Source organism: Hemitrygon akajei, unplaced genomic scaffold, assembly GCF_048418815.1.
Source record: "Hemitrygon akajei unplaced genomic scaffold, sHemAka1.3 Scf000036, whole genome shotgun sequence".
NCBI classification, from domain to species: Eukaryota; Metazoa; Chordata; class Chondrichthyes; order Myliobatiformes; family Dasyatidae; genus Hemitrygon; species Hemitrygon akajei.
In genome coordinates this window covers 3,201,833-3,346,011 of record NW_027331922.1, presented here as the reverse complement: position 1 = coordinate 3,346,011, position 144,179 = coordinate 3,201,833, and the positions used below count along the sequence as shown (strand labels likewise).

At 49.9% G+C, this 144,179-nt stretch overlaps 1 protein-coding gene and 1 long non-coding RNA gene across 2 annotated transcripts; one reads left to right on the top strand and one right to left on the bottom strand.

The window, feature by feature from the left end:
- Positions 1-38,942: 38,942 nt before the first annotated feature.
- Positions 38,943-103,009, bottom strand: LOC140720091 (NACHT, LRR and PYD domains-containing protein 3-like). The gene is made up of 12 exons (XM_073034989.1): positions 102,864-103,009; positions 94,734-94,830; positions 91,981-92,412; positions 91,248-91,414; positions 89,390-89,561; positions 89,225-89,290; positions 85,912-87,646; positions 40,535-40,621; positions 40,211-40,378; positions 39,885-40,055; positions 39,557-39,727; positions 38,943-39,401 (listed from the first exon to the last, which is right to left on the bottom strand). The coding sequence occupies exons 2-12, from the start codon at positions 94,741-94,743 to the stop codon at positions 39,230-39,232; spliced, it is 3,351 nt and encodes a 1,116-aa protein (XP_072891090.1). The 5' UTR covers positions 94,744-94,830; positions 102,864-103,009; the 3' UTR covers positions 38,943-39,229.
- A 3,623-nt stretch (positions 103,010-106,632) lies between these two features.
- Positions 106,633-118,391, top strand: LOC140720115 (uncharacterized). The gene is made up of 3 exons (XR_012097108.1): positions 106,633-106,879; positions 107,966-108,083; positions 117,011-118,391. It is a non-coding gene; the product is annotated as an uncharacterized lncRNA (long non-coding RNA).
- Positions 118,392-144,179: the final 25,788 nt, after the last annotated feature.

Below are 144,179 nucleotides of genomic sequence, written 5' to 3'. Positions count from 1 at the left end.
TTGGAGATGAGAGTGTTACCGTAGATACCGATCAGCGTCCGTCCGTTTCCTGTAAACTTTAATACCGAGACAGCCATTTTGTTTGCTAAACACCGCACAGTCTAAACATAGCAATTTGGTGTAGATTGACAGAGATAGAGAGAGACAATGGAAAATGTTCATTTCTCTCGGAGGGAGGGGGCTCGCTTGCTTCGGTGGGTGTTGGGTGTTTGTCCCTGGGGCCGTGGTTTCCCGCGCACCGAGGGTCTGAATCCCCGGCGATGAGCAGAGCAGTGGGTGGGTCCGACGATCAAACCAGGAACCAACCGCGGGTGGATGGGTGGTAAGGGACACAATTCCCCCGGACAACAAGGCTCGGCATGTGTGATACATACCCCTCGGTATTTCACTTCTTCTCGACTCAATGCATCTTCCACTCATTTCCCCCTCCATCGTTCCTCCCCTGCATCCCTCCTCCCTCTCTGTAGCACACTCTCTTCTCCCTCTCATACTCTTTCACACCTCCATGTCCCTCTCTCTCTTTCTATCTCTCAATTCCTCATCAGCTCGCCCTCATACCTCTGCTTTCTCTCCCTCACACCTAAATTTTCTACAAATATCCCCCGCCGTTTCCTGCACCGTATGTCCATTCTCTTCTACATCTGACCGTGATCCTTCTTTATCTCCTATCGTCCCTCTTTGCCCCTGTCACACAGGTCTCTCTCTCCGAACCCCCCCCCCCCATTCTTCCCTCATTCTCCACTCCCCCTCTTTCTCCTTACTGTCGCAACTCCTCCCCCCGCCACTCTCATCTCTCGAAAGCACGCACTTTCACAACCTCATTACCCCTCCTGCCCGGCACCTCCTCCCCTGCTCTCGGCCTCTCCCTTTATCGGTCCTTGATCTGCTGTTTGTTTGTGTCTGTCCAACTCTCCTGTAAACACAGACTTCCTTTAGTAACAGCTGCTTCCTCTTTCTGAGCTCAGAAACGCAGAAAATACTCGACAGAATGGACGACAGCGAGACTTGCATGAATGTGAAGTTTACAAAAACGGATTCATGGTCTCCTTCCCAAGGTAAGGGGGTAGAAAGATGTACGGAGAGAGATTCAAGTTGTGACTGACCCCGGGAGTATGTGATGGGACGGTGTGGGGTGAGATTCACTCTGTGTCTGTGCAGAGGAGTATATGATAGAACGGTATGGTGGGAGATTCGCTCTGTGTCTGAACCGGGGTGTGTGTGATGAGACTGTGTGGAGGGAGATTCACTCTGTGTCTGAGCACAGGAGTATATGATGGAACGGTGTGGAGGGAGATTCACTCTGTGTCTGACCCGGGGTGTGTGTGATGCGACGGTGTGGGGGGAGATTCACTCTGTGTCTGAGCACAGGAGTATATGATGGAACGGTATGGAGGGAGATTCGCTCTGTGTCTGACCTGGGGTGTGTGTGATGAGACTGTGTGGAGGGAGATTCGCTCTGTGTCTGAGCACAGGAGTATATGATGGAACGGTGTGGAGGGAGATTCACTCTGTGTCTGACCCGGGGTGTGTGTGATGCGACGGTGTGGGGGGAGATTCACTCTGTGTCTGAGCACAGGAGTATATGATGGAACGGTATGGAGGGAGATTCGCTCTGTGTCTGACCAGGGGTGTGTGTGATGGGACGGCGTGGAGGGAGATTCACTCTGCGTCTGACCCCGGGTGTGTGTGATGGGAAGATGTGAAGGGAGATTCACTCTGTGTATGACCACGGGAGTGTGTGATGGCACGGTGTAGAGGGGGATTCGCTCTGTGTCTGTCCCCGGGTGTGTGTGACGGGAAGATGTGGAGGGAGATTCCCTCTGTGTCTGACACCGGGAGGGTGTGATGGGACGGTGTGGAGGGAGATTCACTCTGTGTCTGACCCCGGGAGTGTGTGATTGTACGGTGTGGAGGGAGATTCGCTCTGTGTCTGACCACGGGAGTTTGCGATGGGACGGTGTGAAGGGAGATTCCCTCGGTGTCTGACCCCGGGAGTGTGTGATGGGACGGTGAGGAGGGAGATTCACTCCGTGTCTGACCCTGGGAGTGTGAGATAGGACGGTGTGGAGAGAGATTCACTCCGTGTCTGACCGCGGGAGTGTGTGATGGGACGGTGCGGAGGAACATTCACTCTGTGTCTGACCCCGAGAGTGTGTGATGGGACGGTGTGGAGGTAAATTCACTTTGTGTCTGACCCCGGGAGAGGGTGCTGGGACGGTGTGGATGGAGATTCACTCTGTGTCTGACCCCGGCAGTGTGTGATGGGACGGTGCGGAGGAAGATTCACTCTGTGTCTGACCCCGAGAGTGTGTGATGGGACGGTGTGGAGGGGGATTCGCTCTGAGTCTGACCCCAGGAGTGTGCGATGCGACGGTGTGGAAATAGATTCACTGTCTGTGTCTGACCCGGGTTGTGTGTGATTGGACGGTGTGGAGGGAGATTCGCTCTGTGTCTGACCCCGGGAGTGTGTGATCGGACGGTGTGGATGGAGATTCACTCTGTGTCTGACCCCGGCAGTGTGTGATGGGACGGTGTGGAGGGAGTTTCACTCTGTGCCTGACCCTGGGCGTGTGTGATGGGACGGTGTGGATGAAGATTCACTCTGTTTCTGACCCCGGGATTGTGCGATGGGACGATCTGGAGGGAGATTCACTCTGTGTCTAACCCCAGGAGTGTGCGTTGGGACGGTGTGGAGGAATTTGACTCTGTGTCTGTCCACGGGTGTGTGTGATGGGACGGTGTGGAGTGAGATTCACTCTGTGTCTGACCCCGGGAGTGTGTGATGGGACGGTGTGGAGTGAGATTCACTCTGTGTCTGACCCCGGGAGTGTGTGATGGGACGGTGTGGAGGGAGATTCACTCCGTGTCTGACCCCGGGAGTGTGTGATAGGACAGTGTGGAGGGAGATTCACTCCGTGTCTGACCGCGGGAGTGTGTGATGGGACGGTGTGGAGGGAGTTTCACTCTGTGTCTGACCCCGGGAATGTGTGATGGGACGGTGTGGAGGGAACTTCACTCTGTGTCTGACCTTGGGAGTGTGAGATGGGACGGTGTGGAGGGATATTCACCCTGTGTCTGACCCCGGGAGTGTGTGATGGGACGGTGTGGAGGGAGATTCACTCCGTGTCTGACCGCGGGAGTGTGTGATGGGACGATGTGGAGGGAACTTCACTCTGTGTCTGACTCTCACTGTGCGGTCCGCAGCTGAAGTTGATGTATCGCAATTGGAAATCAATTTAAAGACCATCTCTGAGCCCCGAGTCCGGACTGATCGAGGTTAGTTTCATCTATGCTGCTTTGGCCCTGTTAAGGTGACGTGTCCAATCCTGTTGAGAGATCTCATCGCAAACGTACAGTTGACCCTAATGATTCCCTGTTTGAGAATAACAGGGAGAGAACGCGTGAGAGATGCGAAGAGGAGGGAACTCTCTTTGATGGTCGGTGTGGTGTGTTGCGCCCTGGGAGTGGCGGAATAGAGGGAACGCAGTGGGATGTGGTGAGGATGGAGTGTTGTGGGAAAGATCGGTGAGTCGAGATCGTTTGGGTTGGGCCGTGTGGAGGAGGGAGTGATGGGGTGCGAACGCCCTGCGGCGGGGTTGTAGAGATGTTAGCGCCGTATTGTTGTGGTTTGGAGGGTGGACAGTGGGAGAGACGGTGAGGAGGGAGCGCGGTATAAAACCTTTACCCCTCTCTCTCTTTTCTATCCCCACACTATTTTCCTTCTTTCCCCTTCTCTCACCCCGTCTCCTCTCTCCCTCTGTCCCCTGTCCCTGCCTCACTCTATTTCCAAAGCTGGCTCCCCTGTCCCGTTCTCTTCGCCCAGTCGCATTTCTCCCGCCTCCACTCTATCACAGTCACCGTCTCTACCACTCTCGGTCTCTCCCTTGCACTCTTTCCCTCTCTCTCTGCTCACTCTCATACACCTCGTCCACCACCCCTCCCGCTGCTACCACCTTTCTCTGTCCCTCAGTTTGCCGCTCATCTCCCCTCCACGCCTTCTCCTCTCCATTTACCCCTCTCCCGCTCCCCGACGCTCTCCCCCCTCGCTCATTCCCCTCTCTGTCTCTGAAATTCTCTTGTTGTCTCTTTCCCATCCGTCTTCCACTTCTCCCCTCCCTCCGACTCACTTTTCAACCCGCTCTCCTTCTCTCACTCCACTCACTCGTTTCTCCCCCCGACACGGTCTGCTCCCTCTCCCCATTCCCTCCCGGTTCTCTCTCCCCATTCTTTCTCTCACCTTTTCCTGCCCAATGCCCACATCACTCTCTCCCCTCTGTCAATGATTATAGCCTTCTCTCTGTCTCCACGTCTGTCCTCTCCTCCTCCTTCTCCATTACCCTCTCTCTTGCTGTCTCACCCCTTCTCTCCCCCTCACCTATGCCCCTCTTTCTCTTCCCCACCCCTCTCTCTCTCCCCGACTCCCTCCCATATCCCTCCCCACTCTCACTGGACAAACAGTTCAGAGTTCACAGTGATTACGTCATTCTGGAGCGGTCACATGTCATGCTCCCAGGTGTCCAGGTTTAAAATGCATCTGTCTCGACCACTTCCTCTGTCAGCTCGTTCCATAGACTAATCACAATCTGGGTAAAGAAAGCTTGTCACTCGCTCCCCTATTAAATCCCTTTCCTATCTCAACTTGGACCTCTGCTCTCTGCTCCTCAGTTCTCCAAGTCTCGGGACAATAACTGTACGCATTCACCGCTCGTGATTTCATACGCCGTTGCAAGTCACCCCTCCGCTCCAAGGAACAATGTCCCAACCTGCCTGACTTCTCTCTGTAAATTAGTCCCGAAACAGTCTCGATGAGCAGAAGATCTTGCACTCTACGTTCATACCTCCCTGAACGTGGCTGTAGAGTTTGGTGGGATTGTTAAGCAGGTCTATGGCATTCTTGCCTTTATTATTCGGGGCATTGAGTACAAATGTCATGGAGTTATGTTACAACATTATAAAATCACTAGTTAGGCTGAAACAGAACTGTAAACAGTTCTGGTCACCCCATTATCGGAAGGATGTCGGGGCGTTGGGGAGCCTCCGGAGGGTTTTAACAGGACTCTGCCGGGATTCGATGGCATGTGTTAAAACGAGAGGTCGGACACCTGGGTCGCTTCCTCTGGAGCGGAGGAGGCTCAGGGGAGATCTGACTGATCTCTGGAATCCGTCAGACGCCTGTCAGCCTTTGCCAAGTCAAGGAATTTGGACTCTCGGCGACGACGGCTGAAAGTCGATGAGATTGGGAGACGGAGGGGGTGATCGTGGTGGCAGGAGAGAGCGCGGATGGTGGGCGGGAGGGTGTCCCGTGGGCGAAACGCCTGAATTCACACACTCGCTGAATGGTCTCTCTATAGGTCAGAATAAACAGGAAACGAAACAGAACATCGGAAATAGACCTTACCGTAAGATTTGTCTACTCTGCCTGGTTACGTTCGCCCTCGTCGCGATAGTTGTCGGGCTGTCGATCTATGGTAAGTCGAACTGGCTCATAGTGGAGTCCGGCCGTAAACAGGCAGAGTGGAATGAAATGTTAGCGCAACAGCTTAGCGTGACACGGACACACACTTCACCGTGACTCCGACACTCTATCGCCGAGACACAGACACGTCCCTCACTGTGAAACCGACACTCCAATCTCCATGACACCAACATTCCCCACACTGTAGCATCGATACTCGCAACACCGTGACACCGTCCAGGCCACACAGTTACACCAATACTCCACTCACCCTGACACTTACACACCCCACACCGTAAGAGTGACAGTGCCCTTACAGAGACGCTGTCACGCCCCTGACCGTGACACCGACAGTCCCCACACCGCGACATCGTCCCTCACCGTGACACGGAAACGCCCCGTCACGGTGACATGGAATCTCCCCCTCACTGTGACAGCGACACCTCCCTCTCTGTCGTACTGATACAAGGCTCACTGTGATATAACATAGCCTTCACTGTAACACTGACACCCCTCTGCGTGATACTGAAACTCCCATCACTGTGACAACGGCAAATACCCCTCCGTGACACCAACGCACCCCTCACTTCGACACCGACACTCTCAACACCGTGATCCCGACACGCTCCATACCGTGACAATGACTTTTCGTTCACTGTGACACCGATATTCCTCTCAGCTTGACACCGAGACTGCGAACACATTGGCACCGGCACACCTCCCTCGCCGTGACACTGTGAAGCCCGCACTGTTAAACCAGCGCGCCCTTTAACGTGACGCTTACACACCCCACACCGAAACAGTGACACGAGCCTCATAGTGACAGCGTCACGCCCCTCACCATGACTACGGCAGGCTCCACACTGTGACACCGACACTCCCGTCACGGTGACACCGAGTGTCTCCTGACCGTGAAACTTACACACCCAATACCGTAATATTCACACTCCCTTCACCCTGACTCCGACACTTCCCTTACTGTGACAACGACACAACCTTCTTCGTGACACTGATACAGCCCTCTGCGTGACACCAACAATCCCCACACTGTGACACCGACATACCCCACACCGTGAAACCGACACACCACTCACCTGACGCCGACAATCCCCACACTGTGACACCGACTATCCTCACACCGTGTCACTGACACCCTTTTCTATCACTCTCAGTATCACAGACTCGTCGGTCTCTGATAACCTCCCACCGAAACTATCAGAGACTTTGGGAAGAACATCAGGAGATGAACAGGACCCAGAGCCAATGTCAACAGCGAGTCCATGAGTTGAACTCAAACCTAGATTCCAGGATATCTGAAAATTTCCGCCTGGATCTCTCCCAAAGGATTTGTCTGAAGAATCTTGCAATCCTCAACGATAACATCTCCATTCTCGAAAACAACATTTCCGTCCTCAACTCCGGTCTCTCAGAGCTGAATAAAACGCACACCGATCTCCGCCATCAATTCAAACAGCTCGAAATGAAGGAGAGAATCATCACCGAAAGACAAGCTCAGATGTGCCAATACCTCACCAGGAGAAGAGGTGAAAGAACATCTCCCTCTTCTCCTGCTTCTCATCACGTGGGGGGGGGAGGTGAGAGAGGGGGAGGGAGGAGGTGGAGAGCTTTACTCCGTCTCTTATCCCGGGAGACTGTGATGGGACAGGCTGGAGGGAACTTCACTCTGTGTCTGACGACGGAAATGTGTGATGGGCCGGTGTGGAGGGAGATTCACTTTGTCTGTATCTGACTCCTGGAGTGCATGATAGGACAATGCGGAGGGACCTTCACTCTGTGTCTGCCCCCGGGATTGTGTGATGGGACGGTATGGAGGAAGGTTCACTCTGAGTCTGGCTGTAGGAGTGCGTGATGGGAAGGTGAGAAAGCAGCGACACCTGCTGTCTGAAACCGGGATGGGACGTTGTGGAGGGAGGTTGACATTTTCTGATCCAGGTCGGTGCAATGGCAGGTATAGAGGGAGATTTAGTTTTTTTTTTCCTGATTTGCAGTACAAACGTGTCCTCAGAACTGGATCAAAAACGAAGATCGGTGTTATTTCATATCCACCTTGGAGAAACCTTATGATGGAGCGAGGGAGGTTTGTTCAAAATTTGATGCAAGGCTTCTCGAAATAAAAACAAACGAGGAAGATGTAAGTGACTCCCGGGGTCTAACCTGGATCAAGTAATTCCACACCGTCCCATCACACACCCCTGGGGATAGACACAGAGTGAAACTCCCTCCACACCGTCCCATCACACACCCCTGGGGATAGACACAGAGTGAAACTCCCTCCACACCGTCCCATCACACACCCCTGCGGACAGACACAGAGTGAATCTCCCTCCACACCGTCCCATCACACACTCCCGGGGTCAGACACAGAGCGAATCTCCCTCTACACCTTCCCATCACACACTCCCGGGGTCAGACAAAGAGTGAATCTCCCTCCACACCGTCCCATCACACACTCCCGGGGATAGACACAGAGTCAATCTCCCTCCACACCGACCCATCAAACATTTCCGGGCTCAGAGACACAGTGAATCCCCCTCCACACCGTCCCATCACACACTCCCGGGGATAGACACAGAGTGAACCTCCTCCACGCCATCCCATCTCACACACACCTAGGGTCAGACAGAGAGTGGACCTCACTCCACAACGTCCCATAACACATTCCTGGGAGCATCACTGGGTGACCCCATCTCTTCACGTTTTCCTGTTGTCAGGCATGGACAGAGGCTACATGTTAACATCCGTTTCAACCAGCATGCGTTTGTCTGGGGGTCGGGCCCATTTTAACGAAACAGTCTAATGCGCTCCTTGGAGCTCACTGTTTTCCCGTCCGTCCGTTCTCCATCGATTTCCCCCGGGTGTGATAGACTCCCGACACCATTCCAAGTCCGCTCAGGCCTGCAGTCTACGATTACCCCGTTCTGGCATCTTCTCTCTCCATCTTCTGCCGAACAAAAGCCCGCGAGTCCCTCGCTCTCGGGCTCACAGGAAAGAAAACCCCTCCCATCAGGGGACGCCACCCATTCCAAAGCCCCCGTTATCTCTCGTCATAACACAAACACACTGCTGCTACAGAGAAACCATTACATTAGCAGTGACACATTTCCCAGGGCGTTGCATGCATATTAATGGAAGGTATTTCATTTCACAGGAATTTGTTTCCACCTCTGTCGGCGATGTATACAGAACTTACTGGATTGGAAGATGCAGAGACGGGTGAGGTTTGGACTGTTACAGGTCCGTGCTTTGAGAGTGACACGAGGCCGTGGAGAGAGAGTGGGTCAGTGGGATTGGTTTTCAGACTGACACAGGGCGGTCAGGAGAGTCGGGAAGTGGGGTTAGTTTGCAGACTGACACAGGTCAATCAGGAGAGTGGGACAGTGGGATTATTTTGTTGACTGATGCAGGGTTGTCGAGAGAGAGTGGGCAAGTGGCAGTAATCTGGGAACTGACTCGGGACTGTAGGGGATAGCGGTGTAATGGGATTCGTACGTCCAGGACCCCGGGGCTGTGGAGAGAGTTCAGGTTACTGGGATTGGTTTGGCGATGATCTCCTGTTGTCTGCTGGATCTGTTTTCTCTCTGTTGAAATTGTCTGAACATCTTTGATAGGAATGTGGCCTCTGATCTTCTGTACAAGATGTTCTATGGATCGCCCAGCTGCAGTAAGTGTGACTCGTACAGTTACAATTACAATTGCAAAAGGAAACACAGATTCATCTGTGAGAAGTCGGCAAAATTATACCCGGATATTGCTGAAGAGATCCGAGGTATCTGTCAACAGGCTGTCGGGCCGACTTCAATCAAGTGACTACACCCCAGTACTCCCCCATCATTTCACCCCTTCACACCCTCATCCCTTCTTTCCTACCCCAATTTCCTCCTCTAATCGCATCCCCATTCTCCCCCACTACTGTCACTTCCCCTCTGATCCACACCTCCCCTCTCTGCCACTCCCACCCTCTCTGCCACTTCTACCTACCCCAATTTCCTCCTCTACTCGCATCCCCATTCTCCCCCACCATTTTCCCCATCTTGTCCACTCTTCTCCGCTCCCTGTCCCGCTCTCCCCTCTCCCCCATTTACTCCCCTTCTCACCAACTTATTCCGTTCCGCCCCCTCCTCTCCCCCTCGGACCCCACTTTCTGCTTCTCCTCTCTCCGTTCTCTCCACACACTCTCACCTCAATTCTGTGCACGCTGGCTCTCAATTCCCCAACCCAGGGGAAAAAGACTGTGCACATTCACCCTATCTGTGCCCCTCCTGGCTTCATACCCACGCTCTAAGGAACAAAGTCCCATCCTTCTTGCCTTCTCTCCATAACTCAGAACCTCGAGACCCGGCAACAACCTCGTAAATATTCCTCTGCACTCTTTTCAGCTCAGTAGCATCTTTCCTTCAGCAGGACGACCAGAACTGAACACCGCCCTCCAAGCGCGGCCTCACCGACGCCTTGTACAACGTCAGCACGCTCAAAGATGCAAAATTAACGTAAATTAGGAAAAATAATCAATACTGCAAAAACGGTGAATAACAAGGGGATGTTTAAGTGTTCTAGTGATGAAGGGAACGATAAACTTAGGTAGAGGGATAGGTAAATGGGGGAATGGATTAAGGGGTTTGATTAGTTTATTTACCTTCTAGGTACCTCATGTTAGTTGCTGTACAGCAAAAATAGGGAACCTTACACATCAACAAATGATGGACCAGACATTGTCTATATCTGGTCGCACAAAGCATTTTTGAGGTATAACATAACCAAATAGTGGAAGGACAGTGCGGGGGTGGGGTGGTAGAATGTTGGAGAGTAGGCGCAGGTGTCGGCATGAGGAACTGAGATTGTATCCATGCTGGTCTCGGCAGAAATAATTATAACTGTCCAATAATGATATTACACCTAATTGTATCTTAGCATGTGATCGAAACTATTCTAAAACTGTATTTACTCGCGTTATTATAATATTTCCTGTAATGATCAATGTTGTAAATTGTGTGGGATTGTGTTCGGGGGGTGGGCAGTGTCCGGACTGTCGCTTTGGGTGATCAGCCTGTAACTCTCACGGAGCTTGCTATGAATAAAGAGTGAAGTTTGATGAATTACCGCTTGTTTTATGGTTTTATTGAATTCCTGTTACCTTGCGTAACTGCATCAGGTCGATCCGCCTTTGAGAATTTGGCGAGCCAGACAGGAGTCCAAGACGAGGTATTCCCGACAGACGGCGTCAGTGGTCGCGTCGGTGGCCGTGACTTGTGTTGGATGGCCCCACAAGGTAAGATTGACCTTGAGCTCTCTCATTCATTGTCCACGTTGACGACCCATTCGTCTGGCGGGTAACGTCTGACCGACTCCTTCCGAAACCTGAGCTGAGGATCGTCCGACTACCACAGGGCAGTAGATTCGGAGTAACGGAGGACCCGACGTGGTATTGTGGGTAATAAAGTTTATGAGGTATCGGGGTAACAGAGGACCCGACGAGATATTGCGAGTATTTAAGTTTGTGAGGTATTGTATGAATTAAAGTCTGTGTGTGCTGAAGATTTGGGCAGCGGATAATTAACAGTGATCTATTACATTTATCTTCGGGTGCGTCGCCGCGAATTGGGCAGCGGGTTAGTGGGAGTAACCCGAAGATGGTGAGCACCTTAATTTGCGAGGGGTGCGGTTGCCGGGGTGCGTCGCGCGGTAAGCTGACCAGCACGGGACAGAACAGAAGTTTGGCCAAACACAGGGGAAGTGGTTCTCTCCTACAATCTATCCGGATGTTATAAATACGCAATGGAGTACGCTTATAATCATTCGCCTGTCTCAGCCTCCAGTTTTAGACCGGTGGTTAAGAGGGGAAATCCCCCACGAGAAGGTCAGGATCTTGAAGTGGATGCAGAGAGACACGGTACAAGATTAACGGGGAACAGGGGCTGTAGGATATCTGGTGGTAAAACCTCACTCTGAGGTATCAGCCTCCAGCCTTAGACCGGTGGTTTAGAGGGGAAATCCCCCAAGCAAAGGTCAGGATCTTAAAGTGGATGCAGAGAGACACGGCATAAGATTAACGGGGAACAGGGGCAGTAGGGTATCTGGTGGTAAAACCTCACTCTGATGTATCAGCCTCCAGCATTAGACCGGTTGTTAAGAGGGGAAATCACACACCCGAAGGTCAGGATGTGAAGTGGATGTGTGAAAAGGAGGCGGCTGATCCACTCGGTTAAGAAGCATGGGGCATACATTAGATAAGTCCGGGAATACCAGGCCATTATTTAGACTATGCAGAGTTGACCCTGAAAGAGCAAATGATTAGCCGAGGTTATCTTATCGGCATGGCTAAATAAGAAATTGGGTAGTGGAATTTAGCCTTTGGGTGGGAGCTGGGTCTTAGATAAATGTCTGAAGGCAGAGGAAGCAATTTGGAAACGTAATGCCGGACAAAAATGGAAGGTTTAATGTCCAATTGGTGAAAAAAAGGCCGAAAAATTAAATAATAGATCGAGCCAAAACAGTTGGTAAAGCAGGTCGAAGATGGATTAGTGTATGTGATAATGAAGGAAATTTGAAATCGCGGGAGACACTAAAAGGACTGTGTGAGGAATATGATACGAATAAGGGAAAACAGAATAGGGAAACGAAAGGTAGGCTGGTTAAGGATAGGCGACAAGGTAAAGGTGAAGCCGGCGAAGGTAAAACTGAGGTACTGCGGCGACCCACTTCCCAGCGCACTCGAACCGGCTCACAAAGCGGCCCGCGCCGGCATTGAGGCCGGTCCCAAAGAGGTCGCCAAGCCTGCTTCCCCTGCAAGGGGAAAAGCCCGCGCGCGGGACGGGACTGTGAATACGCGCCCCCTACAGCATTCCCGACCGGGGAGGGCGGGATCAGGAAGGCTTTAAAGCGAGGCCGCGAAGTTTGAATAAGCCTCTTTTGCAACTGCAGCTCACTGACTGCGTGTCGTTATTGTAGCGCTGCGTGTAGCACACCGCTGCAATTGGTGACCCCGACAAATATCGTTTGGGCCGAAAACGAACGACGCTGCAACTGTTCATGCAGTTTCGATAAAACTGCCAAGCTTCTGGACGCTGCGACCTCACCGATGGTTCCAGCAAGCAGAAGCCCAATGCCACATTCGACAGATAACCTCTCATGCCACACGTTACTACTACGTGGTGAGCTCCCTCGACCAGGAGACAGCCGCCCAGGGTGAGGAGTTCATACAGTCGCCCCCAGCGGACGGCAAATACACGGAATTCAAAGCCCTGCTCATAAGGACTTTCGGACTCTCACGGCGCGATCGAGCTGCCAGCTTACTGCACCTGGATGGTTTGATGACAAGGCGCCTTCGGCTTTGATGAACGAGATGCTCTCCCTGACCGGAGGACACAAGCCCTGCCTGATGATTGAGCAGGCATTCCTGGAGCAGCTGCCCGAGGACATACGCCGGCTGCTGTCCGACACGAATTTCAGCGAACCCCGGAGGGTGGCAGCCCGGGCGGACGTGCTCTGGAAAGCCAAGAAGGAGAGTGGGGCGTCCGTCGCACAGATCACCAGACCACGCACCCAGCAGCAAACCAGACCAGGCCCGGCCGCAGAGCCCGCTAACCCCAGAGGCAGGGGTGAGGAGGCCAACGAACAATGGTGCTTCTACCACCAGCGGTGCGGCGCAGAAGCCCGCTTCTGTTGCCCGCCCTGCAAGTTCCCGCGAAACGCCAGGGCCAGCTGCCGCTGATGGCTACGGCGGCTGGCCATCGGGATAGACTACTGTATGTCTAGGACAAGTGGTCGGGACGCCGCTTTTTGGTCGACACCGGGGCCGAGATGGGCGTCTTACCTCCGACGAGTTATGACACTCGCAACAGGGCGCCGGGTCCCACCCTGCGGGCCGCGAACGGCAGCACTGTAAGGACCTACGGCACCCGTACGGTGCGGCTACAGTTCGGCTGCAGCCTGTTCACTTGGGACTTCACACTGGCCGCCGTAGCCCAACCACTCCTGGGCGTGGACTTTTTACGGGTTCATAGCCGACTGGTCAACCTGCAAGGGAAGAGATTGGTCCACGCCGAGACCTTTCAAACGTTCTCCCTGGGTGAAGCCCAGTTGCCGGCCCTACGCCTAGACTCCATCACGCTGTCCGACAACGACTTCACCAGTATCCTGGCGGATTTCCCATAGGTTCTGGAACCGCAGTTCACGGCAGCCATGCCCAGACACGGTGTACAGCACCACATCCCGAGCCAAGGACCACCCCTCCACGCCCGTGCTCGAAGGCTTCCCCCGGAAAAGCTCCGACTGGCGAAGGAGGAGTTCAAGAGGATGGAGGAATTGGGGATCATCCGGCGGTCCGACAGCCCATGGGCCTCCCCCCTGCAGATGGTGCCCAAAGCGACAGGGGGCTGGAGACCGTGCGGCGACTACCGCAGGCTGAACGAGGCTACAACACTGGACCGCTACCCTGTGCCGCTAATACAGGATTTTGCAGCAAACCTGCACGGCACACGGATCTTCTCCAAGGTGGACCCCGTCCGGGGATACCATCAAATCCCGATGCATCCGGACGACGTCCCCAAAACGGCACTCATCACCCCGTTCGGCCTTTTCGAGTTCCTCCGCATGCCGTTCGGCCTAACGAATGCCGCACAGAAGTTTCAGCGGTTAATGGACGCGGTGGGACGCGACCTGGACTTCGCTTTCATCTATTTGGCCGACATCCTCATAGCCAGCAGCAGTCATCAGGAGCATCTGTCCCACCTCCATCAACTCTACACCCCACTGAGTGAATACGGCCTGACAATCAACCCGGCCAAATGCCAGTTCGGGCTCGACACCATCGACTTCCTGGGCCACAGGATTACTAAAGACGGGGCAACCCCTCTGCCCGCCAAGGTAGACGCAGTCCACCATTTCCCCCGACCTAACACAATCAAAGGCCTTCAGGAATTCGTGGATATGGTAAATTTCAACCACCGCTTCCTCCCTTCAGCTGCCCGGATCATGCGCCCCCTGTTCGCCCTGATGTCAGGTAAGGGCAAGGACATTACCTGGGACGAGGAATCCGCCGCCGCTTTCATTAAAACCAAAGAAGCCTTAGCAAACGCCGCGAAGCTAGTGCACCCCAGAACGGACGTCCCTACCGCCCTCACAGTGGACGCATCTAACACGGCAGTCGGTGGGGTGCTGGAACAACTCATCGAGGGTCGCTGGCAACCCCTGGCGTTTTTCAGCAAACACCTGCGACCACCCGAGCTCAAATGCAGTGCTTTCGACCGGGAAGTGTTGGTGCTATACCTGGCAATCCGGCATTTCAGGTACTTCTTAGAAGGTAGGCCCTTCACCGCGTTCACGGACCACAAACCGCTTACCTTTGCGTTCACGAAAGCATCCGACCCCTGGCCGTCCCGCCAGCAGCGACATCTGTCCTACATCTCCGAATACACGACGGATGTCCGGCATAAGGACAATGTCGTGGCGGACGCGCTCTCTCGCCCTAACATTCATGCCCTTTCCCAAGGGGTAGACTTTGAGGCGCTGGCAGAAGCGCAGCAGGCAGATGAGGAGATCCCGAGTTACAGGACTGCAGTCTCCGGTTTGCAGCTCAAGGACCTCCCCGTAGGGCCAGGTGAGAGGACCCTACTCTGTGACGTCACCACCGGCCAGCCCCGCCCCGTCGTCCCGGCAGCCTGGCGGCGGCGCGTTTTCGACTCCATTCATAACTTGGCGCACCCCTCCATCCGCACTACAGGCCGGATGGTCTCCAGCAGATTCGTGTGACACGGACTCCGCAAGCAGGTCCGTGAATGGGCCAGAACGTGCCTGCCCTGCCAGACGGCCAAGGTGCAGCGACACACCAAGGCCCCGCCGCAGCAGTTCCACCCCACCCACCGGCGTTTCGACCACATTCATGTGGATATCGTGGGCCCCCTGCCCGTGTCGCACGGAGCGCGGCACCTCCTGACTATCGTGGACCGGTTCACCAGATGGCCAGAGGCGATCCCGCTCACCGACACCACCTCCGAATCTTGCGCCCGGGCACTGCTCGCCAACTGGGTGTCCCGCTTTGGTGTACCGGCCCACATTACCTCCGACAGAGGCGCCCAGTTCACCTCCAGCCTGTGGTCAGCGATGGCCAGCCTGTTGGGGACTCAGCTGCACCACACCACTGCCTACCACCCACAGTCGAACGGACTAGTGGAGTGTTTCCACCGTCACCTAAAGTCGGCTCTCATGGCCCGCCTGCGAAGAGCTAACTGGGCGGACGAGCTTCCCTGGGTCCTACTCGGCATCCGCACGGCGCCAAAAGACGATCTGCGCGCTTCGTCGGCCGAGTTGGTGTACGGCGCACCCCTGGTCGTTCCCGGGGAGTTCATACCAGTCCCAAGGGGGCGAGAGGAAGAACCCGCGGCAGTCCTGGGCAGGCTACGCGAGAGGCTCGGTAACCTGGCCCCCATACCCACTTCACAGCATGGGCAGCACCCGACTTGCGTACCCAAAGACCTGCAAAACTGTAAGTTTGTGTTTGTACGCCGGGGCGGGCATCGGCCGCCGCTGCAACGGCCCTACGAGGGGCCGTTTACGGTGATCATGAACAACGGGTCCACGTTCGTGCTGGACGTTGGATGGAGAGAGGAGGTTTTCACGGTGGACCGACTCAAACCGGCCCATGTGGACTTGGCGCAACCGGTCGAGTTTCCGGCACCGCGGCGCAGAGGCCGACCCGCGGGGGGGGGGGGGGTGGGGTTTATGTGGCGACCCAATTACTAGCATACTCGAACCGGCTGACAATTAGCCAGCGTGCAGGCACAAAGGAGAAAGCCTGAGGGGGTTTCAGTACGTGCCAGTAGAGGCATCCTGTGGGTGAGCGAGTCTTTAAAGCAAGACTGTGAAGTTGGAATAAACTTTATCTCTGACTGCAGTTTACCGACTCCATGTCGTTATTTTAGCGCTGCGTGTAGCACACCGCTACAATTAGATATTATCTCGCGGGCCAAAGATAATTCCACCGCGGGCCGGATTTGGCCCGCGGGCCTTGAGTTTGACATATATGCCTTACAGGATAACACGTCTCCGCAGCTATGGAGAGGGTACAGAGGAGATTTACCAGGATGTTGTCTGGTTTGGAGAACAAGTCATGTGAAGCAAGGTTAGCAGAGCTGGGACTTTTCTATTTGGAGCGTAGAAGAATGAGAGGGGACTTGATAGAGGTCTACAAGTTTATGAGAGGCATAGATAGGATGGATAGCCAGTACCCGTTTCCCAGGGCACCAATAGCAAACACCAGAGGGCATAGGCACAAAATTAAGGGAGGGAAGTTTAGGGGAGACATCGGGGGTAAAATTTTTACACAGAGGGCTGGGAGTGCCTGGAATGACTTGCCAGGGATGGTGATAGAGGCTAAAACATTAGGGGTGTTTAAGAACGTCTTGGACAGGCACATGGATGAAAGGAAAATGGAGGGTTATGGGGTAGTGTGGGTTTAGTACTTTTTAACGATTATATGGGTCAGCACAACATGGAGGGCTGAAGGGCCTGTACTGTTCTATGGTGTGTCAGTGGGAACATAATGGGACACGGGACTGTGGGGTAAGCGATTAGTTTGGGGACTGACATAAGCCTGAGGGAGAGTGTGGGTCAGTGGGTGTATTCCGGAGGCTGACACACGGCTGTGTTGGGGAAGTGGGAGATGTTGGGCTCTGCTACAGGTCAGTGGTGAGGGAGGGTGTCAGTGACTTTGGGGACTGACACAGGGCTGTGTTGGGGAAGTGGGAGATGTTGGGGTCTGCTACAGGTCATTGGTGAGGGAGGGTGTCAGTGACTTTGGGGACTGACACAGAGCTGTGTTGGGGAAGTGGGAGATGTTGGTGCCTGCTACAGGTCAGTGGTGAGGGTGGGTGTCAGTGACTTTGGGGGCTGACACAGGGCTGTGTTGGGGAAGTGGGAGATGTTGGGGTCTGCTACAGGTCATTGGTGAGGGAGGGTGTCAGTGACTTTGGGGACTGACACAGAGCTGTGTTGGGGAAGTGGGAGATGTTGGGCTCTGCTACAGGTCAGTGGTGAGGGAGGGTGTCTGTGACTTTGGGGACTGACACAGGGCTGTGCTGGGGAAGTGGGAGATGTTGGGCTCTGCTACAGGTCAGTGGTGAGGGAGGGTGTCAGTGACTTTGGGGACTGACACAGGGCTGTGTTGGGGAAGTGGGAGATGTTGGGGTCTGCTACAGGTCAGTGGTGAGGGAGGGTGTCAGTGACTTTGGGGACTGACACAGGGCTGTCTGCTGGAGTTGTCATTTGAGGTGGTTTTCCCCTCCTTGACGGAAAAGTGGCCTCTCAGGTCGTGTACGGGAAGAACGCTGGAGAGTTCGAATGTAAAGGATGTACATGGTACACTCATCTCTCCCGCTGCAGTCAGGTTCGCCATCGTTTCATCTGTGAGAAGCCTGCACCTCTGTGCCCGGATATTTCTGAAAAGATCCGGGATCTCTGTCAACAGCCCGTGGGTCCGACTCCAATCACATGACAACACCCTCGTTCTCCCCATCTCTCTCTCCGACTCTCACTAACCCATCCTCTCTGCCCCTCGTCCCTAACCTCCCTCCTTCTATCGCTCTCACTCGCCATCTTGCTTTCTCTTTACCCTCGTCCCTCTGAACTCTCTCTCTTTCTCATCCTCCACCCCTCCGACCTTCGCTGTTACATCCTCACTTCCCTTCCTCTCGCTACCTTGCCTCCCTTTCCCCCAACTCTTCCCCCTTCCGATCAATCTCTCTCCCCATTCTCTACTCCCTCTCGACCCCGCTCTCCCTTTTATCCAGCCCCTCTCGCTTTTCCTCTCCCCTCTTCAGCTGCTGGCACCTCAATCACGTGCGCTGTTGCTCTCGATACCCCAGTCCCGGGGGAAATAAAGCGCACGCATTCGCCTGATCTGTGCCCCCCTCGTGCTTTCATACGTCTCTGAAATGTCACAGAACAGATCCTCAACATTCCCGAGCTCTCTCCGTATCCCAGTCCCCCGAGTTCCTCGCAAATCTTCCCCCGGACTCCTCCCAGCTCGGGGGCATCTTTCCCCCAGCAGGGCGACCAAAACCGAACACCGGACTCCCAGCGCGGCCTCACCGACGTCTTGTACAACTGGGACGTGACCCCCGACTCCCGTACTCAGTGTCCCGACTGACGGAGGCCCGCGTGTCGAATGTCCCGTCCCCCTGTATCGCATCTCTTCTGCCGGATTCACGGTCCGATTTACCATCGGTGATTTACACGACCTGAGATTTGTTCTTTTGCGCAACCGGTAAAGCAAAAATGATGTAAAGTTAATGGACGGAGGGGGGATATAAAGAGAAGGGAGGGGGAAAGGAGTGGAAGAAGGGGATTAGAGAAGGAGTGAAATACAAAGGGGTGTGTATCACTCATGCTGAGCCTTGTTGTCCTGGGGAACTGTGTCCCATCGACACCACCCCCCCAACCCACCCACTGCTCTGCTCATCGCCGGGGATTCAGACCCTCTGTGCGGGGGAAACCACGACCCCGGGGACAAACACCCGACACCCACCGAAGCAAGCAAGCCCCCTCCCTCCGAATGAAATGAACAACTCCTCACAGTCTCTCTCTTCCCTAATATCTCTCCCCCTCCCTCTTTCTCCCTCCCTCCTTCTCTCTCCCTCCCTCCCGCTCCATCCTCCTTCTCTCCCCCTCCCTCCGAGTGAAATGAACAATTCCTCAGTCTTTCTCTCCCTTCTCGAATCTCTCCCTCCCTCCCTCCTTCTCTCTCACTCCCCCGTCCCTCCGAGTGAAATGAACAACTCCTCAGTCTCTCTCTCTTCCCTAATATCCCTCCCCCTCCCTTTCTCTCCCTCCCTCCTTCTCTCTCTCACTCCCCTTCCTCCGAGTGAAATGAACAACTCCTCAGTCTCTCTGTCTTCCCTAATATCCCTCCCCCTTACTTTCTCTCCCTCCCTCCTTCTCTCTCTCACTCCCCTTCCTCCGAGTGAAATGAACAACTCAGTCTCTCTCTCTCTCTCTTCCCTAATATCTCTCCCCCTCCCTCTCTCTCCCTCCCTCCCTCTCCATCCCTCCTTCTCTCTCTCCCCCCGTCCCTCCGAGTGAAATGAACAACTCCTCACTCTCTCTTCCCTAATATCTCTCACCCTCCCTCTCCCTCCTTCTGTCCCCCTCCCACTCCCTCCGAGTGAAATGAACTCCTCAGTCTCTCTCTCTTCCCTAATATCTCTCCCCTCCCTCCCTCCTTCTCTCTCTCTCCCCTCACTCCCCCGTCCCTCCTTGAAGTGAACAACTGCTCAGTCTCTCTCTCTCCCTCCCTCCGAGTGAAATGAACAACTCCTCAGTCTCTCTCTCTCTTCCCCCTCTATCCCTCCTTCTCTCTCTCCCTCTCTATATCTCTTGTCTTTATATCCCCCTTTCCTATTTTAAAGGATGTAAGGTTAATGTAAATTACAAATATATATATATAATAAATACGGCAGAAATGTCGGGGGTGCTCTGACGCATCCAAACACCTGATGGCGGAGGGGAAGAAGGTGTTGCTGAATTGTCGAGTTTTCAGGCTCCTCTCCCTTCCCCGATGGTGGCAGTGAGCCGGGAGCCTGTTCCGGTGCTGAGGGAGTCACGGTGCTGAGGATCTCCATCATCCAGTTCCAGAGGGAGGTTCGCTGGCCCAGGATCCGGAGCCTGTGGATCAGAACGGAGGGGAGGATGATGCTGAACGCCAGTCATCAGCAGCCTGGCGTCGGTGTTGTAATGCCCAGGGACCAGGGGAGAGCGAGTGAGATCGTATCCGCGGTAGACCTTTCGTCGAGTTTCCCCAAATCACAGCGGGCCCACGTCCTCGCTGGAGAAGGGGTCGGCTCTGGGTATGACCAGCCTCTCAACCAGATCCCCGCACTTGATTCCCAATCGTTCCCAATTCCTCTCAGTCACCAGCACCTGGTTTGCATTAGCCACCAGAGGATAAGACTCCGACAGCTCCGGTCAGCCCTTGCCGGATTGTTGGTCGACTCTCAGAGAGAGAGGAACCTTGCTCCAAGTCACGACACCAACTGGGTGGCAGTGTGAAATGTATGGAAGATGTTATGAGAATGCAGGGTGACTTGGACAGGTTGGGTGAGTGGGCAAATGTATGGCAGATGCAGTTTAATGTGGGTAAATGTGAGGTTATCCGCTTTGGTGGCAAGAACAGGAAGGCAGATTACTATGTAAATGGAGTCAAGTTAGGAAAAGGGGAAGTACAGCGAGATCTCGGTGTTCTTGTACATCAGTCAATGAAAGCAAGCATGCAGGTACAGCATGCAGTGAAGAAAGCTAATGGCATGCTGGCCTTTATAACAAGAGGAATTGAGTATAGGAGTAAAGAGGTCCTTCTGCAGCTGTACAAGGCCCTGGTGAGACCCCACCTGGAGTATTGTGTGCAGTTTTGGTCTCCCGATTTGAGGAAGGACATTCTTGCTATTGAGGGAGTGCAGCGTAGGTTCACAAGGTTAATTCCCGGAATGGCGGGACTGTCATATGTTGAAAGATTGGATCGACTGGGCTTGTATACACTGGAGTTTAGAAGGATGAGAGGGGATCTGATTGAAACATATAAGATTATTAAGGGATTGGACACGCTGGAGGCAGGAAGCATGTTCCCGCTGATGGGTGAGTCCAGAACTAAAGGCCACAGTTTAAGAATAAGGGGTAGGCCATTTAGAACTGAGATGTGGAAAATCTTTTTCACCCAGAGAGTGGTGGAAGTGTGGAATGCTCTGTACCAGAAGCCAGTGGAGGCCAATTCACTGGATGCATTCAAGAGAGAGTTAGATAGATCTCTTATAGATAGCGGGGTCAAGGGATATGGGGAGAGGGCAGGAACGGGGTACTGATTGTGTATAATCAGCCACGATCACAGTGAATGGCGGTGCTGGCTAGAAGGGCCGAATGACCTACTCCTGCACCTATTGTCTATTGTCAAAGCAGTTAATCCCAATAGCTGTGAGTGTCACTGGGCGATTGTTGTCGAGACAGCTCTCCCTACTCTTCTCCGGCACTGCTGTGATTGTCGACTTTTGAAGCAGAGGGGAAAATTCAGACTGCAGCGGAGAGACACGTCCTCGGATACTCCAACCTCCGCTGCTGTTCTCCTCACATCAGTCGACACATCCCTCACCTGCACGCCTCTCCGTCTCCTTCGACCCCTTCAACATCTACCACAATCCCCTTCTCCGTCATCGCCTCCCTCCCCGTGACCCACCACAGCCCCCTCGTCTCTGTCACACCCCCTCACATCCCCAAACGCCTCCCTCCCCGATACCCACCACAGCCATGCAGCCCCCTCGTCTCTGTCACACCCACTCCCTCCCCAAATGCCTCCCTTCCGATACCCAGCACAGCCCCATCGTCTCTGTCACACCCCCTCCCTCCCCGATACCCACCACAGCCATGCAGCCCCCTCGTCTCTGTCACACCCACTCCCTCCCCCCAAATGCCTCCCGTCCCGATACCCACCACAGCCCCATCGTCTCTGTCACACCCCCTCCCTCCCCGATACCCACCACAGCCATGCAGCCCCCTCGTTCTGTCACAACCCACTCCCCTCCCCAAATGCCTCCCTTCCCGATACCCACCACAGCCCCATCGTCTCTGTCACACCCCCCTCCCTCCCCAAACGCCTCCCTCCCCGATACCCCACCACAGCCCCCTCGTCTCTGTCACACCCCCTCTCTCCCCAAACGCCTCCCTCCGCGATACCCACCACAGCCCCCTCGTCTCTGTCACACCCCCCTCTCTCCCCAAACGCCTCCCTCCGCGATACCCACCACAGCCCCCTCGTCTCTGTCACACCCCCTCCCTCCCCAAACGCCTCCCTCCCCGATACCCACCACAGCCCCCTCGTCTCTGTCAAACACCCTCCCTCCCCAAACGCCTCCCTCCCCGATACCCACCAGAGCCCCCTCGTCTCTGTCAAACCCCCTCACTCCCCAAACGCCCTCCCTCCCCGATACCCACCACAGCCCCCTCGTCTCTGTCACACCCCCCTCTCTCCCCAAACGCCTCCCTCCCCGATACCCACCACAGCCCCTCGTCTCCGTCACACCACCTCCCTCCCCGATACCCACCACAGCCTCCTCGTCTCTGTCACACCCCCTCCCTCCCCAAACGCCTCCCTCCCCGATACCCACCACAGCCTCCTCGTCTCTGTCACACCCCCTCCCTCCCCAAACGCCTCCCATCCCGATACCCACCACAGCACCCTCGTCTCTGTCACACCCCCTCTCTCCCCAAACGCCTCCCTCCCCGATACCCCACCACAGCCCACTCGTCTCTGTCAAACCCCATCTCTCCCCAAACGCCTCCCTCCCCGATACCCACCACAGCCCCCTCGTCTCTGTCACACCCCCTCTCTCCCCAAAAGCCTCCCTCCCCCGATACCCCACCACAGCCCCCTCGTCTCTGTCACACCCCCTCCCTCCCCAAAACGCCTCCCTCCCCCCAATACCCACCACAGCCCCCTCGTCTCTGTCACACCCCATCTCTCCCCAAACGCCTCCCTCCCCGATACCCACCACAGCCCCCCTCGTCTCTGTCACACACCCACTCCCTCCCCAAACGCCTCCCTCCCCGATACCCACCACAGCCCCCTCGTCTCTGTCAAACCCCCTCCCTCCCCAAACGCCTCCCTCCCCGATACCCACCACAGCCCCCTCGTCTCTGTCACACCCCACTCCCTCCCCAAACGCCTCCCCTCCCCGATACCCACCACAGCCCCCTCGTCTCTGTCAAACCCCCTCCCTCCCCAAACGCCTCCCTCCCCGATACCCACCACAGCCCCCTCGTCTCTGTCACACCCCCCTCCCTCACCAAACGCCTCCCTCCCCGATACCCACCACAGCCCCCTCATCTCTGTCACACCCCCTCCCTCCCCGATACCCACCACAGCCCCCTCGTCTCTGTCACACCCCCTCTCTCCCCCAAACGCCTCCCTCCCCGATACACCACCACAACCCCCTCGTCTCTGTCACACCCCCTCCCTCCCCAAACGCCTCCCTCCCCGATACCCACCACAGCCCCCTCGTCTCTGTCACACCCCCCTCCCTCCCCAAACGCCTCCCTCCCCGATACCCACCACAGACCCCTCGTCTCTGTCACACCCCCCTCTCTCCCCAAACGCCTCCCTCCCCGATACACCACCACAACCCCCCTCGTCTCTGTCACACACCCCCTCCCTCCCCAAACGCCTCCCTCCCCGATACCCACCACAGCCCCCTCGTCTCTGTCACACCCCCTCTCTCCCCAAACGCCTCCCTCCCCCGATACCCACCACAGCCCCCTCGTCTCTGTCACACCCCCTCCCTCCCCGATACCCACCACAGCCCCCCTCGTATCTGTCCACACCCCCCTCCCTCCCCGATACCCACCACAGCCCCCTCGTCTCTGTCACACCCCCTCCTCGATACCACCCAGCCCTCGTCTGTCACCCCCCTCCCCGATACCCCACCCACAGCCCCCCTCGTCTCTGTCACAACCCTCCTCAAGCATACCCCGCCCCTGTCTGTCACCCCCTCTCTCAAAACGCCTCCTCCCCGATACCCACCACAGCCCCCTCGTCCTCTGTCACACCCCCTCCCTCCCCAAACGCCTCCCTCCCCGATACCCACCACAGCCCCCTCGTCTCTGTCAAACCCCCTCCCTCCCCAAAACGCCTCCCTCCCCGATACCCACCACAGCCCCCTCGTCTCTGTCACACCCCCTCTCTCCCCAACGCCTCCCTCCCCGATACCCACCACAGCCCCCTCGTCTCTGTCACACCCCCTCCCCCTCCCCCCGATCACCCACCCACAGCCCCCTCGTCTCTGTCACACCCCCCTCCCCTCCCCAAACGCCTCCCTCCCCGATACCACCACAGCCCCCTCGTCTCTGTCAAACCCCCCTCCCTCCCCAAACGCCTCCAACGCCTCCCTCCCCGATACCCACCACAGCCCCCTCGTCTCTGTCAAACCCCCTCCCTCCCCAAACGCCTCCCTCCCCGACACCCACCACAGCCCCCTCGTCTCTGTCAAACCCCCTCCCTCCCCAAACGCCTCCCTCCCCGATACCCACCACAGCCCCCTCGTCTCTGTCAAACCCCCTCCCTCCCCAAACGCCTCCCTCCCCAATACCCACCACAGCCCCCTCGTCTCTGTCAAACCCCCTCCCTCCCCAAACGCCTCCCTCCCCGATACCCACCACAGCCCCCTCGTCTCTGTCACACCCCCTCCCTCCCCGATACCCACCACAGCCCCCTCGTCTCTGTCACACCCCCTCCCTCCCCAAACGCCTCCCTCCCCGATACCCACCACAGCCCCCTCGTCTTGTCACACCCCCTCCCTCCCCGATACACACCACAGCCACCTCGTCTCTGTCATACCCCCTCCCTCCCCGATACCCACCACAGCCCCCTCGTCTCTGTCAAACCCCCTCTCTCCCCAAACGCCTCCCTCCCCGATACCCACCACAGCCCCCTCGTCTCTGTCAAACCCCCTCCCTCCCCAAACGCCTCCCTCCCCGATACCCACCACAGCCCCCTCGTCTCTGTCACACCCCCTCTCTCCCCAAACGCCTCCCTCCCCGATAACCACCACAGCCCCCTCGTCTCCGTCACACCACCTCCCTCCCCGATACCCACCACAGCCTCCTCGTCTCTGTCACACCCCCTCCCTCCCCAAACGCCTCCCTCCCCGATACCCACCACAGCCTCCTCGTCTCTGTCACACCCCCTCCCTCCCCAAACGCCTCCCATCCCGATACCCACCACAGCACCCTCGTCTCTGTCACACCCCATCTCTCCCCAAACGCCTCCCTCCCCAAACGCCTCCCTCCCCAATACCCACCACAGCCCCCTCGTCTCTGTCAAACCCCCTCCCTCCCCAAACGCCTCCCTCCCCGATACCCACCACAGCCCCCTCGTCTCTGTCACACCCCCTCCCTCCCCGATACCCACCACAGCCCCCTCGTCTCTGTCACACCCCCTCCCTCCCCAAACGCCTCCCTCCCCGATACCCACCACAGCCCCCTCGTCTTGTCACACCCCCTCCCTCCCCGATACCCACCACAGCCCCCTCGTCTCTGTCATACCCCCTCCCTCCCCGATACCCACCAGAGCCCCCTCGTCTCTGTCAAACCCCCCTCTCTCCCCAAACGCCTCCCTCCCCGATACCCACCACAGCCCCCTCGTCTCTGTCAAACCCCCTCCCTCCCCAAACGCCTCCCTCCCCGATACCCACCACAGCCCCCTCGTCTCTGTCACACCCCCCTCTCTCCCCAAACGCCTCCCTCCCCGATACCCACCACAGCCCCCTCGTCTCCGTCACACCACCTCCCTCCCCGATACCCACCACAGCCTCCTCGTCTCTGTCACACCCCCTCCCTCCCCAAACGCCTCCCTCCCCGATACCCACCACAGCCTCCTCGTCTCTGTCACACCCCCTCCCTCCCCAAACGCCTCCCATCCCGATACCCACCACAGCCTCCTCGTCTCTGTCACACCACCTCCCTCCCCAAACGCCTCCCTCCCAGATACCCACCACAGCCCCCTCGTCTCTGTCACACCCCCTCTCTCCCCAAACGCCTCCCTCCCCGATACCCACCACAGCCCACTCGTCTCTGTCAAACCCCATCTCTCCCCAAACGCCTCCCTCCCCGATACCCACCACAGCCCCCTCGTCTCTGTCACACCCCCTCTCTCCCCAAAAGCCTCCCTCCCCGATACCCACCACAGCCCCCTCGTCTCTGTCACACCCCCTCCCTCCCCAAACGCCTCCCTCCTCCAATACCCACCACAGCCCCCTCGTCTCTGTCACACCCCATCTCTCCCCAAACGCCTCCCTCCCCGATACCCACCACAGCCCCCTCGTCTCTGTCACACCCCCTCCCTCCCCAAACGCCTCCCTCCCCGATACCCACCACAGCCCCCTCGTCTCTGTCACACCCCCCTCCCTCCCCAAACGCCTCCCTCCCCGATACCCACCACAGCCCCCTCGTCTCTGTCACACCCCCTCCCTCCCCAAACGCCTCCCTCCCCGATACCCACCACAGCCCCCTCGTCTCTGTCACACCCCCTCCCTCCCCGATACCCACCACAGCCCCCTCGGCTCTGTCACACCCCCTCCCTCCCCAAACGCCTCCCTCCCCGATACCCACCCACAGCCCCCTCGTCTCTGTCACACCCCCTCCCTCCCCAAACGCCTCCCTCCCCGATACCCACCACAGCCCACTCGTCTCTGTCACACCCCCCTCTCTCCCCAAACGCCTCCCTCCCCGATACCCACCACAGCCCCTCGTCTCTGTCCACACCCCCTCCCTCCCCGATACCCACCTCAGCCCCCTCGTATCTGTCACACCCCCTCCCTCCCCGATACCCACCACAGCCCCCTCGTCTCTGTCAGACCCCCTCCCTCCCCGATACCCACCACAGCCCCCTCGTATCTGTCACACCCCCTCCCTCCCCGATACCCCACAGCCCCCTCGTCTCTGTCAGACCCCCTCCCTCCCCGATACCCACCACAGCCCCCTCGTATCTGTCACACCCCCTCCCTCCCGATACCCCACAGCCCCCTCGTCTCTGTCACACCCCCTCTCTCCCAAAACGCCTCCCTCCCCAATACCCACCACAGCCCCCTCGTCTCTGTCAAACCCCCTCCCTCCCCAAACGCCTCCCTCCCCGATACCCACCACAGCCCCCTCGTCTCTGTCACAACCACCCTCCCTCCCCAAACGCCTCCCTCCCCGATACCCACCACAGCCCCCTCGTCTCTGTCACACCCCCTCCCTCCGCAATACCCACCACAGCCCCCACGTCTCTGTCAAACCCCCTCCCTCCCCAAACGCCTCCCTCCCCGATACCCACCACAGCCCCCTCGTCTCTGTCACACCCCCCTCCCTCCCCAAACGCCTCCCTCCCCGATACCCACCACAGCCCCCTCATCTCTGTCACACCCCCTCCCTCCCCGACACCCACCACAGCCCCCTCGTCTCTGTCACACCCCCTCTCTCCCCAAACGCCTCCCTCCCCGATACACCACCACAGCCCCCTCGTCTCTGTCACACCCCCTCTCTCCCCAAACGCCTCCCTCCCCGATACACCACCACAACCCCCTCGTCTCTGTCACACCCCCTCCCTCCCCAAACGCCTCCCTCCCCGATACCCACCACAGCCCCCCTCGTCTCTGTCACACCCCCTCCCTCCCCAAACGCCTCCCTCCCCGATACCCACCACAGCCCCCTCGTCTCTGTCACACCCCCTCTCTCCCCAAACGCCTCCCTCCCCGATACACCACCACAGCCCCCTCGTCTCTGTCACACCCCCTCCCTCCCCAAACGCCTCCCTCCCCGATACCCACCACAGCCCACTCGTCTCTGTCACACCCCCTCTCTCCCCAAAAGCCTCCCTCCCCGATACCCACCACAGCCCCCTCGTCTCTGTCACACCCCCTCCCTCCCCAAACGCCTCCCTCCCCGATACCCACCACAGCCCCCTCGTCTCTGTCACACCCCCTCTCTCCCCAAACGCCTCCCTCCCCGATACCCACCACAGCCCCCTCGTCTCTGTCACACCCCCCTCCCTCCCCGATACCCACCACAGCCCCCTCGTATCTGTCACACCCCCCTCCCTCCCCGATACCCACCACAGCCCCCTCGTCTCTGTCACACCCCCTCCCTCCCCCGATACCCACCACAGCCCCCTCGTAACTGTCACACCCCCTCCCTCCCCGATACCCACCACAGCCCCCTCGTCTCTGTCACAACCCCTCCCTCCCCAAACGCCTCCCTCCCCGATACCCCACAGCCCCCTCGTCTCTGTCACACCCCCTCTCTCCCAAAACGCCTCCCTCCCCAATACCCACCACAGCCCCCTCGTCTCTGTCAAACCCCCTCCCTCCCCAAACGCCTCCCTCCCCGATACCCACCACAGCCCCCTCGTCTCTGTCACACCCCCTCTCTCCCCAAACGCCTCCCTCCCCGATACCCACCACAGCCCCCTCGTCTCTGTCACACCCCCTCCCTCCCCGATACCCACCACAGCCCCCTCGTCTCTGTCACACCCCCTCCCTCCCCAAACGCCTCCCTCCCCGATACCCACCACAGCCCCCTCGTCTCTGTCAAACCCCCTCCCTCCCCAAACGCCTCCCTCCCCGATACCCACCACAGCCCCCTCGTCTCTGTCAAACCCCCTCCCTCCCCAAACGCCTCCCTCCCCGATACCCACCACAGCCCCCTCGTCTCTGTCAAACCCCCTCCCTCCCCAAACGCCTCCCTCCCCGATACCCACCACAGCCCCCTCGTCTCTGTCAAACCCCCTCCCTCCCCAAACGCCTCCCTCCCCAATACCCACCACAGCCCCCTCGTCTCTGTCAAACCCCCTCCCTCCCCAAACGCCTCCCTCCCCGATACCCACCACAGCCCCCTCGTCTCTGTCACACCCCCTCCCTCCCCGATACCCACCACAGCCCCCTCGTCTCTGTCACACCCCCTCCCTCCCCAAACGCCTCCCTCCCCGATACCCACCACAGCCCCCTCGTCTTGTCACACCCCCTCCCTCCCCGATACACACCACAGCCCCCTCGTCTCTGTCATACCCCCTCCCTCCCCGATACCCACCACAGCCCCCTCGTCTCTGTCAAACCCCCTCTCTCCCCAAACGCCTCCCTCCCCGATACCCACCACAGCCCCCTCGTCTCTGTCAAACCCCCTCCCTCCCCAAACGCCTCCCTCCCCGATACCCACCACAGCCCCCTCGTCTCTGTCACACCCCCTCTCTCCCCAAACGCCTCCCTCCCCGATACCCACCACAGCCCCCTCGTCTCCGTCACACCACCTCCCTCCCCGATACCCACCACAGCCTCCTCGTCTCTGTCACACCCCCTCCCTCCCCAAACGCCTCCCTCCCCGATACCCACCACAGCCTCCTCGTCTCTGTCACACCCCCTCCCTCCCCAAACGCCTCCCATCCCGATACCCACCACAGCACCCTCGTCTCTGTCACACCCCATCTCTCCCCAAACGCCTCCCTCCCCAAACGCCTCCCTCCCCAATACCCACCACAGCCCCCTCGTCTCTGTCAAACCCCCTCCCTCCCCAAACGCCTCCCTCCCCGATACCCACCACAGCCCCCTCGTCTCTGTCACACCCGCTCCCTCCCCGATACCCACCACAGCCCCCTCGTCTCTGTCACACCCCCTCCCTCCCCAAACGCCTCCCTCCCCGATACCCACCACAGCCCCCTCGTCTTGTCACACCCCCCTCCCTCCCCGATACCCACCACAGCCCCCTCGTCTCTGTCATACCCCCTCCCTCCCCGATACCCACCAGAGCCCCCTCGTCTCTGTCAAACCCCCTCTCTCCCCAAACGCCTCCCTCCCCGATACCCACCACAGCCCCCTCGTCTCTGTCAAACCCCCTCCCTCCCCAAACGCCTCCCTCCCCGATACCCACCACAGCCCCCTCGTCTCTGTCACACCCCCTCTCTCCCCAAACGCCTCCCTCCCCGATACCCACCACAGCCCCCTCGTCTCCGTCACACCACCTCCCTCCCCGATACCCACCACAGCCTCCTCGTCTCTGTCACACCCCCTCCCTCCCCAAACGCCTCCCTCCCCGATACCCACCACAGCCCCCTCGTCTCTGTCAAACCCCCTCCCTCCCCAAACGCCTCCCTCCCCGATACCCACCACAGCCCCCTCGTCTCTGTCAAACCCCCTCCCTCCCCGATACCCACCACAGCCTCCTCGTCTCTGTCACACCCCCTCCCTCCCCGATACCCACCACAGCCTCCTCGTCTCTGTCACACCCCCTCCCTCCCCAAACGCCTCCCTCCCCGATACCCACCACAGCCCCCTCGTCTCTGTCAAACCCCCTCCCTCCCCAAACGCCTCCCTCCCCGATACCCACCACAGCCCCCTCGTCTCTGTCAAACCCCCTCCCTCCCCGATACCCACCACAGCCTCCTCGTCTCTGTCACACCCCCTCCCTCCCCGATACCCACCACAGCCTCCTCGTCTCTGTCACACCCCCTCCCTCCCCAAACGCCTCCCTCCCCGATACCCACCACAGCCTCCTCGTCTCTGTCACACCACCTCCCTCCCCAAACGCCTCCCTCCCAGATACCCACCACAGCCCCCTCGTCTCTGTCACACCCCCCTCTCTCCCCAAACGCCTCCCTCCCCGATACCCACCACAGCCCACTCGTCTCTGTCAAACCCCATCTCTCCCCAAACGCCTCCCTCCCCGATACCCACCACAGCCCCCTCGTCTCTGTCACACCCCCTCTCTCCCCAAAAGCCTCCCTCCCCGATACCCACCACAGCCCCCTCGTCTCTGTCACACCCCCTCCCTCCCCAAACGCCTCCCTCCCCCAATACCCACCACAGCCCCCTCGTCTCTGTCACACCCTATCTCTCCCCAAACGCCTCCCTCCCCGATACCCACCACAGCCCCCTCGTCTCTGTCACACCCCCTCCCTCCCCAAACGCCTCCCTCCCCGATACCCACCACAGCCCCCTCGTCTCTGTCACACCCCCTCCCTCCCCAAACGCCTCCCTCCCCGATACCCACCACAGCCCCCTCGTCTCTGTCACACCCCTCCCTCCCCAAACGCCTCCCTCCCCGATACCCACCACAGCCCCCTCGTCTCTGTCACACCCCCTCCCTCCCCGATACCCACCACAGCCCCCTCGTCTCTGTCACACCCCCTCCCTCCCCAAACGCCTCCCTCCCCGATACCCACCACAGCCCCCTCGTCTCTGTCACACCCCCTCCCTCCCCAAACGCCTCCCTCCCCGATACCCACCACAGCCCACTCGTCTCTGTCACACCCCCTCTCTCCCCAAACGCCTCCCTCCCCGATACCCACCACAGCCCCTCGTCTCTGTCACACCCCCTCCCTCCCCGATACCCACCTCAGCCCCCTCGTATCTGTCACACCCCCTCCCTCCCCGATACCCACCACAGCCCCCTCGTCTCTGTCAGACCCCCTCCCTCCCCGATACCCACCACAGCCCCCTCGTATCTGTCACACCCCCTCCCTCCCCGATACCCACCACAGCCCCCCTCGTCTCTGTCACACCCCCTCCCTCCCCAAACGCCTCCCTCCCCGATACCCCACAGCCCCCTCGTCTCTGTCACACCCCCCTCTCTCCCAAAACGCCTCCCTCCCCAATACCCACCACAGCCCCCTCGTCTCTGTCAAACCCCCTCCCTCCCCAAACGCCTCCCTCCCCGATACCCACCACAGCCCCCTCGTCTCTGTCACACCCCCTCCCTCCCCAAACGCCTCCCTCCCCGATACCCACCACAGCCCCCTCGTCTCTGTCACACCCCCTCCCTCCGCAATACCCACCACAGCCCCCTCGTCTCTGTCAAACCCCCTCCCTCCCCAAACGCCTCCCTCCCCGATACCCACCACAGCCCCCTCGTCTCTGTCACACCCCCTCCCTCCCCAAACGCCTCCCTCCCCGATACCCACCACAGCCCCCTCATCTCTGTCACACCCCCTCCCTCCCCGATACCCACCACAGCCCCCTCGTCTCTGTCACACCCCCTCTCTCCCTAAACGCCTCCCTCCCCGATACACCACCACAACCCCCTCGTCTCTGTCACACCCCCTCCCTCCCCAAACGCCTCCCTCCCCGATACCCACCACAGCCCACTCGTCTCTGTCACACCCCCTCTCTCCCCAAACGCCTCCCTCCCCGATACCCACCACAGCCCCCTCGTCTCTGTCACACCCCCTCCCTCCCCGATACCCACCACAGCCCCCTCGTATCTGTCACACCCCCTCCCTCCCCGATACCCACCACAGCCCCCTCGTCTCTGTCACACCCCCTCCCTCCCCGATACCCACCACAGCCCCCTCGTATCTGTCACACCCCCTCCCTCCCCGATACCCACCACAGCCCCCTCGTCTCTGTCACACCCCCTCCCTCCCCAAACGCCTCCCTCCCCGATACCCCACAGCCCCCTCGTCTCTGTCACACCCCCTCTCTCCCAAAACGCCTCCCTCCCCAATACCCACCACAGCCCCCTCGTCTCTGTCAAACCCCCTCCCTCCCCAAACGCCTCCCTCCCCGATACCCACCACAGCCCCCTCGTCTCTGTCACACCCCCTCCCTCCCCAAACGCCTCCCTCCCCAAACGCCTCCCTCCCCAATACCCACCACAGCCCCCTCGTCTCTGTCAAACCCCCTCCCTCCCCAAACGCCTCCCTCCCCGATACCCACCACAGCCCCCTCGTCTCTGTCACACCCCCTCCCTCCCCGATACCCACCACAGCCCCCTCGTCTCTGTCACACCCCCTCCCTCCCCAAACGCCTCCCTCCCCGATACCCACCACAGCCCCCTCGTCTTGTCACACCCCCTCCCTCCCCGATACCCACCACAGCCCCCTCGTCTCTGTCATACCCCCTCCCTCCCCGATACCCACCACAGCCCCCTCGTCTCTGTCAAACCCCCTCTCTCCCCAAACGCCTCCCTCCCCGATACCCACCACAGCCCCCTCGTCTCTGTCAAACCCCCTCCCTCCCCAAACGCCTCCCTCCCCGATACCCACCACAGCCCCCTCGTCTCTGTCACACCCCCCTCTCTCCCCAAACGCCTCCCTCCCCGATACCCACCACAGCCCCCTCGTCTCCGTCACACCACCTCCCTCCCCGATACCCACCACAGCCTCCTCGTCTCTGTCACACCCCCTCCCTCCCCAAACGCCTCCCTCCCCGATACCCACCACAGCCTCCTCGTCTCTGTCACACCCCCTCCCTCCCCAAACGCCTCCCATCCCGATACCCACCACAGCACCCTCGTCTCTGTCACACCCCCTCTCTCCCCAAACGCCTCCCTCCCCGATACCCACCACAGCCCACTCGTCTCTGTCAAACCCCATCTCTCCCCAAACGCCTCCCTCCCCGATACCCACCACAGCCCCCTCGTCTCTGTCACACCCCCTCTCTCCCCAAAAGCCTCCCTCCCCGATACCCACCACAGCCCCCTCGTCTCTGTCACACCCCCTCCCTCCCCAAACGCCTCCCTCCCCCAATACCCACCAGAGCCCCCTCGTCTCTGTCACACCCCATCTCTCCCCAAACGCCTCCCTCCCCGATACCCACCACAGCCCCCTCGTCTCTGTCACACCCCCTCCCTCCCCAAACGCCTCCCTCCCCGATACCCACCACAGCCCCCTCGTCTCTGTCACACCCCCTCCCTCCCCAAACGCCTCCCTCCCCGATACCCACCACAGCCCCCTCGTCTCTGTCACACCCCCTCCCTCCCCAAACGCCTCCCTCCCCGATACCCACCACAGCCCCCTCGTCTCTGTCACACCCCCTCCCTCCCCGATACACACCACAGCCCCCTCGTCTCTGTCACACCCCCTCCCTCCCCAAACGCCTCCCTCCCCGATACCCACCACAGCCCCCTCGTCTCTGTCACACCCCCTCCCTCCCCAAACGCCTCCCTCCCCGATACCCACCACAGCCCACTCGTCTCTGTCACACCCCTCCCTCCCCGATACCCACCACAGCCCCCTCGTCTCTGTCACACCCCCCTCCCTCCCCAAACGCCTCCCTCCCCGATACCCACCACAGCCCACTCGTCTCTGTCACACCCCCTCTCTCCCCAAACGCCTCCCTCCCCGATACCCACCACAGCCCCTCGTCTCTGTCACACCCCCTCCCTCCCCGATACCCACCACAGCCCCCTCGTATCTGTCACACCCCCTCCCTCCCCGATACCCACCACAGCCCCCTCGTCTCTGTCACACCCCCTCCCTCCCCGATACCCACCACAGCCCCCTCGTATCTGTCACACCCCCTCCCTCCCCAATACCCACCACAGCCCCCTCGTCTCTGTCAAACCCCCTCCCTCCCCAAACGCCTCCCTCCCCCGATACCCACCACAGCCCCCTCGTCTCTGTCACACCCCCTCCCTCCCCAAACGCCTCCCTCCCCGATACCCACCACAGCCCCCTCATCTCTGTCACACCCCCTCCCTCCCCGATACCCACCACAGCCCCCTCGTCTCTGTCACACCCCCTCTCTCCCCAAACGCCTCCCTCCCCGATACCCACCACAGCCCCCTCGTCTCTGTCACACCCCCTCCCTCCCCAAACGCCTCCCTCCCCGATACCCACCACAGCCCACTCGTCTCTGTCACAACCCCCTCTCTCCCCAAACGCCTCCCTCCCCGATACCCACCACAGCCCCCTCGTCTCTGTCACACCCCCTCCCTCCCCGATACCCACCACAGCCCCCTCGTATCTGTCACACCCCCTCCCTCCCCGATACCCACCACAGCCCCCTCGTCTCTGTCACACCCCCTCCCTCCCCGATACCCACCACAGCCCCCTCGTATCTGTCACACCCCCCTCCCTCCCCGATACCCACCACAGCCCCCTCGTCTCTGTCACACCCCCTCCCTCCCCAAACGCCTCCCTCCCCGATACCCCACAGCCCCCTCGTCTCTGTCACACCCCCTCTCTCCCAAAACGCCTCCCTCCCCAATACCCACCACAGCCCCCTCGTCTCTGTCAAACCCCCTCCCTCCCCAAACGCCTCCCTCCCCGATACCCACCACAGCCCCCTCGTCTCTGTCACACCCCCTCCCTCCCCAAACGCCTCCCTCCCCAATACCCACCACAGCCCCCTCGTCTCTGTCAAACCCCCTCCCTCCCCAAACGCCTCCCTCCCCGATACCCACCACAGCCCCCTCGTCTCTGTCACACCCCCTCCCTCCCCGATACCCACCACAGCCCCCTCGTCTCTGTCACACCCCCTCCCTCCCCAAACGCCTCCCTCCCCGATACCCACCACAGCCCCCTCGTCTTGTCACACCCCCTCCCTCCCCGATACCCACCACAGCCCCCTCGTCTCTGTCATACCCCCTCCCTCCCCGATACCCACCACAGCCCCCTCGTCTCTGTCACACCCCCCTCCCTCCCCAAACACCTCCCTTTCTGTGTTGACAGGGATTTGTGGAGAGAATGGTGGAGAGTTGAATTCTGGAGTTAGACTCCCCTCTTCAACCGCAAATCAATCTCTCAGTTCTGAGCCTATTCTGAATGGTCAGAGGGGACAGTGGGCAGAGAGAGAGATTCGCTGTTTCATAATACCTCACTGTGTAATCGGACCGTGCAGAAGGAGCTGCACTCTGTGTCTGAACCCGGGAGTGTGTGATGGGACGGTGTGGAGGGAGATTCACTCTGTGTCTGACCCCGGGAGTGTGTGATGGGACGGTGTGGAGGGGGATTCACTCTGTGTCTGACCCCGGGAGTGTGTGACGGGACGGTGCGGAGGGAGATTCACTCTGTGTCTGACCCCGGGTGTGAGTGTGATGGGACGGTGTGGAGGGAGCTTCACACTGTGTCTGACCCCGGGAGTGTGTGATGGGACGGTGCGGAGGGAGATTCACTCTGTGTCTGACCCCGGGAGTGTGTGATGGGACGGTGTGGAGGGAGATTCACTCTGTGTCTGTCCCCGGGAGTGTGTGATGGGACGGTGTGGAGGGAGATTCACACTGTGTCTGTCCCCGGGAGTGTGTGATGGGACGGTGTGGAGGGAGATTCACACTGTGTCCGACCCCGGGTGTGTGTGATGGGACGGTGTGGAGGGAGATTCACTCTGTGTCTGTCCCCGGGAGTGTGTGATGGGACGGTGTGGAGGGAGATTCACACTGTGTCCGACCCCGGGAGTGTGTGATGGCACGGTGTGGAGGGAGATTCACACTGTGTCCGACCCCGGGTGTGAGTGTGATGGGACGGTGTGGAGGGAGATTCACTCTGTGTCTGACCCCGGGAGTGTGTGATGGGACGGTGCGGAGGGAGATTCACACAGTGTCTGGCCCCGGGAGTGTGTGATGGGACGGTGTGGAAGTAGATTCACTCTGTGTCTGACCCCGGGAGTGAGTGTGATGGGACGGTGTGGAGGGTGATTCACTCTGTGTCTGACCCCGGGAATGTGTGATGGGACGGTGTGGAGGGAGATTCACTCTGTGTCTGACCCCGGGAGTGTGTGATGGGACGGTGCGGAGGGAGATTCACTCAGTGTCTGGCCCCGGGAGTGTGTGATGGGACGGAGTGGAGGGAGATTCACTCTGAGTCTGGCCCCGGGAGTATGTGATGGGACGGTGGGGAGGGAGATTCACTCTGTGTCTGGCCCCGGGAGAGTGTGATGGGATGGTGTTGAGGGAGATTCACTCTGTGTCTGACCCCGGGAGTGTGTGATGGGACGGTGTGGAGGGAGATTCACTCTGTGTCTGACCCCGGGAGTGTGTGATGAGACAGTGTGGAGGGAGATTCACTCTGTGTCTGATTCCGGGAGAGTGTGATGGGACGGTGTGGAGGGAGATTCACTCTGTGTCTGACCCTGGGAGTGTGTGATGAGACGGTGTGGAGGGAGATTCACTCTGTGTCTGACCCCGGGAGAGTGTGATGGGACGGTGTGGAGGGAGATTCACTCTGTGTCTGACCCCGGGAGTGTGTGATGGGACGGTGCGGAGGGAGATTCACTCTGTGTCTGGCCCCGGGAGTGTGTGATGGGACGGTGCGGAGGGAGATTCACTCAGTGTCTGGCCCCGGGAGTGTGTGATGGGACGGTGTGGAGGCAGATTCACTCTGAGTCTGGCCCCGGGAGTGTGTGATGGGACGGTGCGGAGGGAGATTCACTCTGTGTCTGAGCCCGGGAGTGTGTGATGGGACGGTGCGCAGGGAGATTCACTCTGTGTCTGACCCCGGGAGTGTGTGATGGGACGGTGTGGAGGGAGATTCACTCTGTGTCTGACCCCGGGAGTGTGTGATGGGACGGTGAGGAGGGAGATTCACTCTGTGTCTGGCCCCTGGAGTGTGTGATGGGACGGTGTGGAGGGAGATTCACTCTGTGTCTGACCCCGGGAGTGTGTGATGGGACGGTGTGGAGGGAGATTCACTCTGTGTCTCACCCCGGGAGTGTGTGATGGGTCGGTGTGGAGGGAGATTCACTCTGTGTCTGATCCCGGGAGTGTGTGATGGGATGGTGTGGAGGGAGCTTCACTCTGTGTCTGGCCCCGGGGGTGTGTGATGGGCCGGTGTGGAGGGAGCTTCACTCTGTGTTTCACGCCGGTATTCCATCCTCCATCCGTCTCGTACTCGGGACCTCAGTGACTCACGTCTGATATTCGAGCCGATATTAACTGTCTGCGGGGTACAGGAGGGGGGACGGTTAGCCAGGAAGGGGGTTAATTTGAGACGAGATCCTGGGCACCCAGACTCTGCCAGTCCGACCTCCCTCAGCCTGGAGCTGAGAAGCTACTGTGTCGGTGTGAGGAGCTCCGACCCACTGTTACAGTGCACAGGGTGCGGGGGGCAGCGGAAACCTCAAACAAAACTCAAGTCCGACACCAAGGCAGGAAGTTACAGCGGTTTATTGATTTCATCATGATAAATGCAAATTAAACAGTATGTGAGCTGCTGACTTGCGGGAATAAATACACTGTTGTAGCGATGTACTATGTACAGAGTTAGAGACAATGACACGCAGTCGGTGAGTCTCTTCCAGACTAGTTTATTCAAACTTCGCGGCGCTGGTATTTAATCCTGGGGTATTTGTGAGCCGGTGCGCCTGCGCATTTAATCCCGAGCGCCCGCCCTCTCCGAGCGGAAATGACGTCAGAGGTGCTCACCGCGCTGGCTATTTGTGAGTCCATGCGCCTGCGCAGAAAGTGGGTCGCCACACTGTTCCCGACTCACTCACAATTAACTGACCGGTAACAACGGGTGACTGGTAGATTAATCAGTCCCGTTCCTCACCGTCTCTCTGCATCCAATCACACTTCAGGGCCGTGTCCGGGATCGAGGGATTTGTCAATTTAACACCATTGTATCGGCCAGACAGCCGAATGCACCGTCCTCGGCAACGGGAGCAAAAGGATTCTCTCCCGGGACACCGGTGTCCCAGACTGAGCCCCGGCCCCTCCCGGGACACCGGTGTCCCAGACTGAGCCCCGGACCCCCCCCCCCCGGGACACCGGTGTCCCAGACTGAGCCCCGGCCCCCCCCTCCCGGTCTCCTCCTGTCCGGGTAATTCCCCGAGGGGGGGTCACGCGGGAGAGTCTCGTACACGCACATCCGGCGGAAGTGGCGCCGCCGGACAACGGGCGGAAATGCGTCACCGCGGGAGCGCTTCCGATATCACCGAGCTCGAGACCGGAGCCAGTTCCGTTAAAACCGTTGGGAATCAGCCCCGGCGCGCGGCCGTTAAAGGTAAGGGGCGGGAGTTAAAGGGGAGGGGGGTAGTTAAAGGGGAGGATGTTAAAGGGGAGGGGGGAGTTAGAGGGGAGGGGGGGGTTAAAGGGGAGGGGGGGGTTAAAGGGGGAGGGGGGGAGTTAGAGGGGAGGGGGGGGTTAAAGGGGAGGGGGGAGTTAAAGGGGAGGGGAGTTAAAGGGGAGGGGATTTAAAGAGGAGGGGGAGTTAAAGGGGAGGGGGCAGTTAAAGGGGAGGGCGGGGAATCGGCTCCATCCGGCGGGCGGGGATGTTCACACATTCAGATGTTCAGATCCACACAGTCAGTCCGGGTTTGACTTCCTGCAGAGATCTCAGTTCCTTCATCCCGGTCTCACTGAACCGATTCCCCCACAGCCTGAAACAGATGGGGGAATGAAGATGAAATAAACAGTTTACACAACAGTGTCAGTAACAGGGGACCGGGGTTAATGTTTCAACAACACTCACAGACAAATATCACCAGAAAACCCGCGGATCCGCTGACATTTTATCACATTGAACATTAACACAAACACTCACAGGATCAGCTCCAGACTCGGGAGGGTCAGTATGAGGCGGCGGAGACCGGGGACAGATCCGTCTGTCAGAGAGTTGAATGTCAGGCCCAGCCCCATCAGTGATGGTTTTGTACTGAGAGCGGAGACGAGATCCTCGGCCCCAGAATCTGTGATACCGACATTGTCCAGCCTGGAGATGAGAGAGAGTGAGGGTGAAGGACACAGAGAGACAGGAGACGGTACAAATCCCCAGTGTTTATCAGTAACACTATTACTGATCACATTAATGTTCAGTGTCAGACACCCAGTGACTGTAAACACAATCTCCCACAGTCTGGTACTTACTCCAGTTTCTGTATTTTACACTCCGAGTTCACCAGAGCCACAGACACCAGTTTCACTCCTGAATCTCCCAGTTCATTACCACTCAGGTCCAGCTCCGTCAGTGATGGTTTTGTACTGAGAGCAGAAGCGAGATCCTCGGCCCCAGAATCTGTGAGACCGACATACCCCAGCCTGGAGATGAGAGAGAGAGTGAGGGTGAAGGACACAGAGAGACAGGAGATGGTACAAATCCCCAGTGTTTATCAGTAACACTATTACTGATCACATTAATGTTCAGTGTCAGACACCCAGTGACTGTAAACACAATCTCCCACAGTCTGGTACTTACCCCAGTTTCTGTATTTTACACTCCGGGTTCCTCAGAGCTGCAGAGGCAAGTTTCAGTTTTGAATCTCGCAGTTTAATACCACTCAGGTACAGCTCCGTCAGTGATCGATTTGTACTGAGAGCGGAGGCGAGATCCTCGGCCCCAGAATTTGTGAGACCGACACGGGTCATCCTGGAGATGAGAGAGAGTGAGGGTGAAGGACACAGAGAGACAGGAGACGGTACAGATCCCCAGTGTTTATCAGTAACACTATTACTGATCACATTAATGTTCAGTGTCAGACACCCAGTGACTGTAAACACAATCTCCCACAGTCTCGTACTTACCCCAGTTTCTGTATTTTACACTCCGGGTTTCTCAGAGCCGCAAACACCAGTTTCACTCCTGAATCTCCCAGTTCATTATAATTCAGGTCCAGCTCCGTCAGTGATGTTGTACTGAGAGCGGAGGCGAGATCCTCGGCACCAGAATCTGTGAGACCGACTTTGATCAGCCTGGAGATGAGAGAGAGTGAGGGGTGAAGGACACAGAGAGACAGGAGAAGGTACAGATCCCCAGTGTTTATCAGTAACACTATTACTGATCACATTAATGTTCAGTGTCAGACACCCAGTGACTGTAAACACAATCTCCCACAGTCTGGTACTTACCACAGTTTCTGTATTTTACACTCCGGGTTCCCCAGAGCCGACAACACCAGTTTCACTCCTGAATCTCCCAGTTCATTGTTCCCAAGTCTAAACACAAACAGACAAATTGATGAACAAAGTGATACAAACCGTGGGTCTGAAGGTAATTCTCTCACGCGGATATTTCAGGAAACATTAAACCCTTCCGTAAATCACTGATCGGAGTTCCCATCACTGTCAATGTCCCTCACTGCCCAGCTCCAGGGTATTCACCCAATGTCAGTCCTTTAGTCTGTTGCTGTGACCCTGTGAACTCCACATTTTCTGTCTCGTTCTCCGTTGGCTAGAAAAGTGTTACTGACCACAGAGTGTCAGAAGGGGCAGGGATGGGGGTGATATAGCCCCACAGTGAGGAAGCTTTGTGAATCGGGAAATGTCGATGGGAGATGGAGGAAGAGACCCCACCTGAGGGAACGGATGGAAAGACGCAAGAGGAAAGGGATGGGGGAAAGAGTTCCCACAGGAGGAAGTGGGATGGGGAAAAGAGATACCACAGTTATGGGGGGATGGGGAAGGAGAGATCCCACCAGGGGACGGGGAAGAGAGATCCCACCGGGGGACGGGGAAGAGAGATCCCACAGGAGAAAGGGGGATGAGGATGAGAGATCCCACAGGAGGAAGGGGGATGGGGATGAGAGATCCCACAGGAGGAAGAGGATGGGAAAGAGATATCCCACAGGAGGAAGAGGAAAGGGGAAGAGAGATCCTAGAGGAGGAAGTGGATGGGGAAGAGAGATCCCACAGTAGGAAGCTGAATCAGGAAAAGAGATCCCACAGGAGAAAGGAGATTGGGAAAAGAGATCTACAGGAGGAAGGGGATGGGGAAGGGAGATCCCACAGGAAGAAGGGGGCTGGGGAAGAGAGATCCTATGGGAGGAAAGGGAATGGGAAGGAGAGATCCCACAGGAGGAAGGTGGATGGGGAAGAGAGATCCCACAGGAGGAAGGGGAATGGGGAAGAGGTCCCATAGGAGGAAGGAGATGGGGAAGAGAGATCCAACAGGAGGATGGGGAAGAGATCCCACAGGAGGAAGGAGGATGGGGAAGAGATCCCACAGGGTGAAATAGATTGGGAAGAAAGATCCCACAGTCGGAAACGGAATCAGCAGGAGAGATCCCACGGGAGAAGGGGAAGGCAATGAGAGATCCCTCCGGAGAAAGGGGGATGGGGAAGAAATTTCCAGCAGGATGAAGTGGATGGGGAAGAGTGATCCCACAGTAGGAAGCAGAATCAGGAAGAGAGATCCAACAGGAGGTAGGGGGATGGGGAAGAGAGATCCCACAGGAGGATGGGGGATGGGGAAGAGATATCACACAGGAGGGAGGGGATGAGGAAATTAGATCCGGCAGGAAGAAGTGGGATGGGGAAGGGAGATCCCACAGGAAGAAGGGGATGGGGAAGAGAGTTCCCACAGGTGGAAGGGGTTAGGAAAGAGAGATCCTATGGGAGGAGAGGGAATGGGAAGGAGAGATCCCACAGGAGGAAGGTGGATGGGGAAGAGAGATCCCACAGGAGGAAGGGGAATGGGGAAGAGGTCCCATAGGAGGAAGGAGATGGGGAAGAGAGATCCAACAGGAGGATGGGGAAGAGATCCCACAGGAGGAAGGAGGATGGGGAAGAGATCCCACAGGGTGAAAGAGATTGGGAAGAAAGATCCCACAGTCGGAAACGGAATCAGCAGGAGAGATCCCACGGGAGAAGGGGAAGGCAATGAGAGATCCCTCCGGAGAAAGGGGGATGGGGAAGAAATTTCCAGCAGGAGGAAGTGGATGGGGAAGAGTGATCCCACAGTAGGAAGCAGAATCAGGAAGAGAGATCCAACAAGAGGTAGGGGGATGGGGAAGAGAGATCCCACAGGAGGATGGGGGATGGGGACGAGAGATCCCACAGGAGGAAGGGGGATGGGTAAGTGAGATCCCACAGGAGGAAGAGGGATGGGGTAGAGATCCCACAGGTGGAAAGGTGATGGGGAAGAGAGATCCCACAGTAGGAAGGGGGATGTGGAAGAGAGATCCCACAGGTGGAAATGGATGGGGAAAAAGAGATCCCTCCGGAGGAAAGGGGGATAGGGAAGAGAGATCCCACAGGAGGAAAGGGGGATAGGGAAGAGAGATCCCACAGGATGAAGGATGATGGGGAAGTGAGATCCCACAGGATGAAGGATGATGGGGAAGAGAGATGCCACAGGAGGAAGGGGGGATGGGGAAGAGAGATCCCACAGGAAGAAGGAGATGGGGAAGAGAGATCCCACAGGTGGAAATGGATGGGGAAAATGAGATCCCTCCGGAGGAAAGGGGGATAGGGAAGAGAGATCCCACATGAGGAAGGGCGATGGGGGTAGAGAGATCCCACAAGAAGAGGTGGATGGGGAACAGAGATCCCACAGGAGGAAGGGGATGGGGAAGAGAGATCCGACAGGAGGAAGGAGAATGGGGAAGAAACATCCTACAGGAGGGCGGGGGTTAGGAAAGAGATCCTACGGGAGGAAGGGCAATGGGACGGAGAGACCCCACAGGGGGAAGTCGGATGGGGCAGGGAGATCCCACAGGAGGAAGGGGATGTGGAAGAGAGAACCCACAGGAGGAAGGCGGATGGGGAAGAGATATCCCACAGAAGGAAGGACGTTGGGGAACAGTGATCTCTCTGGAGGAAGGGGGATGGGGAAGAGAGATCCCACAGGAGGAAGGGGATGGGGAAGAAATTTCCGGCAGGAGGAATTGGATGGGGAAGAGAGATCCCACAATAGGAAGCAGAATCAGGAAGAGAGATCCAACAGGAGGTAGGGTGATGGGAAAAAGAGATACCATAGGAGGAAGGGGGATGGGGAAGAGAGATCCCGCAGGAGGTAGGGGGATGGGAAAGAGATACCACAGGAGGAAGGGGATCCGGAAGAGAGATCCCACAGGAGGAAGGGAGATGGGGAAGAGAGATCCCACTAAAGGAGGGGGATGGGGGAAGAGATATCTCACAGGAGGAAGGGGATGAGGAAGAGAGATCCCATAGAAGGAGGGGGGATGGGGAAGAGAGATCCCTCAGGAGGAAGGGGATGGGGAAGAGAGATCCGACAGGAGGAAGGGAATGGGAAGGTGAGATCCCACAGGAGGAAATGGATGGTGAAAAAGAGATCCCACAGGAGGAAGGGGGATGGGTAATTTCAACATACAGGTGAACTGGGAGAAACAGTTTGGTGCTGGACCCCAGGATAGGGAGTTTGTAGAGTGCCTACGGGATGCATTCTTGGAACAGCTTGTACGAGAGCCGACCAGGGACAAGGCTATTCTGGTTTTAGTCTTGTGTAATGAACAGGGTTTGATAAGTGATCTTGAAGCAAAGGAGCCATTAGGAGGTAGTGTCCATAACATGATATGTTTTTATCTACAGTTTGAGAAGGATAAGGGCAGCTCGGAGGTGTCAGTGTTGCAGTTGAACATGGGAAACTATGGAGCCATGAGGGAGGAGCTGGCCAAAGTTGACTGGACGGATAGCCTAGCAGAAAAGACAGTGGAACAGCAATGGCAGGTATTCTTGGGAATAACGCACAAGGTGCAAAATCAGTTCATCCCCAGAGAAGGAAGGATTCAAAGGGGGGAAAGGGGCCACAGTGGTTGACAAAGGAAGTCAGAGATTGCATAGCATTAAAAAAAAAGGAAGTATGACAACTAAGGTGAGTGGAAGGACGGATGATTGGGAAGTTTTTAAGGAACAACAGAACTTAACTAAAAAGGCAATACGGAGAGAAAAAATGAGGTACGAACGCAAGCTAGCCAGGAATATAAAGGAAGATAGCAAGAGCTTTTTTTAGGTATGTGAAGAGAAAGAAGATAATTAAGAACAATGTTGGGCCCTTGAAGAATGAATTGGGTGAAATTGTTATGGGAAACAGAGAAATGGCAGAAAAATTTAATGAGTACTTTAGATCTGTTTTCACTAAGGAAGACACAAGCAATCTCCCAGATGTATGGATGGGCCAAGGACACAGGGTAACAGAGGAAATGAAACAGATTGACATTCGGAAGGAAACGGTGATGAGCAGACTGATGGGTCTGAAGGCTGACAAATCCCCAGGTCCGGATGGTCTGCATCCTAGGGTACTAAAGGAGGTGGCCCTGAAAATTGCGGATGCATTGGTAATCATTTTCCAATGTTCCTTAGATTCAGGATCAGTTCCTGAGGATTGGAGAATGGCTAATGTTATCCCATTTTTTAAGAAAGGAGGGAGGGAGAAAACAGAGAACTAACGACCTGTCATCCTGACATCAGTGGTGGGGAAGATGCTAGAGTCCATTATTAAGGATGAAATAGTGGCATATCTAGATAGCAGTGATAGGATTGGGCCGAGCCAGCATGGATTTACCAAGGGTAAATCATGCTTGACTAATCTGTTGGAGTTTTTCGAGGATGTAACCAGGAAGTTAGACGGGTGAGATCCAGTGGATGTAGTGTACCTCGATTTTCAGAAGGCATTTGATAAGGTCCCACATAGGAGATTGGTGGGTAAAATCAAAGCTCACGGCATCGGGGGGGAAGACATTGACATCGATAGAAAACTTGTTGGCAGATAGAAAGCAAAGGGTAGCGGTGAATGGGTGTTTCTCGGAATGGCAGGTGGTGACCAGTGGGGTGCCACAGGGCTCGGTATTGGGAGCACAGCTGTTTACAATTTACATCAACGATTTAGATAAAGGCATTGAGAATAACATCAGCAAATTTGCTGATGATACTAAGCTGGGTGGCAGTGTGACATGTGATGAGGATGTTAGGAGAATTCAGGGTGACTTGGATAAGCTGGGTGAGTGGGCAGATACTTGGCAGATGACTTGGTGTGAGGTTATCCACATTGGGAGTAAGCACAGGAAGGCAGATTATTATCTGAACGGTGTAGTTAGGTAAGGGAGAAATACAGAGAGATCTAGGAGTCCTTGTTCATCAGTCACTGAAGGTGAATGAGCAAGTGCAGCAGGCAGTGCAGAAGGCTAATGGAATGTTGGCCTCTATTACAAAGGGAATTGAGTACAAGAGCAAGGAAATCCTCTTGCATTTGTACAGAGCCCTGGTGAGACCACAGCTGGAGTATTGTGTACAGTTTTGGTCTCCAGGGTTAAGGAAGGACATCCTGGCTGTAGAGGAAGCGCAGCGTAGATTTACGAGGTTAATTCCTGGGATGTCTGGACTGTCTTACGCAGAGAGGTTAGAGAGACTGGGCTTGTACACACTGGAATTAAGGAGACTGAGAAGGGATCTGATTGAAACATAGAGGTTTAAGGGACTGGACAAGATAGAGGCAGGAAATATGTTCCAGATGCTGGGAGAGTCCAGTAGCAGAGGGCATGGTTTGAGAATAAGGGGTAGGTCATTTAGGACAGAGTTAAGGAAAAACTTCTTCTCCCAGAGAGTTGTGGGGGTCTGGAATGCACTGCCTTGGAAGGAAGTGGAGGCCAATTCTCTGGATGCTTTCAAGAAGAAGCTAGATAGCTATCTTATGGATAGGGGAATCAAGGGATATCGGGACAAGGCAGGAACCGGGTATTGATAGTAGATGATCAGCCATGATCTCAAAATGGCGGTGCAGGCTCGAAGGGCCGAATGGTCTACTTCTGCACCTATTGTCTATTGTCCCACAGGAGGAAGGGGGATGGGGAAGAGAGATCCCACAGGAGGATGGGGGATGTGGAATAGAGATCCCACAGGAGGACGGGGGATGGGGAGGAAATTTCCAGCAGGAGGAGGTGGATGGGGAAGAGTGATCCCACAGTAGGAAGCAGCATCAGGAAGAGAGATCCAACAGGTGGTAGGGGGATGGGAAGAGAGATACCACAGGAGGAAGGGGATCCGGAAGAGAATTCCCACAGAAGGAAGGGAGATGGGGAAGAGAGATCCCACAAGAGGAAGGAGAATGGGAAAGAGAGATCCCACGGAAGGTAGGGGGCTGGGGAAGAGAGATCCCACAGGAGGATGGGAGATGGGGAAGAGAGATCCCACAGGAGGATGGGAGATGGGGAAGAGAGATCCTACAGCAGGATGGGAGATGGGGAAGAGAGATCCCACAAGAGGAAGGAGAATGGGAAAGAGAGATCCCACTGGAGGTAGGGGGCTGGGGAAGAGAGATCCCACAGGAGGACGGGAGATGGGGAAGTGAGATCCCACAGGAGGAAGGGAGATGGGGAAGAAAGATCCCACAGGAGGAAGGGGGATGTGGAAGAGAGATCCCACAGAGGGAAGGAGGATTGGGAAGAAATTTCCGGCAGGAGATATTGGATGTGGAAGAGAGATCCCACAATAGGAAGCAGAATCAGGAAGAGAGATCCAACTGGAGGTAGGGGGATGGGAAAGAGAGATACCACAGGAGGAAGGGGATTGGGAAAGAGAGATCCCACTGGAGGTAGGGGGCTGGGGAAGAGAGATCCCACAGGAGGATGGGAGATGGGGAAGAGAGATCCCACAGGAGGAATGGGGCTGGGGAAGAGAGATCCCACAGGAGGAAGGAGAATGGGAAAGAGAGATCCTACTGGAGGTAGGGCGCTGGGGAAGAGAGATCCAACAGGAGGATGGGAGATGGGGAAGAGAGATCCCACAGGAGGAAGGGGGCTGGGGAAGAGAGATCCCACAGGAGGATGGGAGATGGGGAAGAGAGATCCCACAGGAGGATGGGAGATGGGGAAGAGAGATCCCACAGGGGGATGGGAGATGGGGAAGAGATATCCTACAGCAGGATGGGAGATGGGGAAGAGAGATCCCACAAGAGGAAGGAGAATGGGAAAGAGAGATCCCACTGGAGGTAGGGGGCTGGGGAAGAGAGTTCCCACAGGAGGACGGGAGATGGGGAAGTGAGATCCCACAGGAGGAAGGGAGATGGGGAAGAAAGATCCCACAGGAGGAAGGGGGATGTGGAAGAGAGATCCCACAGAGGGAAGGAGGATTGGGAAGAAATTTCCGGCAGGAGATATTGGATGTGGAAGAGAGATCCCACAATAGGAAGCAGAATCAGGAAGAGAGATCCAACAGGAGGTAGGGGGATGGGAAAGAGAGATACCACAGGAGGAAGGGGGCTGGGGAAGAGAGATCCCACAGGAGGATGGGAGATGGGGAAGAGAGATCCCACAGGAGGAATGGGGCTGGGGAAGAGAGATCCCACAGGAGGAAGGAGAATGGGAAAGAGAGATCCTACTGGAGGTAGGGCGCTGGGGAAGAGAGATCCCACAGGAGGAAGGGGGCTGGGGAAGAGAGATCCCACAGGAGGATGGGAGATGGGGAAGAGAGATCCCACAGGAGGAAGGGGGCTGGGGAAGAGAGATCCCACAGGAGGATGGGAGATGGGGAAGAGAGATCCCACAGGAGGAAGGGGGATGTGGAAGTGAGATCCCACAGAGGGAAGGAGGATTGGGAAGAAATTTCCGGCAGGAGTTATTTGATGCGGAAGAGAGATCCCACAATAGGAAGCAGACTCAGGAAGAGACATCCAACAGGAGGTAGGGGAATGGGAAAGAGAGATACCACAGGAGGAAGGGGATTGGGAAGAGAGATCCCACAGGAGGAAGGGAGATGGGGAAGAGAGATCCCACAAGAGGAAGGAGAATGGGAAAGAGAGATCCCACTGGAGGTAGGGGGCTGGGGAAGAGAGATCCCACAGGAGGATGGGAGATGGGGAAGAGAGATCCCACAGGAGGAATGGGGCTGGGGAAGAGAGATCCCACAGGAGGATTGGAGATGGGGAAGAGAGATCCCACAGGAGGAAGGGGGCTGGGGAAGAGAGATCCCACAGGAGGATGGGAGATGGGGAAGAGAGATCCCACAGGAGGAAGGGGGCTGGGGAAGAGAGATCCCACAGGAGGATGGGAGATGGGGAAGAGAGATCCCACAGGAGGAAGGGGGATGTGGAAGAGAGATCCCACAGAGGGAAGGAGGATTGGGAAGAAATTTCCGGCAGGAGTTATTGGATGCGGAAGAGAGATCCCACAATAGGAAGCAGAATCAGGAAGAGAGATCCAACAGGAGGTAGGGGGATGGGAAAGAGAGATACCACAGGAGGAAGCGGATTGGGAAGAGAGATCCCACAAAAGGAGGGGGATGGGGAAGCAAGATCCCACAGGATGAAGGGGATGAGGAAGAGCGATCTGACAGGAGGAAGGGGATGAGGAAGAGAGATCCCATAGAAGGAGGGGGGATGGGGAAGAAATTTCCGGCAGGAGGAATTGGATGGGGAAGAGAGATCCCACAATAGGAAGCAGAATCAGGAAGAGAGATCCAACAGGAGGTAGGGTGATGGGAAAAAGAGATACCACAGGAGGAAGGGGGATGGGGAAGAGAGATCCCACAGGAGGTAGGGGGATGGGAAAGAGATACCACAGGAGGAAGGGGATCCGGAAGAGAGATCCCACAGGAGGAAGGGAGATGGGGAAGAGAGATCCCACAAAAGGAGGGGGATGGGGAAGAGATATCTCACAGGAGGAAGGGGATGAGGAAGAGAGATCCCATAGAAGGAGGGGGGATGGGGAAGAGAGATCCCTCAGGAGGAAGGGGATGGGGAAGAGAGATCCGACAGGAGGAAGGGAATGGGAAGGTGAGATCCCACAGGAGGAAATGGATGGTGAAAAAGAGATCCCACAGGAGGAAGGGGGATGGGTAATTTCAACATACAGGTGAACTGGGAGAAACAGTTTGGTGCTGGACCCCAGGATAGGGAGTTTGTAGAGTGCCTACGGGATGCATTCTTGGAACAGCTTGTACGAGAGCCGACCAGGGACAAGGCTATTCTGGATTTAGTCTTGTGTAATGAACAGGGTTTGATAAGTGATCTTGAAGCAAAGGAGCCATTAGGAGGTAGTGTCCATAACATGATATGTTTTTATCTACAGTTTGAGAAGGATAAGGGCAGCTCGGAGGTGTCAGTGTTGCAGTTGAACAGGGGAAACTATGGAGCCATGAGGGAGGAGCTGGCCAAAGTTGACTGGACGGATAGCCTAGCAGAAAAGACAGTGGAACAGCAATGGCAGGTATTCTTGGGAATAACGCACAAGGTGCAAAATCAGTTCATCCCCAGAGAAGGAAGGATTCAAAGGGGGGAAAGGGGCCACAGTGGTTGACAAAGGAAGTCAGAGATTGCATAGCATTAAAAAAAAAGGAAGTATGACAACTAAGGTGAGTGGAAGGACGGATGATTGGGAAGTTTTTAAGGAACAACAGAACTTAACTAAAAAGGAAATACGGGGAGAAAAAATGAGGTACGAACGCAAGCTAGCCAGGAATATAAAGGAAGATAGCAAGAGCTTTTTTAGGTATGTGAAGAGAAAGAAGATAATTAAGAACAATGTTGGGCCCTTGAAGAATGAATTGGGTGAAATTGTTATGGGAAACAGAGAAATGGCAGAAAAATTTAATGAGTACTTTAGATCTGTTTTCACTGAGGAAGACACAAGCAATCTCCCAGATGTATGGATGGGCCAAGGACACAGGGTAACAGAGGAAATGAAACAGATTGACATTCGGAAGGAAACGGTGATGAGCAGACTGATGGGTCTGAAGGCTGACAAATCCCCAGGTCCAGATGGTCTGCATCCTAGGGTACTAAAGGAGGTGGCCCTGAAAATTGCGGATGCATTGGTAATCATTTTCCAATGTTCCTTAGATTCAGGATCAGTTCCTGAGGATTGGAGAATGGCTAATGTTATCCCATTTTTTAAGAAAGGAGGGAGGGAGAAAACAGAGAACTAACGACCTGTCATCCTGACATCAGTGGTGGGGAAGATGCTAGAGTCCATTATTAAGAATGAAATGGTGGCATATCTAGGTAGCAGTGATAGGATTGGGCCGAGCCAGCATGGATTTACCAAGGGTAAATCATGCTTGACTAATCTGTTGGAGTTTTTCGAGGATGTAACCAGGAAGTTAGACGGGTGAGATCCAGTGGATGTAGTGTACCTCGATTTTCAGAAGGTATTTGATAAGGTCCCACATAGGAGATTGGTGGGTAAAATCAAAGCTCAGGGCATCGGGGGGAAGACATTGACATGGATAGAAAACTGGTTGGCAGATAGAAAGCAAAGGGTAGCGGTGAATGGGTGTTTCTCGGAATGGCAGGTGGTGACCAGTGGGGTGCCACAGGGCTCGGTATTGGGAGCACAGCTGTTTACAATTTACATCAACGATTTAGATAAAGGCATTGAGAATAACATCAGCAAATTTGCTGATGATACTAAGCTGGGTGGCAGTGTGACATGTGATGAGGATGTTAGGAGAATTCAGGGTGACTTGGATAAGCTGGGTGAGTGGGCAGATACTTGGCAGATGACTTGGTGTGAGGTTATCCACATTGGGAGTAAGCACAGGAAGGCAGATTATTATCTGAACGGTGTAGAGTTAGGTAAGGGAGAAATACAGAGAGATCTAGGAGTCCTTGTTCATCAGTCACTGAAGGTGAATGAGCAAGTGCAGCAGGCAGTGCAGAAGGCTAATGGAATGTTGGCCTCTATTACAAAGGGAATTGAGTACAAGAGCAAGGAAATCCTCTTGCATTTGTACAGAGCCCTGGTGAGACCACAGCTGGAGTATTGTGTACAGTTTTGGTCTCCAGGGTTAAGGAAGGACATCCTGGCTGTAGAGGAAGCGCAGCGTAGATTTACGAGGTTAATTCCTGGGATGTCTGGACTGTCTTACGCAGAGAGGTTAGAGAGACTGGGCTTGTACACACTGGAATTAAGGAGACTGAGAAGGGATCTGATTGAAACATAGAGGTTTAAGGGACTGGACAAGATAGAGGCAGGAAATATGTTCCAGATGCTGGGAGAGTCCAGTAGCAGAGGGCATGGTTTGAGAATAAGGGGTAGGTCATTTAGGACAGAGTTAAGGAAAAACTTCTTCTCCCAGAGAGTTGTGGGGGTCTGGAATGCACTGCCTTGGAAGGAAGTGGAGGCCACTTCTCTGGATGCTTTCAAGAAGAAGCTAGATAGCTATCTTATGGATAGGGGAATCAAGGGATATCGGGACAAGGCAGGAACCGGGTATTGATAGTAGATGATCAGCCATGATCTCAAAATGGCGGTGCAGGCTCGAAGGGCCGAATGGTCTACTTCTGCACCTATTGTCTATTGTCCCACAGGAGGAAGGGGGATGTGGAATAGAGATCCCACAGGAGGACGGGGGATGGGGAGGAAATTTCCAGCAGGAGGAGGTGGATGGGGAGGAAATTTCCAGCAGGAGGAGGTGGATGGGGAAGAGTGATCCCACAGTAGGAAGCAGCATCAGGAAGAGAGATCCAACAGGTGGTAGGGGGATGGGAAAGAGAGATACCACAGAGGAAGGGGATTCGGAAGAGAATTCCCACAGAAGGAAGGGATATGGGGAAGAGAGATCCCACAAGAGGAAGGAGAATGGGAAAGAGAGATCCCACGGAAGGTAGGGGGCTGGGGAAGAGAGATCCCACAGGAGGATGGGAGATGGGGAAGAGAGATCCCAGAGGAGGAATGGGGCTGGGGAAGAGAGATCCCACAGGAGAATGGGAGATGGGGAAGAGAGATCCCACAGGAGGATGGGAGATGGGGAAGAGAGATCCTACAGCAGGATGGTAGATGGGGAAGAGAGATCCCACAAGAGGAAGGAGAATGGGAAAGAGAGATCCCACTGGAGGTAGGGGGCTGGGGAAGAGAGATCCCACAGGAGGACGGGAGATGGGGAAGAGAGATCCCACAGGAGGAAGGGAGATGAGGAAGAAAGATCCCACAGGAGGAAGGGGGCTGGGGAAGAGAGATCCCACAGGAGGATGGGAGATGGGGAAGAGAGATCCCACAGGAGGAAGGGGGCTGGGGAAGAGAGATCCCACAGGAGGATGGGAGATGGGGAAGACAGATCGCACAGGAGGAAGGGGGATGTGGAAGAGAGATCCCACAGAGGGAAGGAGGATTGGGAAAGAGAGATCCTACTGGAGGTAGGGCGCTGGGGAAGAGAGATCCCACAGGAGGATGGGAGATGGGGAAGAGAGATCCCACAGGAGGAAGGGGGCTGGGGAAGAGAGATCCCACAGGACGATGGGAGATGGTGAAGAGAGATCCCACAGGAGGAAGGGGGATGTGGAAGAGAGATCCCACAGAGGGAAGGAGGATTGGGAAGAAATTTCCGGCAGGAGTTATTGGATGCGGAAGAGAGATCCCACAATAGGAAGCAGAATCAGGAAGAGACATCCAACAGGAGGTAGGGGAATGGGAAAGAGAGATACCACAGGAGGAAGGGGATTGGGAAGAGAGATCCCACAGGAGGAAGGGAGATGGGGAAGAGAGATCTCACAGGAGGATGGGGGATGTGGAATAGAGATCCCACAGGAGGACGGGAGATGGGGAAGAGAGATCCCACAAGAGGAAGGAGAATGGGAAAGAGAGATCCCACTGGAGGTAGGGGGCTGGGGAAGAGAGATCCCACAGGAGGATGGGAGATGGGGAAGAGAGATCCCACAGGAGGAATGGGGCTGGGGAAGAGAGATCCCACAGGAGGATTGGAGATGGGGAAGAGAGATCCCACAGGAGGAAGGGGGCTGGGGAAGAGAGATCCCACAGGAGGATGGGAGATGGGGAAGAGAGATCCCACAGGAGGAAGGGGGCTGGGGAAGAGAGATCCCACAGGAGGATGGGAGATGGGGAAGAGAGATCCCACAGGAGGAAGGGGGATGTGGAAGAGAGATCCCACAGAGGGAAGGAGGATTGGGAAGAAATTTCCGGCAGGAGTTATTGGATGCGGAAGAGAGATCCCACAATAGGAAGCAGAATCAGGAAGAGAGATCCAACAGAAGGTAGGGGGATGGGAAAGAGAGATACCACAGGAGGAAGCGGATTGGGAAGAGAGATCCCACAGGAGGAAGGGAGATGGGGAACAGAGAGATCCCACAAAAGGAGGGGGATGGGGAAGCAAGATCCCACAGGATGAAGGGGATGAGGAAGAGCGATCTGACAGGAGGAAGGGGATGAGGAAGAGAGATCCCATAGAAGGAGGGGGGATGGGGAAGAGAGATCCCACAGGAGGAAATGGATGTGGAAAAGAGATCCCACAGGAGGTAGGAGGATGGGGAATTTCAACATGCAGGTGAACTGGGAGAAACAGTTTGGTGCTGGACCTCAGGATAGGGGGTTTGTAGAGTGCCTACGGGATGCATTCTTGGAACAGCTTGTACGAGAGCCGACCCGGGACAAGGCTGTTCTGGATTTAGTCTTGTGTAATGAACAGGATTTGATAAGCTATCTTGAAGTAAAGGAGCCATTAGGAGGTAGTGACCATAACATGGTATGTTTTTATCCACAGTTTGAGAAGGATAAGGGCAGCTCGGAGGTGTCAGTGTTGCAGTTGAACAGGGGAAACTATGGAGCCATGACGGAGGAGCTGGCCAAAGTTGACTGGACGGATAGCCTAGCAGAAAAGACAGTGGAACAGCAATGGCAGGTATTCTTGGGAATAACGAACAAGGTGCAAAATCAGTTCATCCCCAGAGAAGGAAGGATTCAAAGGGGGGAAAGGGGCCACAGTGGTTGACAAAGGAAGTCAGAGATTGCATAGCATTAAAAAAAAAGGAAGTATGACAGAGCTAAGGTGAGTGGGAGGACAGATGATTGGGAAGTTTTTAAAGAACAACAGAACTTAACTTAAAAGGCAATACGGGGAGAATAAAATTAGGTATGAACGCAAGCTAGCCAGGAATATAAAGGAAGATAGCAAAAGCTTTTTACGTATGTGAAGAGAAAGAAGATAGTTAAGAACAATGTTGGGCCCTTGGAGAATGAATTGGGTGAAATTGTTATGGGAAACAGAGAAATGGCAGAAGAATTTAATGAGCACTTTAGATCTGTCTTCACTAGGGAAGACACAAGCAATCTCCCAGATGTATGGATGGGCCAAGGACATAGGGTAACAGAGGAAATGAAACAGATTGACATTTGGAAGGAAACGGTGATGAGTAGACTGATGGGGCTGAAGGCTGACAAATCCCCAGGTCCAGATGGTCTGCATCCTTGGGTACTAAAGGAGGTGGCCCTGGAAATTGCTGATGCATTGGTAATCATTTTCCAATGTTCCTTAGATTCAGGATCAGTTCCTGAGGATTGGAGAATGGCTAATGTTATCCCATTTTTTAAGAAAGTAGGGAGGGAGAAAACAGAGAACTATCGACCTGTCAGCCTGACATCGGTGGTGGGGAAGATGCTAGAGTCCATTATTATCGATGCAATGCTCCTCAGACAGGATGAAGAGGTCAATACTCCCCAATCCCATTAGGCTTTACAATTCAACCGCCAGGACTTAAGAACTTTTTAAAAGCTATTATTAATGCTTTTTGAGATAGTGATTTAGATGCATATCATATTTTTTTTTACTGAGTTAAGTATTGTATGTAATTAGTTTTGCTACAACAAGTGTATGGGACATTGAAAAAAAAAAGTTGAATTTCCCCATGGGGATCAATAAAGTATCTATCTATCTATCTATTAAGGATGAAATAGTGGCATATCTAGATAGCAGTGATAGGATTGGGCCGATCAGCATGGGTTTACCAAGGGTAAATTATGCTTGACTAATCTGTTGGAGTTTTTCGAGGATGTATCCAGGAAGTTAGACGGGTGAGATCCAGTGGATGTAGTGTACCTCGATTTTCAGAAGGCATTTGATAAGGTCACACATAGGAGATTGGTGGGTAAAATCAAAGCTCAGGGCATCGGGGGGAAGACATTGACATGGATAGAAAACTTTTTGGCAGATAGAAAGCAAAGGGTAGCGGTGAATGGGTGTTTCTCGGAATTGCAGGTGGTGACTAATGGGGTGCCACAGGGCTCGGTATTGGGACCACAGCTGTTCACAATTTACATCAACGATTTAGATGAAGGCATTGAGAATAACATCAGCAAATTTGCTGATGATACTAAGCTGGGTGGCAGTGTGACATGTGATGAGGATGTTAGGAGAATTCAGGGAGACTTGGATAGGCTGGGTGAGTAGGCAGATACTTGGCAGATGATGTTTAATGTGAATAAGTGTGAGGTTATCCACTTTGGGAGTAAGAACAGGAAGGCAGATTATTATCTGAACGGTGTAGAGTTGGGTAAGGGAGAAATACAAAGAGATCTTGGAGTCCTTGTTCATCAGTCACTGAAATTGAATGAGCAAGTACAGCAGGCAGTGAAGAAGGCTAATGGAATGTTGGCCTTTATTACAAAGGGAATTGAGTACAAGAGCAAGGAAATCTTCTTGCATTTGTACAGATCCCTGGTGAGACCACAGCTGGAGTATTGTGTACAGTTTTGGTCTCCAGGGTTAAGGAATGACATCCTGGCTGAATGGATGTGCAGCGTAGATTCACGAGGTTGATTCCTGGGATGTCTGGACTGTCTTACGCAGAGAGGTTAGAGAGACTGGGCTTGTACATGCTGGAATTAAGCAGATTGAGAAGGGATCTGATTGAAACATAGAAGATTATTAAGGGATTGGACAAGATAGAGGCCGGAAATATGTTCCAGATGCTGGGAGAGTCCAGTACCAGAGGGCATGGTTTGAGAATAAGGGGTAGGTCATTTAGGACAGTGTTAAGGAAAAATTTCTCCCAGAGAGTTGTGGGTGTCTGGAATGTACTGCCTCGGAAGGAAGTGGAGGCCAATTCTCTGGATGCTTTCAAGAAGGAGCTAGATAGCTATCATATGGATAGGGGAATCAAGGGATATGGGGACAAGGCAGGAACTGGGTATTGATAGTAGATGATCAGCCATGATCTCAAAATGGCGGTGCAGGCTCGAAGAGCCGAATGGTCTACTTCTGCACCTATTGTCTATTGTCCCACAGGAGGAAGGGGGATGGGGAAGAGAGATCCCACAGGAGGATGGGGGATGTGGAAGAGAGATCCCACAGGAGGAAGTGGATGGGGAAGAATGATCCCACAGTAGGAAGCAGCATCAGGAAGAGTGATCCAACAGGTGGTAGGGGGATGGGAAAGAGAGATACCACAGGAGGAAGGGGATCCGGAAGAGAATTCCCACAGAAGGAAGGGAGATGGGGAAGAGAGATCCCACAAGAGGAAGGAGAATGGGAAAGAGAGATCCCACTGGAGGTAGGGGGATGGGAAAGAGAAATCCCACAGGAGGAAGGGAGATGGGGAAGAGAGATCCCACAGGAGGAAGGGGGATGTGGAAGAGAGATCCCACAGAGGGAAGGAGGATTGGGAAGAAATTACCGGCAGGAGTTATTGGATGCGGAAGAGAGATCCCACAATAGGAAGCAGAATCAGGAAGAGAGATCCAACAGGAGGTAGGGGGATGGGAAAGAGAGATACCACAGGAGGAAGGGGATTGGGAAGAGAGATCCCACAGGAGGAAGGGAGATGGGGAACAGAGAGATCCCACAAAAGGAGGGGGATGGGGAAGCAAGATCCCACAGAATGAAGGGGATGAGGAGGAGCGATCTGACAGGAGGAAGGGGATGAGGAAGAGAGATCCCATAGAAGGAGGGGGGATGGGGAAGAGAGATCCCACAGGAGGAAATGGATGTGGAAAAGAGATCCCACAGGAGGTAGGAGGATGGGGAATTTCAACATGCAGGTGAACTGGGAGAAACAGTTTGGTGCTGGACCTCAGAATAGGGGGTTTGTAGAGTGCCTACGGGATGCATTCTTGGAACAGCTTGTACGAGAGCCGACCAGGGACAAGGCTGTTCTGGATTTAGTCCTGTGTAATGAACAGGATTTGATAAGCGATCTTAAAGTAAAGGAGCCATTAGGAGGTAGTGTCCATAACATGATATGTTTTTATTTACAGTTTGAGAAGGATAAGGGCAGCTCGGAGGTGTCAGTGTTGCAGTTGAACAGGGGAAACTATGGAGCCATGACGGAGGAGCTGGCCAAAGTTGACTGGACGGATAGCCTAGCAGAAAAGACAGTGGAACAGCAATGGCAGGTATTCTTGGGAATAATGCGCAAGGTGCAAAATCAGTTCATCCCCAGAGAAGGAAGGATTCAAAGGGGGGAAAGGGGCCACAGTGGTTGACAAAGGAAGTCAGAGATTGCATAGCATTAAAAAAAAAGGAAGTATGACAGAGCTAAGGTGAGTGGGAGGACAGATGATTGGGAAGTTTTTAAAGAACAACAGAACTTAACTTAAAAGGCAATACGGGGAGAATAAAATTAGGTATGAACGCAAGCTAGCCAGGAATATAAAGGAAGATAGCAAAAGCTTTTTACGTATGTGAAGAGAAAGAAGATAGTTAAGAACAATGTTGGGCCCTTGGAGAATGAATTGGGTGAAATTGTTATGGGAAACAGAGAAATGGCAGAAGAATTTAATGAGCACTTTAGATCTGTCTTCACTAGGGAAGACACAAGCAATCTCCCAGATGTATGGATGGGCCAAGGACATAGGGTAACAGAGGAAATGAAACAGATTGACATTTGGAAGGAAACGGTGATGAGTAGACTGATGGGGCTGAAGGCTGACAAATCCCCAGGTCCAGATGGTCTGCATCCTTGGGTACTAAAGGAGGTGGCCCTGGAAATTGCTGATGCATTGGTAATCATTTTCCAATGTTCCTTAGATTCAGGATCAGTTCCTGAGGATTGGAGAATGGCTAATGTTATCCCATTTTTTAAGAAAGTAGGGAGGGAGAAAACAGAGAACTATCGACCTGTCAGCCTGACATCGGTGGTGGGGAAGATGCTAGAGTCCATTATTATCGATGCAATGCTCCTCAGACAGGATGAAGAGGTCAATACTCCCCAATCCCATTAGGCTTTACAATTCAACCGCCAGGACTTAAGAACTTTTTAAAAGCTATTATTAATGCTTTTTGAGATAGTGATTTAGATGCATATCATATTTTTTTTTACTGAGTTAAGTATTGTATGTAATTAGTTTTGCTACAACAAGTGTATGGGACATTGAAAAAAAAAAGTTGAATTTCCCCATGGGGATCAATAAAGTATCTATCTATCTATCTATTAAGGATGAAATAGTGGCATATCTAGATAGCAGTGATAGGATTGGGCCGATCAGCATGGGTTTACCAAGGGTAAATTATGCTTGACTAATCTGTTGGAGTTTTTCGAGGATGTAACCAGGAAGTTAGACGGGTGAGATCCAGTGGATGTAGTGTACCTCGATTTTCAGAAGGCATTTGATAAGGTCACACATAGGAGATTGGTGGGTAAAATCAAAGCTCAGGGCATCGGGGGGAAGACATTGACATGGATAGAAAACTTTTTGGCAGATAGAAAGCAAAGGGTAGCGGTGAATGGGTGTTTCTCGGAATTGCAGGTGGTGACTAATGGGGTGCCACAGGGCTCGGTATTGGGACCACAGCTGTTCACAATTTACATCAACGATTTAGATGAAGGCATTGAGAATAACATCAGCAAATTTGCTGATGATACTAAGCTGGGTGGCAGTGTGACATGTGATGAGGATGTTAGGAGAATTCAGGGAGACTTGGATAGGCTGGGTGAGTAGGCAGATACTTGGCAGATGATGTTTAATGTGAATAAGTGTGAGGTTATCCACTTTGGGAGTAAGAACAGGAAGGCAGATTATTATCTGAACGGTGTAGAGTTGGGTAAGGGAGAAATACAAAGAGATCTTGGAGTCCTTGTTCATCAGTCACTGAAATTGAATGAGCAAGTACAGCAGGCAGTGAAGAAGGCTAATGGAATGTTGGCCTTTATTACAAAGGGAATTGAGTACAAGAGCAAGGAAATCTTCTTGCATTTGTACAGATCCCTGGTGAGACCACAGCTGGAGTATTGTGTACAGTTTTGGTCTCCAGGGTTAAGGAATGACATCCTGGCTGAATGGATGTGCAGCGTAGATTCACGAGGTTGATTCCTGGGATGTCTGGACTGTCTTACGCAGAGAGGTTAGAGAGACTGGGCTTGTACATGCTGGAATTAAGCAGATTGAGAAGGGATCTGATTGAAACATAGAAGATTATTAAGGGATTGGACAAGATAGAGGCCGGAAATATGTTCCAGATGCTGGGAGAGTCCAGTACCAGAGGGCATGGTTTGAGAATAAGGGGTAGGTCATTTAGGACAGTGTTAAGGAAAAATTTCTCCCAGAGAGTTGTGGGTGTCTGGAATGTACTGCCTCGGAAGGAAGTGGAGGCCAATTCTCTGGATGCTTTCAAGAAGGAGCTAGATAGCTATCATATGGATAGGGGAATCAAGGGATATGGGGACAAGGCAGGAACTGGGTATTGATAGTAGATGATCAGCCATGATCTCAAAATGGCGGTGCAGGCTCGAAGAGCCGAATGGTCTACTTCTGCACCTATTGTCTATTGTCCCACAGGAGGAAGGGGGATGGGGAAGAGAGATCCCACAGGAGGATGGGGGATGTGGAAGAGAGATCCCACAGGAGGAAGTGGATGGGGAAGAATGATCCCACAGTAGGAAGCAGCATCAGGAAGAGTGATCCAACAGGTGGTAGGGGGATGGGAAAGAGAGATACCACAGGAGGAAGGGGATCCGGAAGAGAATTCCCACAGAAGGAAGGGAGATGGGGAAGAGAGATCCCACAAGAGGAAGGAGAATGGGAAAGAGAGATCCCACTGGAGGTAGGGGGATGGGAAAGAGAAATCCCACAGGAGGAAGGGAGATGGGGAAGAGAGATCCCACAGGAGGAAGGGGGATGTGGAAGAGAGATCCCACAGAGGGAAGGAGGATTGGGAAGAAATTACCGGCAGGAGTTATTGGATGCGGAAGAGAGATCCCACAATAGGAAGCAGAATCAGGAAGAGAGATCCAACAGGAGGTAGGGGGATGGGAAAGAGAGATACCACAGGAGGAAGGGGATTGGGAAGAGAGATCCCACAGGAGGAAGGGAGATGGGGAACAGAGAGATCCCACAAAAGGAGGGGGATGGGGAAGCAAGATCCCACAGAATGAAGGGGATGAGGAGGAGCGATCTGACAGGAGGAAGGGGATGAGGAAGAGAGATCCCATAGAAGGAGGGGGGATGGGGAAGAGAGATCCCACAGGAGGAAATGGATGTGGAAAAGAGATCCCACAGGAGGTAGGAGGATGGGGAATTTCAACATGCAGGTGAACTGGGAGAAACAGTTTGGTGCTGGACCTCAGAATAGGGGGTTTGTAGAGTGCCTACGGGATGCATTCTTGGAACAGCTTGTACGAGAGCCGACCAGGGACAAGGCTGTTCTGGATTTAGTCCTGTGTAATGAACAGGATTTGATAAGCGATCTTAAAGTAAAGGAGCCATTAGGAGGTAGTGTCCATAACATGATATGTTTTTATTTACAGTTTGAGAAGGATAAGGGCAGCTCGGAGGTGTCAGTGTTGCAGTTGAACAGGGGAAACTATGGAGCCATGACGGAGGAGCTGGCCAAAGTTGACTGGACGGATAGCCTAGCAGAAAAGACAGTGGAACAGCAATGGCAGGTATTCTTGGGAATAATGCGCAAGGTGCAAAATCAGTTCATCCCCAGAGAAGGAAGGATTCAAAGGGGGGAAAGGGGCCACAGTGGTTGACAAAGGAAGTCAGAGATTGCATAGCATTAAAAAAAAAGGAAGTATGACAGAGCTAAGGTGAGTGGGAGGACAGATGATTGGGAAGTTTTTAAAGAACAACAGAACTTAACTTAAAAGGCAATACGGGGAGAATAAAATTAGGTATGAACGCAAGCTAGCCAGGAATATAAAGGAAGATAGCAAAAGCTTTTTACGTATGTGAAGAGAAAGAAGATAGTTAAGAACAATGTTGGGCCCTTGGAGAATGAATTGGGTGAAATTGTTATGGGAAACAGAGAAATGGCAGAAGAATTTAATGAGCACTTTAGATCTGTCTTCACTAGGGAAGACACAAGCAATCTCCCAGATGTATGGATGGGCCAAGGACATAGGGTAACAGAGGAAATGAAACAGATTGACATTTGGAAGGAAACGGTGATGAGTAGACTGATGGGGCTGAAGGCTGACAAATCCCCAGGTCCAGATGGTCTGCATCCTTGGGTACTAAAGGAGGTGGCCCTGGAAATTGCTGATGCATTGGTAATCATTTTCCAATGTTCCTTAGATTCAGGATCAGTTCCTGAGGATTGGAGAATGGCTAATGTTATCCCATTTTTTAAGAAAGTAGGGAGGGAGAAAACAGAGAACTATCGACCTGTCAGCCTGACATCGGTGGTGGGGAAGATGCTAGAGTCCATTATTATCGATGCAATGCTCCTCAGACAGGATGAAGAGGTCAATACTCCCCAATCCCATTAGGCTTTACAATTCAACCGCCAGGACTTAAGAACTTTTTAAAAGCTATTATTAATGCTTTTTGAGATAGTGATTTAGATGCATATCATATTTTTTTTTACTGAGTTAAGTATTGTATGTAATTAGTTTTGCTACAACAAGTGTATGGGACATTGAAAAAAAAAAGTTGAATTTCCCCATGGGGATCAATAAAGTATCTATCTATCTATCTATTAAGGATGAAATAGTGGCATATCTAGATAGCAGTGATAGGATTGGGCCGATCAGCATGGGTTTACCAAGGGTAAATTATGCTTGACTAATCTGTTGGAGTTTTTCGAGGATGTAACCAGGAAGTTAGACGGGTGAGATCCAGTGGATGTAGTGTACCTCGATTTTCAGAAGGCATTTGATAAGGTCACACATAGGAGATTGGTGGGTAAAATCAAAGCTCAGGGCATCGGGGGGAAGACATTGACATGGATAGAAAACTTTTTGGCAGATAGAAAGCAAAGGGTAGCGGTGAATGGGTGTTTCTCGGAATTGCAGGTGGTGACTAATGGGGTGCCACAGGGCTCGGTATTGGGACCACAGCTGTTCACAATTTACATCAACGATTTAGATGAAGGCATTGAGAATAACATCAGCAAATTTGCTGATGATACTAAGCTGGGTGGCAGTGTGACATGTGATGAGGATGTTAGGAGAATTCAGGGAGACTTGGATAGGCTGGGTGAGTAGGCAGATACTTGGCAGATGATGTTTAATGTGAATAAGTGTGAGGTTATCCACTTTGGGAGTAAGAACAGGAAGGCAGATTATTATCTGAACGGTGTAGAGTTGGGTAAGGGAGAAATACAAAGAGATCTTGGAGTCCTTGTTCATCAGTCACTGAAATTGAATGAGCAAGTACAGCAGGCAGTGAAGAAGGCTAATGGAATGTTGGCCTTTATTACAAAGGGAATTGAGTACAAGAGCAAGGAAATCTTCTTGCATTTGTACAGATCCCTGGTGAGACCACAGCTGGAGTATTGTGTACAGTTTTGGTCTCCAGGGTTAAGGAATGACATCCTGGCTGAATGGATGTGCAGCGTAGATTCACGAGGTTGATTCCTGGGATGTCTGGACTGTCTTACGCAGAGAGGTTAGAGAGACTGGGCTTGTACATGCTGGAATTAAGCAGATTGAGAAGGGATCTGATTGAAACATAGAAGATTATTAAGGGATTGGACAAGATAGAGGCCGGAAATATGTTCCAGATGCTGGGAGAGTCCAGTACCAGAGGGCATGGTTTGAGAATAAGGGGTAGGTCATTTAGGACAGTGTTAAGGAAAAATTTCTCCCAGAGAGTTGTGGGTGTCTGGAATGTACTGCCTCGGAAGGAAGTGGAGGCCAATTCTCTGGATGCTTTCAAGAAGGAGCTAGATAGCTATCATATGGATAGGGGAATCAAGGGATATGGGGACAAGGCAGGAACTGGGTATTGATAGTAGATGATCAGCCATGATCTCAAAATGGCGGTGCAGGCTCGAAGAGCCGAATGGTCTACTTCTGCACCTATTGTCTATTGTCCCACAGGAGGAAGGGGGATGGGGAAGAGAGATCCCACAGGAGGATGGGGGATGTGGAAGAGAGATCCCACAGGAGGAAGTGGATGGGGAAGAATGATCCCACAGTAGGAAGCAGCATCAGGAAGAGTGATCCAACAGGTGGTAGGGGGATGGGAAAGAGAGATACCACAGGAGGAAGGGGATCCGGAAGAGAATTCCCACAGAAGGAAGGGAGATGGGGAAGAGAGATCCCACAAGAGGAAGGAGAATGGGAAAGAGAGATCCCACTGGAGGTAGGGGGATGGGAAAGAGAAATCCCACAGGAGGAAGGGAGATGGGGAAGAGAGATCCCACAGGAGGAAGGGGGATGTGGAAGAGAGATCCCACAGAGGGAAGGAGGATTGGGAAGAAATTACCGGCAGGAGTTATTGGATGCGGAAGAGAGATCCCACAATAGGAAGCAGAATCAGGAAGAGAGATCCAACAGGAGGTAGGGGGATGGGAAAGAGAGATACCACAGGAGGAAGGGGATTGGGAAGAGAGATCCCACAGGAGGAAGGGAGATGGGGAACAGAGAGATCCCACAAAAGGAGGGGGATGGGGAAGCAAGATCCCACAGAATGAAGGGGATGAGGAGGAGCGATCTGACAGGAGGAAGGGGATGAGGAAGAGAGATCCCATAGAAGGAGGGGGGATGGGGAAGAGAGATCCCACAGGAGGAAATGGATGTGGAAAAGAGATCCCACAGGAGGTAGGAGGATGGGGAATTTCAACATGCAGGTGAACTGGGAGAAACAGTTTGGTGCTGGACCTCAGAATAGGGGGTTTGTAGAGTGCCTACGGGATGCATTCTTGGAACAGCTTGTACGAGAGCCGACCAGGGACAAGGCTGTTCTGGATTTAGTCCTGTGTAATGAACAGGATTTGATAAGCGATCTTAAAGTAAAGGAGCCATTAGGAGGTAGTGTCCATAACATGATATGTTTTTATTTACAGTTTGAGAAGGATAAGGGCAGCTCGGAGGTGTCAGTGTTGCAGTTGAACAGGGGAAACTATGGAGCCATGAGGGAGGAGCTGGCCAAAGTTGACTGGACGGATATCCTAGCAGAAAAGACAGTGGAACAGCAATGGCAGGTATTCTTGGGAATAATGCGCAAGGTGCAAAATCAGTTTGTCCCCAGAGAAGGAAGGATTCAAAGGGGGGAAAGGGGCCACAGTGGTTGACAAAGGAAGTCAGAGATTGCAGAACATTAAAAAAAAGGAAGTATGACAGAGCTAAGGTAAGTGGGAGGACAGATGATTGGGAAGTTTTTAAAGAACAACAGAACTTAACTTAAAAGGCAATACGGGGAGAATAAAATGAGGTACGAACGCAAGCTAGCCAGGAATATAAAGGAAGATAGCAAAAGCTTTTTTAGGTATGTGAAGAGAAAGAAGATAGTTAAGAACAATGTTGGGCCCTTGAAGAATGAATTCGGTGAAATTGTTATGGGAAACAGAGAAATGGCAGAAGAATTTAATGAGTACTTTAGATCTGTCTTCACTAGGGAAGACACAAGCAATCTCCCAGATGTATGGATGGGCCAAGGACATAGGGTAACAGAGGAAATGAAACCGATTGACATTAGGAAGGAAACGGTGATGAGTAGACTGATGGGACTGAAGGCTGACGAATCCCCAGGTCCAGATGGTCTGCATCCTAGGGTACTAAAGGAGGTGGCCCTGGAAATTGCGGATGCATTGGTAATCATTTTCCAATGTTCCTTAGATTCAGGATCAGTTCCTGAGGATTGGAGAATGTCTAATGTTATCCCATTTTTTAAGAAAAGAGGGAGGGAGAAAACAGAGAACTATCGACCTGTCAGCCTGACATCAGTGGTGGGGAAGATGCTAGAGTCCATTATTAAAGATGAAATAGTGGCATATCTAGATAGCAGTGATAGGATTGGGCCGAGCCACCATGGATTTACCAAGGGTAAATCATGCTTGACTAATCTGTTGGAGTTTTTGGAGGATGTAACCAGGAAGTTAGACGGGTGAGATCCAGTAGATGTAGTGTACCTCGATTTTCAGAAGGCATTTAATAGATAGATAGATAGATACTTTATTCATCCCCATGGGGAAATTCAACTTTTTTTCCAATGTCCCATACACTTGTTGTAGCAAAACTAATTACATACAATACTTAACTCAGTAAAAAATATCACCACATAGGAGATTGGTGGGTAAAATCAAAGCTCAAGGGATCGGGGGGAAGACACTGACATGGATAGAAAACTGGTTGGCAGTTAGAAAGCTAAGGGTAGCGGTGAATGGGTGTTTCTCGGAATTGCAGGTGGTGACCAGTGGGGTGCCACAGGGCTCGGAATTGGGACCACAACTGTTTACAATTTACATCAACGATTTAGATGAAGGCAATGAGAATAACATCAGCAAATTTGCTGATGATACTAAGTTTGGTGGCAGTGTGACATGTGATGAGGATGTTAGGAGAATTCAGGGTGACTTGGATAGGCTGGGTGAGTGGGCAGATACTTGGCAGATGACGTTTAATGTGAATAAGTGTGAGGTTATCCACTTTGGGAGTAAGAACAGGAAGGCAGATTATTATCTGAACGGTGTAGAGTTAGGTAAGGGAGAAATACAAAGAGATCTAGGAGTCCTTGTTCATCAGTCACTGAAGGTGAATGAGCAAGTGCAGCAGGCAGTGAAGAAGGCTAATGGAATGTTCGCCTTTATTACAAAGGGAATTGAGTGCAAGAGCAAGGAAATCCTCTTGCATTTGTACAGAGCCCTGGTAAGACCACACCTGGAGTACTGTGTACAGATTTGGTCTCCAGGGTTAAGGAAGGACATCCTGGCTGTAGAGGAAGTGCAGCGTAGATTCACGAGGTTGATTCCTGGGATGTCTGGACTGTCTGCCGCAGAGAGGTTAGAGAGACTGGGCTTGTACACACTGGAATTAAGGAGATTGAGAGGGGATCTGATTGAAACATATAAGATTATTAAGGGATTGGACAAGATAGAGGCAGGAAATATGTTCCAGATGCTGGGAGAGTCCAGTAGCAGAGGGCATGGTTTGAGAATAAGGGGTAGGTCATTTAGGACAGTGTTAAGGAAAAACTTCTCCCAGTGAGTTGTGGGGTTCTGGAATGCACTGCCTCGGAAGGTAGTGGAGGCCAATTCTCTGGATGCTTTCAAGAAGGAGCTAGATAGGTATCTTATGGATAGGGGAATCAAGAGATATGGGGACAATGCAGGAACCGGGTATTGATAGGAGATGATCAGCCATGATCTCAAAATGGTGGTGCAGGCTCGAAGGGCCGAATGGTCTACTTCTGCACCTATTGTCTATTGTCCCACAGGAGGAAGGGGGCTGGGGAAGAGAGATCCCACAGGAGGATGGGGGATGTGGAAGAGAGATCCCACAGGAAGAAGCAGAATCAGGAAGAGAGATCCAACAGGTGGTAGGGGGATGGGAAAGAGAGATACCACAGAGGAAGGGGATTCGGAAGAGAATTCCCACAGAAGGAAGGGATATGGGGAAGAGAGATCCCACAAGAGGATGGGGGATGGGGAAGAGAGATCCCACAGGCGGATGGGGAAGATATCCCACAGGACAAAAGAGATGGGCATGAGAGATCCCACAGGCGGAAGGAGAAAGGGGAAGAGAGATCCCACAGGAGGAAGGGGGATGGGGAAGAGAGATCCTTCAGGAGGAAGGGGATGGGAAAGAGAGATCCCACAGGAGGAACGGGGATGGGGAAGAGAGATCCTACAGGAGGAAGGGGGATGGGGAAGAGAGATCCTACAGGAAGAAGAGGATGGGAAAGCGATATCCCACAGGAGGAAGAGGGATGGGGAAGAGAGATCCCAAGAGGAGGAAGTGGATATAGTAGAGAGATCCCGCAGTAGGAAGGGAGATCGAAGGGGAGGAAGGAGATCGGGAAAAGAAATCTACATGGGGAAGCAGATGGGGAAGAGAGATCCCACAGGAAGAAAGGAATGGGGAAGAGATATCCCACAGGAGGAAGGAGATTGCGAAAAGAGATCCCTCAGGAGGAAGGTGAATGGGGAAGAGAGATCCCACAGGAGGAAGCTGGATGTTGATAAGTGATCCCGCAGTAGGAAATGGAATGGGGAAAAGAGATACTACAGTTATGGGGGGATTAGGAAGGGAGTTCTCACAGGTGGAAGGGGGATAGGAAAGAGTGATCCTACGGGACGAATGGGGATGGGAAGGAATGATCCCACACGAGGAAGGTGGATGGGGAAGAGAAATCCCACAGAAGGAAGTGGGATGGGGAAGACAGATCCCACAGGAAGAAGTGGGCTGGGGAAGACAGATCCCACAGGAAGAAGTGGGATGGGGAACAGAGTTCCCACAGGTCGAAGGGGGATAGAAAAGAGAGATCCTACGGGAGAAAGGGAATGGGAAGGAGAGATCCCACAGGAGAAAGGCGGATGGTGAAGGGAGATCCAACAGGAGGAAGAGGGATGGGGAAGAGAGATCCTATAGGAGGAAGGGGGATGGGTAAAGGAGATCCTACACGAGGAAGGGGATGGGGAAGAGAGATCCTATAGGAGGAAGGGGGATGGGGAAGAGAGATCCCACAGGAGGAAGGGGGATGGGGAAGAGAGATCGCACAGGAGGAAGTGGGATGGGGAAGAGAGATCCCACAGGTCGAAGGGGGATGGAAAAGAGAGATCCTACAGGAGGAAGGGGGATGGGGAAGAGAGATCCCACAGGAGGAAGGGAATGGGGAAGAGAGATCCCACAGGAGGAAGGGGGGTGGGGAAGAGAGATCCCACAGGAGGAAGGGGATGGGGAAGAGAGATCCCACAGGAGGAAATGGATGTGGAAAAGAGATCCCACAGGAGGTAGGAGGATGGGGAATTTCAACATGCAGGTGAACTGGGAGAAACAGTTTGGTGCTGGACCTCAGAATAGGGGGTTTGTAGAGTGCCTACGGGATGCATTCTTGGAACAGCTTGTACGAGAGCCGACCAGGGACAAGGCTGTTCTGGATTTAGTCCTGTGTAATGAACAGGATTTGATAAGCGATCTTAAAGTAAAGGAGCCATTAGGAGGTAGTGTCCATAACATGATATGTTTTTATTTACAGTTTGAGAAGGATAAGGGCAGCTCGGAGGTGTCAGTGTTGCAGTTGAACAGGGGAAACTATGGAGCCATGAGGGAGGAGCTGGCCAAAGTTGACTGGACGGATATCCTAGCAGAAAAGACAGTGGAACAGCAATGGCAGGTATTCTTGGGAATAATGCGCAAGGTGCAAAATCAGTTTGTCCCCAGAGTAGGAAGGATTCAAAGGGGGGAAAGGGGCCACAGTGGTTGACAAAGGAAGTCAGAGATTGCAGAACATTAAAAAAAAAGGAAGTATGACAGAGCTAAGGTAAGTGGGAGGACAGATGATTGGGAAGTTTTTAAAGAACAACAGAACTTAACTTAAAAGGCAATACGGGGAGAATAAAATGAGGTACGAACGCAAGCTAGCCAGGAATATAAAGGAAGATAGCAAAAGCTTTTTTAGGTATGTGAAGAGAAAGAAGATAGTTAAGAACAATGTTGGGCCCTTGAAGAATGAATTGGGTGAAATTGTTATGTGAAACAGAGAAATGGCAAAAAAATTTAATGAGTACTTTAGATCTGTCTTCACTAGGGAAGACACAAGCAATCTCCCAGATGTATGGATGGGCCAAGGACATAGGGTAACAGAGGAAATGAAACAGATTGACATTAGGAAGAAAACGGTGATGAGTAGACTGATGGGACTGAAGGCTGTCGAATCCCCAGGTCCAGATGGTCTGCATCCTAGGGTACTAAAGGAGGTGGCCCTGGAAATTGCGGATGCATTGGTAATCATTTTCTAATGTTCCTTAGATTCAGGATCAGTTCCTGAGGATTGGAGAATGGCTAATGTTATCCCATTTTTTAAGAAAGGAGGGAGGGAGAAAACAGAGAACTATCGACTTGTTAGCCTGACGTCGGTGGTCGGGAAGATGCTAGAGTCCATTATTAAGAATGAAATGGTGGCATATCTAGGTAGCAGTGATAGGATTGGGCCGACCAGCATGGATTTACCAAGGGTAAATCATGCTTGACGAATCTTTTGGAGTTTTTCGAGGATGTAACCAGGAAGTTAGACGGGTGAGATCCAGTGGATGTAGTGTACCTCGATTTTCAGAAGGCATTTGATAAGGTCCCACATAGGAGATTGGTGGGTAAAATCAAAGCTCAGGGCATCGGGGGGAAGACACTGACATGGATAGAAAACTTTTTGGCAGATAGAAAGCAAAGGGTAGCGGTGAATGGGTGTTTCTCGGAATGGCAGGTAGTGACTAGTGGGGTGCCACAGGGCTCGGTATTGGGAGCACAGCTGTTTACAATTTACATCAACGATTTAGATGAAGGCATTGAGAATAACATCAGCAAGGTTGCTGATGATGCTAAACTTGCTGGCAGTGTGACATGTGATGAGGATGTTAGGAGAATTCAGGGTGACTAGGATAGGCTGGGTGAGTGGGCAGATACTTGGCAGGTGACGTTTAATGTGAATAAGTGTGAGGTTATCCACTTTGGGAGTAAGAACAGGAAGGCAGATAATTATCTGAACGGTGTAGTGTTAGGTAAGGGAGAAATACAAAGAGATCTAGGAGTCCTTGTTCATCAGTCACTGAAATTGAATGAGCAAGTACAGCAGGCAGTGAAGAAGGCTAATGGAATGTTGGCCTTTATTACAAAGGGAATTGAGTACAGGAGCAAGGAAATCTTCTTGCATTTGTACAGATCCCTGGTGAGACCACACCTGGAGTATTGTGTACAGTTTTGGTCTCCAGGGTTAAGGAATGACATCCTGGCTGTAGAGGATGTGCAGCGTAGATTCACGAGGTTGATTCCTGGGATGTCTGGACTGTCTTACGCAGAAAGGTTAGAGAGACTGGGTAGAGATATCCCACACGAGGAAGGGGGATGGGTAAAGGTCATCCCACATGAGGAAGGGGGATGGGGAAGAGAGATCCCACAGGAGGAAGGGGATGGGGAAGAGAGATCCCACAGGAGGAAGAGGGATGGGGAAGAGAGATCCCAGAGGAGGAAGTGGATATAGTAGAGAAATCCCGCAGTAGGAAGCTGAATCAGGAAGGGAGATCGAAGGGGAGGAAGAAGATCGGGAAGAGAATTCTACATGGGGAAGCGGATGGGGAAGAGAGATGCCACAGGAAGAAGTGGGATGGGGAAGAGAAATCCCACAGAAGGAAGTGGGATAGGGAAGACAGATCCCACAGGAGGAAGTGGGATGGGGAACAGAGTTCCCACAGGTTGAAGGGGGATAGAAAAGAGAGATCCTACGGGAGAAAGGGAATGGGAAGGAGAGATCCCACAGGAGGAAGAGCAATGGGGAAGAGAGATCCTTGTGCAGGAAGGCACAGAGTCGACTGTACTTCCTTAGAAGGTTGGCGTCATTCAATGTCTGTAGTGAGATGCTGAAGATGTTCTATAGGTCAGTTGTGGAGAGCGCCCTCTTCTTTGTGGTGGCGTGTTGGGGAGGAAGCATTAAGAAGAGGGACGCCTCACGTCTTAATAAGCTGGTAAGGAAGGCGGGCTCTGTCGTGGGCAAAGTACTGGAGAGTTTAACATCGGTAGCTGAGCGAAGGGCGCTGAGTAGGCTACGGTCAATTATGGAAGACTCTGAACATCCTCTACATAGCACCATCCAGAGACAGAGAAGCAGTTTCAGCGACAGGTTACTATCGATGCAATGCTCCTCAGACAGGATGAAGAGGTCAATACTCCCCAATGCCATTAGGCTTTACAATTCAACCGCCAGGACTTAAGAACTTTTTAAAAGCTATTATTAATGCTTTTTGAGATAGTGATTTAGATGCATATCATATTTTATACTGAGTTAAGTATTGTATGTAATTAGTTCTGCTACAACAAGTGTATGGGACATTGTAAAAAAAGTTGAATTTCCCCATGGGGATGAATAAAGTATCTATCTATCTATCTATCTATTGGAGGAAGGGGGATGGGTAAAGGAGATCCTACACGAGGAAGGGGATGGGGAAGAGAGATCCTATAGGAGGAAGTGGGATGGGGAAAAATGATCGCTTGGGAGTAAGGGGGATGGGTAAAGGAGATTCCACACGAGGAAGTGGATAGGGTAGAGATATCCCACAGGAGGAAGGGGGATGGGTAAAGGACATCCCACACAAGGAAGGGGGATGGGGAAGAGAGATCCCACAGGAGGAAGGGGATGGGGAAGTGAGATCCCACAGGAGGAAGAGGGATGGGGAAGAGAGATCCCAGAGGAGGAAGTGGATATAGTAGAGAAATCCTGCAGTAGGAAGCTGAATCAGGAAGGGAGATCGAAGGGGAGGAAGAAGATCGGGAAAAGAATTCTACATGGGGAAGCGGATGGGGAAGACGTATCCCACAGGAGCAAGTGGGATGGGGAACAGAGTTCCCACAGGTCGAAGGGGGATAGAAAAGAGAGATCCTACGGGAGAAAGGGAATGGGAAGGAGAGATCCCACAGGAGGAAGGGGATGGGGAAGAGAGATCCCACAGGAGGAAGAGGGATGGGGAAGAGAGATCCTATAGGAGGAAGGGGGATGGGTAAAGGAGATCCTACACGAGGAAGGGAATGGGGAAGAGATATCCCACAGGAGGAAGGGGGATGGGTAAAGGACATCCCACTCGAGGATGGGGAAGGGAGATCCCACAGGTCGAAGGGGGATGGGTAAAGGAGATCCCACACGAGGAAGGGGGATGGGGAAGGGAGATTCCACAGGAGGAAGGGGATGGGTTATTGAGATCCCAGAGGAGGAAGGGGATGGGGAAGAGAGATCCCTCAGGAAGAAGAGTGATGGGGATGAGAGATCCCACAGTAAGGGGGATGGGGAAAGTGATCCGACAGGAGGAAGGGGGATGGGGAAGAGAGATCCCACAGGAGGAAGGGGGATCTGGAAGAGAGATCCCACAGGAGGAAGTGGATAGGGAAGAGAGATCCCACAGGAGGAAGGGGTTGGGAAGAGAGATCCCACAGGATGAAGTGGTTGGGAAGAGAGATCCCACAGGAGGAAGGGGTTGGGAAGAGAGATCCCACAGGAGGAAGGGGTTGGGAAGAGAGATCCCACAGGAGGAAGGGGGATGGGGAAGAGAGATCCTATTGGAGGAAGTGGGATGGGGAAAAATGATCGCTTGGGAGGAAGGGGGATGGGTAAAGGAGATTCCACACGAGGAAGGGGATAGTGTAGAGATACCCCACAGTAGGAAGGGGGATGGGTAAAGGACATCCCACACGAGGAAGGGGGATGGGGAAGAGAGATCCCACAGGAGGAAGGGGGATCGGGAAAAGAGATCCCACAGGAGGAAGGGGGATCTGGAAGAGAGATCCCACAGGAGGAAGTGTATAGGGAAGAGAGATCCCACAGGAGGAAGGGGTTGGGAAGAGAGATCCCACAGGATGAAGTGGTTGGGAAGAGAGATCCCACAGGAGGAAGGGGTTGGGAAGAGAGATCCCACAGGAGGAAGGGGGATGGGGAAGAGAGATCCTATTGGAGGAAGTGGGATGGGGAAAAATGATCGCTTGGGAGGAAGGGGGATGGGTAAAGGAGATTCCACACGAGGAAGGGGATAGTGTAGAGATACCCCACAGTAGGAAGGGGGATGGGTAAAGGACATCCCACACGAGGAAGGGGGATGGGGAAGAGAGATCCCACAGGAGGAAGGGGATGGGGAAGAGAGATCCCACAGGAGGAAGAGGGATGGGGAAGAGAGATCCCAGAGGAGGAAGTGGATATAGTAGAGAAATGGCGCAGTAGGAAGCTGAATCAGGAAAGGAGATCGGAGGGGAGGAAGAAGATCAGGAAAAGAATTCTACATGGGGAAGCGGATGGGGAAGAGAGATGCCACAGGAAGAAGTGGGATGGGGAAGAGAAATCCCACAGAAGGAAGTGGGATAGGGAAGTCAGATCCCACAGGAGGAAGTAGGATGGGGAACAGAGTTCCCACAGGTCGAAGGGGGATAGAAAAGAGGGATCCTACGGGAGAAAGGGAATGGGACGGAGAGATCCCACAGGAGTTAGGCGGATGGTGAAGGGAGATCCAACAGGAGGAAGAGGGATGGGGAAGAGAGATCCAATAGGAGGAAGGGGGATGGGTAAAGGAGATCCTACACGAGGAAGGGGATTGGGAAGAGAGATCCCAAAGGAGGAAGGGGGATGGGGAACAGAGTTCCCACAGGTCGAAGGGGGATGGAAAAGAGAGATCCCACGGGAGAAAGGGGAATGGGAAGGAGAGATCCCACAGGAGGAAGGCGGATGGGGAAGAGAGATCCTACAGGAGGAAGGGGGATGGGGAAGAGAGATCCTACAGGAGGAAGTGGGATGGGGAAGAGAGATCCCACAGGAAGAAGGGGATCGGGAAGAGAGATCCCACAGGAGGAAGGGGGATGGGGAAGAGAGATCCTATAGGAGGAAGGGGGATGGGGAAGAGAGATCCTATAGGAGGAAGGGGGATGGGGAAAAATGATCGCTTGCGAGGAAGGGGATGGGGAAAGTGATCCGACAGGAGGAAAGGGATCGGGAAGATAAATCACACAGAAGGCAGGGGGATGGGGAAGAGAGATCCCACAGGAGGAAGGGGGATGGGGAAAGTGATCCGACAGGAGGAAGGGGATGCAGAAGAGAGATACCACAGGAGGAACGGGTTCGGGAAGTGAGATCCCCTAGGAGGAAGGGGGATGGGGAAGAGAGATCCCACAGGAGAAAGGGGAATCTGGAAGAGAGATCACACAGGAGGAAGGAGTTGGGAAGAGAGATCCCACAGGAGGAAGTGGATAGGGAAGAGATATCCCACAGGATGAAGTGGTTGGGAAGAGAGATCCCAGAGGAGGAAGTGGATATAGTAGAGAAATGGCGCAGTAGGAAGCTGAATCAGGAAGGGAGATCGAAGGGGAGGAAGAAGATCAGGAAAAGAATTATACATGGGGAAGCGGATGGGGAAGAGAGATGCCACAGGAAGAAGTGGGATGGGGAAGAGAAATCCCACAGAAGGAAGTGGGATAGGGAAGACAGATCCCACAGGAGGAAGTGGGATGGGGAACAGAGTTCCCACAGGTCGAAGGGGGATAGAAAAGAGGGATCCTACGGGAGAAAGGGAATGGGAAGTAGAGATCCCACAGGAGTTAGGCGGATGGTGAAGGGAGATCCAACAGGAGGAAGAGGGATGGGGAAGAGAGATCCCACAGGCGGAAGGGGGATGGGGAACAGAGTTCCCACAGGTCGAAGGGAGATGGAAAAGAGAGATCCCACGGGAGAAAGGGGAATGGGAAGGAGAGATCCCACAGGAGGAAGGCGGATGGGGAAGAGAGATCCTACAGGAGGAAGGGGGATGGGGAAGAGAGATCCTACAGGAGGAAGGGGGATGGGTAAAGGAGATCCTACAGGAGGAAGGGGATTGGGAAGAGAGATCCCAAAGGAGGAAGGGGGATGGGGAAGAGAGATCCCACAGGCGGAAGGGGGATGGGGAACAGAGTTCCCACAGGTCGAAGGGAGATGGAAAAGAGAGATCCCACGGGAGAAAGGGGAATGGGAAGGAGAGATCCCACAGGAGGAAGGCGGATGGGGAAGAGAGATCCCACAGGAGGAAGGGGGATCTGGAAGAGAGATCCCACAGGAGGAAGTGTATAGGGAAGAGAGATCCCACAGGAGGAAGGGGTTGGGAAGAGAGATCCCACAGGATGAAGTGGTTGGGAAGAGAGATCCCACAGGAGGAAGGGGTTGGGAAGAGAGATCCCACAGGAGGAAGGGGGATGGGGAAGAGAGATCCTATTGGAGGAAGTGGGATGGGGAAAAATGATCGCTTGGGAGGAAGGGGGATGGGTAAAGGAGATTCCACACGAGGAAGGGGATAGTGTAGAGATACCCCACAGTAGGAAGGGGGATGGGTAAAGGACATCCCACACGAGGAAGGGGGATGGGGAAGAGAGATCCCACAGGAGGAAGGGGATGGGGAAGAGAGATCCCACAGGAGGAAGAGGGATGGGGAAGAGAGATCCCAGAGGAGGAAGTGGATATAGTAGAGAAATGGCGCAGTAGGAAGCTGAATCAGGAAAGGAGATCGGAGGGGAGGAAGAAGATCAGGAAAAGAATTCTACATGGGGAAGCGGATGGGGAAGAGAGATGCCACAGGAAGAAGTGGGATGGGGAAGAGAAATCCCACAGAAGGAAGTGGGATAGGGAAGTCAGATCCCACAGGAGGAAGTAGGATGGGGAACAGAGTTCCCACAGGTCGAAGGGGGATAGAAAAGAGGGATCCTACGGGAGAAAGGGAATGGGACGGAGAGATCCCACAGGAGTTAGGCGGATGGTGAAGGGAGATCCAACAGGAGGAAGAGGGATGGGGAAGAGAGATCCAATAGGAGGAAGGGGGATGGGTAAAGGAGATCCTACACGAGGAAGGGGATTGGGAAGAGAGATCCCAAAGGAGGAAGGGGGATGGGGAACAGAGTTCCCACAGGTCGAAGGGGGATGGAAAAGAGAGATCCCACGGGAGAAAGGGGAATGGGAAGGAGAGATCCCACAGGAGGAAGGCGGATGGGGAAGAGAGATCCTACAGGAGGAAGGGGGATGGGGAAGAGAGATCCTACAGGAGGAAGTGGGATGGGGAAGAGAGATCCCACAGGAAGAAGGGGATCGGGAAGAGAGATCCCACAGGAGGAAGGGGGATGGGGAAGAGAGATCCTATAGGAGGAAGGGGGATGGGGAAGAGAGATCCTATAGGAGGAAGGGGGATGGGGAAAAATGATCGCTTGCGAGGAAGGGGATGGGGAAAGTGATCCGACAGGAGGAAAGGGATCGGGAAGAGAAATCACACAGACGGCAGGGGGATGGGGAAGAGAGATCCCACAGGAGGAAGGGGGATGGGGAAAGTGATCCGACAGGAGGAAGGGGATGCAGAAGAGAGATACCACAGGAGGAACGGGTTCGGGAAGTGAGATCCCCTAGGAGGAAGGGGGATGGGGAAGAGAGATCCCACAGGAGAAAGGGGAATCTGGAAGAGAGATCACACAGGAGGAAGGAGTTGGGAAGAGAGATCCCACAGGAGGAAGTGGTTGGGAAGAGAGATCCCACAGGAGGAAGTGGATAGGGAAGAGATATCCCACAGGATGAAGTGGTTGGGAAGAGAGATCCCAGAGGAGGAAGTGGATATAGTAGAGAAATGGCGCAGTAGGAAGCTGAATCAGGAAGGGAGATCGAAGTGGAGGAAGAAGATCAGGAAAAGAATTATACATGGGGAAGCGGATGGGGAAGAGAGATGCCACAGGAAGAAGTGGGATGGGGAAGAGAAATCCCACAGAAGGAAGTGGGATAGGGAAGACAGATCCCACAGGAGGAAGTGGGATGGGGAACAGAGTTCCCACAGGTCGAAGGGGGATAGAAAAGAGGGATCCTACGGGAGAAAGGGAATGGGAAGTAGAGATCCCACAGGAGTTAGGCGGATGGTGAAGGGAGATCCAACAGGAGGAAGAGGGATGGGGAAGAGAGATCCCACAGGCGGAAGGGGGATGGGGAACAGAGTTCCCACAGGTCGAAGGGAGATGGAAAAGAGAGATCCCACGGGAGAAAGGGGAATGGGAAGGAGAGATCCCACAGGAGGAAGGCGGATGGGGAAGAGAGATCCTACAGGAGGAAGGGGGATGGGGAAGAGAGATCCTACAGGAGGAAGGGGGATGGGTAAAGGAGATCCTACAGGAGGAAGGGGATTGGGAAGAGAGATCCCAAAGGAGGAAGGGGGATGGGGAAGAGAGATCCCACAGGCGGAAGGGGGATGGGGAACAGAGTTCCCACAGGTCGAAGGGAGATGGAAAAGAGAGATCCCACGGGAGAAAGGGGAATGGGAAGGAGAGATCCCACAGGAGGAAGGCGGATGGGGAAGAGAGATCCTACAGGAGGAAGGGGGATGGGGAAGAGAGATCCTACAGGAGGAAGTGGGATGGGGAAGAGAGATCCCACAGGAAGAAGGGGATTGGGAAGAGAGATCCCACAGGAGGAAGGGGGATGGGGAAGAGAGATCCTATAGGAGGAAGGGGGATGGGGAAGAGAGATCCTACAGGAGGAAGTGGGATGGGGAAGAGAGATCCCACAGGAAGAAGGGGATCGGGAAGAGAGATCCCACAGGAGGAAGGGGGATGGGGAAGAGAGATCCTATAGGAGGAAGGGGGATGGGGAAGAGAGATCCTATAGGAGGAAGGGGGATGGGGAAAAATGATCGCTTGCGAGGAAGGGGATGGGGAAAGTGATCCGACAGGAGGAAAGGGATCGGGAAGAGAAATCACACAGACGGCAGGGGGATGGGGAAGAGAGATCCCACAGGAGGAAGGGGGATGGGGAAAGTGATCCGACAGGAGGAAGGGGATGCAGAAGAGAGATACCACAGGAGGAACGGGTTCGGGAAGTGAGATCCCCTAGGAGGAAGGGGGATGGGGAAGAGAGATCCCACAGGAGAAAGGGGAATCTGGAAGAGAGATCACACAGGAGGAAGGAGTTGGGAAGAGAGATCCCACAGGAGGAAGTGGTTGGGAAGAGAGATCCCACAGGAGGAAGTGGATAGGGAAGAGATATCCCACAGGATGAAGTGGTTGGGAAGAGAGATCCCAGAGGAGGAAGTGGATATAGTAGAGAAATGGCGCAGTAGGAAGCTGAATCAGGAAGGGAGATCGAAGGGGAGGAAGAAGATCAGGAAAAGAATTATACATGGGGAAGCGGATGGGGAAGAGAGATGCCACAGGAAGAAGTGGGATGGGGAAGAGAAATCCCACAGAAGGAAGTGGGATAGGGAAGACAGATCCCACAGGAGGAAGTGGGATGGGGAACAGAGTTCCCACAGGTCGAAGGGGGATAGAAAAGAGGGATCCTACGGGAGAAAGGGAATGGGAAGTAGAGATCCCACAGGAGTTAGGCGGATGGTGAAGGGAGATCCAACAGGAGGAAGAGGGATGGGGAAGAGAGATCCCACAGGCGGAAGGGGGATGGGGAACAGAGTTCCCACAGGTCGAAGGGAGATGGAAAAGAGAGATCCCACGGGAGAAAGGGGAATGGGAAGGAGAGATCCCACAGGAGGAAGGCGGATGGGGAAGAGAGATCCTACAGGAGGAAGGGGGATGGGGAAGAGAGATCCTACAGGAGGAAGGGGGATGGGTAAAGGAGATCCTACAGGAGGAAGGGGATTGGGAAGAGAGATCCCAAAGGAGGAAGGGGGATGGGGAAGAGAGATCCCACAGGCGGAAGGGGGATGGGGAACAGAGTTCCCACAGGTCGAAGGGAGATGGAAAAGAGAGATCCCACGGGAGAAAGGGGAATGGGAAGGAGAGATCCCACAGGAGGAAGGCGGATGGGGAAGAGAGATCCTACAGGAGGAAGGGGGATGGGGAAGAGAGATCCTACAGGAGGAAGTGGGATGGGGAAGAGAGATCCCACAGGAAGAAGGGGATTGGGAAGAGAGATCCCACAGGAGGAAGGGGGATGGGGAAGAGAGATCCTATAGGAGGAAGGGGGATGGGGAAGAGAGATCCTATAGGAGGAAGGGGGATGGGGAAAAATGATCGCTTGGGAGGAAGGGGATGGGGAAAGTGATCCGACAGGAGGAAGGGGATGCAGAAGAGAGGTACCACAGGAGGAAAGGGTTCGGGAAGTGAGATCCCCTAGGAGGAAGGGGGATGGGGAAGAGAGATCCCACAGGAGAAAGGGGGATCTGGAAGAGAGATCACACATGAGGAAGGAATTGGGAAGAGAGATCCCACAGGAGGAAGTGGTTGGGAAGAGAGATCCCACAGGAGGAAGTGGATAGGGAAGAGAGATACCACAGGATGAAGTGGTTGGGAAGAGAGATCCCAGAGGAGGAAGTGGATATAGTAGAGAAATGGCGCAGTAGGAAGCTGAATCAGGAAGGGAGATCGAAGGGGAGGAAGAAGATCAGGAAAAGAATTCTACATGGGGAAGCGGATGGGGAAGAGAGATGCCACAGTAAGAAGTGGGATGGGGAAGAGAAATCCCACAGAAGGAAGTGGGATAGGGAAGACAGATCCCACAGGAGGAAGTGGGATGGGGAACAGAGTTCCCACAGCTCGAAGGGGGATAGAAAAGAGGGATCCTACAGGAGAAAGGGAATGGGAAGGAGAGATCCCACAGGAGTTAGGCGGATGGTGAAGGGAGATCCTACAGGAGGAAGGGGGATGGGGAAGAGAGATCCTATAGGAGGAAGGGGGATGGGTAAAGGAGATCCTACACGAGGAAGGGGATTGGGAAGAGAGATCCCAAAGGAGGAAGGGGGATGGGGAAGAGAGATCCCACAGGAGGAAGGGGGATGGGGAAGAGAGATCCCACAGGAGGAAGTGGGATGGGGAACAGAGTTCCCACAGGTCGAAGGGGGATGGAAAAGAGAGATCCCACGGGAGAAAGGGGAATGGGAAGGAGAGATCCCACAGGAGGAAGGCGGATGGGGAAGAGAGATCCTACAGGAGGAAGGGGGATGAGGAAGAGAGATCCTACAGGAGGAAGTGGGATGGGGAAGAGAGATCCCACAGGAAGAAGGGGATCGGGAAGAGAGATCCCACAGGAGGAAGGGGGATGGGGAAGAGAGATCCTATAGGAGGAAGGGGGATGGGGAAAAATGATCGCTTGGGAGGAAGGGGGATGGGTAAAGGAGATTCCACACGAGGAAGGGGATAGTGTAGAGATACCCCACAGTAGGAAGGGGGATGGGTAAAGGACATCCCACACGAGGAAGGGGGATGGGGAAGAGAGATCCCACAGGAGGAAGGGGATGGGGAAGAGAGATCCCACAGGAGGAAGAGGGATGGGGAAGAGAGATCCCAGAGGAGGAAGTGGATATAGTAGAGAAATGGCGCAGTAGGAAGCTGAATCAGGAAAGGAGATCGAAGGGGAGGAAGAAGATCAGGAAAAGAATTCTACATGGGGAAGCGGATGGGGAAGAGAGATGCCACAGGAAGAAGTGGGATGGGGAAGAGAAATCCCACAGAAGGAAGTGGGATAGGGAAGACAGATCCCACAGGAGGAAGTAGGATGGGGAACAGAGTTCCCACAGGTCGAAGGGGGATAGAAAAGAGGGATCCTACGGGAGAAAGGGAATGGGACGGAGAGATCCCACAGGAGTTAGGCGGATGGTGAAGGGAGATCCAACAGGAGGAAGAGGGATGGGGAAGAGAGATCCTATAGGAGGAAGGGGATGGGTAAAGGAGATCCTACACGAGGAAGGGGATTGGGAAGAGAGATCCCAAAGGAGGAAGGGGGATGGGGAACAGAGTTCCCACAGGTCGAAGGGGGATGGAAAAGAGAGATCCCACGGGAGAAAGGGGAATGGGAAGGAGAGATCCCACAGGAGGAAGGCGGATGGGGAAGAGAGATCCTACAGGAGGAAGGGGGATGGGGAAGAGAGATCCTACAGGAGGAAGTGGGATGGGGAAGAGAGATCCCACAGGAAGAAGGGGATTGGGAAGAGAGATCCCACAGGAGGAAGGGGGATGGGGAAGAGAGATCCTATAGGAGGAAGGGGGATGGGGAAGAGAGATCCTATAGGAGGAAGGGGGATGGGGAAAAATGATCGCTTGGGAGGAAGGGGATGGGGAAAGTGATCCGACAGGAGGAAAGGGATCGGGAAGAGAAATCACACAGAAGGCAGGGGGATGGGGAAGAGAGATCCCACAGGAGGAAGGGGGATGGGGAAAGTGATCCGACAGGAGGAAGGGGATGCAGAAGAGAGATACCACAGGAGGAACGGGTTCGGGAAGTGAGATCCCCTAGGAGGAAGGGGGATGGGGAAGAGAGATCCCACAGGAGAAAGGGGAATCTGGAAGAGAGATCACACAGGAGGAAGGAGTTGGGAAGAGAGATCCCACAGGAGGAAGTGGTTGGGAAGAGAGATCCCACAGGAGGAAGTGGATAGGGAAGAGATATCCCACAGGATGAAGTGGTTGGGAAGAGAGATCCCAGAGGAGGAAGTGGATATAGTAGAGAAATGGCGCAGTAGGAAGCTGAATCAGGAAGGGAGATCGAAGGGGAGGAAGAAGATCAGGAAAAGAATTCTACATGGGGAAGCGGATGGGGAAGAGAGATGCCACAGGAAGAAGTGGGATGGGGAAGAGAAATCCCACAGAAGGAAGTGGGATAGGGAAGACAGATCCCACAGGAGGAAGTGGGATGGGGAACAGAGTTCCCACAGGTCGAAGGGGGATAGAAAAGAGGGATCCTACGGGAGAAAGGGAATGGGAAGTAGAGATCCCACAGGAGTTAGGCGGATGGTGAAGGGAGATCCAACAGGAGGAAGAGGGATGGGGAAGAGAGATCCTATAGGAGGAAGGGGGATGGGTAAAGGAGATCCTACATGAGGAAGGGGATTGAGAAGAGAGATCCCAAAGGAGGAAGGGGGATGGGGAAGAGAGATCCCACAGGAGGAAGGGGGATGGGGAACAGAGTTCCCACAGGTCGAAGGGGGATGGAAAAGAGAGATCCCACGGGAGAAAGGGGAATGGGAAGGAGAGATCCCACAGGAGGAAGGCGGATGGGGAAGAGAGATCCTACAGGAGGAAGGGGGATGGGGAAGAGAGATCCTACAGGAGGAAGTGGGATGGGGAAGAGAGATCCCACAGGAAGAAGGGGATTGGGAAGAGAGATCCCACAGGAGGAAGGGGGATGGGGAAGAGAGATCCTATAGGAGGAAGGGGGATGGGGAAGAGAGATCCTATAGGAGGAAGGGGGATGGGGAAAAATGATCGCTTGGGAGGAAGGGGATGGGGAAAGTGATCCGACAGGAGGAAGGGGATGCAGAAGAGAGATACCACAGGAGGAAAGGGTTCGGGAAGTGAGATCCCCTAGGAGGAAGGGGGATGGGGAAGAGAGATCCCACAGGAGAAAGGGGAATCTGGAAGAGAGATCACACAGGAGGAAGGAATTGGGAAGAGAGATCCCACAGGAGGAAGTGGTTGGGAAGAGAGATCCCACAGGAGGAAGTGGATAGGGAAGAGAGATACCACAGGATGAAGTGGTTGGGAAGAGAGATCCCAGAGGAGGAAGTGGATATAGTAGAGAAATGGCGCAGTAGGAAGCTGAATCAGGAAGGGAGATCGAAGGGGAGGAAGAAGATCAGGAAAAGAATTCTACATGGGGAAGCGGATGGGGAAGAGAGATGCCACAGGAAGAAGTGGGATGGGGAAGAGAAATCCCACAGAAGGAAGTGGGATAGGGAAGACAGATCCCACAGGAGGAAGTGGGATGGGGAACAGAGTTCCCACAGGTCGAAGGGGGATAGAAAAGAGAGATCCTACGGGAGAAAGGGAATGGGAAGGAGAGATCCCACAGGAGTTAGGCGGATGGTGAAGGGAGATCCTACAGGAGGAAGGGGGATGGGGAAGAGAGATCCTATAGGAGGAAGGGGGATGGGTAAAGGAGATCCTACACGAGGAAGGGGATTGGGAAGAGAGATCCCAAAGGAGGAAGGGGGATGGGGAAGAGAGATGCCACAGGAGGAAGGGGGATGGGGAAGAGAGATCCCACAGGAGGAAGTGGGATGGGGAACAGAGTTCCCACAGGTCGAAGGGGGATGGAAAAGAGAGATCCTATAGGAGGAAGGGGGATGGGGAAAAATGATCGCTTGGGAGGAAGGGGGATGGGTAAAGGAGATTCCACACGAGGAAGGGGGATGGGGAAGAGAGATTCCTCAGGAGGAAGGGGGATGGGTGAAGGAGATCCCACACGAGGAAGGGGGATGGGGAAGAGAGATTCCTCAGGAGGAAGGGGGATGGGTGAAGGAGATCCCACACGAGGAAGGGGAATGAGGAAGGGAGATTCCACAGGAGGAAGGGGATGGGTTATTGAGATCCCAGAAGAGGAAGGGGATGGGGAAAGTGATCCGACAGGAGGAAAGGGATCGGGAAGAGATATCACACAGAAGGCAGGGGGATGGGAAGAGAGATCCCACAGGAGGAAGGGGGATGGGGAAAGTGATCCGACAGGAGGAAGGGGATGCAGAAGAGAGATACCACAGGAGGAAGTGGATATGAAAGAGAGATCCCACAGGATGAAATGGTTGGGAAGAGAGATCCCACAGGAGGAAGGGGTTGGGAAGAGAGATCCCACAGTAGGAAGGGGTTGGGAAGAGAGACCCCACAGGAGAAAGAGGGATGGGGAAGAGAGATCCTATAGGAGGAAGGGGGATGGGGAAAAATGATCGCTTGGGAGGAAGGGGGATGGGTAAAGGAGATCCTACACGAGGAAGGGGATTGGGAAGAGAGATCCCAAAGGAGGAAGGGGGATGGGGAAGAGAGATCCCACAGGAGGAAGGGGGATGGGGAAGAGAGATCCCACAGGAGGAAGTGGGATGGGGAACAGAGTTCCCACAGGTCGAAGGGGGATGGAAAAGAGAGATCCTATAGGAGGAAGGGGGATGGGGAAAAATGATCGCTTTGGAGGAAGGGGGATGGGTAAAGGAGATTCCACACGAGGAAGGGGATGGGGTAGAGATATCCCACAGGAGGAAGGGGGATGGGTAAAGGAGATCCCACACGAGGAAGGGGGATGGGGAAGAGAGATTCCTCAGGAGGAAGGGGGATGGGTGAAGGAGATCCCACACGAGGAAGGGGAATGAGGAAGGGAGATTCCACAGGAGGAAGGGGATGGGTTATTGAGATCCCAGAAGAGGAAGGGGATGGGGAAAGTGATCCGACAGGAGGAAAGGGATCGGGAAGAGATATCACACAGAAGGCAGGGGGATGGGAAGAGAGATCCCACAGGAGGAAGGGGGATGGGGAAAGTGATCCGACAGGAGGAAGGGGATGCAGAAGAGAGATACCACAGGAGGAAGTGGATATGAAAGAGAGATCCCACAGGATGAAATGGTTGGGAAGGGAGATCCCACAGGAGGAAGGGGTTGGGAAGAGAGATCCCACAGTAGGAAGGGGTTGGGAAGAGAGACCCCACAGGAGAAAGGGGGATGGGGAAGAGAGATCCCACAGGAGGAAGGGGGATGGGGAAGAGAGATCCCACAGGAGGAAGGGGGATGGGGAAGGGAGATTCCACAGGAGGAAGGGGATGGGTTATTGAGATCCCAGAGGAGTAAGTGGATGGGGAAGAGAGATCCTCAGGAAGAAGAGTGATGGGGATGAGAGATCCCACAAGAGGATGGGAATGGGGAAGAGAGATCCCACAGTAAGGGGGATGGGGAAAGTGATCCGACAGGAGGAAAGGGATCGGGAAGAGAGATCACACAGAAGGCAGGGGGATGGGGAAGAGAGATCCCACAGGAGGAAGGGGGATGGGGTAGAGAGATCCCACAGGAGGAAGGGGGATGGGGAAGAGAGATCCCACAGGAGGAAGGGGGATGGGGAAGAGAGATCCCACAGGAGGAAGGGGGATGGGGAAAGTGATCCGACAGGAGGAAGGGGATGCAGAAGAGAGATACCACAGGAGGAAAGTGTTCGGGAAGTGAGATCCCCTAGGAGGAAGGGGAATCTGGAAGAGAGATCACACAGGAGGAAGTGGTTGGGAAGAGAGATCCCACAGGAGGAAGTGGATAGGGAAGAGAGATACCACAGGATGAAGTGGTTGGGAAGAGAGATCCCACAGGAGGAAGGGGTTGGGAAGAGAGATTCCACAGTAGGAAGGGGTTGGGAAGAGAGACCCCACAGGAGAAAGGGGCATGGGGAAGAGAGATCCCACAGGAGGAAGGGGGATGGGGAAGAGAGATCCTATAGGAGGAAGGTGGATGGGGAAAAATGATCGCTTGGGAGGAAGGGGGATGGGTAAAGGAGATTCCACACGAGGAAGGGAATGGGGTAGAGAGATCCCACATGAGGAAGGGGATGGGGTAGAGATATCCCACATGAGGAAGGGGATGGGGAAGGGAAATTCCACAGGAGGAAGGGGGATGGGTAAAGGAGATCCCACACGAGGAAGGGGGATGGGGAAGGGAGATTCCACAGGAGGATGGGGATGGGTTATTGAGATCCCAGAGGAGGAAGGGGATGGGGAAGAGAGATCCCTCAGGAAGAAGAGTGATGGGGATGAGAGATCCCACAAGAGGATGGGAATGGGGAAGAGAGATCCCACAGGAGGAAGGGGGATCTGGAATAGAGATCACACTGGAGGAAGTAGTTGGGAAGAGAGATCCCACAGGAGGAAGGAGTTGGGAATAGAGATCCCACAGGAGGAAGGGGGATCTGGAATAGAGATCACACTGGAGGAAGTAGTTGGGAAGAGAGATCCCACAGGAGGAAGGAGTTGGGAATAGAGATCCCACAGGATGAAGGGGGATGGGGAAGGGTGATCGCACGGGATGAAGTAGTTGGGAAGAGAGATCCCACAGGAGGAAGGAGTTGGGAATAGAGATCCCACAGGATGAAGGGGGATGGGGAAGGGTGATCGCACGGGATGAAGGGGGGTGGCATTTGTCACAATTCATCTCAATCTGATTTACTGCAGTTTTACCCAAATCCGTTTACTTTGAAACAGCACAATGGAACCGTTTCACAGTTCTGAGTGAGAGATAAATCAAGTTACCTCAACTCCTGGCACTTGTGAAGCCCGGGTCCCAGCCGCTGGATTCCTTCACACTGAATGTTGCATTTCTCCAGGTCGAGGTGTTTTATTGTATCACAGAGTCCAATGGCATGAGACAGGACCGCACAGTCAACCGGGGTCAGTGTCATTCCACTGAATGAAAGTGTTTTCAGAGATCCCAGTGCGGCCTGAGCCAGTCCACGATTCTGAGACTCAAACAGGTAGTGCAATGTGTTCAGGAGTCTCCTTCTACCAATGTCACCCGTGTTTCTACTCTGGTGTTTAACCTTGTTCTTCAACCAGTCAATCACCCGGCAGGTTGTTTGATGAGGAAATGGACCCAGAAACTCCTCCAGGCCCCGAGCTGTCATTGGGTTGGAGAGACCAGCAACAAAACGGAGAAATACCTCAAATCGCCCATCTTTTGTCTTGTGGGCTTCAGTGAGGAATTTCAGGATATCCTCGGGATGTACAGTCAGGAATTGTGCGACTGCAGCTACAAACTCTTGGATGGTGAGGTGTGGGAATGTGTACACCACGCTCCGGGCAGAATCCTCTCTCTCCAAAAGCTCCATCAGGAACCCGGACAGGAACTGCGAAGGCTGTAGATTGAACTTGATCAAATCTCCGTCTGCAAACACAATCTTCTTCTCGGAAACTCCTCTGTAGGCCATCTGACCCACCCTGAGTAACACATCACGGGGTCTCTCAATCTCACGGCCGTGGTTTTTCAGGATGTTGTAAATATAGTAGGAGTACAGTTGAGTGATGGTCTTGGGAACTCGCTGCAGGTCCCTGACTCTTTGTGTGAAGAAGGGGCCCAGTGTCAGAGCGAGGATCCAGCAGTAGGAGGGGTTGTAGCTCATGGTGTACAGGATCTCGTTCTCCTGCACGTGTTTGAAAACAGCAGCTGCCACCGTCTGATCTTCAAAATGCTTAATGAAATATTCCTTCCGTTCCTCACCAACAAATCCCAGGATTTCAGCCCAGACACCGATCTTCGCTTTTTCCAAGAAATGTAACACAGTGGGGCGGGTGGTCACCAACACTGAACACCCTGGGAGCAGCTTGCCCTGGATTAAACTGTACACAATGTCAGACACTTCACACCGCCACTCGGGATCTGGGCACTGGTGCTTGGGTTCTGTATCTCTCCGACTGTCCGCAAAATCGATTCTGTGCTTGAATTCATCCAAACCATCGAATATAAACAGCAATCCCTCTGGGTTCTTCCAGACCTCTCTCAGGATATTCCCAAAGTAAGGATACTGATCCAGAATCAGTTCCCTCAGGTTTATTCTGCAGTTAATAGAGTTTAAATCCCGGAATTTGAAACTGAAGACAAACTGGAATTGTTGGAATATTTTCCCCTCGGCCCAGTCATAAACAATCTTTTGTACCATTGTTGTTTTCCCTATTCCTGGCACTCCGGCTACTGCTGCGGAACTGCCAGATTTGGATTTACTCCGGGAAAAACTGCTGTGGAATAACTGAGCAGTCTGTATTTTTTCTAACGCTCCACGGAGATGTTTCTCTCTATAATCCTCGTGGTCTCTGCCTCTTGCCAGCAGCTCGTGTTCCACCAGTCTCCGATCTCGAAGAGTAGAAATGACGGTGAGCTTTGTGTATCGATCATCCAGCTGGAAAACCTTCACCTTCTCCCTCATCAGGATCGTGTTCACTCTCAATATTTCAGTTTGTGCCCGCAGAGTCTCCTTGTGTTTCTGTTGAACATCTTCATGGGAACAAAAACATATTCAAAATGTTAACTAGCTCAACTGACAAAGAACTTTATAACTACATTCCAATATTCAGTGTTTGAGATTACATGAATTAATTCAATGCTTCCATGGATATTAGGACAGAAAGTAAAATTCTGTTCACAGACACAGGAACTAACAGCAATGATTGTCTCAGAAAAATGTCCAATCCTGATATTCTGACGCTAATTACTGATGAAGGTGAACGTTCCCCGGATATCCTATTGCAATCCTGACTGCACTCCCGTTACAACATTTCACTGTATTTAAAGCATTGTTTGCATTATTAACAGACGGTGTTATTGCTGACCTGGTGTGGAAATATGGAGAGCAGGACACTGTGCATTTTGGCAAAGCTACACACTGGGGAGTCACAGGTGTCCACTGCAAACACCAATGGTGTCAAAACAGGAACAGAACATGCGGGAAATGGAAGTTTCTTTACTCAGAGATGTTCCTGATTCGGAAGAGCGTCAACATTTAGAGAAGGCAGGATAATGGGGTTGAGAGGAATTGCAGAGCAAATTCACTGAGCTGAATGGCTTAATTATCTTCCTAAGTCTTATGGTTTTAGGGAGTATCTAGAGTATTGTGTTCACTTCTTATTGTCCAGCACTGGGGATGATTGGAGAGGGTGCAGAACAGGTTCACCAGGATGTTGCTTGGATTCGGTGGCATGTGAGGCAAGTAGAGCTTTGAGAAACTTGGATTGTTTATTCTGGAGTTAGAATAGAGATCTGCCTGATGTTTATAAGATTGAGAGATAAGATTTTGGGTCGAGAGCCTGTATTTTGCTTTCAACTTAGGATTGATGGCTCATACCAGAGGGCGTTTGGTAAAGGTGAAATGGGGTAAATTTAGAGTACATGTGGGCAGATTTTTCACAGGGTTGTGTGTGCCTGGAATTTACAGCCTGGGTCGTGTTGGAGGCAACTATGTTATAGATGCTCCAAGAGATACGTGAATGTGCAGGAAATGCGAGGGTATGGTCAATAGCATAAGAGAGGATAACAAAGTGTTTCTTTTGTTCTTTCCCAGATATATAAAGAGTAAAAAAGTAGAGGGTTGATATCGGACCGCTGGAAAATGAAGTTGTAGATTTAGTAACGGGTGAAAAAGGAAATGTCAGACATACTCTGTGGAAGTCACTAGCAGAATTCCAAATTGTAAAGAGCATCAGCGGACAGAATTGAGTGCAGCTGCTATTACGAAGGAGAAGCTGCTTCGGAATCTGAAAGGTCTGAAGAGAGAAAGGTCACCTGGACTGGGTCATACAGTGTGTCAGGAGCCTGTCTGGGGTGTGTGGGGATACCCAGAGCGTTAGGACCCGGAGTGGAGGGTTCAGAGACACAAGGACTGGATTAATACATCAACAGCTGGAACAGCTGGAAAAATACACTTTACAATGTTCAGGCTGCAACGAGAGATGATCTGAATTGTAACCTGAAACCAGAGATCGGCGAATGATTGATGGTGGATTTTCGTTCCCAGATTCTGCCAAGTCACAGTCTAACATTTGAGATGTGGTTTGAACTGAGCATTTCATCACTCACCTGTCAGTTCAGTGGGTAACTCAGACAACCCTTGTGCGATGTTTATGTATTCCTCTGGGTCAGGACCTGTTTAAATCAACAAAAGAGTTCATGAAAACAGAACTAAAATAATTACAACTATTTAGTTCAATGTGCCTTTGTGTTCAGTGCGTGGTTTTAACATACCGAGCTCCTGTATTTCCCTCAGTATCCTGTCCAGCTTCGGTAACTCAGTCCTCCACATCACAAAGGATTCCCACATCACCCTCCGGGCCCGGGAGCCTTTGCCCATCACCAAACTGAGGAAGAGTCTGGAACTCTCTGTCCGGTTTCCCTTCTCTGTCAGTTCAGTGACTTTCTAGAAAAGCAAACAATTAATTTATTGTGGAGTAGATGGACAGACATGGCGAATCTCACAGATTAATATTCATCCTGGATTAATGAGCTGAGGTGAATTTGACTGACGGTCCTGATAAGATGCAAAATTAATTTTAGACTGAATGCCTGTTCAACAGTCCAGATATGCAGCCCTTGCACTTATGTCATACAACGATATGACTATTACAGCACAGTAACACAGTCCGTGCCGAGCGCTTACTCTCACCTAGTCCCACCTAACTGCACTCAGCCCATAACCCTCCATTCCCTTCCTGTCCATATACATATCCAGTTTTTAAACTGACAATATTGAACCTCCCTTTGCCACTTCTACTGTAAGCTCATTACACACAGTTACCACTCTCTGAGTAAAGAAGTTCCCCCTCGTGTTACCCCTAAACTTTTGCCCCCAACTCTCAACTCATGTCCTCTTGTTTGAATCTCCCCTGCTCGCAATGGAAAAAAGCCTATACACGTCAACTCTATCTATCCCTCTCATAATTTTAAATGCCTCTATCAAGTTCCCCCCTCAAACTTCGACGATCTAAAGTATAAAGACTTAACTTGTTCAACCTTTCTCTGTACTTAGGTGCTGAGACCCAAGTAACATTCTAGTAAATCTCCTCTGTGCTCTCTATATTTTGTTGACATCTTTCCTTTAATTCGGTGACCAGAACTGTACACAATACTCCAAATTTGGGCTTACGAATGCCTTGCACAATTTTAACTTTACTTCCCAACTTCTATACTCAATGCTCTGATTTTTAAAGGCCAGCATACCAAAAGCTTTCTTCACCACCCGATCCACATGAGATTCCACCATCAGGGAACTATGCACTATTATTCCTAGATCACTCTGTTATACTGCATTCCTCAATGCCCTACCATTTACCATGCATGTCCTATTTTGATTAGTCCTACAAAAATATAACACCTCACACTTATCAGCATTAAACTCCATCTGCCATCTTTCAGCCCACTCTTCTAACTGTCCTAAATCACTCTGTAAGATTTGAAAACTACATCGGTATCCACAACGCCACCTAACTTAGTATCCTCTGCATACTTAGTAATCCAATGTACCACCCCATCATCCAGATCATTAATGTATATGACAAAAAACATTGTACCCAGTACATATCCCTGAGGCACACCACTAGTCACCGGCCTCCAACCTGACAAACAGTTATCCACCACTACTCTCTGGCATCTCCCATCCAGCCACTGTTGAATCCATTTTACTACTTCAATATTAATACCTAACGATTGAGCCTTCCTAACTAACCTTCCGTGCGGAACCTTGTCAAAGGTCTTACTGAGGTCCGGTCCACTGATAAATACAGCAGGTGTGAGAGGAGAAGGTGACTCTGAACCTGCAGTTCCCAGTGCTCCCCACCTGAACAGCTGAAACAGATCTACTGAAGACAAAGGTCTGACTGAGGTCCGGTACACTGATAAATACAGCAGGTGTGAGAGGAGAAGGTGACTCTGAACCTGCAGTTCCCAGTGCTCCCCACCTGAACAGCTGAAACAGATCTACTGAAGACAAGTCAGAGATCAAAGTCTCCATTGCCATGTAGAACTCATAGAACGTGCAGGAGATTAATATCGATCACTATTCCCTCTAATACCAGCAGTTCAGTGACAGTACACTAAATACACTCACCTCATTTTCTTCTCTACTGAAATGTCCCTCCTTTGTCAACATCCAACCGAGTCTTTCAACTTTTTCTTCAATTGCTTGTTTGAGTCTGTCCCTGTAGAACTTGGTCAGTTGGTACAGTCGATACTCGCCCCCCTCTGCCAGGAGGTCGGAGATTGTAAACTCTGTCTCTGTGAATATAAAATGAGAATGTAGTCACAAACTCAAATCTCGCTTTTCTCCACCGCTCTCACCCAGCCCTAACAAACCAGTCATGTCTTGAACCTCAGTGTTTACCTGCTTTCAGCTGGAAACACGTATTTTGCCCTAATCTCCAACACTGGCCTTAAAAAACCGACCCATCAATGCGCTGTGTTAGACGTTCCCAGAAGGAACCCATTCACCAGAAACCTCTCTCTCCCACCGTCCCATCCACTCACCGATTTCAGTTTAAAATGGACAATAAATGTTGGGGTTATCGCTTCCCAGAGATACTCTCTCTATCCTGGTGAATACATTTCCCATAACTCATATCCTGGAAATTCTCTCTTATCTGGAGAGCTGCATTTCCTCCGATACACATCCTGGAAATCCTCAGAACAGGTAGGACATTTCCTCTAGTGTGGGAACCGGTGCCACACTACACCGACTGCACCATGCCCACTTTATCCCTCTCTGACCAACCCTCCAACAAGGAATCACATTTACCCGCTTCCCACCTCATTCTGCGAACACATCACCCTCGTGTTTCACTCACCCACTCCCTGTTGGGCACTTGCCAATTCCGTGTTTAATGAGTTTCCGAGCTGACAGTCAGTCGCCTCACGTGTGCTGGGTCCAGGGCCCTGCTCAGAGTCTCTGACGTCACTGTCTCTGGGCTGACAGGCAGTCGCCTCACTTGTGCCGGTTCCAGGGTCCTGCTCAGTGTCTCTGACGTCACTGTCTCTGGGCTGACAGGCAGTCGCCTCACGTGTGCTGGGAACAGGGACCTGCTCAGTGTCTCTGACGTCACTGTCTCTGAGCTGAATTTGCTTCTCCTCCTCTGCGGCCGGACCGCATTCCATTGGGACATTGCTCTCAATCTGACCCTGCTTTGGAACCTTGCTTCCCGTGTCCCGATCATCTTCCCTCGATGAGCTGCCTGGTAAAAACCTCTTGAGTGCTTTCTGTACCAGATTTAATTTCCCACCTGCAATAAATGATGAATTGCAGGTTTAGAGTGATTTATACTCGAACAAGGATTCACAATGGGTGTCTGCAATGGAGCCGGGACTCTGGTTGACCGGATTTGGAGTGGGACTGTGCTGGTGAATGTGAACCACACTTCCTGCCAGGTGACCATCCCGGTAAGCCAGTGAGTGGACACATCCACTCCCAGTAAAAGAACTGGATAGACACAGTAATACTGATCACCGACTACGCTTTAACTGAACACAACAATAACCAGCGGTTATTAATGGAACGGCATCAGGTGATACCGGGAATTATCACTGGGATTATCTCCCACAAACATAAATCTCCCCGGATCACAAACTGTCAGTCACCTGTATCACTCACAGACAAGCCACTGGATTACTCGTGGTCCGATCCTCCAGATCAAACGTTCTCCGGTTGCTTTGTCACACACTGTCTTGTACCCCGGGTCAAAGACTGACCACTGCCTTGAGATGGACAACGTCCAGTCCCCTGGGTTACAGATTGAACATAACCTTGAAGCCCATGATGCCTGGTCCCCTGGGTCCCATCCCGTCTCCTGGATAATAACTGTCATGTAGCAACTATACAAGTCATTGGCAAAGGGAGAGTCTTGCGTGCAGTTCCAGTAGCTAAACAAAGTCTCGCTGAGAGAGCTTTGCATTTGCTAAGGATACAGTTGCTAACAATCTACAGGATAGATGTGACTCAGCTGGGAAGAGTGTCGGGGAGATTCACAAGTACGTTACCGGATGGGGTTGTTTGTTATCTGGTTCGGCTGGGACAATTTGCCCCGGAACACGGGAGCTCGAAGGGTAAACTTGCACACGTAAAACAGAATCAGAATCAGGTTTATTATCACCGGCATGTGACGTGAAATTTGTTAACTTAGCAGCAGCAGTTCAATGCAATAGGTAATCTAGCAGGGAAAAAATAATAATGAATAAAATTTTTAAAAAATAAGTAAACAAGTAAACCAATTATGTATATTGAACAGTTTTTTTTTAATGTGCAAAAACTGAAAGACTGTATATTTTGAACAAAGTGAGGTAGTGTCCAAAGATTCAATGTCCATTTAGGACTGGGATGGCAGAGAGGACGAATCTGTTCCTGAATCGCTCAGTGTGTGCATTCAGGCTTCTGTACCTCCTCCCTGATGGTAACAGTGAGCAAAGGGCATGCCCTGGGTGCTACACGTCCTTAATAATGGACGCTGCCTTTCTGAGACACCGCTCCCTGAATATTTACAACTTCCGGCAGCTTCTCTCGGTCCTGTGCAGTAGCCCCTCCATACCAGACAGTGACAGACCGATGCAGACCACAAATGAAGTGTCTCCTGATCCTCAGCCATTTCCAAGGCTGGCAATGTTCTCGGCTCGGCTACAGAAAACAGAGTTCGGAAAACTCCCCTCATCTACTTTGCGCAGCGAGGGGGGAGTTGAGAGCTGCCCTGACAAAACCTGAAATGTTGTATTATCGCACAATATTTGAAATCCCGGAAATGCTCTTGTCACCTGTCTCTGAATTTTGTAAATGAAAGTTGATGTCTTTCACCTCTAAACAGGCCCTGATGTGCAACAAACACTGAACCTAGATAATGTTGTACGGGTGGAACTGGACTCTCTGACAGTGGTGTCTGAAAAGAAGATGCTGTCCAAGTTGCATGCCATCTTGGAAAATGCTCCCCTCCACTCCATAATGTACTGGTCAGGCACAGGAGTACATTCAGCCAGAGACTCATTCCACCGAGATGCAACACAGAGCGTCATAGGAAGTCATTACTGCCTGTGGCCATCAAACTTTACAACTCCTCCCTCGGTGGGTCAGACACCCTGAGCCAATAGGCGGGTCCTGGACTTATTTCCACTTGGCATGATTAACTTATTATTATTTATGGTTTTATATTGCTATACTTCTACACTATCCGTGGTTGGTGCGGCTGTAACGAGATCCAATTTCCCTCGGGATCAATAAAGTATGTCCGTCTGTCTATAGACTTTTACGTAACAAACAGCACCGCTGTCACATTCCTATTTGTGTTTCACTCTCACGCTGCTGATTCAGGGTCTCCGGCTCCTTTCACTCAGGTGAAGCTTTGCCTGGTGAGTGGAGTCATTCGACCATTACTGGTGTCAGGTCCCTGCGCTGGAACTGTTGGACTGATCGATTACACAAAGGCACTTTACCAGTGGGATCAATGACACTGCTTGATGAAACTTTTTCTCTGCCCTGTTCGTGCCTGTGTAAGCTTCTTTTTCTGAACTATTGTGCACCAACAGGGCAGAAGTTTAGTTGTAAAGATCCAGGTGTACATACCTGTAGCCATTCTGATTCTGACTGACGGTTGTTGATTGTCGTCGTCTTGTCTGGACTTTGATCGTGGTTCAGGACAGCGCCGCCTTCTGGTGATGCCCTGAATTACACACAACAAGCAGACTGTGAGTCAGAGAGAGTTGGATTACTTTGCAAATGTGACAGTACAGCCATTCTCTGTATCAGAGCCGCAGTTCGCATCAACTCCCAAACCATGTCTGTATGTCTGTCCGGTGATATCTGGAGCATGCTTCCGATAGAGGCACAGAGCAACAGTTCACAGATACTGACCCTTCAGCCCATCGAGACAATGCTGGCCACAGTGTACACTGAGATGGTCCTAATTTTCAGGCCTTTGGTACAGGGTCAAACAGAAACATAACTTCATTGTAAAACCTAATTCTGCTTAATCACAGATTCGCAGGTTCTGACAATTTATTAGCAGAAAAGCACTTGATGACGACAGGGTATGTAAATGTAAATTATTGGTTGGCATTGGCATTTGCTAGTTAGGACTGAGTGAAATGTGGTGCTGGGACATTTGGCTTCAAGGGGGTTTGCCCTCAGCAGAGGCTCGCACGCCGATATACTCGAGGGCAAGTATATCATTGCAGCTTGCAATAGACGGAGGAGTCAATGACATGTTGCTGTAGTTCATGGTGATTCCACATTTCTGCAATCACTGCAGCAGGAAACAAAAGCGGCGTCTCCTGACGGGAGGAGATTCTCCACGCATTTTGAGATAATTGTGACGTAACACAGACGAAGCAAGGAAAGGTCAGAGGTGATGTTGGAAATGGACAAGCAATGTGAGGGAATGTGCGTGGCTTCGCAGAGCTGATGCTGACATCTGCAATGATTGCGACTGAGTCTGATAGAGGCATAAATGGTATTTCTAGGGTTATTCAGTCTGACTCCAGCTATTTTCTACCTTCCTTGGTACGGAAATGTAATGTCTAAAGAACTAGCGTTTGAGTGAATGAGACTCACCAAACTTTCTCCTGAGTGAGTCAATGGAAACTCTGATTCAGACTGAGGGTAAGTTGTTCTACTCAGAGAGGTGTGGATGCCTGGATTGCCCTGTCTGTTATGGAGGTGGAAGCAAATACAATGGGGGCTTTTAAGTGAAGTTTAGATAAGCACATGGGTGTGAGGAAGATTGAGAGGTTATGGACATTGTGTAGGAGGGAGTCATTAGTATATTTCGGGGGGTGTTGATTTACTTTTCCGCTGGTTTGGCACACCATTGTGGCGGGAAGGCCTGTTCCTGCGATTTACTGATCAATGTTCTGTTCTATCTTCAGCACCAGGAGTTTCTCTTTGACTCCCACTGGCAGATGGACAGGTGACAGTCAGGGGAAATTTCCAAATACGAATTGAATTCTGAAACCACGATCTCATTCTACCGGTGCAAACACAGAACAGCGTATTTAACCACAGCCTCTCCCTGTGAGGGATGGAATGGGGACTCGTCCTCTGCTTTGCTTCCAAAGGAACTTCACAACCAAACACCTGAGCACAGAACAGAAATACTCGCTCAGCATCTCATAAACCCGGACAGCTTGATCCCCTGACTCATTTTATCTGGATCAAATCAGGTGTGGTATCCCAGGTCCAACCTCAGGGGGTCACAGCCCACACCGAGAGACTCTCACATCTTTCTCACACCTCACACTGGGAGTTCCCACAGCCCACACCGAGAGACTCTCACATCTTTCCCACACCTCCCACTGGGAGTTCACACATCTCACACTGAGAGACTCTCACATCTTTCCCACACCTCACACTGGGTGTTCCCACATCTCACAATGAGAGATTCATTGGGGGTCCTGGTGCAGGAAACACAAAAAGTTAGTATGCAAGTGCAGCAGGTGGTCAAGAAGGCCAATGGAATGCTGGCTTTTATTGCTAGGGGGATGGAGTATAAGAACAGGGAGGTCTTACTGCAGTTGTACCGGGTATTGGTGAGACCACACCTGGAGTACTGCGTGCAGTTCTGGTGTCCATATTTAAGAAAGGACATACTGGCTCTCGAGGCAGTGCAGAGAAGGTTCACTAGGTTAATTCCGGGGATGGGTGGGTTGATGTATGATGAGAGGTTGAGTAGATTGGGACTCTACTCGTTGGAGTTCCGAAGAATGAGAGGCGATCTTATTGAAACATATAAGATTGTGAAGGGGTTTGATCGGGTGGATGCGGGGAGAATGTTCCCAATGATGGGTGAAACTAGGACTAGGGGGCATAATCTTAAAATAAGGGGATGCCGTTCCAGGACTGAGATGCGGAGAACTTTCTTCACTCAGAGGGTAGTGGGGCTGTGGAATTTACTGCCCCAGAGAGCTGTGGAAGCTACTACACTCAATAAATTCAAAACGGAGATAGACATTTTCCTGGATAAAAATGGCATTAGGGGATACGGTGAGCGAACAGGTAAGTGGACATGAGGCTAGGTTTAGATCAGCCATGTGATCTCCTGGACCAGTTTTCGATAGCCTGGATGGGTCGGAGAGGAATTTTCCAGATTTTTTCTCCTCAATTGGCAACTCGTTTTTTTTTCCCCCCGGGTGATTACATGGGTTTGGGCGGGATGAATAATAAAATAAAATGGGCGGCATGGTGCCCTGTTGGTTGGCACTGTTGCCTTGTGGGATTCGGTGAAAACTAGAGTTAAGATTGGATCAGCCATGATCTTGTTGAATGGCGGAGCAGGCTTGAGGGGCCGATTGGCCTACTTCTGCTCCTATCTCTTATGTTCTTATGTTCTATCCCAGGTCAATTAGCAGCCCCTTTCCTCGTCGTGTAACAGGAACAAAATGTTTCAAATATAAAATTGAAAATATAGCACTCAGTACAGGAGATTTTCCCTGCACTCTTTCACGCTTATCGGTAACTTTTCTCCACGTAGCTGACCAGAACTGCAGACAATTCTGCCTATTGTAAAATCACGGTGCCCTTTACAACTTTAGCATTAATATCCCAACCCCTCTTCATAATTGCCTGCGTTGTGAAGGTCAATCTGCCCAAAACTCTCTTTATGACTCTGGTGCTACCTTAAAGGAATTGTGGATCTGTAACATCCACGCCAGGACAATCAGGCTCAAAACAGTTATTTTCCCCAAGTAGTAAGCCTGATCAACAGCTCTACTCACTAACCCACGCTCCACACCCCACCCACTACCAGTTTAACATTTCCTGACAGTTCCAGACAATCCTGTGCCTAACGTCACTTTATGGACAGACAATCAATGTCAGTCTCCATATGTCCAGACACTCCTTTGCCTAACGTCATTTATATATTAACAGCAAAGATATGCACACAAAAAGGAAATTACTGGGATTAAGGAAACCTCCTCTGCAGGATGCATAACAGATCAATAAAGTATGTGAGAGCTGGATTCAGTATATAGAGCAGCTTTTTCTGAAGATAGTAGAGGGGAACCCCCAGATATTAAACACCCTAATTCTGGCCCACCGATTGCCAAAGAAGAAATAACTAAAGCAATGAAAAGCATGAATCATGGTAAAGCCACTGGACCTGATGAAATATCAATGGAACTGATACACGCCCAAGAAGATCTGGGCATAGACATTATTTCTGAAGTGTTCAATGGCGGATATGAGTCTGGTGTATTCCCTGACGATCTCTTGAAATCAGTGTTTATAACTCTGCCTAAAATTTCTGGAACTATTGACTGTGAAAGTTATAGAAGAATCAGTCTTGTGAATCACATAACAAGGATTTTGTTGAAAATCGTTCTGAGTCGAATCAAAAACAAGTTAAGGCCAGAAATTTCTAAACTGCAATAAGGGTCTATTTAGGATAGAGGAGCTAGGAACACAATTGTCATACTACGAATACTTTCAGAAAGGGCAATTGAATATCAAAATGATGTATTTTTATGATTTATTGAGTTCACTAAAGCATTCGACAAAGTCAACATGAAAAATTATTTCAAGTTCTCAGTAAACTAAACATTGACGGAACGGACCAATAATCTCTTCAAAATGTATTTTGGAATCAAATGGTGGAGGTAAAAATTGATGATTTAATAAGCATTTGGACTAAAATTCAAACAGGAGTTAGGCAGAGATGCGTTGCCTCACTGAAATTATTTAATATTGATACTTAAATGATTTTCAAAGAAATAGAAGACCTAAATGGGATAAAAATTGGAGGTGTTAACATCAACAATATGAGATATGCAGATGATACCACCCGAATAGCAAGTGCTGCAGAAGGCCTACAAATCCTCCGAGACAAAGTAGCACAAACAAGTGCAGATTTTGGTCTGACCATGAATTGTAAAAAAAAATCCAAATATATCGTAACATCAAAAGAGCAGAATTCTCCCAAGTGCCAATTGTCCATCGGTAACAAAAGAGATTGAACAAAAGACCGGCTGTAATTACCATGGTAGCTTTATATCACAAGATGCTAGAAGTAAAGTACATAATAAAAAGAAGAATTGCCATTGCCAAAAACAACTTCCAAAAAATGAAATCTATTTTTCCCAACAGACACATTTCTGTGACAACAAGGCTTAGGCTACTAAAATGCTACATCTGGTCAATCTTGCTATATGCTTCCGAAACATGGACGATAACATCAGAACTCCAAAGAAACTTAGAAGCAGTAGAAATGTGGTTTCTCAGAAGAATTCTGAAAATATCATCTAGAGATGGGGTAACTAATGAGACAGTACTCCAGCATGCCCAGACAAAAAGATCTTTAATGAGAATATTACCTGAGAGGAAATTTAAATTCCCGGGCCACGTCATTAGAAAGGGAGAAATAGAATGTCTTACATTGCAAGGCCGTATGCCTGGGAAACGTGACAGAGGAAGGCAAAGAAGAAAATATATGGACACTGTGAAAGAATGAACAGATCTAAGTGTGCGAGGTATCATCGACGCTGTGAGGGATCATTGGATGCGGAGAGTCATGATCGGCCAGGCATGTAAGGCGCAAGTCACATGCAGAAGAAGAAACCATGTCAGTCTCATAAGTCCAGACACTCCTGTGCTTAACCTCACTTTATGGACAGACAATCAATGTCAGTCTCAGATGTCCAGACACTCCTGTGCTTAACCTCACTTTATGGACAGACAATCAATGTCAGTCTCATATGTCCAGACACTCCTGTGCTTAACCTCACTTTATGGACAGACAATCAATGTCAGTCTCATATGTCCAGACACTCCTGTGCTTAACCTCACTTTATGGACAGACAATCAATGTCAGTCTCATATGTCCAGACACTCCTGTGCTTAACCTCACTGTATGGACAGACAATCAACGTCAGTCTCAGATGTCCAGACACTCCTGTGCTTAACCTCACTTTATGGACAGACAATCAATGTCAGTCTCATATGTCCAGACACTCCTGTGCTTAACCTCACTTTATGGACAGACAATCAATGTCAGTCTCATATGTCCAGACACTCCTGTGCTTAACCTCACTTTATGGACAGACAATCAATGTCAGTCTCATATGTCCAGACACTCCTGTGCTTAACCTCACTTTATGGACAGACAATCAATGTCAGTCTCATATGTCCAGACACTCCTGTGCTTAACCTCACTGTATGGACAGACAATCAATGTCAGTCTCAGATGTCCAGACACTCCTGTGCTTAACCTCACTTTATGGACATGCAATCAATGTCAGTCTCATATGTCCAGACACTCCTGTGCATAACCTCACTTTATGGAAAGACAATCAATGTCAGTCTCATATGTCCAGACACTCCTGTGCTTAACCTCACTTTATGGACAGACAATCAATGTCAGTCTCATATGTCCAGACACTCCTGTGCTTAACGTCACTTTATGGGCAGACAATCAATGTCAGTCTCCATATGTCCAGACACTCCTGTGCTTAACCTCACTTCATGGACATACAATCAATATTTTTAAACGATCATACTTTATGTATCATGTTTTGTCTATTATTGTGGTCTCCATAATTTTTTTCTGTCTTGCTTTGGATCCAGAGTAACAATTATTTCGTTCTCCTTCACACTTGTGTACTGGAGTGACATAAAACAATTCTGGATCTTGAACACTGGGGAGAATACCACGACCATCCACATTATCTAAACTCCCATTTGATTCCATCAGCTCCTACAATGTCACCCTCATTCTCCTCTGGAATAAAGATCAGGCTCGGCCAAACGCTTCCTATGACTCGGCCCTCTAGTCCAGGCAACATCTTCAGTAATCTCTTCCGCACCCTCTCCAGCTTGCAAATATATTTACTACAGTAGGGTGAACACAACTGTCCATAATACTCTGTGTAGCCATGTTCATTCATACACAAATCAATGGCATGAATAGTGAATTACAGAGGTCTCAACACTGACACACACACACCCCACTCGTCACATGCCTCCATTCGCTAAAACCATCTTCAATCATCTCCCTCTGCTTCTTGTTCTCGAGCCCGGAGTGAATCCTCCTCGCCAGCTCCCAGTGACTCCTTCCTGACCGAACCTCCCCGATCAGCTGCCACGCGGGATTTTGTTACAGACTTTACCAAAGTTCAGATAAACAACATCACTGCCCAACTTCACCCTACTCCCGAGTGAACTCTTAAATAATATCCAAAATACTTGACAGATACGATGTCCTACTGGGCAGTGTAGAGGGTGATTTCCCCATGACTAATGCCCAACCGCCCGAGACTTCAGCTTCACTCCATACTGAGAAAATTCCGATCCCAGCTGTGGAATTACCAACCTGGACTGAAGCCCGCATATGCCCGTTCCATATCCTCAGAGTCACCAGCCCAATATCATCACCCACACACAGACGCTTTGGTGCCGGCGATTTGCCGTGGTGTTCCTGCCATTTCCGATTCACAAACTAAGGTGGAACTGGAACCTAATGACCCTCTGTCGGGGCCGGGGCTCAGGCTGATTCCCCGGCCTGTATAGAGGATGCGGATACACTTCAGCCGGACCCCAGCAGCAAAACCGAGCACATTTGATCACAATCTTCGTGCTGTGTGGGATCTTGCCCAGCACAGCTGGCTGCCATGTTTCCCGCAGTGTAGCAGGAACAAAATGTAAAATTCCAAAGTAGAAAACGCTGGGAACTCAGTACATCAGACTACATCTCTGTAAGGTGAAATGGTGGAAGACCCAGTTCCAGATATGAGACTGTTCGAGATCTGCTGAGCGTCTCCAGTATCTTTCTCCTCCTCACTTTAAATTTCCTGCAACTGTAGTATTTCCTCCCTCTTCATTTTAATGCACAGATAGTAACTGATTGCCACCCTTGACTGTCAATGCCACCCCACCCCAACCAATTTGTCAGTTCTCAGTTCATTCTGACCCTGGTGTAACACAGCCCATACAGTCAATGCTCACAGCATCCTTTCCCCCCACTATCACTCTGTTGCATTCGCCCCTGAGGCCGCTGTCTCTGCGCTGAGAGGCCGTGACCACAGAACCAGTGAAACACTCGCTGCAGCTCTGACGAGCTGTCACCATGGAAACAGAGGAAGTGGCTCACTGAAAATAACCGAAGAAGGAAATAAACTCATCATGTGCTACAACTGTCGTTTTGACAAAGACGAACACTGCAGCCATTTTGTAACGGTGAAACTAAAATTGAAATGGCCGCTTTTACCCCGCTGCGTGTGGTGTTCAAATAAACCCCTGTCTGAACGGGGAAAAGATGCATCTACTCATACACGTGGAGCAGTGTCCCGAGGGTGAGATCATTCTGTTTAACCCTCGCTGTCTGCAAGCACACAACGGGCCGAACAGCCGCTTCCGGTGTGATGGAAGCATGTAAAACAATTATCGACCCCAGGCGTCGATCCAGGTGAAGTCTGGATCCGCTACCGGGCCGGGTGATGGAGGTAAAGTTCCCCAGGTACATCTTAATGCAAGTGTATAATCTCGGCATCACCACCTCATCCCGCTCCTGGGACCAGAACACCAGGGGCTGAGCGGCGGCTCATCTCAGGCGGTCCGGCGTGAAGGTCCCATAACCCGGACCGACCACGACAGGTTGGATCCAGGAAGCGGGACGAGGCCGCCAGTTCGAGGAAGTTAACGGGACTCTCTGCCCGACATCAGGTACCCTCAACCACCCCCCTCCCCCGAATCGGCTTCAGTACTCACCGATGGGAAATTGTTGGTCGCGTTCACCACTAATGACCGGCCTCAATGCTCACTGATGAGAACTTGATTAATTTGTCCCGCAGACAGCGGTCGGTCCACCAGCTCCCCGCCGACGTCCCGCTTCAACAGAGGACGGAAAGAAAAGCACCGCCCATCCGGAGACTGTGAGAGCGGGGGCGGGGCCTCGGAAGCGAGAACCTCAGATGCTGCAGATCTGTGTTTGAAATGGGCGCCAGACGCTGGATCACGTGACGGGTGGAGGGACTCCCTCCTGAACCGGGGACTCTGCTCCTCGCCCCTCACACTGCCCGACCTACGCCGCATTTTAAACCTTATTTCATAATTACACCAGCTACATTTCTTATTTTCCCCTCTGTATCTTTCCCGTCCCCATTGCTCCGCCTCCCGGTTCCTGGAGCTTTGCGGGTTCGATTCCATCCCGGTCCGATACACAATGTGCACCCGAACAGGAATTGCGCAGTTTTCATTGAAATCACTTGTATGTTTATAAACAGTAACTTCTATTCACAATCCTCCGGAGCCTCACTGAACAGGAACCCTGTAACATCAAGTGAGAAACAGCAGGAGGATGTTCGGCCCCTCCAACCATCAATAAGATGGCGGCTGCTCTCCCATCTCAGCCCACACGTTTCTGCTTGATCCTCATTTCCTCGATCCCTTCGGTCTCCACACAACCGCCGGCCTCTGTTTTATGTGAAGATGATCACTGAGACTTCATCGTCCTCCAGGAATTAGTCTGGTGAATCTCTAAAGCATTCTCTAACTTCCTATAATCCTCTATGGAATTAAATTCTATTTCTGCAGCCCTGTCTTCCCTCCACAACTCACCTCCCACCCCTGTCACTATTTCCACCTTGCCAACTCCCCTCTAACCTGGATCCACCTCTCTCTCCCCAGCTCTTGCCCCATCCCTACCCCTCACCGCTTTTCTCTGAATATTTCCTGTCCACTCTCAGTCCAGAGGGATGGTATCGGCCCGAAATGTTCACGGTCCATTTCCTTCCACAGCCGCTGCCCGACCCATTGTATTCCTCCGGCAGTTTGTTCTTTGGTCTGTATAACCCGTGTTAGTATGGGGAGCGGGATTTTACACCAAATACTCTCAGATGCTGCGGTCAAAGGAACACGTACAACACGCTGGAGGAACGTAAAGTCAACGTTTCAGGCAGAGACCCTTCGGCAGGACTGAGAGGGAGGGGGCAGGGGCACTATAGTCTGTGGTGGGAAAGCTGTTGGAAAAGATTCTTAGAGATAGGATCTATGGGCATTTAGAGAATCATGATCTGATCAGGTATAGTCAGCATGGCTTTGTGAAGGGCAGATCGTGCCTAACAAGCCTGATAGAGTTCTTTGAGGAGGTGACCAGGCATATAGATGGGGGTAGTGCAGTGGATGTGATCTACATGGATTTTAGTAAGGCATTTGACAAGGTTCCACACGGTAGGCTTATTCAGAAAGTCAGAACGCATGGGATCCAGGGAAGTTTGGCCAGGTGGATTCAGAATTGGCTTGCCTGCAGAAGGCAGAGGGTCGTGGTGGAGGGAGTACATTCAGATTGGAGGCTTGTGACTAGTGGTGTCCCACAAGGATCTGTTCTGTGACCTCTACTTTTTGTGATATTTATTAACGACCTGGATGTGGGGGTGGAAGGGTGGGTTGGCAACTTTGCAGACGACATAAAGGTTGGTGGTGTTGTAGATAGTGTACAGGATTGTCAACGATTGGGGAGAGACATTGATAGGATGCATAAGTGGGCTGAGAGGTGGCAGATGGAGTTCAACCCGGAAAAGTGTGAGGTGGTACACTTTGGAAGGACAAATTCCAAGGCAGAGTACAAAGTAAATGGCAGGATACTTGGTAGTGTGGAGGAGCAGAGGTTCTGGGGGTACATGTCCACAGACCCCTGACGTTGCCTCACAGGTAGATAAGGTAGTTAAGAAAGCTTATGGGGTGTTAGCATTCATAAGTCGAGGGATAGAGTTTAATAGACGCGATGTAATGATGCAGCTCTATAAAATTCTAGTTTGGCCACACTTGGAGTACTGTGTCCAGTTCTGGCCGCCTCTCTATAGGAAGGATGTGGAAGCGTTGGAAAAGGTACAAAGGAGATTTTCCAGGATGCTGCTTGGTTTACACAGTATGGATTATGATCAGAGATTAAGGGAGCTAGGGCTTTACTCTTTGGAGAGAAGGAGGATGAGAGGAGACATGATAGAGGTGTACAAGATATTAAGAGGAATAGACAGAGTGGACAGCCAGCGCCTCTTCCCCAGGGCACCACTGCTCAGTACAAGAGGACATGACTTTAAGGGAAGGGGAGGGAAGTTCAAGGGGGATATTAGAGGAAGGTTTTTCACTCTGAGAGTGGTTGGTGCGTGGAATGCACTGCCTGAGTCAGTGGTGGAGGCAGATACACTAGTCAAGTTTAAGAGACTTAGACAGGTATATGGAGGAATTTAATGTGGGAGGTTATATGGCACAGGGTTTGAGGGTCGGAACAATATTGTGGGCTGAAGGGCCTGTAATGTGCTGTACTATTCTATGTTCTATAAAGAAGAGGGAAGGGTGGGAAGGAGAAGGCTTTTAGGTGCCAGGTGAAAAACGGGTAAGGAGAAAGATCAAGGTGTGGGGGAGGGGAAGCAGAGTGGGGTCAGGCAGGAAAGGTAGAGAAGGAGTGTAAGGGGAAAGCACTATGTGTAGTTGAAGAAGGCAGAATCATGAGAGAGATGATATTGGTGACAAATATGATTATATGATATGTATGTACAATATCTGAAGTATATCTTCTGGAAATGTTTGTTTGATGATGAACTTCAATAAAAAATAAATTACAAAAAAAGTAAATTTACTGATGACACAAAGTTTGGGGGTGTTGTGGATAGTGTGGAGGGCTGTCGAGGTTACAGCGGGACATTGATAGGATGGAATACTGTGCTGAGAAGTGGCAGAGGGCGCTCAACCCAGATAATTGTGAGGTGGTTCATTTTGGTAGGTCAAATATCATGGCAGAATTTCGTATTAATGGCAAGACTCTTGGCAGTGTGGAGGATCAGAGGGATCTTGGGGTTCGAGTCCATACGACACTCAAAACAGCTGCGCAGGCAGACTCTGTGGTTAAGAGGGCGTACGGTGCATTGGTCTTCATCAACCATGGGATGAGTTCAAGTGTCAAGAGGTAAAGTTACAGCTATTTAGGATCCTGGTCAGACCCAACCTGGAGTACTGTACTTAGTCCTAGTCCCCTCAGTACTGAAAGGATGTGAAACTATACAAAGTTTGTTGAAGAGATTCATAAGGATTTTTCAGGATTGGGGAGCAAGCCTTATGAGAATAGGTTGAGTGAACTTGGCCTTTTCTCATTCGACAGATGGAGGATGAGATGTGACATGATAGAGATGTATAAGATGATGAGAGGCATTGATCGTGTGGATAGTCAGCGGCTTTTTCTCAGGGCTGAAATGGCTAACGCGAGAGGACACAGTTTTAAGAGGCTTGGAAATAGGTACCGAGGCGATGTCCGGGGGAAGGTTTTTGTACGCACACAGTGGTGAGTGCGTGGAATGGGCTGCCGGCGACAGTGGTGGAGGCGGATAGAGTGGGGTGTTTTAGGAGAATTTTGGGCAAGTAGATGGAACTTAGAGGAATAGAGGGCTGATGGGTAACCCTAGGAATTATCGAAAGTAAGTTCATGTTTGGGACAGCACTGTTGGCCGAAGGGCCAGCATATTATGTTATAGGTTCTCTATGTTTCTATGCTTCTATGTTCTCAGTTCATTCCATACCGCCAATGCTCACAGCATCCTTTCCTCCCACTATCATTCTGTTTCATTTGCTCCTGAGGCCACTGTCTCTACCCTGAGAGGCGGTGAACACTGAGCGTTAAAAAAATGTGCAGCTCTTCTTGCAGCTCTGGTGGGCCGTTACCCTGGAAACGGAGGAAGTAGCTCACCACAAAATAACCGAAAAGGGAAATGACAAACTCGACATCGTATGCTGTGAGTTTCATTGTGACAAAGGTTGACACTGCAGCCATTCTGAAATGAAGAATCTAAAACTGTAAAGTCTGCTTTTAACGTGCTGTATTCAGTTAATTCTCTAGTAGTTCTGGCTAACAAAAAATGATCAATAGTTAGCGATCAATAATATATTAACCCCTGCCGTAAATATACGCAGTGTCAGCCTCAATCACCATCTGTTGCTACAAACTCCACAGATTGACCACTCTTTTGCTGACGAAGTTTCTCTCATCTCAGTTTTAAAGGGAAGCGTGATTATTCCGAGTCTGTCCTCTCAGACCCCAGACTCTCCGTCTGATGGAAATATCCTCCCCATGTCCACTGTATCCAGGCTGTTCAGCATTCTGTGGGTTTCAATAAGATCCCGTCCCCCTCTATACTTCTGAACTCCATGGAGTACAGGCCCAGTGTCATCAAAGGCTTGACTCTTGGCCGTGTGGAGGATCAGAGGGATCTTGGGGTCCGAGTCCATAGGACACTGAATGCAGCTGCGGAGTTTGATTCTGTGGTTAAGAAGGCGTACGGTCTTTGATCTCAACAAGATCAAAATCCAAGATCAATTTTGATAAAATGCTTAAGGTATCAAGATAAAGAAATGATCCTGAAGGCAGCTACTCAGGATGCCAAAGAGAGAAAAGGGCCATTGATAATAGAAGGGAAACGAGTTTGTTTTTTTACCCAGACATAAGTTAGATCTTCTGAAGAGGCGGAAAGAATTTAATCCAGTGAAAAAATCTTTATGGGAAAAGGGTTATAAATTTTTATTGAGCTACCCAGCAAAATTGATTATTTTTCTGGAAGATGGAGAAAGAAGTTTTTTTGTTGACTACCGGAAAGTGGAGAAATTTGTACAAGAACTACCCGATGTTCATGACGAGGACTAATAAATTATAGAAATGAAATGGACTTATGATAAAGATTGAAATAAGGTTGGACTTGATGGACATTTATATAGAAAAAATAGTCGAGGAGAATTAATTGGGAGTAGAGATATTAATTATTTTCTTTTTTTTTCTTCATTCATATATATATATATGTTTTTTTTTCTTTCTTTTTGCGGGGGAGCTGGAGGAGCTCCTGATCGACGGCTGCGAGTTTCATGTGTACAATCATGGCGACTGCCTTGACTGGATGGTTGGGGAGAGGCACATAGCAACATGGAGAATTTTAAAGAGTTCCCAAGGTATTATGAATGACTAATTTGCTTAATTTATTAAGTTTTAATGTTAATGGAATTAATGGGCCTGTGAAAAGAAAGTGAGTTTTAACATATATTAAGAAAATGAAAGGAGATATAACTTTTTTACAAGAAAAGCATTTAACAGAAACAGAACATAAGAAATTAAAGAGAGATTGGGTTGGAAATGATATTGCAGCTTCATTTAATTCAAAATCGAGAGGAGTTGAAATGTTGGTTAATAAGTCTTTACCAATTAAAATACAAATTGTAATAATTGATTCTGGGGGGAGATATGTAATTATACATTGTCAATCTTTTCAGAATTATGGACTTTTATGAATATTTATGCACCAAATGAAAATGATACAACATTTATACAAGAAGTCTTTTTGAAATTGGCTGTTGCACATGAAATAGACATAAAACTTATTCAAGGATTGATTTTTTTTATTATCAAAAAATATTCAAGATAGAGTGAAAAGTGTGGAATATAAAGCAAGAATACTGTCAGATCATTCTCCCTTGATAATGACAATGATAATGATGGATAAGGAGAAATCGATTTATAGATGGAGATTTAATTCAATTTTATTAAAACGTCAAGATTTTTGTGATTTTATGAAAAAAACAAATTCAGTTTTTTTTGGATACAAATTTACATTCAGTAGAGGATAAAATTGTATTATGGGAAGAGATTAAAGCATATTTAAAGGGTCAGATTATAAGTTATACATCTAAAATCAAGAAGGAATATGCAGCAGAAATAGATCAGTTGGAAAAAGATATTATGAAGATAGAAAAAGAATCTCAAAGACACATGACAGAAGAAAAACGAAGACAACTTGTTAACAAAAAACTACAATATAATACGCTCCAGGCATATGAATCAGAAAAAGTAATTATGGGAACTAAACAGAAATATTATGAACTAGGTGAAAGATCACATAAAGCTCTTGCTTGGCAGTTGAAAACAGAACAGGTTTCTAAAACAATAAATGCAATTAGAGCAAGTGTAAACAAGGTTACTTATAAGCCTTTAGAAATTAATGAAACTTTAAAAAAATTTTATACTGAACTATATCAATCAAAATCAAAAAATAAGATTACTAAGATAGATAATTTTTTATCACAAATAACCCTTCCAAAATTAAATTTCGAAGAACAGAAAGGATTAGATATGCCTTTTACATTAAAAGAGGTTGAAGAAGCTTTAGGATCACTTCAGACTAATAAATCTCCAGGAGAAGATGGTTAGTCTCCTGAGTTTTATAAAAAAATTAAAGGTTTATTAATTCCTCCTTTTATGGAATTAATATATCAAGTGGAAAGAATGCATACACTCCCACAATCTTTTTTAACAGCGATCGTAACTGTACTGCCAAAAAAAAGATAGAGATCCTTTAAAACCAGCATCATATAGGCCTATTTCTTTGCTGAATACAGATTATAAAATAATAGCATTTTTTTTTCTAATAGAATATCTAAATATTTACCAAAATTAATGCATATGGACCAAACAGGTTTTATTAAAAATAGACAATCAATGGATAATATAACCCGGTTAATTAGTATAATTCATTTGGCACAAAAAAACGAGGAAATGGGTGTGGCAGTTGCTTTGGATGCAGAAAAAGCGTTTGATAGATTGGAATGTGATTTTTTATTTAACGTATTGGAAAAATATGAATTCGGAAAATCTTTTATACAATGGATTAAAATTCTAAATACTAATCCTCAAGCTAAAGTAGTTACAAATGGTCAGATTTCAACACCATTTTGTTTAACGAGGTCAACTTGACAAGGCTGCCTATTATCACCTGCTTTATTTGTATTGGCAATAGAACCATTAGCGGAATTAATTAGAACAGATTCAGATATTGAGGGCATTAGAGTTAATCAAGAAGAATATAAGATTAACTTATTTGCTAATGATGTTTTGATTTACTTAACAAACCCATTGCAATCTTTGCAAAGATTATCTTTTAGATTGGAAGAATATGGGGAAATATCGGGTTATAAAGTAAATTGGGATAAAAGTGAGATTTTACCCCTTACCAATGGAAATTATAATCAATGCCGATTAGCAACTCAATTTCGATGGTCAATAAATGGGATAAAATATTTAGGTATCAGAGTTAATAATGATGTAAAAAATTTATATAAACAAAATTATTTGCAATTATTATAAAAATAAAAGAGGATCTTGATAAATGGATGATATTACCAATAACATTAATAGGTAGCGTTAATGTTGTAAAAATGAATATATTTCCTAGATTGTAATATTTATTTCAAACTCTACCAATACAATTACCTCAGAAGTTTTTTCAAGAACTGAATAAATAAGTAATGAAATTTCTTTGGAAAGGAAAGATGTCAAGAATATCATTGGAAAAATTGACATGTAAATTTGATTTAGGAGGGTTACAACTTCCAAACTTTAAGAATTATTATAAAGCAAATCAACTTAGATTTATTGCGTATTTTTTTGATGAAGAAAAACCGGCATGGATTAGAATAGACTTAGATAAGATAGGAGAAAATACACCAGAAGATTTTATATATAAATGGGAATCCAAATGGATACGGGAAAAAAAAGATTCTCCTATATTAAGACATTTGATTGATTTATGGAAAAATGTAAATATGGATGATGAGATAAAGAAATCTTTTTTAGCAAAAAGGACTTTAATTCAAAATAGGCTTATTCATTTTACAATGGATAATAAACTTTTACATAATTGATTTCAAAAGGGGATTAAATATATAGGTGATTGTTTTGAAGGAGGTATGTTGATGTCGTTTGCTCAATTAAAAAATAAATATAAAATATCAAATAACACTCTTTTCTGTTATTTTCAATTAAAAGCTTATTTACGAGAAAGGTTGGGACAAACAATGTTGATGCCAAAACCTAGTGAAATAGAAATATTAATTCAGAACGGAAAAATTAAAGAAATTACATCTTGTATGTATAATTTGATTCAAAAGCAGACAATTAAATTAGGAATTCATAAATCAAGACAAAAATGGGAATCTGATCTGAATGTTAAAATTGATGGAAAAAATTGGTCAAGATTATGTTCTGATAGTATGAGAAATACAATAAATGTTCGACTTAGATTAATACAATATAATTTTTTACATCAATTATATATAACACCACAGAAAATAAATAGATTTAATTCAAATATGTCTGACCAATGTTTTCGATGTAAACAAGAAATTGGTACTTTTTTACATTCTACTTGGTCTTGTTCTAAAATTCAACCATTTTGGATTAATTTAAGATTTTTATTGGAACAAATTATTGGAGTGCAACTTCCACATAGTCCATTGTTATTTTTATTGGGAGACATTGAAGGGACAGTAACGAAATTTAAATTGAATAAGTATCAGAAAAAAATTATAAAAATTGCTTTGGCAGTAGCCAAAAAAGTTATCGCAGTGACTTGGAAATCTGATTTAAATTTAACTATGGATCGTTGGAATAATGAAATACATAGTTGTATTCCATTTCAAAAAATTACGTATAATTTAAGAAATGAATATGAGAAATTTTTGAAAATTTGTTCACCATACTTACGAAAGATAGGATTAGATACATAGGTCCTTTGAAGATAAAATTATAGTAATTGGGGAAAGTGAAAATAAATACCAAAATTATTTTGAACTCCATGGAACATGTGGGGATCCTCCGATATCCAGGCAATCTTTCTTCTCTTTTCTTCCTTTTTTTTCTTTATTTTTCTTTAGATAAGGGCTAAGGGAGGGAGGGTTAAGGGGAGCGGAGGGTTAGTATCACTTTTCTTACTATTTTATTATTAAATTTATTCCTGCAATTTCTAAAATTCAATAAATAAATAATATTAAAACAAAAAAAAAAGAAAAAAAGGAAAGAGAAAAAAAAATTCGGCTACCAATTTGCTACCTAATAGCATCAATACCATCTCCTCTTATCCCAGTGTAATGTATTAGTAAATGTCGAATAGCTGTGCTCCATCGTTCTGTAAAGCTAACCTGCGGATAGATCTGTCTGACTTTCCTGTACTAGGTCTAGGATGGACTATTCGCTGGTCTGCCTGACAACTTATTGTGATAGGACTCCTTTCCGGAAGTAACCGAGAAATTCTGTCATATCTAAACCATTATAAACAGAGGAAGTGCCCATGAAAATTACTGAAGTTTAAGTTGCCTATGACAACGGCCGTGTTAAATGACACCGCTCTAAAATCTACCGCTCGATCTGTCATTGTCTCTGTGTGTTGTTTTCGCTTTGATGATGGGAGCTCTGTACAGAATACTCTCAAACGGATGTTTGTTCCCTTCCTACTTCTGAGTTCCACTCAGAGTCTATTAACATGCAAACCCAGCACAGTGTCCCACCCTTCCGCAGCTGAGATACAATCACACTCTCCCTGTGTTTAAAAGGCTTTGCTTTACTCTCTTTTACCCGACTATGAACATGTTGAATCATCTGAACCTCGAGATGCCCGGAGGTCATTCCTCCCTTTGAGATTGAATAGACTTCATTTCCTACACAGACGTGACGAATAAAAATCTTTACTTCTCCGTCTAAATGTACAATGTACAATCCTAGTAATTTATAATAAATTATAATAAATTGAACAGTTAATGCAGCATAGAAAACCGCTCGGATCAGCGAGTTAATCAGTCTGATGGCCCAGTGGCTGATGCTGTCCCGGAGCCTGTTGATCCTGGCTTTTATGCTTCGGTTAACGTTTCCCAGATGATTGTCAAGTCTCTGCGATAGTTTGGAATTCGTTCATTTCAGGATGACCAGACACACGAATGTTTGAACTTATGACATATTTCCCAAATCCACTCAGTTTAACACTATTCTATTCGATAGCTCCGCTGAATTGCAATTAGACATGGGCGTTATCTACACAGATGCCCATTTAATGTATACGCATATTTAATCCCGTTCTTCAATTCTTTTCTGAATTTCCTCTGTGTCAGTGTATAGATACAAGTATTAGTGCACATACTTAGAATTTGCAGCATGAACCCAAATTGCTGTCGTATATACACTGGGGAACTCAAATATCTGTTCTGATAAAAATAATTTACTGTTTGCCATTTCAGGGAATGGGTTACATAGGGCATCCAAAATAAGATGAAATTAGCTGATATTGCAAACAATAAAATCATCGATTTTCTGCGGTTTTCAACCTCGGTATCTTTCTGATTATCACTGTTCTTCCGAAGCCCTCTGCGGACTCTATTTGCCGCAATGATATGTCTTACTGTTAACCCATTGAACACTAGAATTAAAACGATTGGTAGCAACGGTGTTAAAATGCTGTCCAGCAATTCGTATCCTTTCCAAACGGGTAAAGTAGCGTATTTGTGTGTGTGGGCGCAACGCCACGGCATGTTGTCAATAATGACGTAAGGTCCAATGGCAAAGTAAAATGGGGCACTTCTCCCGCAGCTCACTATAACCACGGTCACCATAACCACCGTTGCTGTTCTCTCGGTGCAGTATCGTTCCCCGAACTTTCGACAACAGATTGCGATGAAACGATCGAAGGTAAAACTGACCGTGAACCAAACAGAGCAGTCCATTGTTAGAATCCTAAACACAAGTGTCAGGGCGCATACGGGAGTGATGAGCAGGGATCTGGAATACATGTAGATATAGTTGGTCTGTTCCACTAAAGCAACAATGATAACCACCATCAGATCCGCTGTTGCCATTCCAACCAGGTAACGGGTAATGCATTTGGAGAGTCCGCATTTCCCCCGAGATAGGATCACAATCGCCGTTACATTAACTACATGAAATCCGAAACAAAACAACATTACCGTTAGCTGCAACTTTCTGAATGCCCAGCATTCTTCCAATACTATGCAGGGTACAATTTTTGGAAGTGAGCAGCAGAAATTCACCGTGTACCGGCTGCATCGCTAGACTCCTACTGGGGGACCATAATAGACTGCCGATTTTGCGACAGTTTAGAGCGAGGCATCTGGTTTCCACGGCTCACCTCCCGGTGAGCGGTCGATCGCTCCAGCAAACATCACTATGAGCAACGCCATTTCAACTATTAGAGGTAAAACAGTGGAAGGGATTATTTGAAGTGCAATTCGCGAGGTTTAAAGCATAATTCAGTGATTTATGAATGAACAGACCTGCGTGTCGATATTCGGCTGGCCGGTCATTCGACAAACCTGCCGATCTGGAAAAGCGATCACCGTCGCTTTGGATAGCCAAGCAAGGTCCGACGATGAAACTATCGGCATCAAAGTATTTGACAACAGAGAAGAAAAAAAAAAATCCGAACGAGAAAATACGGAAACTGAATTTTAAAAAAATGTCAGATGTTTGAATCCTCAATTCTGGAAAGCGATTTCAGACGATGGTCGTATCTGTGCTGAATAAAAGTCCGAACATTACAGCGCAACAAAAGCAAGACGACGGCACCATGCATAGAGTGACCAGCGCCAGTATCTTACCAGGGACACTGATCGCTACAATTGCAGGATAGAAAACACCCGCGATGTAGTAAATCGCTGGATATCCCATATTCCGTTAGAGGCAGCGTTCAGTTGTACGGAACGTTCTAACTGCTGAAATGTTCCGGTGATTGGTTTTACTGGGATATATGGAAATCAGAGTAACTCCACTGAGACAATTAGTGTGGTTATCACATTAGTCGCATTAGGGACAATCAGCAACACAGACACTTACATTAAATTTGTTTTTCTCACTGTCATCGCACTATGAATTCGGATTCCCAAGGGATATTACAAGTTATTCAACTTTAAACAAAAAATGCTATGAACCTTGCCAATGTACTTTCCAAGACACGTGGCTTCAGATGCTGAAATGGGACATTTTCTGACATAATTAATCATTCTCCACATGAACATGGAAATCGCCTTCCAACAGATTTATTTTGCCACATCGGCAGAGCACATTCGTTTCCGAAGTTGGGGTTGGGACATTAGCTCGGCAGGTGACACGGAATACACGTTATTGAAGGGGAAGAAAGGAACATATTTATTTCGCTTGTTCTGCTAATTTCCAGTCATTTGAATGACGAAAGTCACTGTAATATCTGATGACATGTTTCGTAATAAAAGACAATGTACGTATGTCATTTTAAGCATATAAACGAGCTCGAGAGCAATATTCCAGGGACATTTCAGAATGTCAAGCTCCCATACGACTTTACTTCCGGATTGTGAACAGAGTGATAAACGTTCTTTTCAGGATTAGCAGAGAGCGGATGTTTGATTTTTGGGCTGTGACAATTATACTGCAGGGATTGATGTTCTGTCGGTTGTTATTAATAATGTATTTCAATGACTTAGATGTCGATGTAGAAAACCGAATCGTAATCATATTCGGAAAAATCCAAGGTTGGGGTCACTGTCACAGCCAGGAACTCTATGCAAGCTTGTAGCTTGATGTTGACTGGCTGGAAAATTGGTTGAAAATGGCAAATTGAATTAAATAGACACAAGTATGAGTTCGTCTGCACTGTGAGTTTAGATACAACAGGTTTAGAAGCACATTGATTAGGTGGAAGTTAGTTTGCAGAAGGAGACCTGGGAATACAGATCGATAATTCCAGTAGAGTGCGTCACGGCAGATCTGCTTGTATTGAGCTCTAATCACATTGACCTTCACAGTCAGTTCACTGAGTACAGGAGTTGTGAAGTTATGTTGAAGCTGTACAACACGATGGTGAGGCCGTAGATAGAATATCGTGGGCTGCTCCGGCTACCTACCTACCGTTTTACAAATTCAATGAGCTTCAAAGTGTGCTGCGAATATTTGGAAGCAAGAGTTCGGGAACTGAGTACAAGAGTCAGAAGGAACTGTTGAACTGGAATTTATCCCCTTGACAACAGGAAAATGAATGGAAATCTTACAGAATTGTACACATTGACGAGAGTAATGGACAGGGTGATTATTCGCAGTTTTTCCCCATCTTCTGAGTAAATCTAAAACTACTTCATAGGTGTGGGATAAAAGCTGAAATATGCCAGAGGGGTGTGTGCTCAAGGTGACCTGCTAAGAAGTTCGAGGATTGTGGAAGGATCTGCCAGTGTAAGTGGTAGATGCGGATTCGATTGTATAATTACAGGGAAGCTTGTCTAGTTAAGTGGATGTGAGACGGACCGAGGGTGCAGATTAATGGGACGAGGCTGAGGATCACAGAAGGATGATGCAGATGAGCGAAAGAGCCTACTCTCTGTAGTAATAATCTATGACTCCATGACTATCTCTGTTCCATTTCTCCATTCAGTGTCTTCTCATTTTCCACTTCGTCACCAATTTAAGTATGTACAGAACTGTGGATGTGTTCAAATTCACAATTCAACCACACTTCCTTCTGCTCTTGCAGTACATCACGCTTGTGCCAATTGAGAAACTCGTACCGATGAGCGGCTATCGGCTTATTGGGAAAAAATAAGTCTCACCACTCTGTATCCATTGTGGAACTTCCCTCTGATCACTCTGGAATGACTCACATCTCTGTATTCATTGCGGTGCTGCTATCGATGAGCGGCCGTCGGGCACCCTGCATCCGATTGTGGAACTCGTGCTGACGCGTGGCCCTCGGCTCATTTGAGAATATCTCAGCGCTGATGCACGCTTTCCGCTCTTACACTTTGAATACCATTTGTGAGTCTAACTGCACCAGTCTCACTGTTTTACTCACGTTTTCTTGTGAATTATTTTCAATTTTTAATTCGTGAATGTTTCTCTTTTTTTTGCCACAGCTGTTCACTCAATTCCCACTCCGATATGTTATTGTCAACGGCACCATTAATCAATACATCGGATTAATTGATAAATACATTTACGCCAGCACTGGTTTTGTTTACTTCTCCGACGTATGCGTTGTTACCAAGGCATCATTTATCATCTGTCTCCAATTGCTCTTCAGATGGAAGTGATGTACGATTGCAGTCTTTCAAGTAGCGAATGGAAAGAGATGGACTGAAGAACAGTGACGGATGGAGATATATTTCGGGCAAAGCAGCAGTCTGACTTGCACGCGATCTCTGAGGTGGCAAGGTTTCCCTGGAACTGTGGTCATTGCTCCAGACGCTGGAGATGCTGCCTCGACGATCACTGCAGCCGGTGCACAGTGCCGAATGAAATATGATAAAGTGGAGTTCCTTTTCTGGATGGTATTCATCAGCTTGCGACTTGCTGAAGACCCATTTCCCCGTTCAGCGGGCAATATTCCACCGTTACTCTTGTTACGTGCACTGTGTGGTCAGAAAGTAGGATAACTAAAGAGGCGATTCACAGAGCAAGTCTCCACCGTGAATCTGGGCCTCCTGTTGCAAGGCAGTCTGAAACTAGTCTGGGATTCACTGTATTCCATGGTTACAGACCGGCCGCATATCCATTTGGATAGGAATGCTGAGAATTGTTTACACGTTCATTCGCTAATGCAAAGGCCGTGGCCATGCCGGCAGAACGCGATTTAAACGTCTGATCTGGAAGGGCAGACTTCCGTGAATGGTGGCTGGTGAGGGAGGAGATGCAGATGCTGATGTGGCACTTGTAACGCTTGCGGGGATAAGTGCCAAGATGAAGATCCGTAGGAAGGGATGCTGGGCAAGGGATTGATGTATAAACCAACATCTGCAGATAGCGGAGAAGGCGGTGGAGATCAGGGATGTGAATCGTCGAAAGATCCTGTTTGAGACTGAGGGAGTTACGGAGGACGAGATGCTCGTGGTGTGGTAGGTAACGATATGAAGGGGTTGTTTCGTGGGGGATGGGTTTGGTAATAGGGCAAATTCTCTAAAAGCTGAGATATGGAATATCAATACATTCTCAACGAGTTCTGAGTGCAAATACCGTTCAGCTAAGCCTAGGTCAGGCAAACTTTGGGGTGACATCCAAAACACTGGAACCTTCAAAATAATAGTGATTACTATCTGTGGCAAATGAGACTAAGAAAGATCCGGTCCTTCAATGAGCTTCTGAGCGATTTGGGCAGTACGGTAAATTTATCTGCGAGAAAGTATTGTTCACACAACTCTGCAAAGGTTCCTGGTCGTGTGTCTGCGTTAAATACAATTACTATCATTGTCGGTATGAAGTGATGAACTCCTACTGGTACAACAAATATTGTAAACATTTATTATGCTAAATACAATCAATTAAAACCTGCCTTAAATTACTAATGGTTCAGGGAAATATGGGTTTCCACCTTCAGGAACAGATATAATTCATTGTACCTGCCAAATAAATGTCCTTACTTTATCAAAGAACATTGGGAGCTGTCGAATTTTCAGTAAGAACTTACCCTTGCATGAAGCTAATTGTTCATATTATAAAAATGACTAATTCTTAGTTTTTTTTAATGAACAGCTGAGTTTTCGTGCCAAAATAAAATCTCCTTCATTACAAATATTAGAATCTATAATGAAAGAACAAAATGTGTAATACTTTAAGGGACAACATTACTTGCTAATCGATGCAATGAATCATAATAATAATAAAATATTTTTCTCTCGAGTTTTCCAGTGCCTTTTAACTGATGCGCCAGAGGATGCGTTCACACTAACTGAGGCCTCTGCGTATAGAAACAAGTCAAATCAATCACAGAGCACAACGTCCGTTGGAAGACATTGAAAATTAATGGCAATTTCCTAGGGAATCTAAGATAGGCAGGGATTTACTACATGGGAAATATCTCCTGCACGGTATTTGTAGCCGTCGGTTGCGGTGGTATGTGAATGGGGCGATAAGGCATTTGTATGCTTTCCCTTTCTTGATCTCCGCTGCATCCAGAGCAATCGCCTTGAATCCGTCACAAATACTTCTATGATACTTTCCAGTACTGTTCCGAATAAAAAATAACAGTTTTTGGTTTTATTCTATCATTGATTTTGTTATTGCTCAGTTGTTGTGTCGAGTGCGTCAATAAAGTCAACGTAGTCTGCCCTTGCTCATGGTTTTCCCGTTTTCCTAAGATAAGAACATAGACACGTTCTAGTCCCGGCGTAAGATTTATCGTTCACCAATGCGTTACAGTACCCAAAAACTGCGTAAAAAAGCAGTACGTCTCGGCGTCCGCACGAAATATAGTTCCATATATTGATTAGAAATCCGCCGATTTCTAACAAAGGGTTTCTAACTCACAGAAACACAAAATAGCGAAAATGGAAAGTGCAAGTAATCTGAAGGTAATTGCTTACCAACGTAGTAATAAGTAATTAACAACAGCTGTGAAACTACAATTTAAGCAGTCAGGTCCAGTAATTAAAAATAAAATAACAAACATACCAGGAAGACCATAACACAGAACTAACATCGATATTTTCCCGGCATTTTACCGTGCACCATTTTCACAATCATTGCAAGTATGCATTTATTTACTAGTTATGATTCTGCATATATTCCGAAGAAACCATCACCACGACTATTTCAAAGAAAGAGGTTTACAGTTTACCACCAATGTAAGCGCATAAAAAAGTAAATTGTTTGATATACAAATATATACATAGACAGAAAAATAGATAGATCGAATGATAGATAGAATATTAGAGATAGATAGAAAGATAAATAGATAGAGAGATGGATAGATAGATAGATAGATAGATAGATAGATAGATAGATAGATAGATAGATAGATAGATAGATAGATAGATAGATAGATAGATGGATAAATAGATAGATAGATAGATCGTTCGATATAATTCTGCAAATATCTCTTCATTTGCCTGAAAACATCTCCATCACCTGTTTTGTCCAAGTGGTATCTTGATAAAGATATATGGAAGAAATGTTGTTACTAGCTAGATACTAAGGGGTTAAAGAGTTGTTTTTTATTGTTTAATTTTGTTTACACACCAGCCTTAAACTGCTCCTGCAGGATTGCTGTAAATGGCTAAGTAGCTTGAGAAGGAGTAATCACGTGATGTTCTGTTCCTTCTTTATTTGAACTGTGTAATTGTGCTTGTTTCAGGGCTGCAGGCAGATGTACCTCGAATAGATAAGGAAATAGTAACCTAATTATACCTTTTTTTCTGTACTGTGCTAAGACATGATTGTTGAGCAAAGTAATTATCTGCTTGCATGCTGTATTTCACAACCATGCTTGGAAGCTTTTGATAACATACGCTATGTGTATCTAATGAGAATACTCTGTGTACTCAGGGAGTGTCTCAAGAACTCTGCTTTAAGACGTTGAGCTCACCATGATACGTATCATGTTATAATAAAGAATTTCAAAAGCGATCTCCCTTCGTGTCCGAGTAATACCTTTTCTAAAGCAATCTGGCGACGAAGGATGGGATCCTCATAGTGCTCTACCACCTTTCCAGTTAGATGGAAATTAGTAGAACGAGCAACTTAGCAGGATTAACAAAAAACAGTAACTGAACAGAAAGTGGAGACTTTCCAAGTGAGGAAAAGCACCAGCGACCCAGCTGTAAGGGGGGGGGGGGCTGACAGTAAGGGTCCTAGCTCAAAGTGGGACTGAAAGGTAAGAAAGGGTAGCTACCGAACTGAAGATAAAGTAACGAAGGGACCGCTGACGAAACTCTAACACCGGTCAGTGCTGTAAGTAGATTACCAAAAAACGCGCGGCGTAACCGGGCTCTTTAGCAGAAAATGTGAAATACGAGCAGTCGAGCGCCTTCTGCTGCTCCTTGAACTCCGTCCCGACAAGCAAGCTCGAAAGGGGCCTTGAAAGTAAGGAAGAAAATAGAGAAGCGAATGAGAACTGTGAAGAAGATTCGACAAAAGGTAGGAGACCCTCTGGTGCCCGTGGGATCACCTGCCGATATGGTGATCCGTGAAACCGGAGACGACCGATATAAGACCATAAGACAAAGCAGCAGAAGTCGGCTATTCTGCCAATCGAGTCTGCTCCGCCATTTCATCATGAGATGAACTAATCACCCCTTTAGTCCCATTCCCCCGCCTTCTCACCATAACCTTTGATGCCCTGACTATTCAAATACCTATCAATCTCTGCCTTAAATACACCCAATGACTTGGCCTCCACTGCCGCCCGTGGCAACAATTCCATAGATTCCCCACCCTATGGCTAACAAAACAAAAAAAAATCACATCTCTGTTCTGAATGGGCGCCCTAAAATCCTCAAGTCATGTCCTCCCGTACTAGACTCCACCGCCATTGAAAACAACTTTGCCACATCCACTCTATCCATTCAACATTCGAAATGTTTCTATGAGGTCCCCTCTCATTCTTCTAAACTCCAAGAAGTACAGTCCAAAACCGGTCAAGCGTACCTCATTCGTTAACCCTCTCATTCCTGGAATCATTCTTGTGAATCTTCTCTGAACCCTCTCCAATGTCAGCACATCCTTTCTTAAATAAGGAGCCCAAAACTGCACACAGTATTCCAAGTGAGGTCTTACCAGTGCCTTATAGAGCCTCAACATCACATCCCTGCTCCTATACTATATTTTTCTGGAAATTAATGCCAACATTGCATTCGCCTTCTGCACCACCGACTCATCCTGGAGGTTATCCTTAAGGATATCCTGCACGAGCACTGCCAAGTCCCATTGCATCTCAGAACGCTGAATACTCTACCTATTTAAATAATAGTCTGCCCGTTTATTTCTTCCACCAAAGTGCATGACGGTACACTTTCTGACATGGTAATTAATTTGTCACTTCTTTGTTCATTCCCCAAATCTATCCAAGTCTCTCTGAAGACTCCCTGTTTCCTCAGCACCACCGGCCCCTCCACCTATCTTTGTATCATCAGCAAACTTAGCCACAAAGCCATCTATTCCATAATCCAAATCGTTGATATACAACGTAAAAAGAAGCGGCCCGAACACGGACACCAGAGGTAACCGGCAGCCAACCAGAATGGGATCCCTTCATTACCAGTCTCTGTTTTCGGCCAATCAGCCAACTCTCTATCCAGGTATGTAACTTTCCCGTAATTCCATGGGCTCTTATCTTGTTTAGGAGCTACATTTGCGGCAACTTGTCAAATGGCTTCTGAAAATCTAAATACACAACGTCCACTGCATCTCCCTTGTCTAGACTACTTGTAATTTCCTCAGAAAATTGCACTATGTTTGTCAGACAGGATTCTCCTTCATGGAAACCCTGCTGAGTTCTGCCTATCTTGTCATATTCCTCCAGGTACTCCGTAACCTCATCCTTGACAGTCGATTCCAGCAATAACCGATGTCAAACTCACAGGTCTATCTTTTCCTTTTTTTGCTTCCTTGCCCCCTTCATAAATAGCGGAGTGACATTTGCAATCTTCCAGTCCTCCGGAACCTGGCCAGAATCTATCGACTTTTGAAAGATCATTGCTAATGCCACCGCAATCTCCAGTGCTACTTCTTTCAGAACACGAGGGTGCATTCCATCTGGTCCAGGAGATTGATCTACCCTTAGACTATTCAGCTTCCTGAGTACTTTCTCTGTCGTAATTGTGACTGCACATATTTCTCTTCCCTGACACCCTTGAATGTCAGGTATATTGCTGATGTCTTCCTCAGTGAAGATTAATGCAAAATACTCGTTCAGTTCCTCTACCATCTCCTTATCTCCCATTACAATTTCGCCAACATCATTTCCTATCGGTCCGCTATATACTCTCACCTGTCTTTTACTCTTCATATACGTGAAAGAGCTTTTAGTATCTTCTTTGATGTTATTTGCTAGCTTCCTTTCATAGTTCATCTTTTCCCTCTTAATGAACTTCTTCGTTTCCATTTGTAAGCTTTTAAAGACTTCCCAGTCCTCTGTCTTCCCACTAATTTTTGCTTCCTTGTATTCTCTCTTCTTTGCTTTTAATCTGGCTTTGACTTCTCGTCAGCCACAGTTGCATCCTTTTTCCACTCGGAAATCTTCTTCTTTGGAATATGTCTGTCTTTCACCTTCCGCACTTCTCTCACCAACTCCAGCCACTGCTGCTCTGCCGCCCTTCCCGCTAGTGTCCCTTTCCACTCAACCTTGGCCAGTTCCTCTCTCATGCCACTGTAATTTCCTTTACTTCACTGAAATACCGATATCTTTTGAGGTCTGGAAAATCCAGGCCCCCTTGGCTACAGGGAGGCTGTAAGTTAGACTTTGTAATACAGGGTCTTTATTTGTTCCAGATGAAAGAAACGAACCAGCCATTTAGTTTTTAAGCGTTTGCTAAACGACAGTTAAACATGAAAACCCCAAAGTCACCCCCCCCCACCTCGCATGTAAGCGACGGCGAACAACAATGCACCCTCCCCTACCGGCAAAACAAAACTGCACTTGAAAGAGGTTTTACTCTCCACTTTGATATTATTTGCTAGCTTGTTTACATATTTCATCTTTTTTCTTCTAATGATTCTTTCAGTTGCCTTCTGTAGGTTTTTTAAAAACTTCCCAATTCTCTACCTTCCCACTAATTTTTGCTTTGTTGTATACACTGTCTTTTGTTTTTGCATTCGCTTTGAATTCCCCTGTCAGCCACAGTTGTACTATTTTGCCATTTGAATATTTCTTCACTTTTGGAATTCACATATCCTGCCCTTCCTCATTTTTTTCCAGAAACGGACGCCATTGCTGTTGTGCTGACATCATTCCCAGCAGCTCATTCCAATTTACTTTGGCTAATTCCTCTCTTAAACCACTGTAATTTCCTTTATTCCTCTGAAATACTGCTATGTCAGAATTTACTTTCTCCCTATGAAATTTTAAGTTCAACTCTTGAAATTATTGTTTCAATATAATTACGGAGAAGGATAGAACTGGACCTAGGGTTGAGATTTTAGATTGGAGAAAGGATAACTTTGAGGAGATGTGAAAGGATTTAGAAGGAGTGGATTAGGACAATTTGTTTTATGGGAAGGATGTAATAGAGAAATGGAGTTCATTAAAGATGACATGTTTTGGGTACAGAAACTTTATGTGCCTGTTAGGTTGAAAGGAAAGGTTAAAGGTTTGAGACAGCCATGGTTTTCAAGGGATATTAGGAAATTGGTTAGGAAAAAGAGAGTTATCTTCAATAAATATAGGCAGCATGGAGTAAATGAGGTGCTCGAGGAATATAAAGAATGTAAGAAGAAACTTAAGAAATAAATTAGAAACGCTAAAAGAAGATACGAGGTTGCTTTGGCAAGAAAGTTGAAATTAAATACGAAGGGTTTCTACAGTTATATTAATAGCAAAAGTATAGTGCGGGGTAAAATTGGTCCCTTAGCGAATCAGGGTGGACAGCTATGTGTGGAGCCAAAAGAGATGGGGGAGATTTTGAACAGTTTATTTTCTTGAAAAGTTTATTTTGAACAGTTTATTACTTCACTAAGGAGAAGTATATTGAATTGTGTAAGGCAAGGGAAACAAGTAGGGAAGTTATGGAAACTATGACGAATAAAGAGGTGGAAGGACTGGCGCTTTTAAGGAATATAAAAGTGGATGAATCTCCATATCCTGACAGGATATTCCCTAGGACCTTGAGGGAAGTTAGTGTCTGACAGAAACATTTCAAATGTCATTAGAAACGGGTTGGTGCCGGAAAATACACATGACGTATTGCTCATGTGGTTCCATTGTTTAAAAAGGGTTCTAAGAATAAACGTAGCAATTATAGGCCTGTCGGTTTGACGTCAGTGGTCGGTAAATTAATGGAAAGTATTCTTAGATATGGTATATATAATTATTTGGATAGACAGGATCTGATAAGGAATAGTTATCATGGATTTGTGCGTGGAAGGTCATGTTTGACAAATCGTATTGAATTTTTGAAGGGGTTAACAGTAAAGTTGACGAAGGTAAAGCAGTGGATGTTGTCTATATGGACTTCAGTAAGGCCTTTGACAAGGTTCCACATGGAAGGTTAGTTAGGAAGTTTCAATCGTTAGGTATTAATATTGAAGTAATAAAATGGATTCAAAAGTGGCTGGATGAGAGATGCCAGAGAGTAGTGGTGGATAACTGTTTGTCAGATTGGAGGCCGGTGACTAGTGGTGTGCCTCAGGGATCTGTACTGGGTCCAATGTTGTTTGTCATACACATTGGTGATCTGGATGATGGGGTTGTGAATTGGATTAGTAGGTATGCAGATGATACTGAGGTAGGTGGCGTTGTGGATAATGAAGTAGGTTTTCAAAGCTTGCAGAGAGATTAGCTCAGTTTGACGTGTGGCCTGAACGATGGCAGATGGAGTTTAATGCTGATATGTGTGAGGTGCTATATTTTGGTAGGAATAATCCAAATACGACATACATGGTAAATGGTAGGGCATTGAAGAATGCAGTAGAACAGAGTGATCTAGGAATAATGGTGCATAGTTCCCTGAAGGTGGAATATCATGTGGATAGGGTGGTGAAGAAAGCTTTTGGTATGTTGGCCTTTATAAATCAGAGCATTGAGTATAGGAGTTGTGATGTAATGTTAAAATTGTACAAGGCATTGGTAAGGCCGAATGTGGAGTACAGTGTACAGTGCTGGTCACCGAATTATAGGAATAATGTCAGCAATATACAGAAAGTATAGGGAAGCTTTACTATAATGTTACCTGGGTTTCAGCACCTAATGTATAGGGAGAGACACGTTATGTCTTTATTCTTTGGAGCGTAGAAGGTTGAGGGGGGACTTGATGGAGGTATTTAAAATTATGAGGGGGATAGATAGAGTTGACGTGGATAGGCTTTTTCCATTGAGAGTAGGGGAGATTAGAACAAGAGGACATGAGTTGAGAGTTAGGGGGCAAAAGTTTAAGGTTAACACGAGGACGAATTTCTTTACTCAGAGAGTGGTAGCTGTGTGGAACGAGATTCCAGTAGAAGTGGTACAGGTAGGTTCGGTATTGTTATTTAAAGTAAAATTGGTTAGGTATATGGACAGCAAAGGAATGGAGGGTTATGGGATGAGAGCGGGCCAGTGGCTATAAGTGAGAGTAAGCGTTTGGCACGCACTAGAAAAGCAGCGATGGCTTGTTTCCGTGATGTAATTGTTATATTGTTATATTTGAGAAGTTAAAATCTCCCATCACGACATCTCTGATATGCTTAAACCGTTCCTGGTTCTGTTTCCCTATCTGCTCTTCAATATCCCTGTCACACTCGGGCGGCCAGTAAAAATCACCCAGTATGCCTCTGGAACCAACTCGTAACTCCTCAATATAGCCCATTTTACTTCATCATAATCTTTAGCCACATCCATAGCCAATGCCGAATACGCTTGCTGAGCCTTCCCACTAAGTAGGCTCTGCAACAGAACGGCCCACTTCTCCTTAGGCCAGTTCTGATTCATAGCAACTTTCTCAAAATGGAGGAAGTACCTATCGACATCCATCTCCTCGAATAGGGGGGGTACCAACTTAATCTCCTGACCAATCTTGAAACCCTTGTTTGGGTCTGCTGCCTGGTTCTCTCCCTCGATGCCTTTAACTTTTCATTTTCCAGTTTAAACTGGCTCTCTTTCACCCTTTCCTCCCTCTGCTTATCAGCTTCTTCCTTCTCCCTTTCAGCATCATCTCTCCCCCCTCTCTCTCTCTCTCCTCTCTCTCTCTCTCTCTCTCTCTCTCCTCTCTCTCTCTCTCTCTCTCTCTCTCTCTCTCTCTCTCTCTCTCTCTCTCTCTCTCTCTCTCTCTCTCTCTCTCTCTCTCTCTCTCTCTCTCTCTCTCTCTCTCCCTCCAGCTGCCTTATCCGGATTCCTTTTCTTATCCTCCTTAGCCAACCTTAATCTTTCCAACTGTAACTGAAGCTCACTCCCGGTTGGTTCCCTCTCGGGAAAACAGCTCCAATACATCCGTCGGGAACACATCTCGGGATACATAATACGCAGGTATTGCTCTCTGGATCTCCAACTTTCTCATCGCCGGTTTCACCGCCGGGAGATTCAATTGTTTCGCAATACCCAACAGTCCCACCTTCCTGGCATCCTGTAATGCACCCGTAGTTGGGTAATTTAAAAAAATTGTCAATCTCCATCTCTGCTGGTTTCCCCTCTGGTTATCCACACAACCAGATCAGATAAGGACTTCTATCTCGCTTCACCGGCCCCCAATTTGTTAATCAAATCCGGAGACGAGGCCCCAATTTGTTACGTATCATGTAACTGAGTTAACAGAACAGGAGAAATGGAAGGATTCGTTGGAGTCTGTTGGTACTGTAACTAAAGGAGTTTATTAGTTAGCTACACAATACAGTATCAACAAATGCCAATATACATATAACACAGGTTAGCAATAATAAACATAAAAGTGTAGGAATAATATTCCATAATAAGAAACAAGCTCTATCAATGTCTAGGGGTAAATGAATTGTTATAGAGGAATATAAAGTTCAGTTCAGTTCGTGAGTTCGTACTGAGGTAGTTGGTTGTTGTGTTGCAATGTTGAGAGAGAGAGAGAGAGAGAGAGAGAGAGAGAGAGAGAGAGGAGAGAGAGAGAGAGAGAGAGAGAGAGAGAGAGCAAGAGATTGAGCAGCTGCCGCCAGAAAACCTTGTGTTGTCTTCTCATTCCGTCGTACAGTTGTGGCCATTCGGTTATGACCCCTCCGTTCTCGGCTAGACCATTCTTCCGTCATGGTCTCTTCACTCTGGCATGAGTGGATACACACAGAAGCCCTCTCCGGCACTGCCGTCACACTGTGAGCTTAGTGACCGATCTCCCGATTCGGTCCTCGAAGCCCACACCTTCCTGTGGGTTCGCAGCACTCAGTCAGTGTCCACTGGTGTGTCCGAGGGGTGTCTCCCCACACCTGTCTTATATCCCCATCGACGGGGTATCAGTCATCTATCAACTCCATATGACTGTGTCCATCAAACTAGGCCACTCCTGCTGTCTCCTCAGGAACGTTAACGAGCAAAGAAGCGTCCTTGCAGCGAAAGGTAAACAATCAGTGAAGAGCCAAAATACATAAATCAAATGTCTCTCTCTCTCTCTTATCTGTAGCAGATGTCTCTACCTCTGTTCTTCATCTCTCTCTCTCAGTAGCAGCATGGTGCCCGGTGGTGGAGTGGGGGGGTTAACTCTGGACCCCATTTCCATCAGGTCTGTTCAGCACTCATAACAAATGGCTGTCAACATCTTGTAGACCTCAATCAGGTCATCTGTCATCCTCCTTCGCTCAAAGCAAAAAAGGCCGACTTCACTCACCCTATCCTCTTAAAGCATGCTCCCCCAATCCTGGCAAAATACTTGTAAGTATCCACTGCACCCTTTCTACACTAACCACAACACCTCACACCTTTGTGTCATCAGCAGACTTACTAGCACTTCCCTCCACATGTTCATCCAGGTCACGAAGAGAATGCGACCCAAAACAGATCCCTGAGGCACTCCACTGTTGAAAGTCCTCCATGCAGAATATGACGCGTCTACAACTTTTCTTTGCCTTCTGTGGGCAAACCAGTTCTGGATCCACAAAAAATGTCCTCTTGGATCCCATGCTTCCTTAGTTTCTCAGTAAGCCTTCCATGGAGCACCTTATCAAGTGTCTTGCAGAAATCCATATAAAATACATCTACTGCTCTTCCATCATCACTGTGTTTGGTCACATCTTCAAAATCGTCAGTCAGGGCTCCTAAGTCCTAAGACTTTGACAAAGTCATGCTGATTATCCCTAACCATATTAGGTCTCTCCGAATGTTCATAAATACTGCCTCTCAGGATCTTCTCGATCAAGTTAAGACTACTGGTCTATTATTTCCTGGACTATCTCTACTCCCTTTCTTGCATAAAAGAACAACATCCGCAACCCTCCAAACCTCCCGAACCTCCCCCGTCCCCATTGCTGATACAAAGATCAGCGTCAGAGGCTCACCAATCTCCTTCCACGCCTTCTACAGTAGCCTGGGGTGTAATTCTGGTCCGGTTCCGGCGACGTATACAATTTAAAGATTTCCAAAAGCTCCAGCACATCCTTTGTCTTAATATTAAGCTTTTCAGTCTGCTGTAAGTCATCACTACAATCATTAAGCTGCTTTTCCATAGTGAATGCTGAAGTACAGTATTCATTCAGTACCTTTGCTATTTCCTCCCTTTCCATACAAACTTTCCCACTGTTGAACGTCTTATCCTCGTTCTCTCACATACTCGTAGAAAGCCTTGAGGTTTTCCTTAATCCTGCCCGCCAAGGCTTTCTCATGGCCACTTCTGTCTGTCCTAATTTTCTCTGAAAGCTTCTTCCTGTTAGCTTTATAATCTACTGGATTATAAGACCTTTTGTAATCTTTCCATTTCTGCTTCACTAGATTTATTACAGCCTTTGTACACGACGGTTCCTCTACCCTACCATAAGTTCCCTGTCTCATTGGAACGTACCTATACAGAACTCCGCACAAATTTCCCCTGAATATTTGCCACATTTCATCCGTAATTTTTCATGAGAACAGCTGTTTCCAACTTACGCCTCCAAAGTCATGCCTGATAGCATCATAATATCCCTTAATCCAATTAAACGCTTATCTAACATGTGTGTTCCTATATCTCTCCAATGGTATTGTAAAGAAGATAGAATTATGATCACTATCTCCAAAGTTCTCTTGCACTGAGAAATCTGACACCTGACCAAGTTCATCTCCCAGCACAAAATCAAGTATGGCGTCTCCTCTTGTAGGCGTATCTACATATTCTGTCAAGAAACCTTCCTGAACACACCTAACAAACTCCACCCTATCTAAACCCCTTTCTCTGAGGAGATGCCAATAGATATTTGGGAAATTAAAATTCGCATCACGACAACTCTGTTATTATTACAGCTTTCCAGTATCTGTTCCCCTATCTGCGCTTCCATATCCCTATTATTATTAGGCGGACTATGTAAACACCCAGTAAAGTTAATGATCCCTTCGTTTTCCTGGCCTGTACCTACAGAGACTCCGTAGACAATCCCTTCATGGCGTACACCTTTTTTGAAGACGTGACACTAACTTTGATCAACAGTGCCACGCCCTCACCGCTTTTCTCTCCATCCCTGTCCTTTCTGAAACATTAACAAATTAACAAATCCTGTGCCTATCAAAGTCTCCGTAATGGCCACTGGGGTGTATGGGGTGTCAGGGAGAGGTAGTACCTCTGACGGGGAACACGTCGTACTCTTCTGAGTAGTTCGTCCGCATTGGTCCTCACCTGTCACTCAGCTGTCTCCAGTGGTTCTTCGTAGCTGTTTGCATGCAACAGCGGCCACACCCCGGGCAACGGCTTCGACTGGCCGGCAAAACCTGGTGAGGGCAGCCTGATGGGCCTCAAACCCTCGGTGAGTTAGGGCTTGTCAACGTACGCATGCGAAGACTGAATTTGGCGGACTACGCGGAGGAGACCACCACTTGGCGGTCCAACGAGTAGAAAGGCGGATCCAGCAAAGCGTCGTGGAGCGCAGTCAGGGCACAGTGAGACCTGTAGGACACTGCTGGCTATCCACTGCATCCCGACTCATCTCCAGCCGTCTCGACTCCGTCTTGCAACGGGATACAGATAGGTCGGAAAGAGAGACTGAGGCTGACGATTTGTGCAACTCTCCCTCACGTTAATCCAAGTCAAGCACAGGTCACGACTCCAAACCCCATTCCGCTGAAAAACTTCAAGTCCTGTGGCGATGGGCGAGTGGCGAAGCAGCAGGTGTGGATACACTGGAAGCTGTAGTCACAAACCTGTACGCAGGCGGCCCAGGGCATTGAGTCTTTCTCCGCTGGAATGAAGTAGCAGTGGAGCTCGGCAGCCCCCTGGGTGTCTCAGCAGTCCTCTTTGAAGGTAAATGATACAAGCTATCTGGTCTATTTGCGTCCCTTGTTATAAATCTCAAGAACAAACTTAACTCAGGTCAATTCTATCCTTTTCAAAAATTACTTTGTATCTAATGTATTATCATCACTAGATGCAAAGTGATCGCCGACACAAACGTCAGTCCCCTGGCGTGTCCTATTCGATAGGATGAGATCAAGTATTGCACTCTCTCAATGGGACTTTCTATCTGCTGATTAAGGAACCTTTCTTAACTGATTGAGTAAACTATCCCAGTGGTCCTTTCACAGTATGAGACTCACAGTCTATACCAAGAATGTTAAAATCACCCATGGTCACAACCTGATGTCTCTTACAACAGACACCGATCCACAGATATGTTCCACTATATCCCCAGACTGTTCGCTGGTCGATAATGTAGCCCCATGAACGAATTCATACCTTTCTTGTTCCTCACCTCCACCTTTAAGGCCTCGCCTCAGCCTAAATGATATATACATTAGCACGGCTGAAACAGCGGTAAACTGGAAGGTTGAGCTAACAGACCTCCCCCTCCTGCAACCAAGTCTTACTAATAGCTAAACTATCGTGTTTTCAATCGTTGGCCTCTACATTAATGTCATGTGACTTTCGTACAATACTTCTTGCATTGAAACGTGCGCAGTTCAGATCATGAGTCCCAACAAGCTCAACATTTTGCTTGCTGACTTTGTCTGAGGTCTTAACAACATCTGTCCCAACAATGACTCCACTATCTGTTCAATCATTCTGGTTATCATACTCCTGCAACTCTAGCTTAAACACTGCAATGACCAGTTTTTTTTCCATAGCAATCCTTCCCACTGGGACGTTAATTCCACTCCGGTTCAGGTTTCAGCTGAGAAAATGACGGAGCTGCACAACGTGGGGCGGGGTGGCGCGGCCTCCAGGCAGGACTCGGTGCTGCCTCTCTGTGTTCGCTCGGCAGAAAACAAGCTCAGTTTTTGCAGCTTGTAGATTTCGGTTGCTTTTAAAGTGCCTATGACATCAACAGGCTGGCGTTGGATTTGCCATTCGATCCCACCTCGCTCGTAAACTTGTCAAGCTTCCAGAGGCCATCAACGATCGCCTGATGACGCTTCAGCTCCCACTTGGCAATAAGAGGAGTGCAACGCTGATTAGCGCATATGCCCCAACAATGAGCAACCCAGATAACAACAAAGATAAGTTCTATAAAAAAACGACGCCCTTACAGCATCAGTCCCACAGTCAGAGAAGCTTATTGTCCTTGGGGACTTCAACGACAGAATGGGAACAGATTACCAGACCTGGGAAGGGATTTTGGGAAGATATGGTATTGGCAAGAGTAACAGCAATGGTCTGCTGCTCCTCAAGACATGCGCTTGGCATGACCTTGTCATCACCAACACCCTATTCCGCCTCCCTACCCGTAACAAGACATCTTGGATGCATCCACGCTCTAGACACTGGCATCTGATCGACTATGTCATCACCAGAAAGAGTGACTGGCAAGACGTGAGAGTGACAAAGACCATGTGTGGTGCCAACGGCTGGACGGATCATCGGCTCAAAGTGTCCAAGTTTAAACTTCGCATCCTGCCTGTGAGAAGAGCCCATGGTCAGAAGACTGCAAAGAGGCTCAACGTCTCCAAGCTGAAGAGCAGCGTGGTTGCAGAAGAATTTCATGAAGACCTAGATAGCAGGCTGCTTGACACACCCCAGGATGACCACACCAGCATTGAAGCGCATTGGACTCTACCGCTCTCGGACACCTCGGACCAGCAATCCGCAGACATCAAGACTGGTTCGATGAGAATGACAAAGAGATACAGGCATTGTTGTCAGAGAAACACCAACTGTTCAGAGCGCACCAGAACGATCCCACATCACAAGCAAAGATAGATGCCTTCGCCAGTGCAAGACGGAAAGTGCAGAAGAAACTCCGTGAGATGCAGGATGCCTGGTTCTGCAATAAGGCCGATGAGATCCAGGGCTACGCGGACAATCACGACATCAAGCGTTTCTATGACGCTTTGAAGGCTATGTATGGACCTCATTCCTCTGGCTCCTCCCCCCTCCTCAGTGCAGATGGGACTCGGCTGCTGACAGAGAAAAAGCAGATTTTGGAGAGATGGGCTGAACACTTCAACCAGGTCCTCAACCGCCCTGCCAAAATCAATGATGAGGCCATTGCTCCCCTACCTCAGGTGGAGATCAACCTGGACCTTGACAACCTCCCACAGAAGAAGAAGTCAGAAAAGACAGCATGCAAGTTTCTTGTCGCAAAGCACCAGGATCAGATGCAATCCCTGCTGAAGCCTACAAAGCAGGAGGCCCCCTCATGATGCAGAAGCTGACTGAGCTCTTCCAGTCTATGGGGAACGAAGGAAAGGTCCCGCAACAGTTAAAAGATGCCAGCGTAGTCCACATCCACAAGATGAAAGGCAACCGCCAGTCTTGTGACAATCACCGAGGCATCTCCCTCCTGTCCATAGCTGGGAAGATCTTGGCTCGCGTCCTGCTTAATCGCCTTCTCCAACACCTTGTGCAAGGTCTCCTCCCAGAAAGCCAGTGTGGCTTCTGTGCAGAGCGTGGGACTGTCGACATGATATTGCTGCACACCAACTCCAGGAAAAATGTCAAGAGCAGCGCAGCGACCTCTTTATGACCTTTGTCGATCTGACCAAAGCATTTGATACGGTCAGCAGAGATGGCTTATGGAAGATAATGGAGAAGTTTGGCTGCCCTAGCAGGTTCATCACGATTGTTCAGCAGTTCCACGATGGCATGATGGTGAAAGTTTTGGATGATGGTGACGAGTCAGAAGCCTTCCCAGTAACGAACGGTGTGAAGCAAGAATGCGTTCTCACCCCTACATACTTTAGCATGGTCTTCTTTGCTATGCTGAATGATGCCTTCCGCGATTGTCAGGATGGTATACACGTCAGATACAGGACTGGCGGTGGGCTATTCAACCTCCGGCGTCTATAGGGTTTTGCAAAGGTAAAGGAGACCGTCGTCAGAGACCTCTTATTCGCTGATGATCGCGCCCTCAAAGCCAGCACAGAGCAGAAGATGCAGCGAGAAATAGACTGCTTCTCACGAGCCTGTGACAACTTTGGGCTTACAATCAGCACCAAAATGACCAAAGTTATGTACCAGCCCGCACCCGGAAAGCCCTAACAGGAACCACACATCACAGTAAAGGGGCAGAAGCTACTGGCAGTCGACAGCTTTACTTATCTGGGCAGTACGCTATCATCAGCGGTGACCATAGATGCAGAGATCAGCAACAGAATTGCCAAAGCCAGTGCCGCCTTTGGGAGACTCCGTGAGAATGTATGGGAGCGGAGAGGACTCAGCCTTACCACCAAGCTGAAGGTCTACCGAGCAGTGGTTCTCACCACCCTCCTCTATGTCAGTGAGACCTGGACTGTCTACAGCAGACACGCTAAACAGCTCAACCACTTCCACTTGAGCTGCCTCCGCAGACTCCTCCACGTACAATGGCAGGACAAAGTTCCAGACACGGAGGTCCTGGAGTGGGCTAGCACCCACAGCGTCTACACCCTCCTACAGAAAGCCCAAGCCAGATGGGCTGGTCATGTCGTCAGGATGTCTGACAGTCGACTACCAAAACTGCTGCTGTATGGAGAGCTGAGCCAGGGCAAGCGCTCAGTGGGAGGGCAGAAGAAACGTTTCAAAGACTGCCTCAAAGTGTCTCTCAAAGACCTCAACATCAATCCCAGTAGCTGGGAATCTCTTGCTCTGGACCGCCCAACCTGGTGGGGCAGGACCACTAAAGGAGCGTATGCAGCAGAAATCAGACGCACCGCAGAGGCTCAGAGGAAACGCGCCGCACGCAAGACTCGAGCTACCTCCACTTCCACTGCAGCACCTACCCTCATGTGTCCCACATGTGAGCGAGCTTTCAGGGCCCGGATTGGCCTCACCAGTCACCTCCAGACCCACAGTCACATACCCTCCACCTGACAGAAGTCGTGGTCGTCTTCGACTCCGGACGAACAATAACAACAACAACAATGGCCACTGCATCATATTTCCAAGTACTTATCCACGCTCACAGCTCATCCGCTTTGTTCACAACACTCCTTGCGTTAAAATAGACGCATCTCAAGCCCTCTGTCTGAGCGCGTCCCTTCTCTATCACCTCCCTATCCTCCCGTTCGCACTGTCTCCAAGCTTTCCCTATTTGGGAGCCAATCCCCTCTTCCCCAGTCTCTTCGGTTCGATTCCCACCCCCCCCCCCCAACGATTCTAATTTATACTCTCCCCTGTAACCTTAGCAGCCCTCCTTGCCAGCTTTTTGATCCCCCTGTGATTCAGGTGCAAACTGTCCTTTTTATACAGGTCATGCCTGCCCCAAAAGACGTCCAAATGATCCAGAAATCTGAATCCCTGCCCCCTGCTCCAATCCGTCAGCCAGGCATTCATCCTCCACCTCATTCTATTATTTATCCGACCTAGGTCACTGGTACCAATGTGTACCACGACTCTGCTGTTCTCCAACCACCCCCCCTCCCCACTGTAGGACTTATTTGATCATTCCTTGCAAAGGACCCCAAACCTTATCCTTAAAAACAGGCACGGATATTTTGGCAGCCACTGTGTTAATGCAGATTTTGGGAAAGTCTCCGTCATCCATCTTCTAGTTCACATTTGCTATCATGCATCTCTTCCCTTGGCTTTAATGCAATCTGTGTTTTCCCTTGTCAGCCACGATTAGTTACACCTGTCATATGAAAACAACATCTTCTGTGGGGCATATCTATCCTGCGCCTTGTGAACTATTTCCAGAAATTCCAGCCATCTCTGTTCAAGCTGATCGCCCCCAGTAACCTCTTCCAATACACCTGGACAAGCTCCTCTCTCTCGCCTCTGCAACTCCCTTTATTCCTTTGTGGTACTGATACGTGTGACTTACACTTCTACGTCTCAAATAAAGAATGGATTCAATCCTACTTTTTCAGTTAACAGACTTAGATAGATAGATAGATAGATAGATACTTTATTCATCCCCATGGGGAAATTCAACTTTTTTCCAATGTCCCATACACTTGTTGTAGCAAAACTAATTACATACAATACTTAACTCAGTAAGAAAATATGATATGCATCTAAATCACTATCTCAAAAAGCATTAATAATAGCTTTTAAAAAGTTCTTAAGTCCTGGCGGTAGAATTGTAAAGCCTAATGGCATTGGGGAGTATTGACCTCTTCATCCTGTCTGAGGAGCATTGCATCGATAGTAACCTGTCGCTGAAACTGCTTCTCTGTCTCTGGATGGTGCTATGTAGAGGATGTTCAGAGTTTTCCATAATTGACCGTAGCCTACTCAGCGCCCTTCGCTCAGCTACCGATGTTAAACTCTCCAGTACTTTGCCCACGACAGAGCCCGCCTTCCTTACCAGCTTATTAAGACGTGAGGCGTCCCTCTTCTTAATGCTTCCTCCCCAACACGCCACCACAATGAAGAGGGCGCTCTCCACAACTGACCTATGGAACATCTTCAGCATCTCACTACAGACATTGAATGACGCCAACCTTCTAAGGATGTACAGTCGACTCTGTGCCTTCCTGCACAAGGCATCTGTGTTGGCAGTCCAGTCTAGCTTCTGGTCTAACTGTACTCCCAGATACTTGTAGGTCTTAACCTGCTCCACACATTCTCCATTAATAACTTTTAGCACATTCTCACAGTAAAGAATGCTGACTCAGTGCCAGAGACATGACCACCGGAAAATTCCTGTTATCTTGTCCCCCGCGTCCCACCCGGCCAGTATACAGTGATAGCAAACACCAGAGGCCATATGTACAAAATTAAGGGAGGGAAGATTAGCGGAGACATCAAGGGTAAGTTTTTACATAGAGAGTTGTGAGTGCCCGGAATGACCTGCCAGGGATGGTGGTGGAGGCTAAAACATTAGGGGTATTTAAGATCCTCTTGGACCGGCACATGGATGAAAGTAAAATGGCTCAAGGGTTGGTGTGGGAGAAGTGTGTTTGAATTCATGGGAAATTGGCACCAGGATTGGAGAAAGAGGCAGCTATTCCAATGGGACGGGCTGCACCTGAACCGCGATGGGACCTGGATCCCAGCGAGTCGCATAACGAGGGTTGTGGATTTAAACTAAATAGTAGGGGATGTTTTCAACAGACTGGCGGAGTATGGATAAAGTAAAGGAGAGAAGTGTGGATAAAGATGAAGTAAAATCAAAAAATAAAAAAGAGAAAAGTTCAAGTGTAAAGTTGAAGTGTAAAACTTCAAGTGTAAAGAGAGAAAGATGACATGATTTTAAAAGCACAATGAGTGTAAAAACACTTTATCCGAATACCCGTAGTTTTCCAAATAAGGTCAGTGAACCTGTGGCAAAACTCAGTGCAAAGGGGAATGATTACTTGGCCATTATAGCGACGTGGAGAGGATTGGGAATTCAATATCCAAGGATACAATGTAATACGTAAAGATTGGCAGGAAGGTCAAGGAGGTGGGGTAACGCTCTTAATTGAGGATGAGATCAAAGCGATCGTGAAAAACGATACAAGATCTATGGAGCAGAGTGCTGAATCCACCTGGGCAGAGATAACGAATAGTCATTCAAATACGAAGGAGAGGCCATGTTCCCGACTGAACAGCGGGAGGCACCCACTTTTCGGCACTCCCGTTCCCTGGAGTGTGGTTGGCTGTCACCTTCCCTTTAAGGCTCACAATGCCAATTATTGCCTGCCAACATTGCTTCATGGAAGCCTTTTGGATTTCTGCACTGTCGTCCTGTTTATTTCGAGTCTGAGCCAGAGTGTTTTCTAGACTCCACTCGGCCCCTGCCTTCTCCACCATACATATCTCTCTCGGTACAGAAGGGTGACAGCGTAAGGAGTTTGAGGGGATGTGCTCTCTCAGTGAAGACTCGCAAATTTCTCAGAATGTACGGCGGAGAGCATTCTGACTTGTCACATCGCCGCCTGGTGTGGAGGCTGCAACGCAGAAGGTTCTACGCTCAGCCAGCTCCATCACCGGCACAAACCTCCCCTCCATCGAGGACATGTTCAAGAAGGAAGGAATGCGTCGGGAAGACCGCATCCATCAGCGAGGACCCCCTCCAGCCAGGAAATGCCCTGCGCTCATCGGTACCATCGGGGAGGGGGTACAGGATCCTGAAAAGTCAACAATTTACTAGCAGTTGCTTCCCTCCGCCATCAGTTTGGAAACGCTCCCTGAACACTTACACACTCGCTCAGTATTCACATGTTTTGCAGTATTTATGAATTTTCTTTATTTACGTTAATTTTACATCATTGCACCGTACCGAGGTCACGTTGAAAGCGTCGGTGAGGCCGCGCTTGGAGGGCGGTGTTCAGTTCTAGTCGCCCTCCTGTAGGAAAGATGCCACTGAGTTGGAAAGAGTGCACATGGAGATTTACGAGGATGTTGCCGTTTCAGGAGGGTCTGAGTTACGGAGAGAAGGCAAAAAGGACGAGACTTTATTCCTTGGAGCGGGAGTATGAAACCAGGAGAGACACAGTTAGGGTGAATATGCACAGTCATTTCCCCCTGGGTTGGGATTATGCAAGCAGTGTGCACAGAATTGAAGTGAGCGAGGGTGGTGAGAACCGAGAGAGGAGAGGCAGAGAATGGAGTTCGCGGGAAGGGAGAGAGAAAGGGGTCAAGCGGAATGAGTTGCTGAGAAGGGGAGAAAGAGAAGAGGAGTAGAAAGAGAAGAGGCGGATAATATCTTAAATGCATCTACTTTAATACTCGGAGCATTGTAAGGAAGGTGGACGAGCTTAGAGCATGGACTGATTCCTGGAAATATGAAGTTGTAGCGATTAGTGAAACATGGTTGTAGGAGAGGTATGATTGGCAACTAAATATTCCTGGACACTTATAGGGTTGTATTATAGATCACCTAATGGTGAGCGAGAATGGGAGGAGCATATTTGTAAGGAGATATCAGATATTTGTAATAAGCACAAGGTTGTGATTGTGGGAGATTTTAATGTTCCGCACAAAGATTGGCAAGCCCAGTCTGTAAAAGGGTTGGATGGTTTGCAGTTTTTAAAATGTGTGTAGGATAGTTTTTGCAGCAATACATAGTGGTCCCAAATAGAGAAATGACAGTGTTGGATCTCCTTCTACGGAATGAAATAGGTCAGGTGACGGAAGTACGTGTTGGGGAGCACTTCCGGTACAGTGATCACAATGCCATTAGTTTCAATATAATTATGGAGAAGGATAGGTCTGGACCCAGGGTTGAGATTTTTCATTGGAGAAAGGCTAACTTTGAGGAGATGCCAAAAGACTTAGAAGAAGTGGATTGGGACAATTTGCTTTATGGGAAGGATGTAATAGAGAAATAGAGGTAATTGAAATGTGAACATTTGAGGGTTCAGAATCGTTATGTTCCTCTTAGGTTGAAAGGAAAGGCTAAAATTTTGAGAAAGCCATGGTTTTCAACGGATATTGGAAACGGTTATGAAAAAAAGAGATATATCTTCAATAAATATAGGCTGCATGGAGTAAATGAGGTGCTCGAGGAATATAAAGAATGTAAAAAGAATCTTAAGAAAGAAATTAGAAAAGCTAAATGAAGATATGAGGTTGTTCTGCGAGTAAGGAGAAAATAAATCCAAAGGGTTTCTACAGTTATATTAATAGCAAAATGGTAATAAGGGATAACATTAGTCCCTTGGGGAGTCAGAGTGGACAGCTATGTGAGGAGCCAAAAGAGATGGGGAGATTTTGAACAACTTCTTTTCTTCGGTATTCACTAAGGGGAAGGATATTGAATTGGATAAGGTAAGGAAAACAACTAGGGCAGTTATGGAAACTATGATGATTAAAGAAGAGGAAGTACTGACGCTTTTAAAGAATATAGAAGTGGATAAGTCTCCGGATCCTGACAGGATTTTCCCTAGGAACTTGACGGAAGTTAGTGTAGAAATAGAAGGTGCTCTGACAGACATATTACAAATATCATTAGAAACGGGGATAATTCTGGAGGATTGGCGTATTGCTTGTGTGGTTCCATTGTTTAAAAAGCGTTTTAAGAATAAACATAGCAATTATCGGCCTCTATTCTTATATTTGGTATATATAATTATCTAGAGAGAAAGGGTCTGATTATGAACAATCAACATGGATTTGTGCGTGGAAGGTCATGTTTGACAAATCGTATTGAATTTTTTTGAAGAGTTTACTCGGAAGGTTGACGAGGGTAAAGCAGTGGATGTTGTCTATATGGACTTCAGTAAGGCATTTGACAAAGTTCCACTTAGACGGTTAGTTTGGAAGGCTCAATCGTTAGGTGTTAATATTGAAGTAGTAAAATGGATTCAATAGTCGCTGGATGGGAGATGCCAGAGAGTAGTGGCGGTTAATTGTTTGTTAGTTTGGAGGCCGGTGACTAGTAGTGCTTCAGGTATCTGTACTGGGTCCGCTATTGTTTGTGATATACATTAATGATCTGTATGATCGGTTAGTAAATTTGATTAGTAAGTATGCAGATGATACTAAGATAGGTGACGTTGTGGATAATGAAATAGGTTTTCAAATCTTGCAGAGAGATTTAGGCCAGTTAGAAGAGTAGGCTGAAAGATAGCAGATGGAGTTTAATACTGATAAGTGTGAAGTGCTACATGTTCGTAGTCTAATAAAATAGGACATGCATGGTAAATGGTAGGGCATTGAGGAATGCTGTAGAACAGAGTTGTCTAGGAATAATGGTGCTTAGTTCCCTGAAGGTCGAATCTCATGTGGATAGGGTGGTGAAGACAGCTTTTTGGTATGCTACTCTTTATAAATCAGAGCATTGAGTACAGGAGTTGGGATGTAATGTTAAAATGGTACAAGGCATTGGTGAGACACAATTCGGAGTATTGGGTACAGTTCTGGCCACCGAATTATCGGAAAGAATTCAACAAAATAGAGAGAGTACAGAGGATATTTACTAGAATGTTACTTGCGTTTCAGCACCTAAGTTACAGAGAAAAGTTGAACAAGTTAGGTTTTTATTCTTTGGACCATAGAAGGCTGAGGGGGGACTGGATACAGTTATTTAAAATTATGAGGGGAATAGATATAATTGATGTGGATAGACATTTTTCATTGAGAGTAGGAGAGATTCAAACAAGAGGGCATGAGTTGAGAGTTAAGTGGCAAAGTTTAGGGGGTAACACGAAGGGGTACTTCTTTATTCAGAGAGTGGTAGCTTTGTGGAACGAGCTTCAAGAAGAAGTGGTAGAGACAGGTTCGATAGTGCCATTAAAAAAAAGGGCAGGAATATGAACGGGAAAGTAATGGAGCGTTTTGGTCTGAGTGCGGGTCAGTGGGTTTCGGTGAGAGTAAGCGTTCGGCACGCACTAGAAGGGCCGAGATGGCCTGTTACCGTTCTGTAATTGTTCTATGGTATTATGGTTATGGCTTAAGGTGCTTTGGAGTAGGTGCAGTGGAGATATATGGTGTAAGTTGTTTTTACTCAGTGAGTGGTGAGTGAGTGGAATGGGCTGATTGCAACGGTGGTGGAGGCGGATACTATATGGTCTTTTAAGAGAGGTTTGGTAGGTACATGGAGCTAAGAAACATGGAGGACCATGGGTAACCCTAGGAAATTACAAAGGTTGGGACATGTTTGGTTTTCTAGGTAGTTAACTGTATTTGTAAGGAGGAGGGGGAGAGAGGGAGGGAAGGGATGAATGGATGGGTGTTTGACAGTAGGGAAATTGAATGGGGAGATGTGGGGTGAATTCACTTGATTGAAGCCGGCACGTCAGGGTGTTGACAGAGACCGCGAATATTTTCAGGAATATCCGGGTATAGATGTGCCGACTTCTCGCAGATGAATCTGTATTTCGTTTTGCAACTGTATCTCCATCTGTACGAGTCACACTTGGTGCAGTTGGGCGATCCATAGAACATCTTGTACAGAAGATAAGAGGCCACATTCCTATGAAAGATGGTGAGGAAATCTCAGCAGAGACAAAACAGATCTAGCAGACAACCGGAAACCGTCGCCAAACTAATCTCACTAACCTGCGCTCTCTCCACAGACCCTTGTCGGCCTCTGAACTAATCCCATGATAGGTCTGCAACTGTAGCTCCATCTGTACGAGTCACAGCTTCGGGTTCTTGGCCGTACGAATCCCATTACTCCGCTCTCCCCTACAAACTCGAGTCAGACCCAAATTAATCGCACTGGATCACCCTCTCCCGCCAATTCTATATCAGTGAGCAGACTAATTCCTCTGCCCCACTCTCTCCGCAGCCCTGTATCAGTTTCCAAACTTATCCCACTGACTCACTCTCTCCGCACAGATCTGTGTCGGTACTCAGACCGATCGCACTGACCCACTCTTCCCCACAGCCCTGTGTCAGTCTCCGAACCTATCCCACTGGCCGACACTCTCCCCACGGCCTCGTGCACCTCCCACACCACCAACCTGTAACAGTCCAAACCTCACCCATCTCCGCATTTTCCAATCCAGTAAATTCGGTATTCATGGCCAATAGATGTGGAAACAAAAATCTGTGAAATTAAATTCCTTCGTTTAATGTCCATGTAACGCCATGGAAAATGTTTCACTGCTAATGTGATGGTTTCTCTGTAGCAGCAGTTTGTTTGTGTTATGACTAGAGATAACCAGGGCTTTGGAATATGTGGTGTCCCATGATGGGAGGGCTATTCTTTCCTGTGAGCCCGAGAGCGAGAGATTATCTGGCTTTTGTTCGGCAGAAGATGGAGAGAGAAGATGTCAGAAAGGGGAAATCGTAGACTGCAGGCATGAGCGGACTGGGAATAGGGTCGGGAGTCGACCACGCCCGGGGGAAATCGATGGAGAACGGACGGACGGGAAAACAGTGAGCTCCAAGGAGCGCATTCGACTGTTCCGTTAAAATGTTTAATTGCATATGGTGTACGTCTCGTTATTTCTTTGGATTGATTTGTAAACAGGATCCACACAAACGAGATTTCACAATTTGGCAGGGCCGGAGGCAGTTTCGCCCACCGGGCCCCGGAGAAACACATGCTGGTCGAACCTGAGGGTTACGTTCAGTATCTGTCCATGCCTGACCACAGGAAAACGAGAAGAGAGGAGGCTCAGATTGAGTCACCCAGTGTCTGATCCTAGGAATGTGTAATGGGACGTTGTGGAGGGAGCTTCACTCTGTGTCTGACCCTGGGAGTGTGTGATGGGACGGTGTGAAGGGAGCTTCACTCTGTGTCTGAACCCGGGAGTGTGTGATGGGACGGTGTGAAGGGAGCTTCACTCTGTGTCTGAACCCGAGAGTGTGTGATAGGACGGTGTGGAGGGTGATTCACTCTGTGTCTGACCCTGGAATTGTGTGATAGGACGGTGTGGAGGGAGCTTCTCTCTATGTCTGACCCTGGAATTGTGTGATAGGACGGTGTGGAAGGACTTCATTCTGTCACACTCAAAAACTTCCATAGTTCTACCGTGCAGAGCATTCTGACAGGCTGCATCACTGTCTGTTATGGAGGGGCTACTGCACAGGAGCGAAAGAAGCTGCAGAAGGTTGTAAATCTATTCAGCTACATCTTGGGCAATTGCCTGCAAAGTACCCCGGACATCTTTAGGGAGCGGTGTTTCAGAAAGACAGCGTCCATTATTAAAGACCTCCAGCACCCATGGCTTGCCCGTTTCTCACTGTTACCATCAGGTAGGAGATACAGAAGCCTGAAGGCACATACAAAGTGATTCAGGAACAGCTTCTTCCTCTCTGCCATCCGATTCCGGAATGGACTTTGAAGCTTTGGACACTACCTCACTTTTTATAATGTACACCATTTCTGTTTTTTTAATATTTTAAATAATCTATTCAATATACGTGAATGATTTAATTGCTTATTTTTATATGTTTTATTTTATTCATTATTTATCTTTCTCTCTCTGCTAGATTAGGTGTTGCATTGAAATGCTCATGCTGAGTTAACAAATATCACGTCACATGCCGGTGATAATACACCTGATTCTGATTCTGATTCCAGTGGGAGTATCGCGGGAGTGTGTGATGGGACGGTGTTCGACACCGGGAATCACTTACCTCTTCCTCGCTTGAATTTATTTCGAGGAGCCTTGCATCAAAATTTGAACAATGTTCCCTCGCTCCATCATAAGATTTTTCCAAGGTGGATATGAAATAACACCGATCTTCGTTTCCATTCCAGTTCTGAGGACACGTTTGCTCTGCAAATCAGTAACAAACAACAGTGGATGTCCCTCCATAACTCCCATTGCACCGACTGGGATCAGAAACAGGCAACCTCCCTCCACAACGTCCCATCCCGGATTCAGACAGCAGGTGTCGCTGCATTCACAACGAACCATCACAGCCAAACTCAGAGTGAAACGTCCTCTGCACCGTGTCATCACACACAGCCGG

Bases quoted from the DNA above. Each gene is read 5' to 3' on its own strand.
- LOC140720091 (XM_073034989.1), bottom strand. The intron at 87,647-89,224 runs GTGAGTGATGAA...GTTCCCATGAAG, and splicing joins GTTACCCACTGAACTGACAG to ATGTTCAACAGAAACACAAG. The intron at 40,622-85,911 runs GTAACTTGATTT...GTTTGTGTTTAG, and splicing joins CACAAGTGCCAGGAGTTGAG to ACTTGGGAACAATGAACTGG.